This window comes from Mirounga leonina, unplaced genomic scaffold (genome assembly GCF_011800145.1).
Source record: "Mirounga leonina isolate KUSES-001 unplaced genomic scaffold, KU_Mleo_1.0 Mir_168, whole genome shotgun sequence".
NCBI classification, from domain to species: Eukaryota; Metazoa; Chordata; class Mammalia; order Carnivora; family Phocidae; genus Mirounga; species Mirounga leonina.
The window spans coordinates 69,328,323-69,453,551 of NW_023270426.1; the positions used below are offsets into that span (position 1 = coordinate 69,328,323).

A 125,229-nucleotide genomic window follows, 5' to 3' on the forward strand; every position below is an offset into this window, starting at 1 on the left:
CTGGAACTCAATCACAAGAAAAAAATTGGAAGAAATTCAAACACTTGGAAGCTAAAGACCACTCTGCTCAAGAATGTTTGGGTCAACCAAGAAATCAAAGAAGAACTCAAACAATTCATGGAAACCAATGAGAACGAAAACACATTGGTCCAAAACCTATGGGATACTGCAAAGGCGGTCCTAAGGGGGAAAGACATAGCCATCCAAGCCTCACTCAAAAAAATAGAAAAATCCCAAATTCACAAACTAACTCTACACCTTAAAGAACTAGAGAAAAAGCAACAAACGATGCCTAAGCCACATATTAGAAGAGAAATAATTAAGATTAGAGCAGAGATCAATTAAGAAACCAGAAACACAGATCAGATCAATGAAACTAGAAGCTAGTTCTTTGAAAAAATTAATAAGATTAATAAACCACTGGCCAGACTTATCCAAAAGAAGAAAGGACCCAAATTAATAAAATTATGAACAAAAGGGGAGAGATCACGACTAACACCAAGGAAATAGAAACAATTATTAGAAATTATTATCGACAACTATATGCCAATAAAGTGAGCAACCTGGATGCAATGGATGCCTTCCTGGAAACGTATAAACTGCCAAGACTGAAACAGGAAGAAATTGACAACCTGATTAGGCCAATAAGCAGTAACAAGATTGAAGCAGTGATCAAAAACCTCCCAGAAAACAAGAGTCCAGGGCCTGATGGATTCCCTGGGGAATTCTACCAAACATTCAAAGAAGAAATAATACCTATTCTCCTGAAGCTGTTTCAAAAATTAGAAACAGAAGGAAAGCTTCCAGACTCATTCTATGAAGCCAGCATTACCTTAATCCCCAAACCAGGCAAAGACTCCATCAAAAAGGAGAATTTCAGACCAATATCCCTGATGAATATGGATTCCAAAATCCTCAACAAAATTTTGCTAATAGGGTCCAACAATACATTAAAAGGATCATCCACCACAACCAAGTGGGATTTATCCCTGGGATGCAAGGGTGGTTCAACCTTCGCAAATCAATCAATGTGATAGAACACATTAATAAGACGAGGGAGAACCATATGGTCCTCTCAATTGATGCAGAAAAAGTATTTGACAAAATACAGCATCCTTTCCTGATTAAAACTTTCCAGAGTATAGGGATAGCGGGAACATTCCTCAGGTTCATAAAATCCATCTATGAAAAACCCACAGCGAATATCATCCTCAGTGGGGAAAAGCTGAGAGCCTTTCCCTTAAGATCAGGAACACGTCAAGGATGCCCACTCTCACCACTATTGTTCAACATAGTACTAGAAGTCCTAGCAACAGCAATCAGACAACAAAAAGAAATAAAACTTCTTCAAATTGGCAAAGAAGAAGTCAAACTCTCTCTTTTTACAGACGACATGATACTTTATGTGGAAAACCCAAAAGACTCCACCCCCAAATTACTAGAACACATACAGCAATTCAGTAATGTGGCAGGATACAAAACCAATGCACAGAAATCAGTTGCTTTCTTATACACTAACAACGCAACTGTAGAAAGAGAAATTAGAGAAACGATTCCATTTACAATAGCACCAAAAACCATAAGATACCTCGGAATAAACCTAACCAAAGAGGTAAAGGATCTATACTCTAGGAACTACAGAACACTCATAAAAGAAATTGAAGACGACAAAAAAAGACAGAAAAACATTCCATACTCATGGATCGGAAAATAAACATTGTTAAAGTGTCTATTATACCCAGAGCAATCTACACCTTCAATGCCATCCCGATCAAAATTCCAATGACATTTTTCAAAGTGCTGGAACAAACAATCCTAAAATTTATATGTAATCAGAGAAGACCCCGAATCGCCAAGGGAATGTTGAAAAAGAAAAACATAGCTGGGGGCATCACATTGCCGGATTTAAAGCTATATTACAAAGCAGTGATCACCAAGACAGCATGGTACTGGCACAAAAACAGACATAGAGACCAATGGAACAGAATAGAGAGCCCAGATATGGACCCTCAACTCTATGGTCAAATAATCTTCGACAAAGCAGGAAAAAATATGCAATGGAAAAAAGTCTCTTCAATAAATGGTGCTGGGAAAATTGGACAACCACATGCAGAAGAATGAAACTCGACCATTCTCTAACACCATACACAAAGATAAATTCAAAATGGATGAAAGACCTTAATGTGAGACAGGAATCCATCAAAATCCTAGAGGAGAACACAGGCAGTAACCTCTTTGACATCGGCCACAGCAACATCTTTCAAGATACATCTCCAAAGGCTAGTGGAGCAAAAGCAAAAATGAACTTTGGGGACTTCATCAAGATAAAAAGCTTCTGCGCAGCAAAGGAAATAATCAGCAAAATGAAGAGACAACCCACAGAATGGGAGAAGATATTTGCAAATGACACTACAGATAAAGGGCTGGTATCCAAGATCTATAAAGAACTTCTCAAACTCAACACCCAAAAAACAAATAATCAAGTCAAAAAATAGAAGATATGAAAAGACACTTCTCTGAAGAAGACATACAAATGGTAACAGACACATGAAAAAATGTTCATCATCAATAACCATCAGGGAAATTCAAATCAAAGCCACATTGAAATACCACCTTAAACCAGTTAGAATGGCAAAAATTGACAAGGCAAGAAATAACAAATTTTGGAGAGGTTATGGAGAAAGAGGAACCCTCTTACCCTGTTGGTGGGCATGCAAGTTGGTACAGCCACTTTGGAAAACAGTGTGGAGGTGCCTCAAAAAATTAAAAATAGAGCGACACTATGACCCAGCAATTGCACTACTGGGTATTTACCCCAAAGACACAGATGTAGTGAAAAGAAGGGCCATATGCACCCCAATGTTCATAGCAGCAATGTCTGCAATAGCCAAACTGTGGAAAGAGCTGAGATGCCCTTCAACAGAAGGATGGATAAAGATGTGGTCCACATATACAATGGAATATTACTCAGCCATCAGAAAGGATGAATACCCAACTTTTACATCCACATGGATGGGACTGGAGGAGATTATGCTAAGTGAAATAAGTCAAGCAGAGAAAGTCAATTATCATATGGTTTCACTTATTTCTGGAACATAAGGAATAACATGGAGGACATTAGGAGAAGGAAGGGAAAAATGAAGGGAGGGAAATTGGAGGGAGAGACCAACCATGAGAGACTATGGACTCTGAGAAACAAACTGAGGGTTTTAGAGAGGAGGGGTGTGTTGGAATGGGTTAGCCTGGTGATGGGTATTTAGGAGGGCACATACTGCATGGAGCACTAGGTGTTATACGAAAACAATGAGTCATGGATCACTATATCAAAAACTAATGTATTGTATGGTGACTAACATAACAAAATAAAATTTAAAAAATAAAATAAAATAAAACTGCATAATACAATTTAAAAAAAAGACATGCATATTCTCCCCTTTGCACTGCTGTCTCCCTTTCAGCTGTCCCTTTTTCAGAATCAAACTTTTGTTTTGTTTTTCCTCCCAATTCCCTAGATTCTGAATTGCCTGCCTCTTTTGCCTATCTATCCAAAAATTCTGATGTTTAAAACTGAAATGAAGAGTAGCCTGTATCACTGCTGAGTGAATATGAATGAAAATTTTTCTTGGAAGTTAAAGAGTTAAGGACCAGGATGGAAAGGTAGCTGCTGTGGAGACCTAGACTCAATGATTCAGTTTACTTGGAATGATGGATACTCTATCTATTTTGCTCAAACTAAATGACTTCAAACTTCTTATTACATTGCTAATCAAATAAAATTATTCAGAAGCATAGTATTGACCAATAAGGCTACTGCGGCATTAAATTCAATCCAGAAAAAATCCTATACTACTATTATCACAGGTTTACAGAAACTAGGAAGTAGCTTTATTTTTCTACAAACCCTACTTTCAAACACATTCCGTTTAATCTCTGTCTCATTTCCCTGGTCATATTTCGTACATATCCCATGAATTTTGAGTCATTTTAGGAGATTAAAATCCATGTTCAGCAGTATGATTCACCTTCAGGTACTAAAAGTCTTCATCCATTCTAAGTTAAAACTTTAACCTCCTGTTCAATCCAAAACTTTCCTCCTCCAGCACAAGCCTAAATATTGTTCAGATCTGTGGTGGGACATATACACTCTCATCTTTCACTTCCACATGACTCCTTTCCCTGCCATTTTCTGGCTTCAGAGCCAATGAGAAACTTCAAGAAACCAGGCCAATTTTTATATTTGCACTTCTCTCTGACTCATACTGGTTCACCTCCAATGTCTTAAATGTCAGGTAAAAAATATGGTCGTTTTTGTGCAAGACAGATAAGTTTCCTTGAAGGCTCTGTGAGGACTTTAGCCTTTCACTTTTTCTAGATATAGTCTATCACACTTGACCTGAAGTTTTGTGATCCATCCCTTTTCAATTCACGCTTGCCGAAGCATGCAATACAACCTACTTTTGGACTCTCTATGTCCCAGCATGTTACCATATTGCTTTTAAATTACTGTCTTTGCCAGAAAGACTAAAGGACACAGCAGTCCTTTTCCATTATGCTACACGATTCCAGTGGCTTTCTTGCTTTTAAACCTCATGGTAGTTCTTGAGTAAAGTTTATTAAATATTCTCTCATGTAGGTAAAGTACACTAAAGATAAAGGACTGATACTCCCCCCCAAACACTGGCATATTCTAAGGAAGTATAAATTGGTTATTCTCAAATATACCACTGTAGTAAATGTGTAGTTGAGAAGAGTCAGACTCCTTTCTTTTCTTTGAAAGTATTTTATTAATGTCCGTCTGTAAGACATCTAGAAAGAAGACTGAAGTCTTTAGCTCTTTACAATCTATGGGGCGCCTGGGTGGCTCAGTTGGTTAAGCGACTGCCTTCGGCTCAGGTCATGATCCTGGAGTCCCGGGATCAAGTCCCGCATCGGGCTCCCTGCTCTGCGGGGAGTCTGCTCCTCCCTCTGACCCTCCCCCCTCTCATGTGCTCTCTGTCTCTCTCATTCTCTCTGTCTCAAATAAATAAATAAAATCTTAAAAAAAAATAATGTACAATCTAGATTTATCCTTCCAGGATACAGAAAAGGCCACTAATGTCAAGAAGTTTCTTCTTTGACAATATTAAATTTAAATACACCATCACAAATTCCCCTTGCCTAAATTTATTCTCCTTGTCATTTTTACATCTTTTACTTTGTAACTGACTAGCCAAGAACTTGAATGTCCGTTGTATTCAGAATAATCGAATTTGAAATTGCCAATGACAAAAGTTCCCACTGTCAACTTCTATTTATATAGAAAAAAATCACAGATGGCAGTGGATTTTAAAGACCTGACACTGGGGCTCCCTGCTCAGCAGGGAATCTGCCTCTCTCTCTGACCCTCCCCCCTCTCATGCTCTCTATCTCATTCTCTCTCTCATATAAATAAATAAAATCTTTAAAAAAAAAAAAAAAGACCTGACACTGAAGCTTTTTATCATTGGAGACCCACAACGTTGTACAAAGCAAAAATGCCAAATAATTCACACACGGGCAAACACAGGCCATAATAAGAGGAAGCAAAGTCTATGCATACAACTGTTTTCTACTTAAATGCTTCTTTACACATGCTGGAGTTTGCCTGAAGTGCCAGACTTCACAGCACCACATAAATACACAAAGCTGATTTGTATACTACATTGAATACACATGTAACAAATATTTAGCTGTGTATATTTTATTTGTTTGTAAATAAATGTCTTGAAAGAGAAGAATGTCTTGAAAAGAGAAGAATGTCTTGAAAAGGGGGATGTGATCCCTGACTGCTTCTAAGGCAAAAATAACACAGGAAAAATCACAGCATAGTAATCCTTCTCCCTACCCACACTGTTCCTTCTGGGTAAAACCAAGGTGAAACCAACATTAGATTCTGTCTGGAAAAGACAAACACACACACACACATAGAGAGAAATACCTGGGAGTTTCCTGGCATTCTCTCTACCTCTTGTATGCTCCTGCCAGTTAACTCTGAAAACTTCTATACTGTGTCTATATGATCCAGGATGAGCACCTGAATAGAAATCATCATCAACAGCCCCTCCAACCCTCCGACGCCTTTTGCCCTTTTGTTTGCTTGGGCCAACTGAGAGCCCAGCAAGATACTGGAGGGGAGGATAAGGCAGAGTTGTAGAAGGGTAAGCAGGGTATTTGTTCTCCACTCTCTCTCTGAGAAATCACCATGGATTGGCAATATCCTCCACCCCCACTGAAGGTCACAGCTTCACTCAAGGTGGCTCCTCTCCACAAGGTAGTCTTCTTCCAGGTAGTAGAAACCACTTCCTTCCCTTGTTTCTCCAAGTCAAGAGTGATAACAGCTGTTACTCCAGGATACAACCTTCTACCACTTTTAAAAATATTCCTTTTATTAAGCCATTCTTGAATCATCCATTTTGGAATGTGTCATGGTTTCCTGCTGGAATCCTGGCTGACAGACATGAGGGTAGCCAATACACCTGCTTCGTTCCCCATCATACACTAAGTTGTCAGGATAAGGCTTGACAAGGGCACATAGTAATTGCTTAATTCAAGAAAGGAAGGAAGGAAGGAGCTAGGGAGGGAGGAAAGAAGGAAGAAACCTGCCTACAGGGTTTATATTTAAAACTAACAATGGAAAGGCTTACCTGCTTTTGTGATCCCTCTTTTAATTATTACCTGGGAGGAGCATCCAGACTAATTATAGTGAGACTCTGTTTTAAATCTTCCCTCCAACATCTCACCTGGACTCTTAAAATAGCTTTGACTGCTTTCTCTGTTTTGATTTTAGATCTCCTACAATTCACTCTTTGTACAGCAGTCAAGTTGATTTCTCTAAAAATGCATACTTCACCCCTGCAGCTTCTAAGCTACTCATGGGTTTGGAGGTCAAGTCCAAACTCTTGAATGTCCCACATAAAAATTGCTATCTCTAGTTCCTACCATCCTCCTTAGACTTATCAAATTAATGTCAACCCTGAAAACTGTGTCCCAGGATACAAAGCTACTCTGTGAAACAGCAAATGTCCACTGAAATTACATTTAGTCACTTTTTTAAACTTAGGAAATGAAAACAAACAAACAAAAAGTACATATATTAGTGAGTAAGAAAGTTTAGGGACTTTAAAATGTGGGCCACAGAAATAAACTAAGGTTGATGAAGGACTAAAAGGATAGTTTTAAAATGTCTTTTGGATCACAAAATCCCATTAATCCAGATCTAAGTTACTATACCAAACCTAAAAGTAAAAATTCCCTTGAATGTTTAAATTTATTGTTTAATAATTTGTTTATAATATAAACTACAGTTCATCTTTTTAGAGGATTATTCTCCTATTTAAATATTTTAAACTTACTTTCCTTTTCCCCCCCTCTATAAGTACCTCTTTCAGTGGAGGAACACAGCTAACCCAAGGGGAAGCCCCATGGAATAAATCTGATACATACATACATACACACACACACACACACACACACACAAACCTCACATTATAGGAACTATTCAGAAGTGCAACTAATCAACAGAGTAGGACGCACATATTGTGTTGTTCTTATCGTGATGTGCAAGCTAAACACCATGCTTTTTGTTATTGCTATTTCACATATCTTGCAGAACATAATTACAGAATTATAGACTGTCTACCCAGGATGGATGTCTCATCTCAAACAGATTGCACACAGCTTGACCCATTTGTTTTGGTCCATTTAATATCAATTACAATAACTGTCAGTTTGACACAATTTTAGAACAAAGATTATAAGATTATACCTGGTTATCTATCACCCACAGAAGGAAAATGCAATGTTTCTCATCTCTATCATATAGCCTTTTTCTGTCCGCCTGCAACATTTATAGCTGTCTAAAGAAAGGAGGTGTCAAAGCGATAAGGCCCAGTCAGTGGAAACTACAATAAAACAGCAGCATATTTTCATGTATAAGCTCCTCATCTATTGGTTACACTTAGGACACTCTTGGTTATAAACCAACTCACACAATCTTAAGTCAAAAGGCAATTGTTCACTGCAAGAATGTTGAGTGTGACTTTGCCTTTTGCCATCGAATTGATGACAAGGACCCCAAATGAAAATCAGAAGCTTTAAACAGTCCCCATTTTAATACAAATGACCCGATTGTTAGTCAGTGTTATAGGTTAAGTTCTCCAGAAAGCAGACTCTGAGACAGAGTTCAGCACACAAGATATTTAGGAAGGAACACTGCCAGGATCAACAATCTGGAAGGGAAGATGAAGAATCAGAACTGAGCAGAGAGAGGAAGAGGCCAGATTGCCATACAGGTCTTACAGGCTGACCAGACCCAAGAATGCACTGGAGCTTAAGTGATCCTTGGGAGTCATCCCACTTTGGAACAAAATAAGTGAGCCTTTACCCCTCTGCCTCCATCACTCACTGGATGTGTACGGAACCTGGAAGGACATGCCTTTGGGGGAGACAGCTCTGCAGCTCAGACTGTCACTCAACAGATGAAGACTACTGCTGCAGCACCGAGATAGCATGTCCTTCCTTGAAGAGATTCTAAGCAGGACATATTCCTGTCTGTATGGACCCCTTTGCACCACTTCGCTCTGTCTCTGCATGTATGTTGAAACAGCATGCTCAGGAATCCAGTAAGCCTCACTTTTGTGGAGAAACGCAAAACGGGAAGGTTAGTAGATAAGCAACAGCTGCCCCGTCTGCCATCAGTACTGATGCTCACCTTCCTCCACTACGCATGCTAGACTCCCCTTGCAGCTACCACCTCTGCAAGTCCCCGGGCTTATCTGGTGACACGACCCAAACCCTCACTCCAGAGGGGACTAGGACCCAAGTCGGTATGCTGTTTTCAAACTAGAATTGTTGTAACTGTTCATTCACAGTAAAATAATAAATGGGCAACAGGAATGCATTAGTCTGTTCAACCCTCCCTAACAGAGTGTCACAGACCAGGTTTGAACAATAGAATTTCTGTTCTCACAGTTCTGGAGGCTGGAAGCCTAAGATCAAGGCCCAGTGGGGTTGATTTATGGAGAGGCCTTTCTTCCTGGCTTGCAGAGGTCTGCCTCCTCACCAGGCCCTCACATGGCCTTTTAGTCTCACACGTGCAGAGAGAGCACATGCTCTGGCAGCATAACTCTTCCTTTCCTAAGGATAATAGTCTTGTTGGATTGTGGCTCCTCTCAGGACCTCACTTAACCTTAATTATCTCTCTGAGTACTCTATCTCCAAGTGCAGTTATAGGGGGCGTTAGGGCTTCAGCATACAAACCTGGCGGGAAGGAATACAATTTAACCCATAAAGAGGACTCAAGTGGTACCTAAAGACTTTACCTTGCCCTGCCCGACTGTGTATCAAAAGTCCTACAATCTCCTTATGATCAGGATCAATTACTCCTGCCAAGATGGCATCTCCACTTCTCACCTATTAGCCTCTGAATGTAAGAAATTCAAAGTGCCCGACAGTCTCCGCCCAGAGTCGCCGCGCGTTCCTGCTTCAACAGTGCTTGGACGGAACCCGGCGCTCGTCCCCCACCCGGGCCGACCCTTCAGAGCCAGCCCTTGGCCTTCTCCTCGTAGCGCCCTCGGACCGCTCCAAGGCCCCCGCCGCCCTCCAGCGCCCTGCAGCCGCCGCTCGCCGCCGCCCCTTCTCAGCTGCCGCCATGACGACCGCGCCCCCTCGCAGGTGCGCCAGAACTACCACCAGGACTCGGAGGCCGCCATCAACCGCCAGATCAACCTGGAGCTCTACGCCTCCTACGTCTACCTGCCCATGTCTTACTACTTTGACCGCGATGATGTGGCTTTGAAGAACTTTGCCAAATATTTTCTTCACCAGTCTCGTGAGGAGAGGGAGCATGCTGAGAAACTGATGAAGCTGCAGAACCAACGAGGTGGCCGAATCTTCCTTCAGGATATCAAGACACCAGACCGTGATGATTGGGAGAACGGGCTGAATGCAATGGAGTGTGCATTACACTTGGAAAAGAGCGTGAATCAGTCACTACTGGAACTGCACAAACTGGCCACTGATAAAAGTGACCCCCATTTGTGTGACTTCACTGAGACTCATTACCTGAATGAGCAGGTGAAATCCATCAAAGAACTGGGTGACCATGTAACCAACCTGCGCAAGATGGGGGCTCCCGAATCTGGCATGGCAGAGTATCTCTTTGACAGGCACACCTTGGGAAACAGTGATAGTGAGAGCTAAGCCTTAGGCTGTCTTCCCACAGCCACAAGGGTGACTACCCTCGTCACCAAGGCAGTGCATGCATGTTGGGGTTACCTTTACCTTTTCTATAAGTTGTACCAAAACATCTACTTAACTTCTTTCATTTGTACCATTCTTCAAATAAAGTAATTTGGTACCCCCCACCAAAAAAAAAGAAATTCAAAGTGCCCAGTTGGCTGATATAGACTGCAATCCAAAAGGACCTAGGCAAGTGCTGCTCACTATGGGGACAAGACATCTAGCCCTGAAGTCTACAGTTGCAGGGATAGGAAGCATCCAGCCCACTCAGGTATTTATGAGTAACAGAAACTGAAATCACTTCTACTCTTTGATTCTGCAAAGATAAACATAGAGGAGCATTGGTTAAAGTGGTGAAAACAGACTGTACTCAGTAACTACTGACAGGTGGAGAAAGAGTTGAGCACCATTCCGATTTGTGCAAAGGTAATTTGGGCATCTTAAGGGAGAATGAGGAAGGGAGGAGACGTTATGCATATAAAACACATTTTAAAATTTTAGTCAACGTGAATTAGTTATTAATATTATTGTCTGCATTTCCAAAATAGATGATTGGATAAAAATTTTATCTGTCGTTTTGTGACAGGATCAAGCTAATTGGTTCCTGTTGATAATTACCAGTGTAACAACAACCATGAATACCACAACAAATAATAATAGTGTTAAATGGCAATTGCTGCATGATGTCTAGGTGCCAAGTACTATACTAAGTGTTCTACATGGATTACTTCCTTATTCTTCACAAACTTTCTATTAGGTAGTACTATGTATATGCATATAGATACACACACACACGCGCACACATATACACATGCATATATATATACATATACACACATTCTAGGTCCTAAGGAATAAAACATTCCCTGGACTTATTTAACAAATAAACATACACCTGCATATTTCAAACTGCATGGTCCTAAATACATTCAATATTTCTCTATAATGAACCCTACATTCTACAATACAGATTCAAGCACCTAAAAAGTAATTTTTCATAAACTAAAGCTCACCATGTATTCTCTCACTGAGAAAAACAATGAGCTTTTGATGAATTGTTAAATGGCTTAGCTATAAAAGAACAAGATTCATTGCCTTACAAGAGCTAACTCCTTGATGGAATTTACTCTGTCTTCATTTCACAGAAAGAAAAATAAAACCAAAGTGTCTGCTGTTGTCCTTCAGTGCCAGTCAATGTCATTTGAAACCTCCTTGTTACTGTATAAAGGCCAAAGGCATGGGTCTGCATCAACCACTACACTCAAGTATGTCAGAGGAGTAAAGAAGACAAAATGTGTGGTTATAGAATCATATATTGCCCCAGCCTGCATCATTCTGGCTGGAGGTCACCCATCTCCTGAACCATGGCACAAACACTAATACATTGCGGGATATAGTTTCCAGGTCAACTTAAGTATTTGCTTTGTGGATTCTGTGGTCTTTAAATTCCTCTGAACTCATTAAAATAAATCTCACTAGCTTTTGAATTTAAATTGTCACATTGCCATCTTGTGGCTTCAGAAGAGGAAATTGATGATCACTGGGAGCTTCTCCCTCTGCTTGGAACTTCGGTTACAAGGACACGGTATCTCTGCCTGACTGACTTCAGGGAGGATGAAAAGGCTCTGTTGCTCTGACTGACAGCCATAGGACCTGATAGAGGACAGAACTTTTATATAAAATGGGGATGTGATTGCTGAGCAAAAAAAAAAAGCATCTTCTAAATTAAGTGTAAAATATGTAGAAACTAAGTGAAAATCTGAAAAGGTCTTGGTATGAAGCAACATACAGTGCTCCATAGGAAGACCGTGAAGTCACATTTGCTCAGGAGCCTTGACTATTTTCTCTAACTTGAACAATTACAGAATGAATGCATTCAACAGCATAACAGATTGCACAACCAATTCATGCAGCTCAGAGATCAAATTTAAAGCAGAAACCACTCTAAGCAAAGTGTCCCTGCTTGGCTGATTCGAGAGCTCCACTAAGGTCTGCATCAAGACAATTACCATGGTCAACTCTGTTGCCTTCAATTCCCAACCCTGTTTTGTTTTTTCTAAAAAAAGAAAAAGAAATCTTTATTTGAACATAAATGGCATGCCCTAGTATGGCTGCATATTAACATCTAATTACATTTGCCTGTGGATTCATTAATTCATCAAAACTTGCCAACTTTAGTGTTGAGAACTAATAACAAAAGTATGAATTTTGTGAAGTGCAGGTTGTTTTTCTAACATATGACAGAGCAGGGAGATTTCCAAGAGAAAGACGATGCATGTAGGGAACCAAATAAGCAGCTCCTGCTAAGTTAGCGGGTGAGGAAAGGCGTATATAGTAGTCTAGGAAGCCTCAGAGGAGGAAAAGGGGTAAAAAAGGCAGGGCAGGGCATTTAAAGAAAACACAGCATCTGGAAGATTGGGTTTCATACTGCCTTAGTTTGAGAATGTTTTGCAATCCATGACCCGTGACCATCCCTGTGACACTCCAAGGAAACTTGAGAGCAAGTGGCAGTTCCCAAGAAACTGGCACCATGACCGGAATGGGCAACCACAGACAGAAGAGACTCAAAGACCTTGAACTTACCCCGGTAGAGCTCTTCTGCAAGTGAGCTCTCCAAAAACGCCTATTAGCTGCTTCACACATATGCTATTTATTTCCAAAATTCTATTCATCATGGAAGAATTCTACTGATGAAATAGTTCTTGCTATCCTTCAACTTGTCCCAGCCAAACTGTGGAAAAAATCTGACTGTTTATTAGCTTTGAAGTGTCATTTTCCATTTCCTTTAAATCCCTAAATATCTACGAATCTTTGAAGTGTTACATGTTTTCTTACTACAGTCTCCCACTGACTGGAGATACGTGGATTTTTAATCAACAGAAATGTGTGTCTCTATCTTCAATTCAATAAAGGATTTCTACCCCCTGTATTTATTGCCTGTTAAGAGGTACTCAAGATTATTATTTGGGGGAAATTCACTGTCCTTATACACATGAACGCTCAATTTAGAAGTTAGCAGAACCATCACTCCTTCTCTGATAATGGTATACATTCAGATCATGTGTAATTCCATGAGAGTGGTCAGCAGATCTCTAGAGACATTTGGAAATCAATTTACAAAATTGAGTTGCTCTTGAAATATAAAGAAACAATACAGAGAAATCAATCAGTAGAGAAAAATTCTACTCCTCTCACAATTGATCCTCTGATGAATACTTATTTTAGGGAATCCTTGTAAAGACAAATATCATTTCAGGAATTTTTGACTTAAGGAAATTGAAAATAATTTATAAAGAAGAGATTTTCTGGCAAGTCAAAACACTGGCTTCAATTTTAATTGACACCTTTATTCAGGTGCAATAATTGATGAAAAGAACAAACTCTGGAAAGTAAGACTACTGGGTCATTTTAATACATTACAAAAATCTACCAAATACCAGCTTAGGTCAAACTTTAAGAAACATTTGTGCATATTTCTGTTTCTGCAAATTTGTGTTGCAGAGGACCCAGCATGAATCCTTTGCTGGGAATCAGAGTTAGCTAGGCATGATAGATGTTTCCTGGAGGAGGTGTACAAGCAGGTTAAAGTTTTGTGGCCTGAACTAATCTTTATGAGGGAAATGGATGCATGAAGTCTCAGCCTATTGTCAGACTGGAATCTGGGCCAATTGGTAGGTGGGGCTTTAAGAATACATAATCGAGCTATATTCATGACATGCTAGACTTGGTTCTAGTCCTAAGAGAATTTAAGCTTGAATCAGAAAGTGAACATTCTCGGGCGCCTGGGTGGCTCAGTTGGTTAAGCAACTGCCTTCGGCTCAGGTCATGATCCTGGAGTCCCGGGATCGAGTCCCGCATCCGGCTCCCTGCTCGGCAGGGAGTCTGCTTCTCCCTCTGACCCTCCACCCTCTCATGCTCTCTGTCTCTCATTGTCTCTCTCGCAAATAAATAATATCTTAAAAAAAAAAAAAAAAGACAAAGATACAGATTTAAAAAAAAAAAAAAGAAAGTGAACATTCTCTCCAGTTCCACCAAATACTCATCACAGCTCTAAAGACTGTATCACCCATCCCCCTGGACCCCAATTTTGCAAGTATCAGAATCTCAGTTCTGGCATGGACACTGGCACCGTCAAGGTGGGCATCAGCTATAGTGACAGACACATACCCATGCTTTTCACAAGCAACAGCCACCATGGAGAGGGCCAGAGCTGCCGAGGAAGAATACAGCAGATGGGGCGCCTGGGTGGCTCAGTCGTTAAGCGTCTGCTTTCAGCTCAGGTCATGATCCCAGGGTCCTGGGATCGAGCCCCGCATCGGGCTTCCTGCTCCGCCGGGAGCCTGCTTCTCCCTCTCCCACTCCCCTGCTTGTGTTCCTGCTCTCGCTATCTCTGTCAAATAAATAAATAAAATCTTTAAAAAAAAAAATAAAAAAAAAGAATACAGCAGATGTTCACAAGGTAACTGAAGAGGGACAAGACTAACATCTTCCGCCCACTCCTCCTCTTCTGATGGGTTGCTATGAGCAGCATAATGGAGAGCAAGGCTTCTAACATATAGCAGTAGCCTTCGGTTATCTGTATGGGTGCAGATAACTTGGTTATCAAGTCTTTACCAAGAGAAGATTGAGTATTACAAAGCAAGACCAGCCCTTTGTGTTCTAATCTTTATGCATCAGTAAAATTGCAAACTTATTCAGACTTCAGGATTTTTATTGTTGTGTATTATTTTTTGTATATTTTTATTGATGTATATTAATTTGAAAGTATGAAACTTAATTTTGTGATAAGTTGAGCTCAAAATACAGGCTCTGAAAAAATTATGCATTTAATCTGACAGCACAATTGATATGAAAATTATAATTGGTTAATGAATATAGAACACTTGGATAACATTCATTTTTCTGATTACATTCATGGGTTTCCTTCAATTAGTTTTATTATCACATATTCCTTTTCATTTTTAACTTCTGTTTAACAAAATAGGAAAAATATGGACACTAACTTGAATAAACCTCAGAATAACAAGAGTATATCCATCCACAGTTGCCCTGGACAACAATGAGCATGCAGCTGCTCGTGTCCCACTGGGGCCTTGTTCCTGAGGACCAACACTCTTGAAGCCTTGAGATGGCCAGATATGAAACAGTCTGACAACACTTTGAGGTCTCAGAAAATTCTAAAACTACCTCAATGTCTAGCTCTAACCCTAGTGTCTTGCTTGTCTTCTCATGTTGCCTTTCCCTCAGCAGCAGCCTGAATTGGACTGGCAAGAAAAACAGTAAATTCAGGAAGAAGACAGACAAGATTAGGCAGGAAGACAACCTAACCAAGTTGGAAAAATTTGACTTTTACTTCAGATAACCACTAAAATAACATGCGAAGGCATGTGTGATTAAAGATTAAGAGTGATTTACCTATCCCAGGAAAGCTACAGAAACCTATCGGGCCCTGATTTTGGACTCTGGAATGAAAGAACAGTCTCCGCCCCTCCACCCTCTCCCCAAAGCTCAATAGGACACCTCATTCTTTTCAAAATCCACATGGATTAGCCCAACAAAATTTTTTCAAATTTTACTCAAGATACACTGTATTTCAGTAAGAACCATCCAACCAAATAATCCAAGGAAGTAGGGAAAAAAATCTAAGCCTGGAAATGATCTCATAGACTATCTAAACCCATAGACAGAAAGAAGTATAAACTGTATTCCATGATTACGATAAAAAAGCAGAAACACTTTCTCTTTACATCCAATCTAAAGAATGTACCTTTTCTTTTTCCCCAATTACATTTTCCTGATCTCTCTGAGAATGTTTTTCCTTGTTATGAGGAATATCAGAATCATAGTCATTTGTAGTTTTGAAGAGATATGTAGTCCCTGAACATAATTAAAACTCTATCATTTAACAGTAATTATTGTTACTGCATTTATTTGTTATCCATGTTTTCCTTTAATTTTATTGTAATTGAATTCAGTTAACTACCTGTCATTGTTACCTACTGTTTTTTCAAAATCTCTAGATGGTAAATGCCATGTTGTTGAATCACACTGGTTCTATATCATCAAATCTGAGACTCTTCACCATTAAACAAAATATTTAGACTACTCTTATTACTATGATTATATTAGGATTGATTTCAGTTTTCCTAGTTCATATTTTCTACTTCATGTTTTCTTGACACTTTAAAATTTTGTCTTCAATGTAGACACTAGAATATATTTCTGTTTTTATCATTATTTTACAAAGTAAATATCCTAGATTGCTTTACTAGGATTATTTTAAACCACATAATAAGTTGTGTGTTTTTATAGTCTAAGAAAAATTACTTATAATTTACTTTTATTAATGGCTACTATAAAGAATTAAATTCCTCTGGCACATATTATAATAGAAATACATCAACAGAAATAACATGTTGCAGTCAGGCTAACTAAATTTAAGACTGTGATTTGCCTTACTGTTGATCTTTATCCTTGGGAAATAATTTCATAGCAATAGAAAAAAACATAGCATTGGCATGGTAGAGAACTCTACCTTCCCTCTTTCCTTGTTTTTACCATGGTTCTTGAAATTTAAGTTCATTTATTTAGTCTATCCTATTGGACATAGATCTATCACCTTATCTTCATTCCCCACTTATATTCTATTTCTCTCTCACAACGATTGCTATGTTCCTGTTACTGCTCCATTTCTATCTTGATTAGGCAGCTGTTGCTAAATTATCTTAATTCTCACATTCATCCTACACAAAGGAAATCAAAAGTTTTTTGAACTTATTTTCAAACAGTTGATACCATTTATAGTCTTATGGTATAGATGTCTACCTTTTCCAAAAGTGCGAATAATCTTTCCACTATTGAAATTTAAAAATGGTGATCAGCCTTGAAAAGTCCCTGAGCAGACAAAAACCAATTTAGTCATACAAGCAAAGCTTTACTTATTTTGCAAGACTATCTTTGATCTGCATCATTTCTTGCTTATGCTTCTGGAAATTATAAGCAAAACTCAAACTGTTTCCCAAGACTGAAACAAGGTAACCACAAACCAATTTCCTACCATTTAAGAAAATTCTAATATTATAAACAATCACTGTGAAGAATTGTCACTGTTTTCTCACTATAGAAGCTACTTTATAACAATATACACCTGAGCCTCATTCCATGATTTGGTTTGAGTGCTCCTGGTTGTGAACAGTTTTTTGGTGTCTGCACAATGAACTTTCTCAACTACTACTTCACCTATTCATTGGTTTTATTTTTTTTTATTTCTGAACTTGTGATACCACTTCCTTCAAAATTTATGTTTTAAAAATATCATTGTAGGACATCTACCTCTAATGGTAGAAAATTAATTTGTATCAAACCAATCTTCCTAATAAAAACAAGTCCAAAATATGAAGAAGAAAATTTTAATCTATTTGACAACATGAATGACCTACAAAGGCTTTAAGTTTTAAGGTATTTGTCGTAGATGAATTTCAAACTGTCCCCAGTTCTCCACTCCCCCCATTGGCACCCACCCCCTTTGCAATTTGACTTAGTAGATAAAGATGGTATCTCTTCCACATCCCAGTATACAGGTGGATCTGTGACTTGCTTTTAGCCAACAGAATGCAATTGATGATACGCTGTGCCAAATTCCAGGCCTCATCTCCAGCAAATTTTTGAAGTTTTTGTCTTTCTCTCCTGGATCCCTACCACTACCATGTGAACGGGGTTAGGGGATGAGACACCCAGACTGAGAGCCAACAAACCTTTAGAAGGATAACTGTTTAGTTAATTGTACCTGATTTAAGACAAATGAAGAAACCCAGCTGAAACAAAAGAAGTCCTCAGCAGGATCCAGACTAAAGTGCAAATCTACTAAATCAAAGTTAAATAAATGTTTGTTATTTTAAGCTGCTGATTTGAAGAGTGGCTTGTTCCACAGCAGCTGCTAACTAGTATAATACCGCAAGAAAGAAAAGTATCAACCTGAGTTCCAGTGAATCTATCCTTTAACAATACAGGAGAAGTAGAGACATTCTCAGACAAAGGAAAATTAAAAGAGTTTGTCACTAGACCTACCACTGAAGAATGGCTAGGCACACCTCTCCTCTCCTCCTTGTTCCTCCAGCTGCAACAACACACCCACCCCGGCCCGGCACCAAGAGCCTGGGCTCCAGGCGCTACCTGCGCACCGCCTTCTCCTACCTCAGGGTGATGGATCAGAGATGCCTCTCGCCTGGCCTCTCCCGGCCGTCAGCGCTGGTGGCTTCTGCTCTCAGCCGCTGTCCCGCCGCAATGTGCCTCCCTGGCCTTCTGCAATTCGGCCCTACCGGACCCGAGCATCAGCACCAAAAAGGAGCAGCCGCGGGGGCTCTACGACCCCTGGCCGCGTGTTCATCAAAAAGTTGCTCCAGCTGGAGACGCAGAACGCGAAAATGGGCCTCGAAGAGAAACTCCCAGAAAGGGGAAAGTTTTGAAGAAATATTGGAGGAGATAGTAACATCTACTAAGAAAACCAAGGAATCAAATATAAAATAAAAATACATTTCAAGCCAGAAAATATGTAATTCTATTGCCAAAAAAAGTTAAATGCTTAAGAGGGAATAATATTCATTTGGCTTATTAAACAGACTATTCCTGAACCAAAACACCTGTCACCACTGTAAAAATGCCTTCAAGGCTTCAGTCTCCTATTTAGCATTGAATATTTAACTTTCTCTAATAAGGAGACCATGCCTTAGATTTGGCACTAACTGCAGTCTTAGGGAATCTCAGAGATGTTATCTAGGAATACTGCTTTCTCACCTAAAGCTCAGGTTTCATGCAATAGATGATTCAAAGTACAAGGGAAGTACAAACTAAGGTGCTAAATCGTGATCATGGTCATTTGCTGACTGCATGATTTATGACAAAGTTGGCATAAAGAGTAATAAAAAAAGACATCTTTCTAGTACTTTTGCTACTTTATTGGATATCCATGAAGAAAAAATGGATTGATCACTATCTCACAACATACACTTGCACTCTCACACAAATCATAGTGTTCTCTAATTTCATCTTTTTTAATTTTATTTTATTGTTATGTTAATCACTATACATTACATCATTAGTTTTTGATGTCGTGTTCCATGATTCACTGTTTGCGTATAACACCCAGTGCTCCATTCAATACGTACCCTCTTTAATACCCATCACCAGGCTAACCCATCCCCCACCCCCCTCCCCTCTAGAATCCTCAGTTTGTTTCTCAGGGTCCATAGTCTCTCATGGTTCATCTCCCCCTCTGATTTCCCCCCTTCATTTTTCCCTTCCTACTATCTTCTTTTTTTTTTTTTTTAACATATAATGTATTATTTGTTTCAGAGGTACAGGTCTGTGATTCATTAGTCTTACACAATTCACAGCACTCACCATAGCACATACCCTCCCCAATGTCTATCACCCAGCCACCCCATCCCTCCCACCCCCAAAATCTAGTATCTAATTTCATCTTGATGGTGATTCCCTGGGTGTGTTCACTTTGGGGAAAAAAAATCACCAGACTTTATACTCATGATTTATCCACTTTTCTCCATGTGTGGTATACTTCATTTTATACCAAAAAGTATATTCTAAAAAAAAAAAATCCTTATAAATTTCTTTTGTAAATTAATGACATTAATGGCCTCCCTGTGCCCATGCCTTTTGCTCTGAAATTTTATATATCCCATTTGTATTAGTCTACAATGGTTGCCATATCAAAATACCATAGACTGGGTAGTTTAAGTAATCAAAGTTTATCTCTCACCATTCTGGAGGCTGGAAGTCCAAGATCAAGGTGTTGGTAGGTTTGGTTTCTCCTGAAACCTCTCTCCAGAGTTGAACACTAGAACTCAGACTGAAACTTTTTAGCTCACTGTGTCCTGACAAGGCTTTTTCTCTGTACATGTTCATGTCTGGTGTTTCTCTCTCTTCTTGTAAGGGCACCTGTCATATTGGATTAGGGCCCCCCCTTATGACCTCATTTAACCTTAATTACCTCCTTTAAGGCCCTGTCTTCAAATACAGTCACATTGAGGATAAAGGCTTCAACATCTGAATTTTGAGGGGGACACAATTCTGTCTGTAATATCACCCATTCTGATTTGGGGGCCCAGATGTGTGACTTGTTTTGCCAAACTAGATGTGAAAAATAGGATGCAGAGCCATGAACCCAGATTCAGGATAAGCATACAACAATGAGGAATTAGTCAGCCATAAACCCATCTTTCCAAGAATATAATAAAGAGTCTTAATGGTTCAATAAAACAAAGGAGGAAGAAAGGAAGGAAGGAAAGGAAGAAAGAAGGAAAGAAAGAAAGAAAGAGCCACAAAAATAGGACCTTACAAACAACAAAAATGAGATGGAAGGAGAAAAGACAGATAGTGACTTACACTTAGAATCTATGACTTATGCCCTCCTGGGCTTTGGCCCAGGGGACAATATACTGGATAGTTTGAAAGGAATGTTAAGGACAGAGGGGCTAAAAAAACAAACAAAAAAAAAAGAGGGCGCCTGGGTGGCTCAGTCGTTAAGCGTCTGCCTTCGGCTCAGGTCATGATCGCAGGGTCCTGGGATCGAGTCCCACATCGGGCTCCCACTCCCCCTGCTTGTGTTCCTGCTCTCGCTATCTCTCTCTCTGTCAAATAAATAAATAAAATCTTTAAAAAAAAAAAAAAGAAATCTGTTTGTAGGCTGACCCACATGATCTTCTGGCAGCCATGTTAAGGCAAGGTGAACCACATCTAGTCAGTATATATGAATTAAGCACACACCATTTGCTTAGATCTGTGTTAAATAATTTTTAAAGTATATGGAAGATTTTAAAAAGTACGTGAAAGATAAAATATTCTCCCTGCTTTCAAGGAGTGCATGATCATTTTGGAGAAAGAGGACAACACCATCAGTCCTACAAATAATGTGCACAAATTGTCAGATTTAGGAATTGTATAATCAATTATAGGGAAACAGCGCCCCATGTTTTTGCTGCAGAGCTGTGATGCAAACCTTGCTGTAAAATTAAGATTGATATTTAAAAAGGAACACCCTGTCCAAAATCTTACTGCAATATGTTTCAAAGTACATTTGCACATAAATATTTCATTTTCAATATGTCAATAAAGCCAAATGCCACACAGTTTCCCATTCTCCCTTCTATGAGGCAGCACATTTTTAGTTATGGAAACTGAGTTCATATATAACCACTAAATAACTGTCTATCAACTAGCTTCTTAAGAAACCCATTGACAGGTGGAAATGAAATCGGGGCGCCTGGGTGGCTCAGTTGGTTAAGCGACTGCCTTCGGCTCAGGTCATGATCCCAGGGTCCTGGGATCGAGTCCCGCATCGGGCTCCCTGCTCTGCAGGGAGCCTGCTTCTCCCTCTCCTGCTCCCCCCGCTTGTGTTCCCTCTCTCACTGTGTCTCTCTCGGTCAAATAAATAAATAAAATCTTTAAAAAAAAAAAAAGAAAGAAAGAAACCCATTGACAGGTGGAAATGAAATCAATTAAGAGATGCCTGATCTCAACCCCTTTGGACGGCCTTGTTGATTTTATAATTGTTTTAAATTTGAGAGAAATAACTGGTTTATACGTTGTTGTGTTTCTACATGGCCTTAGGCAAAGAATTAGAATCTGCAGGCCATTTCTCCCTCTTCGGTGTGTGGTTTTAAAGCTAAGAGTACAAAATATACTTGGTATTTGCTTTTCATAATGAGGAGAGGTATAATCTGTGCTGAAGGGGTTAAGTTCAGGGCATATTTCACTACACATTATAAAACACTTACAGGATAATAACCATGTTCAATTATATCCCATAAGGCAGCAATACTCAAAAATTATTTTAGTAAAATCTCATTCCTATTCTTTCAAATAAGTAATTCTTTTCGTCTAAAGCCATGTTTTTCAAAGTGGAGTCAAAACTTTCCATGAACATATAAGCTTTTGCCAAGGCACAAAACTCTGAGGCAGACCTGTCTCTTCAATTTATCAACAATTTGTATACTTTCTGTCCTCTTCACGTCTTCCATTGCTCCCATAGAGATCCTTATTGCTTTGCTTTTTCTCAGTTTCTCCTCTCTTCTTTTATTGGTGTTGCCTGTCTTTTCTCTCTGCCTTCCTTCTTGTCCTTCTCTCTGCTTCCCTCTCTCCTTCACACATACCCACAAGCATTATTTTCTTCCCCTCTCTTAAAACCATAGCACATAAAGAAACCAGAGCCAGACTTCAAGAAGGTTGTTTCACTGATACAGTGTGACCTTAGGGGCAAAAGGAAGCTACTCATCAACAAATGATACCTCTGCAACAACACAAGCTATTAATCAGATAATTTGTGGTGAACAGATATGGGCCTCTATGCACACAACTGGGCCAATAAGAGCACTTCACTCTGCTGTCCAAACAGAGCCAAGTGTTGGGCAAAGTATGCAGACCAGGCTGTATGGAATCCTTCCCTGGTGAATTTCCTTTGCTATTGATGGAAAAGAACTTCTACATCTCAGGATGTTCACTAAATGAACAGAACTCCAGGGATGCTAAGGACCATGCAGTCTTGAGGCTCTTAATATCTTCAACTAATTGAATGAGGCTCATCTACATAATGGAGGGTGTTCTGCTTTACTTAATGTCTACTGATTGTAAATATTAATCATATCTAAAAAATACCTTCCCAGCAACATCTGGACTATAGTTTGACCATAAAACTGGGCACCATAGCATAGTCTAGTCGACACACAATATTAGCCATTGCTGAAAGTATATGAACAACTAATTGTGTACAGATGATTTTAGGTAAGACATTTATAAACTTTTTGAAATAGCTATTTATGATATTTGTTTTAATGTGACTTGAAAAAGCATAATCAAAATACTAAACCCATGATATTAAGCAGATTATTGCAAAGAATAATTCTGAAGCTATTTAATAAAGTAAATGTATTAAGTAATAGTACAAGTTGTATGTGTCAAAAATTTGAAGGTGGGACTAAAATGACTAAAGTTTGGAAAATCCTAGCCTAAGACCTACCATTACAGATGAAAATATCCTTTAATGTTAATAAAACTAGTAGAGGGCGCCTGGGTGGCTCAGTTGGTTAAGCGACTGCCTTCAGCTCAGGTCATGATCCTGGAGTCCTGGGATCGAGTCCCGCATCGGGCTCCCTGCTCTGCAGGGAGTCTGCTCCTCCCTCTGACCCTCCCCCCTCTCGTGTGCTCTCTCTCTCATTCTCTCTCTCTCAAATAAATAAAAAATAAAATAAAATCTTAAAAAAAAATAAAATAAAACTAGTAGATATTTTCCAAGGAGTAGATTTTGATGAATGAAAGCCATACGCTAAGGATAGCATAGGAGACACCTTCTTTGCAGTTAGAAATGACCAATGAGGTAAAAGCAGAGATTGGGGAGGGTTTCTGGGAAATATTTTACCCTTTGCCCTTCCTCTTTCCTACAGCTTATAAAGAGGTTCTAACTTCAACGGCCATACTGGACCACAAGTCAAGCTTAGGATGAAAGCCACATGCTAAGGATGGCAGAATAGAAAGACAGAAGTAGCCAGGGGTTCTGTTGTTCATGACACCAACATACTATTCCTTGGCTGCCCACCTCTAATTTCTTATAAATGAAGAAAGAAATAAACTGTTCCCTTATTAAAGCCACTTGAAGTAGATTGCTGCTTCTGGCAGCTGAGTGCCATCCTAAATGCTACAGGAAGAACTTCTAAGGAAATTTAGGAAGGAAAAACACTTAACTGGCTCAAAAGTTAGGAGGAGATGTTAGAGACAGGACATGAAAACAAACTACTAAAATCAATTCTAAAACGGACAATAGCTCAGGTAAGAAACTGACAATTTTTGAAATATTTAAGACTAGTTAATAATGTTATCATAGTATTTTTTTCCACTTTAACGTTTAATCCCCCTTCAGTCTTGTTTCAGTTGAAATGTGATATAGAAATGTGAGTATTCTCAATAAGCTTCGACCTTGCACAGTTCTGGATAGGGACAAGCCAAGACTGGAAAATTGCAAAAGGAAACATGAGAGGGTCTATATGAGCTAAAGGATTAAAAAAGCAAAACATGAGGACACAGGAAAAAAAAAAAAACTAAAGAAAAAGATCACTAAAGAAAAATTAACACTATCCTTCCTTTTTATGGATAATTTAAAGATTGTTAACTTTTCATGGTCTTTATCACTATGTTAAATTCAAAATAATAAAATCTGAATTCACCAAATAGGCTTATTTATATTTTCCTAATGACTTCTTCACTTTCCATAATAAATTTTTATGATTACTTTAATAGTGGAATTTTCTTGTGTGTGGAATGATATCAAATAACATATCAAAGTAAAATGAAATAATTTTTAAATAAGTACTCACTGGACAATTGAAGAGTACAGTACTTTACTACACAAAGGATGATTATAAGTAGTTTCTTAATTGGAAATAAGATATGAGGTTAAGATAATGACCCTTAGTACACATGGTAATAGCCATGAGGACAAGCCATTTCAATAATAAAATTTCCTCCTCTTAAGTTTTTAAAGCAAAATATGTCCTTTTTTTTTTTTTTTTTAGATTTTATTTATTTATTTAAGAGAGAGCAAAAGCAGCGGGGAGGTGCAGAGGGAAAAGGAGAAGCAGACTCCTTGTTGAACAGGGAGCCTGATGCGGGGCTCCATCCCAGGACCCTGGGGATCATAACCTGAGCCTAAGGCAGACACTTAATGACTGAGCCACCCAGGTGCCCTGTCCTTATTTTTTATAATGTTTGAGATAGTATCTTGCTACCCGGAATTCAGTTCTTTTTTTTTTTTTTTTAATATTTTTTTTAAAGATTTTTTATTTATTTATTTGACAGAGAGAGACACAGCGAGAGAGGGAACACAAGCAGGGGGAGTGGGAGAGGGAGAAGCAGGCTCCCCGTGGAGCAGGGAACCCGATGCGGGACTCGATCCCAGGACCCTGGGATCATGACCTGAGCTGAAGGCAGTCGCTTAACCAACTGAGCCACCCAGGCGCCCCAGAATTCAGTTCTTACCATATACTTTGTTTCTCAGTTTTATTTCTTTCCTGTCTGCTTGCTTCCCATGTTCTAATCTAAGGAAGTCAAGGAAAAATACATGAGAAGTGAAGGAGTTTTAAATGAGATATATCATTTAAAATTATAGGAAGAAATAAAGTCAAGAAAGAAAGTCAGAATTCTAGCTCTGCTCTCAAAGAGGACTATATACCTGGAAGGAATTGAGAGTAGTCGAGACATTCTGAGAAGCTCTCTTTTCATGGATTTCTTCACCAGTGCCTGGGGCCAGACATCAGAATGATTCACCTCAATGATCTAAAATCTCATCACAAATCTAGTAAAAAGAACTTTGTATTGCTTATTATCCTAACTTGTTTCCAGTGGAGAAACAGATCTTTCAAGATAAACTGGAATGTGTGAAAGTACAAGCAAGTAAGTAGATTGGGTCAGAATTATTATTGCCATCAGAAGGGAGCTTGATGGGGGTGCCTGGGTGGCTCAGTCATTAAGCGTCTGCCTTCAGCTCAGGTCGTGATCCCAGGATGCTGGGATCAAGCCCCGCATTGGGATCCCTGCTCGGTGGGAAGCCTGCTTCTCTCTTTCCCACTTACCCTGCTTGTGTTCTCTCTCTGGCTGCCTCTCCCTGTCAAATAAATAAATAAAATCTTTAAAAAAAAAAAAAGAAGAAGAAGAGAGCTTGATGTATCAGAGCTTTTCATGAAATGCAGACATTGCATCCTGGGTGTAATTGTGTGAAGCATTAGTCCTTAAGTGTATGTGTTGATTGCTCACACTTCGTATAAACTTTAAAGCGATGTCCCACCTTTGCATCTTACTTGTCATATTTAAGTACAGAGACCTTGTCTTCCTAAATGTAATATAAACAAAGTAGTACTTTTCCCCTCAACCCTATAACTTAAATCACTTGGAACACTGTAAATTCTCATGGAATAAAATTTTTGTCTTAAATCCTACTAGACAGAATTACTTGAAGTTCTTGTGGCACATTAACTGAATTTGGCTGAAGATTCTACAGTACCCAGGTGAGAGGCTATGTGGCCTGGGCCAGTGTGGCAACAGTGGACGAAGAACTGAGAGTTAATTAAGTTCAGGATATCATTTTGAAGATTGAGATGACTTCACCGTTCATGGTTTGGTCATGGTTTTGTTGTGAAATAGAAAGTATCATTGATGGAGACTGAGGGACACTCAGGTTTGTAGGGGGGGAAAGGTTTGGATAATGAAGTTTGATAAAGAAATCTATTACACATTAAAGTACAAAATCAAGCAAGCATTTATAGTTAGTAAAATCTAGAGCATTTATAGTTACTGAACACAATGAGTGCTTGAGATATGAAGTGGGGAATTACAGGTATATAAAATGGTATTTGAAGTTTTGAGATTAGATCAGATCCAGGATGTGAGTCTAAATAGAAAAAAAAAAAAAAAAGAAAGTTGCACAGATGCACAGATAAGCACCAGGTGCTCCAAGATTTAATGATTCAAAAGAGAAGAACGTGTAGGTAGTATGCTACATGATGGGCAAGTCTTTCCTAACACCAACCACAAGGGTCTCTAGCCTGATGAGTGGAGTTTGACAGTAATTCCTGCTACAAGTAAAAGGGGGAAAAAATTTTAAAAATAAGAGGAGAAGAAACCAGATAATGAATCTGAAAAGGAGCCACCAGTGAAGTAAGAGGAAAAGTGTGCAGGGTTCTAAAGAGTGTTGTAGCCCAGAAGTCAAGTAAAGAAAGTATTTCAAAAAGGTAAGATAAATCAATGATGTTAAACATTGAGATCCAGTAAGAGTATTCTGTGGATTATCCAATGGGTTTTGGAGATAGAGATCACAAAGCCCTTATACAAGAGTAATTTCAGTGAAGTGAAAGAAATGAAACTGATCAGAGTTGGTTGAAGATAGAATAGGAAATGAGTAAACAGAGAGAATGAGTATTAAAAAAAGTATTAGATCTAATATCTGTAGATATTGGTTTTGATCCTCACTATAGCATAAAGTTCTAAATTATAGTGAAAAGTAAGTATATATTGTGCCTACTAGAAAAACCTCATTCAGATCTTTCCTAAAGGTTCTGAGTCACAAACAGGCATGAATAAAGATATTTACTATCCTCTCAGCCCTGAAGTCTAATATAGTATTCTATATAAATCACCCGAAATGTAATTGAATGTCTACTCCCAAATTGTGTGGTACTATACAATTTAGAGTTGAGAGATAGAAATAGAGATAGAATAGATATATATCCAAAAATGTGAAGAATGGAAAGAAAAGAGCTGAAGGAATGCCACGTGCAGCAGAAGCACAGTTTGAGCGTGCCCCATGGTTGCTCATATCACGGCATTATACTTAAAGTGTCTTTCTTATTTTTCACTTACCTAGATCATTCAGACTCATGACACTTTACTTAATTTAACTGAGAAAAAGAGAATGAATATTCATGTGAATATTTTAGCATTACTAGGAAAAACAAAGTGACAATCTACTCTTTCAAGTGCCTATTTATTGGCATTTATTTATACAAGTAGGAAAATAAAAGCAGGCCATGTGTAATAAGTACCATGTTTGTTAAATATCTCCTGATTTATATTCTTCTCTTCATAAACTTCTTTCTCCTCCCAATCCCTACCTACCGCCTCAAGAAAGGAAATAGGGTAAATATCATTACAGAAAGGAAACACTGATTTAAGGGAAATCCTGGCAGAAGGCATTTTGGCAAACAGTGAAAAAAAAAGATGACAAAAAAGAAAGAAAGAAAGAAAGAAATGTTGAATCATCCCAAAGAGAATACATTACCAAGTTACATGAATTAAAATTGTTTGAATTATTGAATTTGAATTTACTGTATTATAAATTAATATAGTGAAGTGGGCGTGGGAGGACATGAGAACTTTTGGTTCTCATGGTCGAGGCATTGTAAGAAAAATCAGATAAATTATAGGAAGTAAAGAAATACTTCCAAAAAAAAAAAGAAATAAAAAAAAAAGAAATACTTCCATTTGAATACACAAATATCAAAAAATATTCCACCCTCATACATGATTTCACATAGTGGATTTCTTATTCCTTGAAAATTTATTTTATGAAGAAAGGATGCTAATCCAATGCTTACCCTCACAATTCTTCACCCTTTCTACATACTAAGATAGGGAGGGAAATGCAACTTTTCACCTTTAAAACAAAGGTTGACACAAGGCTTTGATTCCAATAGGAAGAGAAAAAGTGAACAAATAATGCAGTCCCACAGAATAAGACAAAAATAACCAAATAGCTGGAATTTGCTTCACTTTTGCATAATACTAGCTTCTCTACTTGCAAATTTTAAACAATAAGATGCAAATTTGGGAATACCAGGAATGAGCAAAAGGATCTATTTAAGCACATGAGTTTAATTAAAGCTAGGTGATATGTTATGCTGAGAGAGAAAATTTGATTTGGTGGAAGCAGCTTCTCCACCCCCAGTAGGCTTGTCCCTGCCTTTATGACACTCACACATTGCCCATTGCACTAAGAAGGCACTTTGCCCTAGTTTTTAGGTAAAGCGCAACTTGTCCATGCTCCTGATGGCTCTCCCATGTCATCTTGGTACTGTGGCAAGGTTATAGAAGAAAACACAGAACTGACCCATATCATTTTGAAGGCAATCTTTTTCTAACTATTCACTAGTGGGCTGGTTTCTAAAATATTATAACTAAGGATGGAAATTAAGCTCTATTTTCCCAGATGACCCTCATAAAATATCAATGACAGAGACAAACAGCAAGAATCTGGAAGTATGGCAGTACTTTACAACTAGAAATTTGTTTTTTCAGTTAATTCTAAAGCTTTCCTATTACAAAGCTCCTTTAGAGGCTGATCAATGAAATCAAAGACTTTCCAGAAACCCCATGTTCTGTTATTTTGTGATTGTAAGAAAACTTTTGCAAAGACCCCTGCTATTTATTTACTTATTTGTTTTGCTACACAAAGAGAAGTCTCATTCTTGAAAGCAGAGATGCTGACTTGATTTCTCTAAGCTTAGAGATTTAGAATATTGTGAAAAATGGGAAGAAAGGATCCCTGGATCCCCAAAGTTACAGGTATTAAAAGTGTATGAAATGACAGGGACAAATAGTCAAAACAAAGAATGAATACCATATTATTATTATGGTAATTATTATTAAAAAGAAAGAGTAGCGGGCGCCTGGGTGGCTCAGTTGGTTAAGCGACTGCCTTCCGCTCAGGTCATGATCCTGGAGTCCCGGGATCGAGTCCCACATCGGGCTCCCTGCTCAGCAGGGAGTCTGCTTCTCCCTCTGACCTTCCTCCTTCTCATGCTCTCTGTCTCTTATTCTCTCTCTCAAATAAATAAATAAAATCTTTAAAAAAAAAAAAAAGAAAGAAAGAGTAGCATATTATTGTGATAATAAATACCATAATTACATAAATCCATATTTTTCTCATAATTTCACTCTAATTTAGAAAGAGAGACAAGTGGTATGCAAGCATCCAGGTTCTGATCTACAGATGCTCTTTTTTTAAAGATTTTATTTATTTATTTATTTGAGAGAGAGAGATACAAAGATAGCAAGAGAGAGCATGAACAGGGAGGAGAGGGAGAAGCAGGCTCTACGCTGAGCAGGGAGCCTGATGAGGGGCTCGATCCCAGGATCCTGGGATCGTGACCTAAGCCGAAGGCAACACTTAACCAACTGAGCCACCCAGGCGCCCCAAGATCTATGGACACTCTTAACAAATACTTTAAATCTCACCATTAAATAAAGAATAATAACTGCATTTAAGAGCTCCTTTTATTTATGGATATAGTTAATTAAAAATAAAAGAGTACCCTTAATTGAGAACTCCATTTCCTGATATTTATTCCTTTGAACTACCTAATTCCACAGAGCAAAATGTGTCTAATCATGAGGAAAAAAAGACAAATCAGCAGACCTTTCTTTTTCAGTTTGAATTTGTACATTTTCAAGCAACTTTGCTCGTAGGCATAAGGAAACACAGGTGAGAATATTTGTGTTTTCTATAGTTTACCCTTTTCCAATTTCAAGGCTTTAACCAGGTCTTTAGTATTTCCTTGCTGAAAGAGTTTTGCAGGGTAGGAAAACAAAATGTTCTTGAAGCCAGGTCTTTGTCCTGTCCTTTGAAAAATGTTAGTCTAATGAAAAGATTATTTTAAGTGTGATGGGGGCTGGGGAGGGCAGAGGAAGAGCCAAATCTTCCAGAGGGTTAAGACTCTCCATATTGGGAAGTAAACCAAAGGAAAAAGAAGTCAAATTAATGTGATTTTCTTCCTTCTGAGAGGACAGCAATTCTGAAGAGTATTTTAAGCATTTTTCAACATTTCCCACCTCTTCATATTCGCCAGCAGTGATAAAAGCCAAGAGAATGGGTTGAGAGAGTAGTAAAAAGGTCAATTGGAGATTAGAGGAAGATGAAGAGGCATCTAGGGGGAAAAGTAGCATTTCTATTTCCATTCTAAATTCCTGACAGTGGCAATGCTGGCTTAGTAATCTTTGATGTGATAAAACTTCATTTCTGATTTATTTTGTGAAGAGAAGTAAAAGTTATAAAAGGTAAATAGTGATTACAATTGATTTATTTATACTACTGTTTCGTCCATTTTATTTATCAGGGGAAAAAAGTCAAATGTCAATCTAGATGATTTCCTATGGTCCTCTACTTACCCAGGGTTTCTGTTAGTATTCAGAAAATTTTATGATGCATGCTATTATTTCTAAGTATTGAAACTCATTTTCTGGACTATGTTTACTTATAGGCTGTTCAGAACAATTATTTATTTAATCCAAGGCTGCGTCATAAACATACTTTAAAGGTATGCTGTGTGCAGGAAAGTGAGTGATGTTTCATGTTACTGTGCTTAAAGTGTATCCTTTCGAATGGAGGGGGGAAAGATGGCGGAGGAGTAGGGGACCCTATTTCAACTGGTTCCCAGAATTGATCTGGATGAGTACCCATGAAACCAGCCTGAAATGTAAGATCTGGATCTCTACAAACAGAATATTGCAGGCAGTTGGTTTTGAGGTACGAAGCGGAGAGCCGTGATTCTGCGGGCAGATATCGGAGGATAAACGGCAGCGGGAGGGTGCCTGGACCTGGGGATCCTACACCGCCGGTGAGCGACAGCCTCACGCGCTGCAGCCGGGGCAAAGACTTGCAGATGGTAGCGCCGGGGAAAGGACTTTAGGGAAGTCCCCGGGGTGGAAAACCAGACCAGCGGGGTCGCGCACACGCGAACCACAGCCTCCCGGACAGACACCCCGAGCGACGGTCACGCACACGAGAACTGCAGCCTTCCAGACAGAAACCCAGTGCGCCGGGGTCTCGCCAGTGAACTGCAACCTCCGGGGGTGGAAACCCCGAGTGGCAGAGTCGAGCGGGCAAATTCGAGCGGCTGGCGGTTTTAGAAGCACAAAGGGCAGAGACGTGCCCCAACCTGGAGGCAGGACTGGGAGCGCTGCGGAGGGGCGCACAACCCAGGACGCTGCAGTTTATAGCAGCACAGACAGAATCGGAGACAGTGTGACCCGGAGAGCTCACTGAAGAACAGACTGAGGTCTCTCTGCTCTGAGGCAGAGGATTGGAAACGGTCTCTTCTGCTCTGACTCGAGGAAGAGATGTGGAAAGCCACCAGGGAAAGGCGCCAGAGAACAAAAGCCCCAAGACTGATTCCCACTGAGCCCATACCCCACCACAGGGGCGCAGGGCAACTCCGCCCAAACAGGGTTGCCTGAGTAACAGCGCGGCAGGCCCCTCCCGCAGAAGACAGGCTGGGAAAACAAGAGGCCAGCAACCCTAAGGTCCCAAGAAAACAGGTGCATCTTGCTTGGGTTCTGGTCAATTATTTGGACTCTATACATTCCCTCAAACACCCATCAACAGAATGACTAGGAGGAGGAGCCCCCAAAACAGAAAAGACTCAGAGATTATGACTTACGCTGCAGATTTACAAATGGATGCAGATATAACCAAGATGTCAGAGATGGAAGTCAGGCTAGCAATTGTGAAGACAATGGCTAGAATGGAGAAATCAATTAATGGCAACATAGAGTCTCTAAGGGCAGAAATAAAAGGTGAATTGGCAGAACTTAAAATGCTATCAATGAGATCCAATCTAATCTAGATAATCTAACAGCTAGGGTAACTGAGGCAGAAGAGAGAATAAGCGATCTGGAAGACGGTATAATAGATAAAAAGGGAAAAGAGGAGGCCAGGGAAAAACAACTCAGAATCCATGAAAATAGAATCAGAGAAATAAGTGACACCATGAGTCGTTCCAATGTCAGAATAATTGGAATCCCGGAGGGAGTGGAGAGAGAGAGAGGACTAGAAGATGTATTTGAGCAAATCGTAGCTGAGAACTTCCCTAATCTGGGGAATGAAACAAACATTCGAGTCCTAGACGCAGAGAGGACCCCTCCTAAGATCAAGGAAAACAGGCCAACACCCCGGCATGTAATAGTAAATCTTGCAAATCTTAGAACCAAGGAAACCATCTTAAGGACAGTTAGGGGGAAGAGATTCCTTACGTACAGAGGGAGGAACATCAGAATAATGTCAGACCTATCCACAGAGACCTGGAAAGCCAGAAAGGCCTGGCAAGACATATTCGGGGTACTAAATGAGAAGAACATGCAGCCAAGAATACTTTATCTGGCAAGGCTTTCATTCAGAATGGATAGAGAGATGCAGAGCTTCCACGACCGGCAGAAGGTGAAAGAATATGTGACCACTAAGCCGGCCCTGCAAGAAATATTAACGGGGGTTCTATAAAAGGAGAAAGACCCCAAGAGTGATAGAGAAAAGAAATTTACAGGGACAATATATAAAAACAACGTCTTCACAGGCAACATGATGACAATTAATTCATATCTTTCAATAATCACTCTCAACGTGAATGGCCTAAATGCTCCCATCAAACGGCACAGGGTTGCAGATTGGATAAAAAGACAGGACCCATCCATATGCTGTCTACAAGAGACTCATTTTGAACCTAAAGATACATCCAGACTGAAAGTGAAGGGATGGAGATCTATCTCCCATGCCAGCGGACCTCAGAAGAAAGCTGGTGTAGCAGTTCTTATATCAGACAAATTAGATTTTAAACTAAAGTCTGTAATAAGAGAGACAGAAGGACACTATATCATTCTTAAAGGGTCTATCCAACAAGAAGATCTAACAATTGTAAATATCTATGTCCCCAACATGGGACCAGACATCTACATAAGCCAACTGTTAACCAAAATAAAGAGTCATATTGATAACAATACGTTAATTGTAGGAGACCTCAATACTCCACTCTCAGCAATGGACAGATCATCTAAGCAGAAAATCAACAAGGAAACAAGAGCTTTGAATGACACACTGGACCAGATGGACCTCATAGATATTTACAGAACATTCCACCTTAAAACAACAGAATACTCATTCTTCTCGAGTGCACATGGAACTTTCTCCAGAATAGACCATATACTGGGTCACAAATCAGGTCTCAACTGATACCAAAAGATTGAGATTATTCCCTGCATATTCTCAGACCACAATGCTCTAAAACTGGAACTCAATCACAAAAAAAAATTGGCAGATATTCAAACACTTGGAAGCTAAAGACCACTCTGCTCAAGGATGTTTGTGTCAACCAAGAAATCAAAGAAGAACTTAAACAATTCATGGAAATCAATGAGAACAAAAACACATCGGTCCAAAACCTATGGGATACTGCAAAGGTGGTCCTAAGGGGGAAAGACATAGCCATCCAAGCCTCACTCAAAAAAATAGAAAAATTCCGAATTCACAAACTAACTCTACACCTTAAAGAACTAGAGAAAAAGCAACAAATGACGCCTAAGCCACGAATTAGAAGAGAAATAATTAAAATTAGAGCAGAAATCAATGAATTAGAAACCAGAAACACAGTAGATCAGATCAACAAAACTAGAAGTTGGTTCTTCAAAAGAATTAATAAGATTGATAAACCACTGGCCAGACTTATCCAAAAGAAGAGAGAAAGGACCCAAATTAATAAAATTACGAATGAAAGGGGAGAGATCATGACTAACAATTATTAGAAATAGAAACAATTATTAGAAATTATTATCAACAACTATATGCCAATAAACTGAGCAATCTGGATGAAATGGAGACCTTCCTGGAGACCTATAAGCTGCCAAGACTGAAACAGGAAGAAATTGACAACCTGAATAGGCCAATAAGCAGTAACGAGATTGAAGCAGTGATCAAAAATCTCCCAAAAAAACAAGAGTCCACGGCCTGATGGATTCCCTGGGGAATTCTACCAAACATTCAAAGAAGAAATAATACCTATTCTACTGAAGCTGTTTCAAAAAATAGAAACAGAAGGAAAACTTCCAAACTCATTCTATGAGGCCAGCATTACCTTAATCCCCAAACCAGGCAAAGACCCCATCAAAAAGGAGAAGTTCAGACCAATATCCCTGATGAATATGGATTCCAAAATCCTCAACAAAATCCTAGCTAATAGGATCCAACAATACATTAAAAGGATCATCCACCACGACCAAGTGGGATTTATCCCTGGGATGCAAGGGTGGTTCAACCTTCGCAAATCAATGTGATAGAACACATTAATAAGAGGAGGGAGAAGAACCATATGGTCCTCTCAATTGATGCAGAAAAAGCATTTGACAAAATACAGCATCCTTTCCTGATTAAAACTCTCCAGAGTATAGGGATAGAGGGAACATTTCTCAAGCTCATAAAATCCATCTATGAAAAACCCAAAGCGAATATCATCCTCAATGGGGAAAAGCTGAGAGCCTTTCCCTTAAGATCAGGAACACGTCAAGGATGCCCACTCTCACCACTGTTGTTCAACATAGTACTAGAAGTCCTAGCAACAGCAATCAGACAACAAAAAGAAAAAAAAGGTATTCAAATTGGCAAAGAAGAAGTCACTCTCTCTTTTCGCAGACGACATGATACTTTATGTGGAAAACCCAAAAGACTCCACCCCCAAATTACTAGAACTCATCCAGCAATTCAGTAATGTGGCAGGATACAAAAATCAATGCACTGAAATCAGTTGCTTTCTTATACACTAACAACGCAACTGTAGAAAGAGAAATTAGAGAAACGATTCCATTTACAATAGCACCAAAAACCATAAGATACCTCAGAATAAACCTAACCAAAGAGGTAAAGGATCTCTACTCTAGGAACTACAAAACACTCATGAAAGAAATTGAAGAAGACACAAAAAGATGGAAAAATATTCCATGCTCATGGATCGGAAGAATAAACATAGTTAAAGTGTCTATGCTACCCAGAGCAATCTATACCTTCAATGCCATCCTGAACAAAATTCCAATGACATTTTTCAAAGTGCTGGAACAAACAATCCTAAAATTTGTATGGGAGTCAGAAAAGACCCCGAATCGCCAAGGAGATGTTGAAAAAGAAAAACAAAGCTGAGGGCATCACGTTGCCAATTTCAAGCTATGTTACAAAGCAGTGATCACCAAGACAGCATGTTACTGGCATAAAAACAGACATAGAGACCAATGGAACAGAATAGAGAACCCAGATATGGACCCTCAACTCTATGGTCAAATAATCTTTGACAAAGCAGGAAAAAACATGTAATGGAAAAAAGACAGTCTCTTCAATAAATGGTGCTGGGAAAATTGGACAGCCACATGCAGAAGAATGAAACTCGACAACTCTCTAACACCATTCACAAAGATAAACTCAAAGTGGATGAAAGACCTCAATGTGGGTGCCTGGGTGGCTCAGTTGGTTGAGCAACTGCCTTCGGCTCAGGTCATGATCCCGGAGTCCCAGGATCGAGTCCCACATCGGGCTCCCTGCTCGGCGGGAAGCCTGCTTCTCCCTCTCCCACTCCCCCTGCTTGTGTTCCCTCTCTCGCTGTGTCTCTCTCTGTCAAATAAATAAATAAAATCTTTAATAAATAAATAAATAAATAAATAAAAATAAAAAAATAAAAAATTAAAAAAATTAAAAAAAAAAGAAAGACCTCAATGTGAGACAGGAATCCATCAAAATCCTAGAGGAGAACATAGGCAATAACCTCTTTGACATCGGCCACAGCAACTTCTTTCAAGATACATCTCCAAAGGCTAGTGAAACAAAAGCAAAAATGAACTTTCGGGACTTCATCAAGATAAAAAGCTTCTGCACAGCAAAGGAAACAGTCAACAAAACAAAGAGGCAACCCACAGAATGGGAGAAGATATTTGCAAATGACACTACCAATAAAGGGCTGGTATCCAAAATCTATAAAGAACTTCTCAAACTCAACACCCAGAAAACAGATAATCAAGTCAAAAAGTGGGCAGAAGATATGAAAAGACACTTCTCTGAAGAAGACATACAAATGGCTAACAGACAATGAAAAAATGTGTCTCATCATCATTAGCCATCAGGGAAATCCAAATGAAAACCACACTGAGATACCACCTTACACCAATTAGAATGGCACAAATGGACAGGGAAAGAAACAACAAATGTTGGAGAGGTTGTGGAGAAAGGGGAACCCTCTTACCCTGTTGGTGGGAATGCAAGTTGGTACAGCCACTTTGGAAAACAGTGTGGAGTTCCTCAAAAATTTAAAAATAGAGCTACCCTATCTATGACCCAGCAATTGCTCTCCTGGGTATTTACCCCAAAGACACAGATGTAGTGAAAAGAAGGGCCATATGCATCCCAGTGTTCATGGCAGCAATGTCCGCAATAGCCAAACTGTGGAAAGAGCCGAGATGCCCTTCAACAGACAAATGGATAAAGGTGATGTGGTCCATCTATACAACGGAATATTACTCAGCCATCAGAAAGGATGAATACCCAACTTTTACATCCACATGGATGGGACTGGAGGAGATTATGCTAAGTGAAATAAGTCAAGCAGAGAAAGTCAATTATCATATGGTTTCACTTATTTGTGGAACATAAGGAAAAACATGCAGGGCATTAGGAGAAGGAAGGGAAAAATGGGCGGGGGGAATTGGAGGGAGAGATGAACCATGAGAGACTATGGACCTGAGAAACAAACAGGGTTTTGGAGGGGAGAGGGGAGGGGGGATGGGTTAGCCCGGTGATGGGTATTAAGGAGGGCTCGTACTGCATGGAGCACTGGGTGTTATACGAAAACAATGGATCATGGATCACCACATCAAAAACCAATGATGTATTGTATGGTGACTAACATAACATAATGAAACTAAAAACTACAAAAAAATAAAAATAAAAAAATAAAGTGTATCCTTTCATCATTTTATAGTGGTTAATTTGAATAACAGTCATTTAATCTTTTCATCTATGAAACCACCTGAAAAGGTTGTGTGGCCTCAAGAGTTCAAGATTGGGAAAACATTTGAACTGGTTTTAGGAACTTAGAAGGTTCTGAATATATCTGAAGTGTATTAATTTCATTAAGTGCCAACTCGGAGATAAGTGATTTGAACGCAGGCAAGGACATATATATGGCCTGTCCAGTGCTCTAAATTTCTGAGGTACATTCATGCTTAGGTCAGTAGTAGACCAATAAAACACAAACAATAAACTTTTTGCATATCAGCATTCTGTGCCTGACAATGATTTAGGAAAGGTCCCTTATGTTTTTCCTGTCTGGGCAATTGGGAGCCTTTCTACCAGGAGCCCAGAATTCTTTCAGCATTGACTGCTTACTGGGCTTTAAGTCCTGGTAGGCACCAGTGGATCAACTTCCCCCTGCTCTCCTCTCCCCAATTATGGTGCCCCATCATCATTTAGCCGTGACCTTGCTTTATTGCTTAGGGAAAAATTAGCAACATGTCATAGATAAGCCACATAGAAAAGAGCAAGCTCATAATAAATATACCATGGAACAAAATGACTGGCAGATAATGCCCTGGTATGGGAACCAAGTGGATAGGGGACACATTCACTAGATTTGTGTGACAAGGAATGTCATTTTTACACTTGTTTAAGGCACAGATTTCCACATCTTCTTTAAAAGAATAGGCAATATGATAAAAGAAATGTATGTTTTATGCTAGCACTATGAGGACACTTTGACATTTCTTTCCATTTTCTGACAGCTGTTTTTGCAAATTTCTCTGTAATATTTCCATAAATCAGTAGCTGAGTATATAAAATTATGCAGTCTCCATAAAATCACAGAAAACCTTTAGGTGACTAACTTCAATATTTTCAAAGTCTTTGTTTTATATATTACAAATATTAGTTTAAAATGTTGATTTAAATTATAAGCAGTCAACTTCCTGGCACTTTCAGCCAGCTCGATACATAGGTCAAACCTGTTCCCATGACCAGAGGATTCCCTCAGGAGGCCAGCAAGTGGGGCAAAGATCTGTAAATCACCTCCTTAGAATGTGCTGAGGGGATGTGGCTGGGTATTGAGGTATCTTGGTATAGTAAGAAATGCTAGAGTCCAAAAGATTTAAGATGATTTGAATCTGTGTGATTTAGAGGCAAGGAATAAAATAAGTATAGTCAACAAGAAGAGCAATGTGTAGACTCTAGATCCAGTTTTGCTAGCCCTGAGTATGTGATTCTAATAGGAGAATCAGAAATGTATAGCTGGAACTTGAGAACTGATTCAGGCAACTTGTATACAACATAAACAAGAAGACAGGTTGGGAACAAGAGAAAAAGTGACATCTGGAAGGCAAGAAGAAAAGCCAAAAAAAAAAAAAAGAATAAGCTTAAAGTTTGAAGAAGACCAGATGTTTAATAAAATGCTGTATTTATTGGCATTAGACTACAGCATTGGGATCCCTGGGTGGCTCAGTCGGTTAAGCGTCTGCCTTCAGCTCAGGTCATGATCCCAGGGTCCTGGGACTGAGTCCTGCATCGGACTCCCTGCTCAGTGAAGAGTCTGCTTCTCCCTCTCCCCCTGCCTCTGCCCGCTGCTTGTGCTCTCTTCCTCTCTCAAATAAATAAATACAAATCTTTAAAAAAAAAAAAACTAAAAATTTTTTAAAACTACAGAATTATGCTAGTTTTACAATATTACAATTTTTTATCCAAAACAATTTGCCGAAAGTTTATGGAATATTTGGTTTTCCAATATTAAGTTTCATCCATCAGTGATTTAGGGATGGCAATATGGGGAAATGCACAAACTAATATTTGCAAAACTAGATATAATTCCCCAATACCTTGGTTTTCAAATACTGCTGAATAAATTCTTGTTTGACTTTCAGGAACAACACCCTCAGGAAAGCCTGAGAACAAATGTCAAAAAACTCAAATCAAAACTAGGTTTTATTTTAGTTAATTCCTAGTGATTGAAAACAAGAGATTTCATTGAAAAATAGCATGTAACCTTAGTTATTTGTATCCACTATCATATACCCCACTCTGCTCGTTGGGTCCCAAATGACCTTCCCTTGCCTTTGTTTAATAGAAATGCTGTTTCAATATTCACTAATTCAGAAATATCCTGAAATCACACTGCCACTGCAAAGTTAGCCACTGTTGGGATTGCAAGTGTTGCAAAGACTGTAAGCTGCTTTGGGGAGATTCTTTAGGCTTGTTATCTCTCATGGTTGAATCTTAGCAACATAATGAACTGTTTTATTAGTTTAATGTTAAAGCTTCTGATATCTAGATAGTAAATGAATTTAGTAGACGGTTTTCTATTTTCTCAATCTTAAAGCTTAAGACTTGATAAAGTGAAGGAGAGTTTCAACTTTTAATGTTTGTGGGCCCTGCGTATGGGATCTCAGAGAAACCATACTTTTACATTTACCAGAGTCAGCAAAACCTCAAAGCATGGACTCAGTTTCTGCCCAGAGTACACATTGTACATTTGTTTCATTAACAAATAACCTAAAAAGAAACATTCCAAACACAAAGATAAGAGTAAAACCTCCTTAGTTCCCCTAAGATTGGAATTGAGCAGTCTTGCACATACTACAAGCTTAAGATAAGGTCTGTAACTTTCTGCAAGGTCTTTGGTCATGATGATTTGTAACTCTTCATGTAAAAGTGTGTGTAACCCTGCACTAAAAGGTCGTTCCCCACAGCACTCTTCTTTGTGAAGACTGTGTATCCTGGGCAGCAATCCTAACTTGGGCTTTAATAAAACTCTTTTCCTTCTTTAAAATTTTTTAGAAAGGTGTGCTCATTTGCATTGAGACTGTTTATCAGTAATGGAGAAAGAAAGATTACTTTGATTTTCAGAGTGCCTTACTGTTACTTACACACATTTTTAATTCAAAAAGCTGTGGGGAGCACATAATTCTTAAGGCATACATTGACCCAAGACTTATTCCATGTGAACAAATTACAGAGTCTGACTTTCTGACCAAGTCTTGAGAGTTTTCATGCCATAAGCTGGCAGTATTCAGTTTTCAACCAGAATATTTTTATTACTGTGGTTTCTTAAAACTCAAGATTTGATTTCTTCTATGAGAAAAAAAGAATATGCATGTGTGTGCACACACACAAAAACTTGGAGTTATATTTAACCGTTCCATAGCAAATGTATCTAAAACACTTTTTTTTATAAATGCTAGAAAGCACTGAGTTGGTATCTCTACGACATTGAAAAACTTGGCAGTGAATCAAAAGACTTTTTGCATTGCCTTGACTGACTGCATTCTTCACTTTTTAGCTAATTATTCTGGCATCGTGTGCAGACAGGGAGTCAGTATATATTCCATATTTATGGACAAATCCCAAATCTCAGAAATTAGGACTTTGAACAAAGTCTTCAAAGAATATGCTTCCCCTTGAGATATATTAGATAGATAGATGATAGATAGATAGATAGATAGATGATAGATAGATAGATAGATAGATAGATAGATAGATAGATAGATAGAAATTCCTGTGCATCTTTTTCACAAGTACATGGGTGGAGTAGAGTGAATCAGGATATGCTATCAAAGGTGTATCAAAACTTAAGAAATTGTAACTGAAGGAAAATTTTAGGCATTCCACTAAAACAACCACAAAACCCTTTTTAAGTCAATGATTTTTCCCCTGAAAATAAAATTTCCCTGTATAAGTCAAGAGGTTTTAACTTTAATTCAATCTTTATATAATAAATATATATATTATTAATATGTGCACCATAATAAATAATATATATATAATTTATATAATAAATACATAAAGTTTGAAATGTCAAATAGTTCTGAGAGCTTAATAAAAACATAAGTTTCTGCTAACACAGACCTCTCTTCCCTCTACTCCCTGGACACGTATACCAATCTACTAACCAGAGATAACTATCTTCAAGTCTGTTTTCTGTTCCTTCTTACTATTTCTTTGTTACTAAATAATTATTTGTTAATTTTTTGTCAGTTTTAGATGGTATCCATTAACTTCTTATTTAGACAGGTGAAAATATCATTATTTTTTATTGAAGTTTATTTTTTTATTGAACATTGAAACACAAGGTTACATTAGATTCAGGTGTACCACATAGTGACTCAACAAGTCCATATGTTATGCCATGCTCCCCACAAATGTCATCATATAAGACTATTCCAACACCATTGGCTGTATTCTCTTTCATCCTCATGGCTTAATTCATTCCGTAACTGGAAGCCTATACCTCCCACCCCCCTTCACCCATTTTGCCAATCCCCCCACCCCAAAATATTATATTTCTTAAATGTACCTTGCCCTCCACTCAATACCCACTAATAATTTTTTTCAGCCTCCATTCAGTCATTAATTATTTGTATTATCACATGCTTCTAAATCAAGTATTATAATTATGTTTCTGTATCTGTCAATATTTGTGGTGGTGGTGCCTTTCTAGCAGTTCTTTTCTCTTCTTTCCTTTCCTCTCCCTTTCTATTTGTATGTTGCTTATTTTTTAATCTTGGGCTGTTTTATCCATCACCGTGTCCATCAGGGTCTAAAACACATTATTAGATTCTATTTTCCAGGCTCATGTTTTCAGTTCCAGTCTCACAAGTAACTATGCTGAATTTTGTATGCAGGTTTCCTTATTTTCAGCTCAGCTCCTCATCTCTGCCCTCCTCTTTGATCAGTTAGGATCTTCTCTGGAGAATATACTCCTTTATTCTGATTATTTTTGAAGTATCTATTAGATACTATTAGAACCTACTGTAACAGAATTTTGAAACAAGTCAAGAAATGTAAACAATTCAATTAACCAATTTACATGAGTCAATTCCTCAAAAACCTGCTTGATATTCTGTGGGAGAGAATGGGAGGAATTTGTTGGACATGCTCAGCTGTATAAAACAATTAACAGCAATGATAGTATCTTTCTCTTTAGTTCTAAAATGTACTACCAGATATCATGGTAAGCACTTTTCATGGAGAAGAATTGGGTAAAAAAAAAAAGCTATCAGTTCTGAATAAACATTAGGGTCCTCATTTAAATTAACATGTCTAGGAGTAAGCCTCAGACACAGCATTTTATAAATTATCAGTAAAATCTAATGTGTGAGCCAGGTATGGATTTGGGACCACAAGAACCTGGGTTTGGATATCAGTTCTACTACTTAATTGCTGCAGGACATGCTTGAATTGTTTTAGTTCTTTCATCAATAAGGAAATATTATATGACTTAATCTTTGAGTAATTTAAGAATCATATATGAAATCTAAAATAATGATTCCTATTTACTGAGGATAAACATGTGCCAGGCATTGAACTAAGTAGTTTTACATATAGCTTTTAATACACATCCCCAAAGTACCTGACAATCTGTACTCAGAAAACTACAGAACACTAATCAAGGAAATTGAGGAAGACACAAAGAAATGGAAAAACATTCCATGCTCATGGATTGGAAGAACAAATGTTGTTAAAATGTCTATGCTACCTAGAGCAATCTACACATTCAATGCAATCCCTATCAAAATACCATCAAATTTTTTCACAGATTTGGATAAATAATCCTAAAATATTATGGAACCAGAAAAGATCCCAAATAGCCAAAGGAATGTCAATGGGGATGCCTTTTATTTCTTTTTGTTGTCTGATTGCTGAGGTTAGTACTTCCAGTATGATGTTAATTAACAATGCTGAGCGGACATCCCTGTCTTGTTCCTCATCTTAGAGGAACAGCTCTGTTTTTCCCCATTGAAGATATCAGTTGTGAGTCTTTCATATATGGTCTTTATGATGTTGAGGTATGTTCCCTCTATCCCTAGTTTGTTGAGGGTTTTTATCAAGAATGGATGCTGTACTTTGTCAAATGCTTTTTCTGTACCTATTGGGAGAATCATATGATTCTCATCCTTTCTTTTATTAATGTGGTGCATTTTGTTGACACAGACAGGGTGAAGGCAGGGATCTGATAGATACCTGGGATACAGGAGGGGAGATTGTTTGCTCTTCTGTGGGGGATTTCCGGACAGTGGCAGGTGCGAACTCCCCTCTCCTGGGATGAGGGAGAGGGCTGGCACCATTTTTCTCTGCCCCAACTCCCATCAGCACAGACTGCAGACTGACTTCAGTGAGCAGAACAGCACCAACAGTGGAGGCCTCAGCTGCTTACACCAAGCCACACCCAACTGTGCTCTGCAGGTGTTTCTTTACTAGGGCAAGTGTGCCTGAGAATCAGTGGGGTCTTTGGTTTAGGGATCAAGGTAATGCTGGCCTCATAGAATGAGTTTGGAAGTTTTCCTTCCTTTTCTATTTTTTGGAACAGTTTGAGAAGACTAGGTATTAACTCTTTAAATGTTTGGTAGAATCACCCCAGGAAGCCATCTGGCCCTGGCCTTTTGTTTGTTGGGAGATTTTTGATTACTGATTCAATTTCTTTACTGCTTATGCGTCTGTTCAAATTTTCTATTTCTTCCTGTTTCTGTTTTGGCAGTTCGTATGTTTCTAGGAATTTATCCATTCCTTCCAGATTGCCCAATTTGTTGGCATATGATTTTTTGTAACATTCTCTTATTATTGTTTATATTTCTGTGGTGTTGGTTGTGATCTCTCCTCTCTCATTCATGACTTTACTTATTTGGGTCCTTTCTTTTTACTTTTTGATAAGTCTGCCTAGGGGTTTGTCAATTTTATTAATTCTTTCAAATAACCTGCTCCTAGCTTTATTGATCTGTCCTGGTTTCTTTTCCAACAATATAAACATAATCTTGTCTTCTTCATGTTCTGCTCAAAATGTGTTACTCCTTTGAAATTTTTCTAAGATACCAATCTCAGATCTATGAAGTTGAATGACATGGTTTCAAAAATATTAACAAAGAAAACTGTTTATCTATTCTTTCAATTTCCTTTTTTTTTTACTGTTCTAGATCTTTTTTTATTTTTATTATGTTATGTTAATCACCATACATCATTAGTTCAATTTCCTTCTAAATGTCCTTATGTCCTAAAGTATCAAATCTATAAGAAAGACCATATTATATACTACCATGTAAGATTGTTTAGTCTTTAGGTAACTGATAGACTCATCAAATTCATCTATCTGATCAGAACTGCATTCAAACCTAATTAAAGGTATTGGCCTGCCATAAAATTTTTTAAAATATGGAAATATGGATATGAAGAGTAAAATAATCATCATAGTCATACACTGGAAATCTATAAGGTTGCTTAAACACTGGGTTAGATACACCTAGGGAGACACTGACTATTCCCATGACATAATAAATGAAAGGGGGGGGGAAGTAGTATTAAAATCTGTGTAACACAATTGCATTTTATAGTTTTAAAAAATTAAATAAACAAAGATTGAGAAAGGACTAAAGGGATGGTAGGATTATTTGATTTGTTTCAATAGTCATATAACAGTGTTATAATTTTAACTAATATGGAAAAATATCAATAAAGTATAATCTCCTGAAAGTTCCAGAACCTTACTTGAACATAATTTTTTTTTTTTAAAGATTTTATTTATTTGACAGAGAGAGACACAGCGAGAGAGGGAACACAAGCAGGGGGAGTGGGAGGTGAAGCAGGCTTCCCACAGAGCAGGGAGCCCAATGTGGGGCTAGATCCTAGGACTCTGGGATCATGACCTGAGCCGAAGGCAGACGCTTAACGACTGAGCCACCCAGGCGCCCCGAACATAATTTCTTGTCTTACAACTTTTAACACTTAAACTATGAGGGTTTTTTCCCTCATCATTTAACCTTATTTCTTCTTTAGCAATCTTTAAAAAAAACTTCTTTTATAAGGCTATGGAAAGTAGAATGAGATACTGAAATTTAGAATGTGCTGAATTTGACTCTCTGGCAAACCACATATTCTAAGTTCGTTAAAACAATGAAAAAAAAAAATAGGTATCATACTCACCCTAGGTACTAACCTTGTCATTTTTCTGGCATACCACATAATCCCTCTAAAATCAATTTTTAAAAATGAGTGTGACACCTGCCTTCTACCTATTAGAAGGTTGAGGTAATGTTATGGAATACAAATCATTTCTTCAACATATAAAAAAGTGAGAATGTCTAGATGTGTAAATCTATAATGATCATAATTTGTAATGTTTGAATAGGTCAAAACTTGGAGGAAACTCGTGTCTAGGATCATATTCTGAAACAAAAGCCAAAGCCTCAGGAAATATAATTAAAAACAGAATCTCCTCCCAACAGGAGGAGACAGAAACTACAATTAGAAGTTTTTTAAAGTAACAGCTCTAAGAAAACAGAAAGAGAAGAAATCTTTTCCCTTATTTTCCACAGGGAGAAGTAAGCCTCTTTCTTCAATTTGCATTTGCCTTCATACATCCCAGTAGGCCATAACAAATTCACAAAGGTCCTGGGGAATATTTAACAGGCTTTTTTTTAGGTTTATTTATTTCTTAGTAATCTCTACAATGTGGAGCATGAACTTGCGACCCCAAGATCAAGAGTCAAACATAGCAATACTCAATATCCATTGTAGTCCATACAAACTGCTAACTTGAGGATATCAAAATCTTAACATGTGATTGCACTATATTCCTTGAGATGATGTCATATATTTGCAAAAGTATGTTTTCAGCAATCACTATGATGAAAAGTAAGTACCTATGAAAATCAATGTGGGCTAGGAAAAAGGGAAGATAGTGTCTAATCTGATTCAAATATTTGAGAAGTTGTGCAGTGTTCAAAAGGTGTACACATTAATAACTGTGATTAACAATGAAATAAAAATATGTTTTCTTTCAACATATGTGTCATTTCTTTCAAATAACTATTAAACTTTTAAGAAATAAATATTTATTAAATTCTTGGACATATTTAGTTAACAAACATTGTTAACCACATCTTTGGATCTAGATGTGCCAAGAAAAAATTACTGAGACACTAGGTTCATTGTGAACTAAGAAAGTATGGGAACCCCTGGACCAATACTTAATTTCTGCAAAACTACTGTGCAATATAGGAATGCAGTAAACTCACCTCAGGCTGTACCTCATATTTTCATAACTTTAATGATAGAAAGATATTTGCTCCCTCTCACCCACTGAAGGTTAAGTGCATACTCATTAAAAATGAGAATGATTCTAAGACAAACTTTTTATCTAGGACAGATCTGAGATGGCACCAAATTTAGGTTTTGTTTCTTCTCCCTATCCCCAGAATCCAGTGATGTCTTGTCATAGGAATAATAGGAATTATTATTATAATGTGAATAAGTATATTTTTCAGTTATGTGAGCATGAGAATGAATTAAAGAAAAAATTGCTTTCCACCAAAATGGAAGCATCCACTCAACAAAGGGCCAGACTTTCTGGGCCTAGCAATTCACTGAAAACTGGGAAAAGGCTAACAATACATCCTTCATCAGTTAAATAATTATTAATGTGTAAGTCCAGCAGGTGTGTGACTGGAGAAGAAGATATGACATTGGAAAAGTCTTGTCTTCAACTAGATAAGCATAGCCTATTGCATCTCTATTCTTTAAGGTTTCATGTGTATAGATTGTGTATTTGCAGTATAGCTCGTTATCTAGGCATTAAAGAGAAAAGAAGAAAAAGGCAAAAAGAAGTTAACCTGTATGCCATTGTATGCATCTGTGTTCTCTTATAAATATTGGATTCATGAACCATTGCCAATGAAGGTCATTCACTTTAACTGGAATGAAACACAATAGCAATGTAATTTTCTTAATCTCCTGTATGACTTTCCTTCCATGCATTACATTTCCATCCCTCATTTCTTTTGTCTCATTTCATGTCTTCTATTATAGTGGCTTTAATATGCTTATTCCCCAATCTCTTATTGGCCCACATTCAAACCATTTACTGTAGGTAATTAGCTTTACTGTGTCTGAGCCTCTGTTATCTCTGCCTGCTCTGTTCACAGCAGCCTTTTATGAGTATTCTTCTTATATCAGAATTTAAGAGTCAAAATAGGATCAATGTCTGTTGAGGACACTGTGGCTTACTTTTTCACAGTTTCTAACAACTACTAATTGTTCTGTTATACTCTTTTGAGTAAGAACACAAATCATTGACAGACATACTGTTTAATTAAAAAAATAATAGGTTAAGTCAGACCAAATTTAAGAAGGGCTACTTTATTACAGAGTCTCTAAATCCAAAATCAAATACCAAGCAACCACAAGGATATGCTATATAAAAATGTGCTCAGAGAGAGACTCCAGGGCAAACTGAAATGAAATCAAAGAATTTACATCCCCTTGACCACGACAGCCTTAACATTTTTCCTCAGCTTAACTAAACATTAGTAAATCTTCCTGACTCTAGGCCCCAGCTCTTACTTTTCTGAGAACATTAGAATACTGAAGGGGGGAAATCGGTGGGGGAGATGAACCATGAGAGACTATGGACTCTGAGAAACAAACTGAGGGTTCTAGAAGGGAGGGGGTGGGGGGATGGGTTAGCCTGGTGATGGGTATTAAAGAGGGCACGTACTGAATGGAGCACTGGGTGTTATACGCAAACAATGAATCATGGAGCACTACATCAAAAACTAATGATGTAATGTATGGTGATTAACATAACATAATAAAGAAAAATAGAACCTGAAAAAAAAAAATACTGGTCACTAAATTTTCTCTTGGCCCCTTTGAAATGTAAGTATTTTTAAAAACTTGCCTATTTTACAACCTAGGAATATCTTTCTCAAAACATGGGAGCCATCCCTTTGAAATGTAGTTATCAAGAAAGATAGGACCCCAACCCCCATCTCCCCACCCCCATTTTTGTGGAAGGATAGAAGTCTAACTTCAGTGGGCTCCTTGATCTGAGTTGTAAAACTTCTTCCTGTCATGAAGATATGACTTCACTTACATGTGGAATCTAAAAAAGAAAACAAATGAACAAAAACAAAAACCCAGAAACAGAACCATAAATACAGAGAAAAAACTGGTGGTTGGGGGGCGGGGACGGGAAGGGTATGGCAAAATGAGTGAAGGGAATTAAGAGGTACAAACTTACAGTTATAAAATAAATAAATCATAGGGATGAGAAGTAGAGCATGAAGAATATAGTCAATACTGTAATAACATTACATGGTGACAGGTGATGACTACCACTTATCCCAGTGAGCATAACTTAATAGAATTTTCCAATCACTATGTTGAAAATAAGAAACTAGTCTGACATTGTAAGTCAACTATACTTCAATTTAAAAAAGAGAGAGAGAGAAAGTTTACTTTTCCTTTGGTGAAAGCCAGTTGGCAAACACAGATGGCCTATTATCTTTCTCTCACCCCATCTTTTAAAAACCATACTGCCTTTTTTTCTGCAGAGCTGAGTTCAAACTGAGTTCTGGTCTCTCAACCAGAATAAAGTCTTCCTTTCCTGTTTAATGTCGCCCAGTGCAATTTTTACTTTGCCACACTAATGCTTAATAAAATTATTTTTAAAAATATTCAAGGGGCGCCTGGGTGGCTCAGTCGTTAAGCATCTGCCTTCGGCTCAGGTCATGATCCCAGGGTCCTGGGATCGAGCCCTGCATCGGGCTCCCTGCTCAGTGGGAAGCCTGCTTCTCCCTCTCCCACTCCCCCTGCTTGTGTTCCCTTCCTCGCTGTGTCTGTCAAATAAATAAATAAAATCTTAAAAAAAAATATTCAGAACCATCAAATTTATCTCATAGGTTTTCCCCAGCGCTTGCTCTGGTCAGTGAGCTGGTGGTGTGAAACTGGAAAAGAAGAATTCAAGAAAATAAGCATTTCCATTTCCAGTTTATATCAGCAAGTTATTTATTTTAGATTATTAAATTATCATAGACTCATGAAAGAAATAATGTTTGAGAATAAAAATTAAGCCAGGAAATAAAATTTAAATATTTTATCCTTCTTGATTTTTCCTCAGCTCAATTGTTTCTTGACAATATACACAAAGGTAATGGAGAAATAAAAATGTCTTCTAGATCTAGACATGGCATTATGTTTATTCTGCTCTCACATAATACAACCCAATACATATTTATTGAAGAAATTTAAAACTGTTTATATGTTAAATCTTTTCTTTGAAATTATAACCATTTTATGTAGTATTTGTTGCTGGTTTATAGTCAATTGTCAACCTGAAGATTGCTTATGGGTTTGGAATAGGATAGCTGATGGGTTTAGAACACAAGGGCGGGGGAGGCTGGGAGTCAGCTGGGTACAGCCATTCATCAAAACGGAGAAAACAAGAGTAGGAAGAAAGGAGGTGGGGGAGGGGGAGGGCAGCAGGGTAAGTGGTGAGTTCAATTACTGACAAACTGAGTTTTGACATCTGTGATTTAGCCCCAGAAAGATGTCCACTATAAACCTGAATATGGAGGCAGATCAGTGCTGGTGTTGGGCATTTTGAAGGCATGAGGGGAGAGAAAGAATTTTCTACAGAAGGGAGAACGTTGAACTCTTTAGATGTGCAAAGGATGAAAGAGAGCAGAGATTAATATATTCTACAGAAGAGAGGGAAATTGATTGAGCGAGGTCCTGAGAAAGAAGATCAGGGGGATCCGGAATGGATGAAGAAACCAGGTTGGTAGTTTACCTTGAAAAATGAAAGTGTCTTTTCCACTGAGTTGAGATGAAAGACAGATACATGTTAATTTGTAAGCAGGATATAAAGAGATGTGAATAGGACCTGAGAATAGTCCTATTTAATACTCTCTCTCTTCTCTGTAAAGAAAAAAAAGCAGTATTACCTGTGGAAAATGAGCTTAGATGCATAATCAGGGCTTCTAAATGTCTGTTCCATTATAGAGATAGCTCTAACTAAACCAGTTTGAGCACAGAGCTGTGCAAGTCATTTGTGATCAGGCATTGCTTTGTAACATCACGTAAATTCATCACTTTCTAAACCACTAACACAGCTGTCACCCTCCTGCATTAAAATCCCAGATAGAGATGTTGAGTCACTTCCATTGTGTGTTCTGGAAAAATCTGAACCCTCCATATTATATTTCTTTGTAGATTTACTGACCGTAAATCAAGCAATGGCTTGAGAAGGGGACAGGAGGGGAGGGACTATATTTCTCTACTAATTATCAGTGCTGTGCTTGACACTTAACTCCTCTACAAAAAAAAAAAAAAAAAAAAAAAAGCCCGGGGATAAAACCAAACTGCATTTTAATAGAATTGATTAAATACAGTTCTATTTACAAAAGCCCATGAGCACCTGAAAAATATAGAGAGTACCTCTCTGTCTCTATCTCTCTATCTCTTTCTCCCCTCTTTGTTCCCCAATTTTTGGAGCTCAAAACAGCCTGACATTAAGAATCAATAAATGTTTCTGGAGGCTGAATGTTTTGACTTTTTGTTTAAATCTTGAATTGCTTTACTTGTTAGCGTTTCATATACTTGTGCTTTACTTTGCCAATTAGATGCTAAGTTTTTGAGGAGAGTAACTCTAGTCACAACACTGCATATTAAAGCCCCAATTGGCTTAAAAAGAAAACTCTAAGAGAGGCAGTTTTGTAAGAAAACTACATAACATATTTCTTGGCTAACCAAAAAGGTTTGGGTATTATAAATACAGTTGAAGTCCCTTTTAATAGAAGCATATAAGTATACGAACATATTACTTACGTTTTCAGATTCATTTTTAAAAATTCTATTTTGAGGAGGTTTAGAGAGACTGATAGGAAAATCCAGTATAATAGTGAACAATGTTAATAATTTTAATATGTAAAAAATTCATGCTTAATAATAGAAAGACAAACCCGGTCAAAATTTTGAGATTTTTTTTTTTTTTTTTTGGCATTTCTTTTCTAAGTTTTTAAAGGATCAAATCTTCTTATGGAAGGTAATTTAAATGGCTGCTTGCTATTTAAAAATAAAATATAGATTAATATCAAAAATTCACTCTTGGTCAATATCTAGAGAGAAAACCCATGAAATCAGAAATATGCATCATCTATTTCTAAATGAAAAAAGTCAAAGTAGCAAAAGCTGAATCCACCAAATGATTCTCATTAGTTACCAGTTTTTCTTCTACAGGAAATCTTTCCAGTGCTCTGCAATGAGAAAACAATTCTGGAAAAATTGCAAAAAGGATATGAACAACGATAATGAAAAAAATGCAAATGAAATTTTTACGGAAGAGCCAGAAATCCTCCTCCAACAAAAAAAGAAAAAGGCTCCTAAAGCAGCACTTTTACTGTGGCAGTAAAGACAATACCGCCACCTGCTGGTAAAAATATAAATTGTAATCCTGGAAAGACTAGAAAGGATTTTTTTTAATTATGTTAATCACCATACACTACATCATTAGTTTTAGATGAAGTGTTCCATGATTCATTGTTTGCATATAACACCCACTGTTCCTTTCAATATGTGCCCTCTTTAATACCCATCACCAGGCTAACCCATCCCCCCACCCCCCTCCCCTCTAGAACCCTCAGTTTGTTTCTCAGAGTCCATCGTCTCTCATGGTTCGTCTCCCCCTCCAATTCCTCCCCCTTCATTTTCCCCTTCCTACTATCTTCTTCTTCTTTTTTTAACATATAATGTGTTATTTGTTTCAGAGGTACAGGAAAGGATTTAATTGTATGTACCACTTTTTTTTTTTTATTTAACAGAGAAGAGCACATTTTTGCCAACTGTCTCAAATTTGCTTACTTACTAGCTATAACTTCAGAAAATATAATTTTTAGAATTGAAAGATATTGGATAATCCCCATAAATAAAAGTTGTGTTTTGGGTTTAAAAAATATATCTATGTAGTTAATTTCAGCAAATTCCAGTGGGGAAAAAAAATAAGCATGAGTTTCGGAGCACAGACACCCAGATTCAAGTTCTAGTTCTGACACTTACTAGCCTTTTGGCCTTGAAAATTTATCTCCCTGGGCTTTAGTTGTCTCACATAAGAAACAATTGGTAGGACTGTAATGAGCATAAACATGTAATACATCTTGTACATTTCCTCATACCCAACAGATTAGCAATAAGCAATATTTTCACTAGAATTACCTGGTCTTTGCTTTTTTTATTTTATTTTGAACTGTTTTTCAGGCAGTATTTCCTAACTGGCTTTGCTGCTTATAATTTTCAGACTTTTAAATTGTCTGTCAAAGACATATGATAATATCATTACACCATTTACTCATATATAAAGGAAAGCCAATAATAGATTGATTTAATCAACCAATGCAAAAACAGCATGAATATAAGACAAAGAAAAGAGAGAGAAGGAGAAAAAAGGGCATAGTTGATACAGTGATTTATTTTTCCCTTTCCTTGGGCAAGCTTCTGCCTTGCTGACAATTAGCAGAGAGACAAGTTAGGGTATTCTGTCACTGGGAAGCCAGATGGGTCAGCTATTTCCACATTCTTTGGAAGATCTCAAGAACATAGCTGAGGAGCTTGTAACAGGATGTCTTTAATATCTGTGTCTTTAGAATCTCCACAAAGCTATGTCAATTCTGCTCTATTTTCCTTATCAGAATTTCTCACATTACAGTACCACATGATGCCATGCATTCAACCCAACTAACCTTGGATCTCTCCATGAAATAATCCTGTAGGGGGCGCCTGGGTGGCTCAGTTGGTTAAGCGACTGCCTTCAGCTCAGGTCATGATCCCAGGGTCCTGGGATCGAGTCCCACATCGGGCTCCCTGCTCTGCGGGGAGCCTGCTTCTCCCTCTCCCACTCCCCTGCTTGTGTTCCCTCTCTCGCTGTGTCTCTCTCTGTCAAATAAATAAATAAAATCTTTAAAAAAAAAAAAAAAAAGAAAGAATCCTGTAGTAGGTATTATGTCCACATCATTACCGAAGTAACTCAATAATGCGGGAAAAGAAGGAAATCTAGTGTTCTCTGATGTTTTATTTCTGAAATCGAGAGCCTTAAGAAAAATTTAAAAACAAGTCAATTTTTCTCGATTACTTTCTGCACCTTTTTCTCTCCCAACTCAACTTTGTCCCATCCCAGAGACATGCTTCTAGAAGAAGCCCCAGTAGTATCTCAACCCTCAAAATTACCCCATTACTCGTCTCACCTTTACTTTCAAGCCAAAATTTCCCTTAGAGATAAAAATTGGAAATCAGGAAACGTAATTAAATCACTGACAACAAAATGTGATTCATGCCCTTCACCCCACCTTCTTCAATGTGTTAGTTTTTAACAAAGCATATTTATTGGTCCTGGATGGGGCTTGAACATTGTTCATTTTTAGAGCTTCACAGGCAACTTCCATTTTAGTCACTGCTAACCACTCAACCCAAAGTCTAGTTAATGGATTTCAAAAAATTAAGGAATAGTTTCATGGATTAGAGAGGAAGAAATATAATAAAATCATAATGTTTATTTCCTCTGAAAAGTAAAAAAATACAAAAACAAAGTAACTCAAAAGAGGTGGAACTTGTAAAAAAAAAAAAACTGTTAAGTGTCTTATTCTTATCCTATTGTTACCTTCAAATATATTCTATAGGAACTACTAACTCTACCCCTTTGACAACATTCTTAGATAAATTCCATAGCTCTGTGGCCATTTTTAGGTATTACAAGGGTCTCATTTCTCTCATGCCCCCATATAAGAACTGACTTGTAGAAAAGTGTCCTACTAAGGGGAGAGAGGAAAAATCCCTAAACCCTTTCCATCTTCTGTATTCTTCTGCACATGGAGTGAAGGAGTAGAGGAAGAGAGGCAAAACCCCTGTACTACCATGACCTATATAATTTTTTCTTGACTGATACTGACTTCCATGCCATCCATTATGGCAGGACTCTAAAAGCCGGCTTAATTATGGGGTGCAATTGTGGGTTCATACTGACTTCTGAACTGATCAATTCCCAGAAAGTTTGATGCTCCTTACCGACTTTAGTTCCGTCTAGTAGGACCTTCTAGTAGGACCTCACAGCAGGCAGCTGTTATGGACAGAGTCCCATCAACACTGCTCTAGAATGTCACGTTTCATGGAATGGGAAATTCTCATTTTCAGATGTTATAATTGAAGCTATTCCTCCGAGGCTTCCTCTCTGGGAATTTGGTCCCTAGTCTTAAGTGAAGAATCTAATTCTTTGTTCCTTTCTTCCCTCACCATTTTGGGGTACATGCTCCATTCTGATGCGACTGAACTAAGAAAACATCCAATTAGGAAGGAGACACCAGCACACTTTCTTAGAAACATCCTCAACACTAGCAAGATCCTCTTAGGGAATTCTCATTAGACTTGGAAAGACCCAACTATTGCTGTTTCTTCCAATCATGGATTGCAAGAATAAATATTGTTAAAATGTCTATGATACCTAGAGCAATCTACACATTCAATGCAATCCCTATCAAAATACCATCAACTTTTTTCACAGAGCTGGAACAAATAATCCTAAATTTGTATGGTACCAGAAAAGACCCCCAATAGCCAAAGGAATGTTGAACAAGAAAACCAAAGCTGGTGGCATCACAATTCCAGACTTCAAGCTCTATTACAAAGCTGTATGGTACTGGCACAAAAATAGACACATAGATCAATGGAACAGAATAGAGAGCCCAGAAATGGACCCTCAACTCTATGGTCAACTAATCTTCGATAAAGCAGAAATGAATATCCAATGGAAAAAAAGACAGTTTCTTCAACAAATTGTATTGGGAATATTGGACAGCCACATGCAGAAGAATGAAACTGGACCATTTCCTTACACCATACACAAAAATGGACTCAAAAGGGATGAAAGACCTACATGTGAGACAGGAATCCATCAAAATCCTAGAGGAGAACACAGACAGCAACCTCTTCGACCACAGCTACAGCAACTGCTTCAAGATAAAAAGCTTTTGCACAGCAAAGGAAAGTCAACAAAACCAAAAGACAACCGGCAGAATGGGAGAAGATACTTGCAAATGGCATATCAGATAAAGGGCTAGTATCCAAAACCTATAAAGAACTTATCAAACTCAACACCCAAAGAACAAATAATCCAATCAAGAAATGGGCAGAAGACATAAACAGACATTTTTCCAAAGAAGACATACAAATGGCCAACAGACACATGAAAAAGTGCTCAACATCGCTTGGCATCAGGGAAATACAAATCAAAACTTCAATGAGATACCACCTCACACCAGTCAGAATGGCTAAAATGAACAAGTCAGGAAACAACAGATGTTGGCGAGGATGCGGAGAAAGGGGAGCCCTCTTACCCTGTTGGTGGGAATGCAAGCTGGTGTAGCCACTCTGGAAAACAGTATGGAGGTGCCTCAAAAAGTTGAAAACAGAGCCACCCTACGACCCAGCAATTGCACTACTGGGTATTTACCCAAAAGATACAAATGTAGTGATCCAAAGGGGCACCTGCCCCCAATGTTTATAGCAGCAATGTCCACAATAGCTAAACTATGGAAAGAGCTGAGATGCCCATTGACAGATGAATGGATAAAGAAGAGGTGGTATATATATATATACACAATGGAATCCATACACAATGGAATATTATACAACCATCAAAAAATGAAATCTTGCCATTTGCAACGACGTGGATGGAACTAGAGGGTATTATGCTAAGCAAAATAAGTCAATCAGAGAAAGACAATTATCATATGATCTCACTGATACATGGAATTTAAGAAACAAGGCAGAGGATCATAGAGGAAGAGAGGAAAAAATGAAACAAGACAAAACCAGAGAGGGAGACAAACCATAAGAGACTCTTAATCTTAGGAAATAAATTGAGGGTTGCTGGAGTGGAGCAGGGTGGTAGGGATGGGGTGGCTGGGTGATGAAAGGGTTATGTGTTGTGGTGAGCGCTGTGTGTTGTGTAAGACTGATGAATCACTGACCTGTACCTCTGAAACCAATAATACATTATATGTTAATAATAAAAATAAATAAATAAAAATAAACACTGTTTCTTATATAAATTCTTTTTGCAAATCAACTATACTGGGGCCTAAGTTATATATAGTAAAATGCACTATTTTAATTTGTACAATTCAACAATTAAAAAAAGATATACTGACATCACAGAAAATAGTTCTGCCATGCCCTTTTGCAAATGTGGTATTAACTATATTTAAATGCTAATTTGCTGATTTAGATAACTTTTCGATGGATACTTGATAATTAACATTTGGGAAGCTGGGTAAAGCTTATAGGAGAATTGTGTGTACTATTTTTACAAGTTTTTATAAGTCTAAAATTATTACAAAATAGAGTTTAAAAAAGAAAGTCAAACTAAATCTAAAAAGAAAAAAATTAAAATGTCAATTGAGGATGATTTTTATTTATAAGCTGTTAATTTTACTAAAAAACACTAAAATGTTTTAATCCAATTTACCCACGCAGTTTTTTAAAAAGATTGTCTTTTATTTATTTTTGATCACTCATATATAATGTGTAAGTTAATGTTTACTGCTTTGGGTACAAAAAAAGGCTGAAAAAGCCTGAAATGTGTTGTAGTGGGGAAAAGGACATTACCTCTAAAATTAATGCCCAACCTGATTTCTTTAAAAATTTTGTACTGAGTGTTTTGATAACCCAAGATGACTTAAATATAACCTTTCCAAAAACACATTACTTTTTCAGTATCAGATATTTGACAACCAACCATTTGCAACTATATCCTACTCCCATAAATCCTATATATCCCCCTCTGTCATACATGAAAACTATTGTGTGGAACAATTTTAGTATATATTTCATAGTGAATGTGGTTTATACTGAATTAATACATCTGTTGAGATACCAGAAATTACTGAATTAAATTACATTCACCAAGTTCAAAAGTACACTGATTTTCCCTTTTCCAATCACCAAATGTGTGTGTATTCATAAACAGATACAAACCCCATTTCAAAATCTGTTCCATTTAATAAGGTTGAACACTTAATTAACAATCTGTACAAATATTCTCATTTTTAAAAAGATACATATATGCATTTTACATAACTGTTTAAATTAAAGAAAATACTAAAAGAAAACAGAGCTAAAATTCTACTTATATTTTTTCTCCAATTTACATAGCTAAATCAATTTATAGTTCTTTCATATATGAGTTTTAGATTTTTATGTGCTACAAATAAGGAAATCTAAATGTTAAAAGTAAGTTTTAAGACATATATCCAATTATGTACAAAAATCACCACAGGTCAATTTATAGATTCAAGCTTAATATAAAATTAATCATATAAATTGTGAAAAAATATACTATGAAAAATTTTGTTATTAAAGTAGCATACCAACAACACATATAACCTAGTTGATTCAAAAGTATAAATAATGTTTATAAATTATAGTAGTGTCTACACTGCCCTGTCATGAAAGGAGGTATTCTTTGTAAATATGTATAAGAGTCTGACTTCTTTCAAGGGTCAAAATTATTTTCACTTTACCCATTTTCATTAAAAAGTTTATAAAAATGCATCATCTTATAAAATTGAGTACACTGAATAAGACGAAACCCTTCATAACTAAAAACCATTGGGAATGCCAATTATTAAGCGACTTGTTCAAACTATTTGTATAGATAGGGTGATTTTTTTCTTCTCTCTAAATTAAGTATGAACTTCAACACTTTTCTTAATCAGTAAAATTCTTGACCAGGTAGAAGTATTTGTTGTTGTTCACTGATCTATTTCCTCCACATTCTGAGTAGACAAAGTTGGCTTAAATCTGAACTGAAGACATGGAGTGTTATAATGTTATCAGATATGTGAAATACTTTATCTTTCAAATAAATGGATCAGTTAAAGTCAAGCAACCCTAATACATACCTACTATGAGCAAAGCACTATTTTAGGTGCTATAAATAATATACTAAGTAACAAGTTTTTAAAATGAGAAAAATTAAATTACTGACTTATATAAACACTGATCAACAGTTCATGAAGAAATCTTTTCAAAGAAAACCAATAAAATGCACCTAAGCCATTAAAAAAATCTTTTCATATATAATTGGCACTTTTCTTTACTGAATCTGGTACTTTTTCCTGGAGGACATATAACTGAATACTGTCTTGGAATCATTAAACTGTTAAAAATAGGCAAGATTAGCAAATTACCTCCGGGAATTCTTGAGAATATATGTATATGTAATGCTATTTCTGAATTCACTATATACTGGGACACAAAGAAAATAATCAACCTATATTTTAATAGTTCAGTAACCTTTTATGATAAAGGACAGACTAATGTATATAAATTTAAAAACAAAATAGCTAGTTTTAAATTCATGAATATGTAATAGTAATAGTTCTTAAAAATCATCACATGAATTTAATTAGTTTACATTTTTATACCACAAATTCTCCTAAATAAGCCCAAACTACTGGCAATGATAATTAAAATAAAACAGGTTGCAAGAAGAACAGAAATGTCACTTTGTCTTTAAAATGTAAACTTTTAACTAATAATTGGCTATTTTTTCTAATTTAGTTTATTATCTTGTTATTTCACACCTGGACAATGGGAAGTGTCTGTGTGTGTCTGTGTGTGTGTGTTCTGAGACTTTGGGTGGGCTCTGAAGGCACAGGTCTGTTTCTTACATTAAAACAAAAATAAACAAGTCCATAGATGTACAGAAAACATATTTAATTATAAAATACCAACTTTTAAAATGTGATTGTCCATATTGGGTAGATACTGCTGCAATGGCAATGTGCACTCTTACCAATGATGGCCAATTTTCCAGCTGTAAAACAGTCTCCTTTTTCTATTTCACCCTTCATTTCCTGTATTGTTGAGATCACATTCTACTGAAACAGTACTCACAACTGTTTTCTGATTTTCAAATGATACATCTGTGCCTAATGGTGGCGGCTTATACAAAAAGACTGCACACCCATTGAAGAAAACGGTGATAGTTTTACAAGCAACACCTAAATATAAAAACAAAAATTAATCATGCATTTGGGCCTTTAAGTATTAGAAAAATGAATTCTCACTGAGAAATTCCTCCCAAATAGAAACCTACTTTAAAGAGGAGTATATGCATTATAGTTCCATGTTTTAAATTTTTAAAATTTTAGAGAGAAAGGTGATATTCTTCAGCAAAATATTTCTATACAATTCAATGAACTAGACCTTAATTTTCTTTCTAAACATTAAAACTGTACAATAACTATTCTTTTCTTCATTATGATTGTACATTCTTATAAAGTATCATATACAATTAAATAAATCTATGTTCTACTTCTAGCTTTATTAACACCACATCATATGTATAAAAAATTGCAAGAAATGAAGTCAATGACAAAATAAAATGGCTTACAATATCCTTGAACCTAAATAATAAGTTGTAGAATTTTCACGTCCATGATGGAAAATAATTCTAAAAATAAAAAGGCTTTGGGTTTCTTAGGAGAAAGGCTCCACAAAATATACCATATTGAATACTCAACCAAATTTAAGTATCAACTAAAAATGTGAAACAATGAGATTCACTGCACAAGCTTTGTTTTCAAAGGACTCTGATTTTGAGCTTGGCTATATAAAGAGAAACTATTTCTGGCCAGAGTATAAGCATTTAAGTGACAGTTGAATAAACTAAATGGCCTCACAATATAGTTTCTTCAGTACATAATTTGTGTTAGCCATTAGTATTTTACTCAAAATGTGTGTTTGAAAAACATGAATTCTAATTGAACTAAGCATTTATAGATTTACAGGAAGACTAATTAGGTAGGTACTACCACGATTAATGTTTTTAGAAAATTTAAAGGTATACATGGTTTGGGGAAAAAAATCTCACATTCACCACAGAGTAGAAAGGGGAACAATTCATTATTTGTATCTTCTGGTCAAAAAGTACATGCATAACCAATTAAATAATTTTTTAAACATAAAAACACAGTGAATAAAAAAGGTTCAACAAGTAAAAGTTGTGAAAAGATTAATTTTGCCTATTCTAGCCAATATTTACCCTCCTATTACATTTTTGGATTTATGTATTTATTTCTTCAGTGGGTATTTTATTATTTTGTCATTACAAATTAAGACATCATTCTCTGGGTTTAAATGCATTAAGATTAATAAGCTCTCTTGATACATGTGCCAAAATACACACAATGAAACTCACACATTATGTAATAATACATACATATATGTGTGTGTGTGTTCATCTAGGATTTCTCTTTTTATTGAATTATAATTGATGTACAACTTATATTAGTTTCAGATGTACAAGAGTAATTTGATATTTTTAAACATTATGAAATGATCACAATAGGTCGTTACCATCTGTCTCCATACAAAGTTATTACAATACTATTTTTTTAATTTACTTTTTTTTTTTAGAAAGATCAGGGGCTGAGGGAGAGGGAAAGAATCTTAAGCAGGCTTCAGGATCAGCACAGAGCCCAACTCGGGGCTCAGTCTCACGACGCTGAGATCACTACCTGAGCCAATTCAAGAGTCGGATGCTTAACCAACCAAGCCACCCAGGCGCCCTTATGATATTATTGACTATATATCTTATGCTGTAAATTACATCCCTGTGACCTATTTTATAACTGGGAATTTGTACCTTTTGCTCTCCTTCACCTATTTTGCCTGTCTGCTCACTTACTCCCCTCTGTCAACCACCAGTTTGTTCTCTGTATCCGTCTGTTTGTTTTGTTTTGTTTCATTTTTCTGGCTTTTTTAGATTCTATTTGTAAGTGAAATCATATATAATTTGCCTTTATCTAACCTATGTCATTTGGCATAATACCATCTAGGTCCATTTATGCTGTCACAAATAGTAAGATTTCATTCTTTTTATTGCACTGGATATATAAACCACATTTTCTTTATCCATTCACCTACCAATTGACCCTTGGGTTACTTTCATATCTTATTTTAAATAATGCTGCAATAAACATAGGGGTACATACATCCTTTTCAATTAGTGTTTTTGTTTTCTTCAGATAAATACCCAGAAATACCCAGAGGTAGAATTACTAGATCATATGGTAGTCCTAGTTTTAAATTTTTGAGGAAACACCATACTATTTTCCATAGTGGCTGCACCAGTCTGTATTCTGACCAATAGTGCATGAGAGTTTCCTTTTCTCCAAATCCTCACCAATAATTGTTATTTCTTCTTTTTGATAATAGCCATTCTGAGGGGTGTGAGGTGGTATCTCATTATGGTTTTGATTTGCATTTCCCTGATGATGAGTGATGGTAAGCATCTCTTCATTTGTCTGTTGGCCATCTGGATGTCTTCTTTTGAAAAAATGTCTATGAGATCCTCTGTCTTTTAATCAGGTTGTTTGCTTTTGTTGTTATTGTTATTGAGTTGTATAAGTTCTTTATATAGTTTGGATACTGACTCCTTATTGGCCATCTCATTTCCAAGTATCTTCTTCCATTCAGTAGTTTTCCTTTCCATTTGTTGATGGTTTCCTTCACTGTACAAAAAAGCTTTTTAGTTTGACGTAGTCCCTTTGTCTATTTTTGCTTTTGTTTCCCTGGCCTGAAGAGACAGATCCAAAAAATTATTATTAAGGCTGCTGTCAAAGAGCTTACTGTCTGTTTTCTTCTAGTTTTATGGTTTCTGGTCTTGCATTTAAGTCTTTAACACATTTTGAGTTTACTGTTGTGTATGGTGTAAGAAAGTGGTCCAATTTCATTCTTTTGCATGTAGCTGTCCAATTTTTGCAGCACCATTTATTGAAGAGACTGTCTTTTCTCGATTGAATGTTCTTGTCTCCTTTATTGTAGATTAATTGAGCATATAAATGTGGGTTTAGTTCTGGGCTCTCTTTGGTGCAACTGTAAAAGGATTCTTAATTTCCCTTTCTCATAGTTTGCTGTTAGTACAGAGAAATGCAAAAGATTTCTGTATATTAATTTTGTATCCTGCAACTTCCAAATTTGTTTTAGTTCCAATAGTTTTTTGGTGGAGTTCCAATACTATGTTGAATAAAAGTGGTGAGAATGAACATCCGTACTATGTTCCTGATCTTAGAAGAAAAGTTTTAGATTTTTATTGTTGAGTATTATGTTAGCTGTGGCTTTGTCATATATGGCCTTTATTATGTTGAGGTATATTCCCTCTATACCTACTTTGGTTAGAGCTTTTATCATAAATGGACGTTGAATTTTATCGGATGTTTTCCTTCTATTTTTGAGATGGTCATATATTTTTTTATCCTTCATTTTGTTAAAGTCATGTGTCACGCTGATTGGTTTGTGGGTGTTGAACAAACATTGCATCCCTGGAATGAATCCCACTTAGTCAGGGTGTATGATCCTTTTAATATATTGCTGAATTAAGTTTGATATTTTGTCGAGGACTTTTGTATCTATGTTCATTAGGGATATTGACTTGTAATTTTCTTTTTTGTAGTGTCTTTGTCTGGTTTTAATATAAGGATAATGCTGGGCTCATAAAACGAGTTTGGAAGTGTTCTTTCCTCTTCATTTTTTTTCAATAATTTGAGAAGGATAAGTACTAACTCTTTAAATTTTTAGTAAAATTCACCTATGAAGTCATCTGGACCTGGACCTTTGCTGGGAGTTTTTTGATTATTGATTTAATCTCATTACTAGCAACTGGTCTATTTTCTATTCAGATTTTCTATTTATTCAAGACTCAGTCTTGAAGATTATAGGTTTCTAGGAATTTATCCATTACTTCTAGGTTGTCTAATTTGCTGGTGTATAATTGTTCATAATATCCTCTTATGATCCTTTGTATTTCTGTGGTGTCCATGTAATTTCTCTTCTATCATTTCTGATTTTGTTGGGCTCTCTTTTTTCTTGATGAATCTAGTTAAAGGCCTGTTGATTTTGCTGATCTTTTCAAAGAACCAGCTCTCAGTTTCACCGATCATTTCTATTGCTTTTTTAGTCTCTATTCCACTTATTTTTGTCCTGCTCTTTATTATTTTCTTCCTTCTAAGAACTTTGAGCTTTGTTTTCTCTTTTTCTAGTTCCCTTAAATATAAAGGTAGATTGTTTGAGATTTTGATTTTTTTTTTTTTTAAGATTTTATTTATTTGACAGAGAGAGACACAGCAAGAGAGGGAACACAAGCAGGCGGAGAGGGAGAAGCAGGCTTCCCACTGAGCAGGGAGTCTGATGTGGGGCTCAATCCCAGGACCCTGGGACCATGACCTGACCCAAAGGCAAATGCTTAACAACTGAGCCACCCAGGTGCCCCATGAGATTTTGATTGTTTCTCAAGGTAGGCCTGTATCTGTATAACTACGAACTTCCCTATTACAACTGTTTTTGCAGCATTCCAAAAATTTTGGAAGATCGGGTTTCCATTTTTATTTATCTCGAGGTATTTTTTTAATTTCTCTTTTGGATTTCTTCTTTGATCCATTGGTTGTTCAGTAGCATGTTTTTAAATCTTCACATATTTGTGAATTTTCCACTTTTCTTCTTGTAACTGATTTCTAGTTTCATATTTTTTTTGTCAGAAAAGATGCCTGATATAATTTCAATCTTCTCAAATTTATTAAGATTTGTTTTGTGACCTTGCATGTCATCTATTCTGGAGAATGTCCCATGTGCATTTAAAAAGAATGCGTATTGTGCTGTTTTAGGATGGAATATATATCTGTATATATCTGTTAGGTCCATCTGATCTATTTAAGGCCAAGTTACCTTATTGATTTTCTATCTGGATGATCTATCCATTGATCTAAGCGAGGTATTAAAGTCCCTTACTATTATTATATTACTATTTCTCCCTTTACTACCGTTAATATTTGCTTTATATATTTAGGTGCTGCTATGATGGGTTTACAATGCTGGTTTTTTTGATCCCATTATGTAATGCCCTTTTTTGTCTTTTGTTACTGTCTTTGTTTTAAAGTCTATTTTGTCTGAGGTAAGTATTACTGTTCCAGCTTTCTTTTCATTTTCATTCTCATGGAATGTCTTTTTCTATCCCTTCACTTTTAGCCTGTGAGCATCTTTAGATTTTAAGTGAGTCTCTTATAGGTAGCATATACAAGGGTCTTGTTTTTTTATCCAGCCACTCTATGTCTTTTGATTATAGAATTTAATTCACTTACATTTAAAGGAATTATTGATAGGTATGTACTTATTGCCAGGTATGTACTTATTGCCATTTTGTTAACTGTTTTCTGGCTGTTTTTGTAGTTTCTCTCTGATCCTTTTTTATTCTCTTTCCCTCTTCCCCTGTGGTTTATTTTCTTTAGTGTTAAGTTTAGATTCCTTTTTCTTTTCCTTTCTGTATTTACCATAATTTTTTTATGTGTGTGATTACCGTGAAGTTCACATATAACATATATATTTAACAGTCTCTTTTAAGTTGATGGTAACTTAATTTTGAACGTATTTCAAATCTTGATACTTTTACTCACACCCTCCATGTTTTAGATGTTTGATGACACATATCTTTTTATTTTATGTTCCCTTAACTAATTATTGTATTTTAAATTAACTTTACTAATTTTGTCTTTCACCCTTAACACTTCCATTATAAGAGGCTTATCTACTACCTCTATTATTTATTTACCTTTACTTCTGAGATTTTTATTTTCATGTTTTATTAATTAATGCCTTTCCTTTTTAGCTTAGAAAAGTCCCTTTAGCATTTCTTGTAAGGCCAGTTTAGTGGTAATGAACTTCCTTAGCTTTTGCTTACTTGGAAAACTCTTCAACTCTCCTTTAATTCTGAATGATAACCTTGTTGGGGAGAGTATTCTTGGTGGCAATTTTTTTCCTTTCAGTGTTTTGAATGTTATTCCACTTCTTTCTGCCCTTTGCAATTTCTGCTGAAAAATCTGCTGATAACCTTATTGGGTTTCCCTTATATGTAATTTTTTTTCTCTTGAGGCTTTTAAGATTCTCTATCTTTACCTTTATCATATTTTAATTATAATTGGTCTTGGTGTATTTACCTTTGGGTTCATCTTATTTGGAACTCTGGACCTGCATGTCTGTTTCCTTCTCTAGATTAGGGAAGTTTTCAGCCATTATTTCTTCAACTAATTTTTCTAGCCCTTTACTTCCTCTTCTCCTTCTGAGGGCCCTAGAATGGAAATGTTATTCCACTTGATGCTGTCCCAGAGGTCCCTCAAGGTATCTCGTCTTTTAATTCTATTTTCATTTTGCTGCTCTGAGTGTTTTCCATTGCTGTCTTACAGCTCACTGACTGATGCCTCTAATTCATCCATTCTGCTACTGAAACCCCTAGAGTATATTTTAGTTCAGTTATAACTTAACGTTTGGTACTTTCTTATATTTTCTACCTCTTTGTTAAAGTTCTCACTGTGTTCACCCATTCTTTTCTCAAAACTGGTGAGCATCTTTATGGCCATTGCCTTGAACTCTTAATCAGGTAGACTGCTTATCTCCATTTCCTTAAGGTCTTTTTTTCTGGGATTTGCTTTGTTCTTTGGTTTGGAATCTGTCTTCTCATTTTGCCTGTCTCTCTGTGTTTATCTATATGCATTAGGTACAATAGCTACTTCTTTCAATCTTGAGGTAGTGGGCTTGTATAAGAGCTGCTTCATGTGGCCCCAAAACACAGTCTTCCTTGGTTACAGACTCCGGCGCTCTATGGACATCCCTCATGTGGGCTGCATGTCCTAGCTGTCTATAATAGGGATGCACCTGCTGTATGGGATAGGTGACACTCAGGGTACTCACATAGCCCAGTTTTGGCTTGGTAGCTGTGTAAATAGGGCAGGGTTGGAATGTTCACCTGATCCAGCTGCAGCTTGTCTGCCACATTAGGAGGGTGGAGCTCAGGGAACCTGACCACACGTTTACATCTTGGCTGCTAAATGGGAAGGATGGAGCTCAGGAAGCTTGCCCATCCTAACTGTGGCTAGATCTCTGCACAGGGTGGGTGGGGTGCAGAGTATGTGTCCAGCCTGGTTACAGGGCAGGATGGGCAGAGCATGCTCTCTGGTGCTAGCAGGCTGGAGGAAGGGCATGGAAAATGGCACACCCTGATTCTGTCACCAGCAAGTTAGGATAAGACTACAAAAATGGTGCCCGCCAGGGCTTTTGTCCCTGGATAAAACCCCTGCAGGCTCCTGCCTCTCTAGCAGCCACTTTAAAATTACTAAGTGGGTCTTCTGTGCTTATGGTCTGGGTGCCTTTCATTCTGTTGCTTTTGTGCTGGATCTCAGGATGAGTGGGTTTGCACATGAACCCTTTAAGAGTGGAATCTCTGTTCCCTATAATTCTGTGTTTCTCTTGGTCTTAATCCCTATCGATTTTCAAAACCAGATGTTTGGAGATCTTGTCTTTCCAGTGCCAGTCCTCTGAGTCAGAATGCCTGTTGTGGGACTCAACCCCTTCGCTCGTTGAAGAAGTGCTCTTTGTTTATGGAATCCTTCCCAATTGTGGAGTTATCATGTCTGGGGTAAGATCATGGGCAAGGCCATGTCTCTGCCTTTTCTACCCTACTCCATGTATCTCTTTTGTCCCTTGTTATGGGGTGCTGTGTTCAGTGCTAAGATCCCTTTCTTCAGAAATTATTCTACATGTAGCTATAAATTTGTTGTGTTTATGGGAGGAGATGTGTTTAGGGTCCTTCTGTGCCACCATCTTGAAACCTCTACCTCCATTTTTAATTTAAATATATAATTTTAGGTTGTTTTTAAATTTTTAAATATTAACTCTTACAAAATAGATATATTGGTCTATTTCCTCAATCTTCATTGTTATTTATTGTTTAACCAAGAGTATCTAAGACAGACTACCAAAACCAAAAAGGGTTAAACATCATAGCTAACCTTTTAAACTATAAAAACATTTCTTACAACATGCTTTAGAGCCAAAGGATACTTCCTACCTCAGCTCTAAGTGCTTTCCAAAGCCCAGGTACCTAGATGACAATCATTCCAGAAAGTTTCTCAGAATTGTCTTTTAGCTTTTTGTTAGTAGACATTCAAAACAAATTTTGAGAGAAGTTGTTTTAAAAAAATGTATGTGATTTTATGAAAGCTAAAATGTTATTCTCTTCTATTTTAGACTGAGCCTTACAACTCATTAAAGTCTTTCATAACTTGCTGTGATAAATGATCTCTGCTTCAGAACTACAGGATAGCCCAACAGCACGGACTGAACATTACAAAACTTAAGTAAGTAACAGCAAGATCTTTTTCTCTTGACATCATAAATTTAATCTAAAGTTATGAAGAAATCACCACTTACTTATGGCTACTAGCATATGGGCCATCTTGATGTTATTATAAATCCAGCAAGCTCCTTTAGCTCCACATTCATTAATATCCCACAGAATACATGTGCTGTCTATTGTGACACCAAATATAATTGGTCCAGGTATTGTGCCTAGAAGAATTATATGTGAAATACACAATCAGTAAAGATTACAGTCTATAGTTAACAGGTTTTTATATACATGGTTATAAATATATTTTATGTAAATAAGACTAGGAACTAATCTGTCCATATACAGATCAATCAGGTCATGTGCAAGTAAAAGCGATAGAAAGAAATATAGATAAAACATTCTAAAATAATTAAATAATTATATATTTCTAATCAACTCAGAAAGTTATTTTAATAATAAATCTGGCATATATTGGGTTAACACTTAGCTAAGTAAATATTTTAATCCACTGCTTTTCTAATTTTTCTAATTTAATGACTATGCCTTTGAAATTAGCTGTTCTACTTTTTTTAAAGATTTATTTATTTGAGAGAGAGAGAGAGTGAACACAGGGAAGGAGAGAGGGAGAGAAAAACTTTAGCAGACTCCTCACTAAGCTCAGAGCCCGACACGGGGCTTGATCTCATGACCCTGAAATCATGACCTGAGCCAATATCAAGAATTGGATACTTAACCAACTGTACCACCCAGGGGCCCTAGCTATTCTACTTTTTAAAAATCGAAATTATTGATGTGTTATGTGTATGTGCATGTGCATGCATGAGAGTGCACATGTGTATGCACACACACACACAGGCACACACATTCATACCAACATGAATACTCTCTCAAACATACCTCCTCCCTCGCATGAAGTCATGAGGTAATAAACTTTCACATATTTAAGGAGTTTCCAACTGTTACAAATCAAATACATTTCTTAGACAAAGATTTCAACTACATCCAGCCCGTTCTTTCATGACCTGCAGCATGATACAGAGTCAAAGGAGCACTGGACTGAGAGTAAGGATATCATTTTCCTAGTTTCTTTTTCACCACGAATTGTTTAACTATGGGCAAATCCCTAAATCTCTCAGAGCCTTAATTTATTAATCTGAAAATTGGAAAGCTGGTCCAAGTGATCTCTAATGTCCCTGCTTCTGGTTTTTGTTTTTATAAATGATTTCAGTATTATCTGTATAATACTGTGGGTATAATCATATACACATATAATTATGTATATAATACAGTATTTCTGTCCTTCTACTTCTTTCTACATCTGGAATCTTATAAAAATTTCCATAAAGTCTTTCAACAATTCTCAACTAGCCACAATATCTATGCCAAAGTTTCATTTAAATACTTTAACTCATTATTTTTCATTTCTAATACAATATAATTATGTCCCAAATGGAGATAAATGCTGGGAAGAAAAGGAATTGCCATAGCTATAAATAAGATTTCATCATAATTTATATTGGTAATGGGCTTTACATGAATAGAAAAAAATTTACGTATTTTACTATGCTCTATTTTTAAACGTGTGTTCATGATCTTATGTTGTACTTTAAATAAATATGACACACTCTTTAAAGTTACATTTGTAACAGAATTGGAAACAACAGTTAACTAATTAGGTAGGTGAAAAGTGAAGTCATTATTTTCTTATGTGATATATAAATAATACTATATCTTGAATATTAGAAAACAGCTTTCTTCAATGACAATTAGGCAGTTTTCCATGGTATTTAAATTAATTATTTTCTTGGCACATAATGTAAGTGAGTAAACCAATAACACTAACGAACAAAAATAACCAACAGTCACCAATGAATTAAGAAAAAGAGCATACCTAATAATCGAAGCAGCATAAACTGTATTCCCAATGCTAGGGACCGCTGCCTGTAATGAACACACCTGGAGATATCAAATACATATTAAACCAAAAGTGGTTGTATCGTATATTTGCTCTTTGAGCAAATTTATTTTTATACCAGCTTAGCATTTCTAGATTAAAATAAATGGTATGTGCATTAAATAAACTATTTGTAACAGCTTATATACAGTTCAACCTTTCTGTAATTATAAAAGAAGAAAAATAGTATGTGAACGAAAAACACTACAAATATAAGTAACACCAAAAAGGGACAAATAAAGTTTAACAAATGTATTGAATATGTACGAACTGTAACAAAAGTAAAAAAGAAAGGACATGTATTAATAAGACTTATTTTTAACTATCCCTTAAGTCACAAGTAAATAATTCCTACTCTAACTTACTAACTTTGAGATAGAAGTCATATCTATGGGATAAGGTACAAATCTGGGTCAATGTAAAATAGTTGCTGAGGCTCGATCTGATTTTAGGTAACGGTTATCAAAGATGAATAAAACATGACGCTGGCACCCAAGAATTACATAGGAGATAAAAGAGATCAACATGTAGTTGAAAGGTAATGCAGATAATTTTTCAAAAATGAAGTTTTAAAAAAGCATTTTCTTAATTCTCTAAACAACTCCAGTGTCCACGTAGGATAATGTTAACAGACTATTTAGTACTTCTAGACAGAATCTCTAAAATTTCCAATTGACAAAAAAGTGTGTGAAAAGATAGTATCAGGGAACAAAAACTGAAGCTAGAATTTGTTAGGAAAGACACAGAAAGGCTGATGAACTTATGACAGCGCAGACAGAAAATAGTTTTATCAAGTGATGTAGAAGGAGAAAGAGCAACTTGAAGCTCAAAACACTGTTAAGAGCCAGGTGACAGCTAGCTTCTCATCCAGCAGAGCACTGTTTACAGGAAAGCTGAATATCACAGCACCTACTACATAAGGTAGAATTCTGTCATTCTGATTCTGACATATGTGGAATGCACTGCATTTCCATCATACTCAAACACAGTCCAACAGCTTCAACTGAAGGGTCATGAAAGAGGCAGAGAAACTAAAGTCAAGTATATTCCAGGTAGGCAACATCAAGACATTTTCACATACATAATCATATTTAAACCTCATTCATCTGGGGATCAATGAAACAGGTTTTCCACGCCATGGAACTAATGATCTTAAAAGAACCAAATTAGTATTGGAACTGGCGGTCAATAGAAACCCCAAATGAACCCTTGAGTCCATTTTCTTTTCACCCAACATGTCTTAGGGATGGCAAATTTCACAATATATACCTTAGGATGGACACAGTTATAGGAGTACCAGCCATAAATGTAAAGATAATTGTAGCAAAAAAAATGCCAAGAAAAACGGGTAACTTTGCACATCGATTTTCACATTTTCCAGCTTTAGCTTCAAAATCAAAATTTGCCAAAGTAGGTGTCATTTCTATATTCCTTTCAATACAGGAACAGTTGTAATATACCTAGAAATATTAGACAAGAAAATATTGAAAGCACTTATCTTGAAAATATATATTTAAAGATTATTTATTTATTTATTTGAGAGAGAGAGAGAGAGAGAGCAAACAGGGGGAGGGACAGAAGGAGAGGGAGAAAGAGAATCCTCAAACAGACTCCTTGCTGAGCACAGAGCCCAACACAGGGCTCCATCCCAGAACCCTGGAATCATGACCTGGGCCGAAATCCAGAGTCAGCCACTTACCCAACTGGGCCACCCAGGTGCCCCTCTTGAAAACATATTTTATCATTTTAAGTTATGTGATCTCTAGACATGACAAACATTTTACACAGTCTTAATCTATACACAACAAATAATGCTGAGAAAGAATAATTAACTTTTAAGAAATTAAGTGAAAATAAGGGGCCATATTTATGGCCTGTATTTGAGTTTTGTGTTCATTGTTTCAAATTGTAACCTACTATTGACTCATGACTTATAATATAAATTGACAAGAATACAGCAATTACCAGATCTCACATTCTAGACTACTTTTAATGGCTCATAACTGTTCAAATAGTTTTCCATTAAAGAAGGCAAAGAAGCATGTGGAGTGACAATCTCACTCTCCACATTAGTTTGAAAGGATGAACACTGTAATTTTAACAAGTGCCACAGTCAAATCAACTAATACATCACAAGTCTCTAGGAAAAAAAAATACTACTTTCAACTAAATTACTATAACTTTCTGAACTTTTTGTAATTGTTTTACTAAAAGCAAAAGCAAACTATATGCCTTCTAAGATGACATTTTTATAACAATAAAACATAGAAGTTATTACTTCATTATCCTGAAAGCTATTTTATATGTAAATATAAAATATTAACTATTTAATATATACATACATACAAATTAATAATCTAAAGTGTTGGAAGGTAACACGTTAAAAGATCACAAGTATCACTTTTATAGGAAAAGAATTGAGAGTTTAGGAAGTTCGTAAGGCATAATTATTTTTTAAAGGTCTTTTACACCTCAATTCTATCCTTACTATAAATCTTTTTACAAGTTTAAGGCCTCAATAAAGTTAGAGTAAAGCCAAAGAAGTCAAAGGGAAATGGTCCTTTTATTATTCTGAAGGCCAGAAACCTTTTTTCAGTGCTAAAGCTAATCTAAGGCCACTGGTATTGATTCAGGACATCCAAATACACGGATGACACTCCCACAATGGAATATTACATGCTCAGCAATGGGATATATCAAATAATGAAGAAATGTAGCCTTTTAAATTTTTAAAATAAAAGTATTTTCTATCTCGATGTAATTTTACACCTCTCTTACATAAAAACGTATACAATTTTGCTTGCTTATATAACTATACCTAGCTGTCAGTCAATATCTGTTTTGTTGTTTGGGTCACTAGTGTGAAATATAAGACTAATATTTCTGTGAACAAATGTACATAAGTATTTACTATACTATTATCAATGCATTTTGCCTATTTGAAATATGCCATTAGGAAAAAAAAAAATCCTGTGAAAAAATGAGTTGTTACGTGGACTAAATGGACATGAAAAAGCCAGGACAAATAGAAAATATGAAGTCAAAATATTTGTTTTTCCTAAACAATCCCTAGAAGACAATTTGCTAGTTAAGATGGCAATTACAGTATTTGGAGAAAAATATAAATATCAAATTAATCATATCAAAATAACCAATACCATTTAAAATATGCTCTGGTTATTAGATTTTTTTTTTCTTTTTTGGGGAGGAGGTTTCCATATACAGGATAGTATTTGTGTCTAACGTTTTCAGTTATGTGAGTAAAACCCTACAAATATCTCCTTGTGATCTTTTCCTAAGTAGAGTCAGTCAGTAATAATTATTAATCATATTTTATACACAAGAAAATAATACCTACATACACCTGCCTCTCAAAGGAACAGTTAGCTACCTTACTGGTAGTTCTGATTCTATAATGTGCATCATGCTCATTTGTGGAATTCGATTTCTTGTAACTGACACAAACACCTAATTTTCTCAACCTGTTTTGAAACTAAAGCAATCTCAGATGTCTACCGGTTTGAAGGCATGATAAACTTCAGACTTGAGAGCTCAAAAATCTTCCTGATGTCTTTTATTTTTCATAGGCACCTAACGGTAATGATCTAATTAGTTTTATCCCAAGGATTAAAACTGCACATATGGCATCCAAGTCTATTAGGCCTACTATGATTCACCAGACATTTTTTTTCTGTCATATTTTTTAGTGTTCTTAGATGATCATTTAAAAAATCTATAACCTAGGTAATATGAAAAAATGTACATTGTTTCTCATATTCTCACACTTCTTGCAGGAAGATCAAATCCTAGTATGTTCAAACTTCTACTGTATTTATTGCACATAAAATTATTAAAGATATGCATATATATGCACATGCACATACATAGATTTATGTATGTATTTATGAACATACAAATGTATATAACCACACACACACAAACACATCCATGTTGGTTTTAGAAGAAATCTGAAGTAATTTTATGGATCGTTTCAATTATCTATTTCTACTTATTTACAAAGAAATCTTTTCTTGCAATCTTCAACTTCTCTTTATATGGGAAAATGAATGTCATTTCATTATTCTACATTTCAAATATTCAAGATTGTGCTGTTTTGTCATGTAATTCTTATATATCTTATTCATTGTGATCTCTTATATCATAGTATATATTTCCCTCAGGTCTTCTTAAAGTTATCACATTATCTATTAATGCATAACATATGTACTACAAATAATCTGAATGTTATTTTTTCCCCAAACTCTTAAATTTAGCCAAGATGAAATCCAACAAAATTCTATTGGATTCTCTTAAACCATTTAATTGTTAAAAAAATCATATATAGGTAAACTAATATGCATTCTAATCTAGAATTAAAAGTAAATTTGTATTTGAGAATTAATGATTTGGGTATTTTAAAATGAATCCATGGTGCATCATATCAAAGCAATAAATATTTATTATGCTTCCATTATACACACAGTATTTAGTAAGAATAGAAGTTCTCGGATTTCTGGGGCATAAAGTATGGCTGAGAAAAAAATAAAAAATATAAAAATGTAAATAATATTTCACTACTGTAACAGAAGTAATGTTACAAAGATGGATGTGAATAACTGCAAAATTGATTTTTCCACATTCAATGCATCTGAGATATAAAGGAAGAAGGGTCTTTTTCAGCTGGAGTGCTCAGGTGCTTAAAAAAAAAAAAATATATATATATATATATATACACACACACATAATTAAAGTAAGAACGCTTTGCATGAGCTCTACCCTCTTAACAAATTTAAAGCTTACATTATTGTTGATAATAGTTACAATGTTGTACAGCAGATCTCTAGAGTTTATTCATCTAACTTGACTGAAACTTTACCTCTGGCTTCTGAATGGAGGAGGTAGGAGAGCAAGGGAAGAAGAAGCACTACATAATTCCACTAGAGGAATAAAGATGGCCATCCATACTTATACAAACACACTGCCTCATTAAAGTAAAGTAGAAGACACAAGTTACCTTTAGATGTCTTTTTGAAATATAATTTCTACAACCTGCAAAGCAGGGAGAAAAATACTGGATTCCATCTCCTCCACAGACAGGATAATAATATGATCGCAAGCAATTACAATTGGTATTACAAGGAGCGGTCAAGTTTCCCAGTTTTCCTGTCCTGTGAACAAGAAATGAAATAAGGGCAAATTATCTATGTTATAACTTTTAATGAACAGTTCAGTAGCATTGCTATATCTTGCCATTCAGTCAATTTACTCGCTCAACACGTATTTAGTTACTGAAAGAATAAAACAAATAAAATGTCTGCCTTTTCACATAGAATTTAATTTCTTATGGGAGAGAGAGGTAGTATAAACAATACTCATATAATGTATGTCTGTGATAAGAAAAACAGGCAGAGTAAGCAAATAAAACAAGGTTTCTCATTTGGCACTAGATTATTCTTTCAAGGGGTGGCAGGGAGGGGCTTGATGATTTTGTGGATTGTAGGATGCTTAGCAGCATCCCTGGTCTCTCTACACACTAGATTTCTGTAGCAACCCTCAGTTATGACAACCAAAATGTCTGCAGACATCAAAAAATCTCTCTGGGGCGTGGGCAAAATTTTAAACCTAGAAGCATGAATAAAATAATGGTATTCAACATACTCATTTTATCAGTAGAAAAACTAGGGCCCAGAGAGATTAAGTTACTTTTCTGTCTTTGCCAAATATTCCCGGTTCCCAGGCTCAGTTCTGTTCCATGCTGCTTCTTAATAGGATGCAATATCTTGGATAAAATAAAGGGTTACCTTAAGCAAAGACACTTCTCCAGTCCCTATTTATTCATTCATTCAACCAATAAACATTGAGCAAATGCTGGACCCTATGCTAGGTATCAGGAATACCTGCCACAGGCTGCTGCTAGATTTCTTTTTCAAGCACTGTTTTACTCACAAAAGAAAGCATTATGGTCTACTTACAACTAGCTTACAATATAAATAAAGAAGTACAGCGACTAGAAAAATACTACCTCTTCAATTCTAAAAAACAACCTCTACAAACATTTTTAAATTTAAATTTTCCAATGTATAATTCTCACGTTATGAATAAGTGACTACTGAGAACATGAAAATATAAGACAGTATGATGCAAACTTCAGTAGAAACAGAGAAATATAGCATATATTCCTTTTTCAAACCTATATAAGCCACTTAACCCTATATGTTTTATAAGGATTTACTGCATGAGGTAAAGGGGAACCTGTTATTAGGAAAATAGCTAATGCTTGCAAAGTTTATTAAATGGTCTTAATATATACATAGTATTTTAAAAATATATAAAATATTTAAAATTTTAAAATTTTTGAATATTTAAAAAATATATACATGTGTATAAATGCACACTTTCATATATATGAGTAACACATTTATCACAAGTAGAATTTAAATGCTAATTTCTTATTTGAATCCAAACTATCCTCTAATTATTCTTCTACCATAAGCAAAGATTTCCCTAAACCTATTACAACATCCTAATAGGTATGTTTCTTTAAGGCGCTGTTTCAGATAAGCAAAGAAATTCTAGCTAGAGACCGGATAGAGAAAAAATACTGTGTACTTACTACAATATTTCATATTTTATGAAGTTCTAAGTATAAAGTAAAACACAAATCACCACCACCAACAGATTACCAAAACAGACCCAAACTGCCTAAAGATTGTCAAGGCAATAAAAGAACCATGGGAAGTTTTAATAACTAACAGATTCTAGAAATGACAGTCTCTTTTCAATTGCTGTGTCCATATTAAGCATTTAAGAATGAAATTATATAAAATACTATAAATACTAATAATATCCCCTGAAATAATCAGTATTGCTGATCTTAAGTTTTTTATATATACTGTTTAACAGGGTTTTAAATGAACTTATCAATAAGCCTAACTTAGTACATAGTCAAAAAAGCTGTTTTTAACCACTTGTGATTACATGGCAAGGGCAAAGACTCTTTGCATCACTCTACTAGAAACTACATTTTCATAACTTCTTTCTTCCACTAAGCTTCTTAGTCTAGTCTTCTTTCCATATACTACTTTTTCTTATACATGTGTTTCTTGGATGAGGCTACACTGACTAAGCTGCCCATGCTATGTACATTTTAATATGCAGCATGCAGAGCTAAAATTGAGAATTTGGGGCCACGGAGAAAAACAGAAAAAAGCAATCTGACAATGTCTCACTTCCTTTGTGACATTAAACTCTATCTCTATTTATATCTAAACACTCACACCCCTCAAACTGGCACCTTCTCACTTGTCTTCCTTCCTGTCCATAGGCTAAAGACAACTTATTTGGTAGTAACTCATGTTTAAGGTTAAAAAATAGCAAACAGATTCATATCTACATCATTCATTTTTCAAGGTGATTAACTAGTCTTAAACTATCCTTAACTTTCTAAAAGGAACATACAAAAAAACAAGTGGTTTCTCGGGATATGTTTGGGTAAAGTTTGTTGGTGTGCACGTCAGGTCTGCAGAGCTTACCTCCACCCACATTCAACATTTCCAGATACTTTTTTATTTACAGACACATGACCTAAGTCCCATTCAAACTGGTTCCTGAAGACCTAGCCTTTATTTTCTAGCATTTATGGCTAACATATTCCCTTTGCCTTTCTCTCTACTCAAAGCTCTTTTTATCCTTAAAGGATATGTAAGCCCATACCCTTCCTGAATCTTATTAAAGGAAACTGAGAAGCTCTCCTTCTTTTGAATTTCATAGCCCTTTGTATGTCTCTCATTACCTAATGCATTGTTCATTTACCATTTTGTTTCCCAATCTCTCCTGCTGCATTGTAAACTCCTTTAGAGCAGAGATTTTGTCCTAAAGGTCAGCCAGAGGATGTGGTCAACAAATGTTGAATAAATGTAGTGGAACTGAACTTAACATTGCTTCAGAATGCTCAACGTCTCATGTAACAGAATGACAGAAATGCATAGCCCCTGCAAATCGTAATTGTTACGGGCAACATCCAAACAAAGTACATTCTATTTAGGTTCTCTGAATGCCATATTCTACAAAACTGTGGAGTCCTTGACCTGGATGGAGTACCAGCTCCCTCATCAGCCTCAAACACATGCAATGAAACATTAAAGCAACAATGCAGGCTATAAATGCACCACTGGGCAACGCCCTCCTGCCTGATCCCCTAAGTCATGGTTTAGGATTTCAAAACCAAACAAACATGGCAAAGAAATAAAATGATCACATCACTTATAGGTTAAAAACATGTTTACTGGTCAGAACAAAAAGTCATTTATTTCTCTACAATAAACATGAACTCCTACAGTAGAAACAAAAATAAATAAATAAATAAATAAAGTAGAAACCATAATCATTAGTATAACCTAGGACTAGCTTCATTTTAATTTCTCTCCTACACTATTTTCAACCCACCTAATACATGAATTTCATCATAGGGAGTCACCTCCATTTTTAAAGACTTAGATCAATAGCAATATAAAATGTAAAATTCTCCCTAGGATGTGAATCCCTTCAGAGCAAAGACTCTGTTATATTCAACTCTGTATCCTTGAACGTAGTACCCAGGATAGAACAGGTGCTCCTTAATTGTTCTCTGAATAAATACCCAACATTTAATAAGATGTAGATTATTTAAGTGAAGAAACAAAACAAACCTACATATTTTTTAGAGGAAAAAGTCTTCCAATTGGGATGGGTTAGCTCAGTGATGGGTATTAAGGAGGGCACGTATTGCATGGAGCACTGGGTGTTTTACAAAAACAATGAATCATGGAACACTACATCTAAAACGAATGATGTACTGTATGGTGACTAAGATAACAAAACAAAAAATGAAAAATAATAAAATATAGCCAGTCTTTCATTATTTGATTCAAGAAAGCATATACTTCGAAATATGCACATCGTTTATAACCCTGATATTAATACCAAAAAGCACTGAAATATATTTACCCATTATACAATTCAGACACACCGGCAAATTGCTCATTTTCACAGTTGGCATAAACAAATACAAAACTCAGTGCAAATGCAACTAAAGATGTGAGCAAAGCAAACTTCATTGAATTTTTACATGTCATTTTGAGTTTTGAAACAAGGACACCACCTAAAATCTGACCAAGAGCAGCTCCAGGAATTAAAACAGCCCCTGACGAGAAAGAAGACACAGAGTGAGAAAACACACAAGTGTACTCAGTTACTCATATGACAATTGGAAAACATCAAAAACAAGCACAGTATTGTTTTAACGAATACTATCATGCAATTTAGAAACCTATAAGTAAAATAGTGGTTATGTCAAGAGATTAATAAAATTAATGTGTTGGATATTAAGATGAGCAAATATTCTCTTTAGTTACACAGCCTCTGTAATTCTCATTCATACAACAGACTAATGTCAGAAAATCAGAAACCTGGGCGCCTGGGTGGCTCAGTCGGTTGAGCGACTGCCTTCGGCTCAGGTCATGATCCTGGAGTCCCGGGATCGAGTCCCGCATCGGGCTCCCTGCTCAGCGGGGAGTCTGCTTCTCCCTCTGACCCTCCCCCCTCTCATGCTCCCTGTCTCTCATTCTCTCTCACAAAAAAAAAAAAAAAAAATCTTTAATAAATAATTTGAAAAAAAAAAAAGAAAATCAGAAACTTGTATGAAAATCAGTATAAATTTTAAAAAGTGGGCTATCCAAAATGATACACTGTTCTAATAAACATTTAATGCGGTAAAGTGAAATTATTAAACTCAAACAAAAAGGAAAATGTTTACCTGCAAGGGTGGCTGCAAAGCTGGAAGACAATCCAAATTGATTTTCTATAAATTTAGGTAAAAATGTAGCAAACCCAGTAGTAATTAAGGCTTCTGAAGCAGTTGAAAAAACTAAACACATAAAGACAGTATTCCGCATCAAATTCTAAGGAAAAAACATAGTTCATCAAATGAATAACTATGATTATACTGCAAAATATAGCATTAGAATAGCAGCATGATGAAATGACTAATTTTTAATAAATACAATTATCTATAAAATTTCAGCATTTTCTCCAGTACAAAAGCATAACTATGGAATATTAATAGCTTTATATATACTATGTTGAGATCATTTATATGTGCAACACCTAGAGAACTGACAGGTGATTCATCAGGGTGATTGTGCCTTATCATATGCAGGGACTGGGTAAAGGATTTTCAAAGCCAGCTTGGAAAGATTCCCTTCCCCAGTCTACTATAAATCTCCATACATTAAATCTACCCCTTGTCTGATTTATTTTACTGTGTTTTGAATTTCCATGTCTAGTAAATGAAGAACTCAACTACAAGCACAGAGGAGAATGGTCTCTAAGTTATCAAATTTATATTGTTCCATAAGTAAAGGACTCAATAGTTAAGAACATTAGGTAGTTATAATTTTAAATATGGATTGCTGGACTTCTCAGAATCTTTTTCATTTATCCGGGAGACTATAGGGATTAATAAATCCAATTTATCTAACCATAAAGTAAAGCCAAATTATAGTTCTGGAATATTAAATGCAAAAAATTTCAATCAAACAAAATACACACATGTACACACCCACACACAGGAATGATGAAGGGGCAAGATAGAGAGTGAGAAGTCAGATCCAGATGATCTAACATAAGAATAACAATAGCGACAAAAGGAGAAAAAGTACCTGAATGAAAACATTCACTATTTTTTAAAAATAATAATAGCAGAAAATATTTAAATCTTCATATTAAAAAAGATAATGGATTTCTGTCAAGGATTAATGAAAAAACACATATAGTGAGGTAAAACCTAACAAACTGCCTGAAATTAAAGATAAATGAAAAAATGTATGAATCTGTAAATGGAGATAAAAAAGAATCACACTAACATGAAACTTCTCAACTACAACACATTTAAGTAGAAAAGAGCAATATAACACCCACAGACTTCTGAGACTAAAAGAATATGATCCGGAAGTGTCCATCTAGTCAAAATATCATTTAGTATTCAAGGATACTCAGATGGTATCCTGCCTGAGGAAAACTAGCAATAAAATACCATACCCAGAGAGATCTGATTGAGAATTGAGACGTCGAAGCACGAAACCGTAGGAATAAAAAAAAGCAGCAGGGAGTAATAACCCTTGATGGCAATATACATAAGAATTTATAAAATAAATAAAATTTTTATGAAAGAAAACAGTAGTTGGAACAATCTCAGCAAAACACAAGAATTTGCCTGCATGGGAGAGAACAGAGAGTTGAAAGGTGGGATAAACGGAGTTAGAACATTTTAAGTTTTCATTTGATGGGGAAAATAAAAATAATTGAAAAGTAAATAATTTCAAATCTTGAAAAGGTAAAATTATAAACTCCTGTATGTATAAAACTTTTATGATGCTAAATGGAAAGAACGTTTTTCTGAGGAGTACAACAGAACAGACCAGAACACTTGTTTCTTCAACCTCAAATTCAAACCAAGTAACCACTAACTGCCACTTCTTTCACAACGGAAAAATATTGGTTTGACATTCTCAAATATATATTTACAATTCAGTGATAACTGATCGATCCATTACATGAGGGAAATAGCAAGGAATAATGATTGGCTATAGCGCTAATGAGGAACCACTGAATAATGATATTTGATATCAATAAGTTAACTCATGTTCTTTTAACCGTTCTACCCTGGAATAGTTCTCATTTACTCAAAGCATAATAAAATTAAATCTGAAGTCATTTATTTATAAGAGCTGGAACTATAGTAAATAGGCAAACAAAAATGCATCATGAAAATATTTGTGTGTATATATGTATATATTTATTCATGTATATATGTAATATATACATATATCTACCTATCTATATGTGCAAGAGGGTGTGTGTGGGGGGCTGTGTGTACAGTGTTATTTTACCTTTAGAGCAGCTGGAAAATCTTTCAAACTTGTTCCAAAATTCTCCTCTGTGTGTTTTAAGGAACTATGCCTTTCCTGATGAGTCTGGCAAATTCTTTCACTATGAATTTTTGCTGTACCTAAAAAAATAGTAAATGGACTCGCTCTATCACTTCATTCTTCATTTTTTTAAACGCTTACTTTTTAACTGACACACACTTCTACAAATATATAAATTTTGTAACGTAAGAAGCCAGTTCCTCTTTATCAACCAAATTGCACAAATTATCTATGTCTGTAATTTGTCTGTCCTGAGAGCTAGTATTATTCCTATTAGCTAAAGAACTTCCAATCAGTCTAGAAATTAAAATGAGACAATTTTGTTCCAATGACATATTTATTCCCTTTATTTACAAATATCTCTTAAATTCTTTTCTTCCTTTAAAATGGATCGCTTTTTCCTCCATCATCCATTATATATTAAACGAAGTATGTTTGAGGCTCTTTTCCTTTACATTCTTTTATTCTAACATGCTTTGCAAATGAAACATTTACCATGTATTACCATGACCCTTTGATTTTTAATAATGGCACTGTCAATAAATCTGAGAAAACAGTCAATATATGGAATTATAAGTTGGATGGCCCAGGGTAGAAAGAAATCAATGAGTCCACCTATTTCTACTCTGTCAACTTTTCTTCTGCCCATTCCGAAAAGTTAATCATCTATCCTGTTACACATAACAATATGAACAACTATTTAACTAATTTCTGCCTACAGAAAAATACTTCGACAGGTAACGTATTTGAACTACATGGTTATATAGAAGCAAAATTTTAGAGAGAAAGGAATGGATATTCTTTTCTCTTAATCTTTTCTTTTTTAGGCAAACTAATATTGAAATATGGTGAAAATGAGCACTGTGAATTGTGTAAGACTGTTGAATCACAGACCTGTATCTCTGAAACAAATAATACATTATATGTTTAAAAAAAAAAAAAAAGAAGAAGAAGCCTATGGCCCTAGCAGCCTGATGGCAGCGCATCTCTTCTGCTCTTGGAAAAAAAAAAAGAAGAAGAAGAAGATAGCAGGAAGGGAAGAATGAAGGGGGGGAAATCGGAGGGGGAGACGAATCATGAGAGACTATGGACTCTGAGAAACAAACTGAGGGTTCTAGAGGGGAGGGGGGTGGGGGGATGGGTTAGCCTGGTGATGGGTATTAAAGAGGGTATGTTCTGCATGGAGCACTGGGTGTTATGCACAAACAATGAATATATATATATATGTGTATAAATATATATAACAAAATATTATTAACATGTTATATATTATAGTATTGTATAGTATATATAATATTATTAACATATTAATAATATATTAACATAGTTAATAATATATTGTTAAGTTATTATATTATTAAGTATATCTATAGTAAAAAAGTGAATATATACAGTTTTATTGCTTTTATTAATTGGAAATAAAGGAAAACCATGAGTATTAAGATAGCTACCCAAAATTTCCTAAAGACAAATATTCAAAAGTTTATATAGGAAGACAACTGAAATTCTATAAAACAATGAATTTTCTAGAGTTCTTAGAAATTATAAGCAACCCTTGGCCCAGAATTGGAATAAAACTCCCTGGTTTTGAAAAAAATATGCTTACCTGGTAAATGTTTTGGAAAGCATAAGAAAGGTATTATCAAAGACCAAGCAAAGAGCCAACACAGAAGAAATCCAATCCACCACGCCCCCAGCCATCGTGGATCATCTTCAGTGATAGCTATGCTATAGGACAGAAAAACAAAATGTAAAAGTCAACTCTACCTTGTTCATTAAAATGCAGTTATGATAAGTACAGACTTTGTAATTCAAGTGCATATATAGGGGAATAGTATTATAGTTTCCAACATTTTAAGTTGAGTCATTGTGATGAATCAGATAACAGAGAGCAGGCATGAATGAGAGCTATAAGAATAATGGTTTACAAAGTATTTCAAATGGCAATATGACAGAGAAGTGCAAAATATTTAATAGTAAATACAGGTATGCTGAATATCTGTAGGCATACATAGAATTTCTGAACATTGTTTAGCTAACTTTGGCTAAGTTTTTCTTCTCTACTATACTGAGTATATCTTACAGCAAATCACTGATCAATGTTAAAAGCCCATACACTGTGCTTTGATTAAGGCATTCATTTAAATGTAAAATTCATTTATTTTATTTATTTACCTATTTATTGAGGTATAATTGACATACGATATTATATTAGTTTCTGGTATACAATATAATGATGCAATATTTCAATATATTACAAAATGATCACCACATTAAGTCTACTTAACATCTGTCACCATATTGTACAGAATTGTTTTTCTTGTTTTGAGAACTTATAAGATTTACTCTCTTAGCAACTTTCAAATATGCAGTCCAATATTACCAACTATATTTGCCATGTTGTATATTATATCCCATGACTTAATTATTTTACAACAAGAACTTTGTACTTTTACCCATTTCACCCATCCCCCACCTATGGTAACCACGAATTTGTTCTCTGTATCTACGAGCTTGTTTTTTTGTATGTTTTTGTAGATTCTACATACACATGAAATCATATAGTATTTGTCTTTCTCTGTCTGGCTATAAAGTTCTTCTTAAAGTAATTTAGTAACAGTATTTTATAATGATTCTCATAGTTTTATATCAATAGGTTTCTCCCCCAAACACACCATTCCTACAACTCATGTAATTCTCCACTGAATTTAAAAACATTTCTTAAAAACTCAGCTCTCTGCTTCAAGGACTTTCTCTGTACATTTTTTATATAGTCTCTAAAATATTAACCTGGGACTAATAGCTCAAAGAACAAATCACATATCTATAACCACATTTTCTTATTCATTACTCAGAGTCATACATAGGATTGTGCAGTTTTGATTCCTAGTGGTAAAATGAGAAAATATGGCCTCACCAAAGGTTACTAACTTCTCTATATTCAGGAAAAAGAGAAGGTAACTTAGTGGTTAAAAGGAGGATTTGGGAGTCAAAAAGATCACCTTGAATTCATGCCTTAGCCACTTCCCAACCTCTGTGTATCAATTACCTAATAAGATTATTAAAAGGATTAAATTAAGTGGTATGTAAAATATAGTAACACACAAAATCTATGATATATATAAAATAGTATGGGATAAATAAACATTACCTATTATTATCCTCTATGGCCACAGTTAAAACCACACAACTGTGATTCCTTGACCATATCAGAACTACTACAGAACTTAGTCTGAGAATCATGGACTCTCGAGGCTTTTCAGGCTATCTACATCCAGCTAAGTCTACTAAAAAAACAACCAATTTTGATTAAATTCTTCTTTCTGAACAATGCATGGGGTCCTAGATATGTATGTTGAAAAATTTCACAGGTGAGTTTTAAGCATCCTTATTTATGAATAAAAGCATTATACTAGGGGGTGGTATGGCATTAATTCATGAAGTAGTGCAGTTAAAACATTATAGAAAAATTGTGTGTTTTCAGTTTTATTTCAAATACTTTGAAAATGTTCTATGATGTTAACATCATTAAAATAAAATAAACTTAAATAAGAGAAAAATAGATATTGCCTTGCCTTTGTCCCAAATCCATATCAATGTACAAGGTTAGCAGCTGTCCTCCCAATACATAGCCAACAGCAGGGCCTAATATTGACATAGAATAGCCAATTCCTAGAAGAACAAAGACATTGAAAATGGTCAACTATACAACTTTGCTATGAATGTCTTACAGTAGTGAGGAAATATTTTACTGTAAAAATTTGAAATGATTAGAATTACAACAAAGTTATACATTTTCAGTAAAAAAAATACAATTTGAATGGTGCCACTTGTTAATAAGTCAAGGAACTTAAAAATATTTTAAAAATAAATATAACTATAAAATATGCTTTAAATATAAATATATATGTAATTCAATGTAAAAGTTTTAGACTATAATAATAATTGCAATAAATCCAACAACAATAAATTCAGGGAAAATTACATTATCTTAAATGGCAACAGAGGTAATATATCTACTATTACCCTTTATGGATGATGATAATTACTGTTTACAATTCTTATGGAAGAAAATAATGTGAAATGAGAAGCCTTTTCCACTCTGTACACACTCTAAAAGCAATCTGTATTTTGCACTATAGCAGCTGATTTTAAAACCTGGATTTGGTGATTAGCCTGGTTCGTAAAAGTAAGCCATTAATTTAAACTCCCGCACTTAGTGAGTCTTCCATTTCTACCTGTAGCAGAATTAAACTGACCTTATTTCTCTCAGATATTTAAAATTTTGCCATATGTAACATTTAAATCTTTGCAAAAAATTATGCATACATTAGCATCTTCATATATTACCACCTTCTGAATTTTTTATTAACTGCTAAGATTCTCATTTGCATACACAAAAGAACAGAATCTATCATACCCAAAGCCAAGCATATGTCAATGGTAAAAATGACTTATGTACTTGACCAAGTTCCCAAAGTAGGGGTCATGCAAGGTGATCTTTTGAAGGACCATTGAGTCAAGATTCTGAAGAGAACGACCTAAAAAATTAGGACTGATTTTTTGTTTTCCTGCGCGTATTTGCTGATTCTACAAAAGACCCTGGGAAGGTTAACAATCCTTGCTAGTCTCTAGGAAGTAGGAAAAACAAGGTTGCAGTTCAGGGCCCCTAACTTGGGAGTTATACTTTATAAACTTCCCCCACCCTACATTTTATGTAGGCACCTAGGAGGCTATACTCTAAAAGTAAGGGTGAGTTAGAAGTAGACTTGCCCACAGTAAGTAAAGCTTTGCTTCAAATAAACTCAATCTGTGAAGTTACATAGAGGGGATCCCAAATTGTAGAATACAGAATTCATATCTGTCCTCACAAACTTTTTATGAGAAGATGCCCCAGAAAGCCCTCTCTTCCCATCTGTCATGTGAGGACACAGTAAAAAGATGAATGTCTATGAGGTAGGAAGTGGGCCTCACCAGACACTGAATCTGTGAGTACCTTGATCTTAGACTTCTCAGCCTCCAGGGCTGTGAAAAATAAATTTCTGTGGTTTACAAGCCAACCAGTCTATGGTATTCTGGTACAGCAGACTGAAAGAACTAAGACAGTCTCAGAACAGAAAACAGGGCAGGATGTCAACAAAACTCGTAACTGCATTCAGCTGAAGTACATGTGTCAGTAAATGATGAAACAAAAACAGTAATATTGCTATATCTGCCATCTACTGGGAATCTAATGGAAATACCCATGAAATTACAACTAACTTTTTAATAAGCATCTATTGTATTTTTACTTATAAATTAAGCAATAAAATGAAATGATACTGAAACATTTATATTACAGAGAAAACTTACCAATGTACAGAGAAGATTTGTGTGTGGGAACAGAACCATCAATAAAGGCTGTTCCCAGAGTATAGAGAGGAGTTCCTCCCGTTCCCAGCAATAGTTGTCCCAAGATGAAGACATACAAGTAGTTAGAAAGTGAAGAACTTGAAGAGGCACAATTGGTTCTATTCCTTGTTGTTATGCAAGTATCTTTGGGAGAAAAAATTAAATTGTGAATTTATAGAAATTTAGCTAATAACTGAAACATCTATTTTTATCAATTATACTTGCCTAACAGCCTTCTTTATTTCTCTCAATCACTTCACTATGATTAAACTGTTCTTAAAATACATACATTACTAAAGAAAATTAAATATTATGTTAAAATTTAGACAATGTAGAACAAAACTGAGAAACATTAAACAATCAAAATTAACAAATTTGGAGTAAGTTAATATAAACACAATTGAAGCAAGTGGTGCCAGGGAAGTTTTCAGATTAAGGAAAAAAAAACTAGCCTTTATTTTTCTTTCCAAGTCATAAATACAGTATGACCAGCATATTGAATTTGTCAATCAATACCCTGAACACATGTGAAAAGCATACTTAGGTTATATGATATTTTGGTCAAAACAATAATTTCTTAATATTCACTACAAAGCCATAATACTTAAAGTTATGTCTAGTTCTTTCTTGTAGCTCAAACTATTTTATTAAATTTATTTTTTAAGCAACTTTTGGCCCTATAGAATATTCTTCTGAATATCATCAAAAGAAAAATGGTTATTTTTAAGATTTGATTAAAATCTTCTTAAAAATCACATTCAAAGGCTGGATAATATAGTAAACCCATATTTCCTAAACTCACCTGATAATATTAATGAATAAAGATGTTTGTTAAAAATATATTCCCAGCACTTTCTTTCCCTTTGAAGCTGGTAGTATCCAGAAACTGCATTTTAACAATAGCCTTAGATGATTCTATTTTCATTTCCTTAATATCAGATCAAGATGTATTACTTCCTGAATGATGAGATAAGTAAGACCCCCAAAGCACCAATCCTGAAGACTCTTTAACTGGTCCATGACCATCAGATTTTCAGATGCAAATTTTATGCATAAAATATTTATTATTCTTAATTTAAAATTTAAAACATACCCATAATTTTGTACATATTCATATTATAAGAGGTTGATGAATATTTTGGCAGATAATTTGTATTTATAACTGGCCTAAGTCTGAATTATTTGTCTTACCTCCCTGACTATGTCAGACATTTGACCTGTGACTTCTGGTTTCAATGTTCACTTTTCTGGAGGTAGCAGATTAGACTAAGACTAGTCTCTTATTATTGGATACACTGCACAATTAAACATACTTACATGTATTTCTTGGTTTATTATTTTTTCCTATTTCTTTTTTATAATAGAGAAATATCTTTCTGTAGTAATCTAGTAGATACCTTGACCATGTGAGTATTCTGTGGGGTTTTGGTGTTTGTTTTTTCCCATAGGAAGTCATCTATGAGGTTTCGTTTGTTTAAGTAAATTTTAAATAGCACAGAAGAAGATCAAGAGAAATACAAAACTCTCCCTTCCCCCTGCCTGCCTCCACTTTACGCTCTTCCATATAACTCACATGGAGGTAATGACAACTGTTAACAGTTCCTTTTATTTTTTCTCAGACATTTTCTCACACATTCACACGTTTTATATCCATTTACTTTTTTTACACAAGTGTGGTCATACTAAACATACTGTTCTTATACTCAACAACTTCCAGATTTCACTTATGTCCTCGACACCTTTGATGTTGGAATTTGATTGTATTTAAATTTCTCTGTTGTCACTGCCATAACATCCCACAGCATAAATGCTGTAGAACTTACTTAATCCACAACTTACACTTAAAAACTAATAACATTTATTATTATTATACTGTACATATATTTAGGTCATTACAAACATGTTGTGATATGCATTTTTAAAATTTCCTTGGCATAATTATGCACGCCTATCTGCAGAAACTGCTAAGTCAAAGTGTGTAAATATTTATATTTTGATACTGCCAAATTGCCTTATCAAAAAGTTAAACAAATATGCAATCACACCAGCAGTGCAATAACACTTTGCATAATAAAATTAAATTACTACCAGTCTCTCTGGTTAAAAAAATACGCGCACACGTGTGTGTATATACACACACGTATTTTTTAATTCAATTTTTTAGGCTCATCAGTACAATTAAGCATTTCTTATATGTTTATTGGCCATTTTCATATATTTTCTATGAATTTTTCAAATTTACTTCATAGGTTCCGATTTTGATATTTGACTTACGAAAGTCTTCCCTTCTCCAAGATTACATATGAATTAACATGATTTTATCACAGAATTTTTCTTACTTTACAGTTGACCCTAGAGCAATGCAGGATTTGGGGTGCCAGTCCCTGCATAGTCAGAAATCCATGTGTAACTTTTGACTCCCCCAAAACTGAACTACTAATAGCCTGCTGTTGAAAATCCTTATTGATAAACAGTTGATTAGCACATATTTTATGTTTCATGTATTATATACTATATTCTTATAATAAAGTAACCTAGAGTAAAGAAAATGTTAAGAAAGTCATAAGGAAAATACATTTACAGTAAGTACTGTACCATATTTATCGAAAAAAAACCTGTGTATAAGTGGACCCACACAATCCAAACTTGGGTTTTTGTGTTTCTCAACTGTATTTTTAATTCATATGTAATATAGTTTAGTGGGGAAAGACTGGGATGCAGTAGTCTGTTGGATTAACCAAAGATTTTCTTTTACTCAATTTCTTGGGTGTGGGGTTATTTTTGGATACTTAGTTTTATGTCACTGATCTTTGCAGTCTTTCTCTGGACCAAATCTCTTGTAATTACTCCAGCTGTCTAAGCTTTGAGATATCAACATCTCATCCCAGCTATGACCCATTTCACAGTACTACACAAAAGGCATAGTAAGAATTAACATCTTCTATCATTTTTCCCAAGTAAACAAGGCCTAAGGTCTATTTATGAAAACTACTCTATCCAATATATTACTCTCTGTATTATTTCTGAATAATTTCTTTCTATTGCTTTTCTTAAAATTAGTAAAAAGAAATGGCATATCAAGTCACAGAAAGGCTTGAGTGAATCTTAAATATATATTGCTAAGTGAAAATATCCAGCCTGGGGAGGTGGGGTTAAGATCACATGGTAGTAGGAGAACCCCACGCTTGCCTCCTCCCTCGAACACAGCTAGATAAAAATCAAATCATTCTGAACACCCAAGAAATCAATCTGAGAACTGAGAGAACGAACTGCACAACTAAAGGGAGAGAAGAGGCCACAACATGGAAGGTAGGAGGTATGGAGATGAGACGTGACTTGGCGGGTAAAAGGATCACAGGTGCTGCAGAGGGGAGGGAGCCCTGATGATGGAGAGTGGAGAAAGGGAGAGTGAGGGAGAGACAGAAAGAGAAAGGGAGCGAGCACACACAGCACACAGGGGATCGCACAAGAAAAACACTTCCCCAAAACCAATATCTGGGAAAAGGAGAGGGGCTGATTATTGCTGAGTTTTTACAACCAGTAGAACTCAAAAACTGGAGTTTTAGAAATCCTTGCCATGGTCAGTGTGGAGCCCAGCAGGCACAGTGGTGCTCCTGGGGGAGAGGGTGCAGACATTGTGATATGAGGATCCCCTGGGACACACTGAGGGAGACAGTTATTCCTACCTGGAGTGCATTTGGGAGAGGTGGCATTACCTCTCGGGGGACAAACGAGACAGCGGGCATCATTGTGCTGCCCAGTCCCTTAGCATAGGGGCAGAGACACACCTGCTGGAAGCAGCTAACCTGGACACCGGCTTTTTGCTGTGCTTTACTCTGAACTCCAAGTTCCTGTGAATTGGTCTGGGACAAACGCCACCAGCCACAGCGTAGGGAGATCCTCTTTCAGAAGACCAGCATAGTCTGTGCTGAGCCAGGTCCCTCAAGTTTAGAGTTTTGAAGCTCAGCTGGCACGCCTGAGATAAAACACAGGTGTACTGCACTGCTGGGAGGGTACACAGTTTGGACATGGAGAAGATGAAGGCAGGGATCCAAGGAATGCCTGGGACACATGAGGAGAGAGTGATCATTCTTTCACGAGGGCTTCCCAAACAGCATTAGGCACAAACTCTGAAGACCAGAGAGGGGGCTGGAGCTATTTTTCTCCAGCATGGACTACAGTGAGCAGAAAAGCTCCAACAGTGAAGGCCTCAGCCGCTTACACAAAGCCACACCCCCCCCAACCTCCCACCCCCAGGCTCTGCAGGTGATTCTTTACTAAGGCAAGCATGCCTGAGACCCAGAGCAGCACAAACCCAGCACCCTTCCCCCAGAAGACCAGCATGAACCTCCCACAGGCACCAAGTCTACTGACCATAGAGTGCTGCAAAGCTTCAGCTCTAGTGGAAATAGGATCCAGCCCCTTTTAACAAGCAGACCACAGCACACCTAGTTAAAACTCTCCACACTCTGCACAAGGTCCAGACACTCCCCACTGCAGGCAAGGAGAAACTCTGCAGAAGACTGACCTGAGGGAAAGAGCAGCCAAAATACAACAGCAGAGTGCACACAGCATACACCAGAAACACTGCCTAAAGTGCCAAGCTGTGGAGGTTACAGGACCTCTTCTTCATAAAGCTATTACTCTCAGAAGCAGGAAACATAGCAGGCTTTCCTAACACAGAGAAGACAGAGACCTAAACAAAATGTGAAGGCAGAGGAATTCATCCCCAAAGAAATAACAATAAAAGGTCATGGCCAGGGATCCTATCAGAACAGATATAAGTAATATGCCTGAACCAGGATTTAAAACAACAATCGTAAGGACACCAGCTGGGCTTCAGAAAAGCAAAGAAGACACCAGGGAGTCCCTTACCACAGAGATAAAGACCCCCAAACTAGTCAGGCTGAAATAAAAAATGCTATAACCGAGATGCAAAACCAACTGGATGTAATGACCACAAGGATGGAAGAAGCAGAGAAACAAATAAGTGATACAGAAGTTCAAATTATGGAAAATAATGAAGCTGAAAAAAAGGAAAGAAAAATATTGCATCATAAATATAGACTCAGGGAACTCAGCGACTCCATAAAACATAATAACATTCATTTCATAGGAGTCCCAGAAGAAGAAGAGAGGGAAAAGGGGGCAGAAAGCTTACTTGAGGAAATGACAGCTGAAAACTTCACTAATCTGGGGAAGGAAACAGACATCCAAATCCAGGAGGCACAGAGAACTCCCGCCAAAATCAACAAAAGCCAGCCAATACCAAGATAAATTGTAGTAAAATTTGCAAAACACAGAGAGAAGGAAAAAATCCTAAAAGCAGCAAGGCAAAAGAAATCCCTAACTTATAAGGAAAGACAAATAAGGTTAGCAGCAGACCTATCAACAGAAATTTAACAGGCCAGAAGAAAGTGGCATGATATATCCAACATACGGAATGGGAAAAAAATAGGCAGCCAAGAATACTTTATCCAGCAAGGTTGTCATTCAGAATAGGAGAGATAGGAAGTTTTCTAGACAAACAAAAACTAAAGGAATTCATGACCACTAAACCACCCTGCAAGAAATAGTAAAGACTCTGAGTTGGAAAGAAAGACCAAAAGCAACAAACACTAGAAAGGAACACAGAAAATCTCCAGAAACAATGACCTGATAGGTAATACAATGGCACTAAATTTAAATCTATCAATAATTACTCTCAATGTAAATGGACTAAATGCTCCAAACAAAAGACACTGAGTATCAGAATGGATAAAAAAACAAGACCCATCTATATGCTTCCTATATAAGAGACTCATTTTAGACCTAAAGACACCTGCAGATTGAAAGTGAGGAGATGGAGAATCATTTATCATGCTAATGGACATCAAAAGAAAGCTAGAGTAGCCATACTTATATCAGACAAACTAGATTTTAAACCAAAGGCTGTAACAAGACATGAAGAAGGGCACCATATCATAATAAAGGGGTCTATCCAACAAGATCTAACAATTATAAATATTTATGCCCCCAACTTTGGAGCATCCAAATATATAAAACAATTAATAACAAACATAAAGTCATTGATAATAACACAATAATAGTAGGACACTTTAACACCCCACTTACAACAATGAACAAATCATCTCAGCAGAAAATCAACCAGGAAACAATGGCTTTGAATGACACACTGGACCAGATGGACTTAACAGATATTTTCAAAACATTTCATCCTAAAGCAGCAGAATACACATTCTTTTCGAGTGCACATGGGACATTCTCCAGAATGGACCACATACTGGGTCACAAATAGGCTTCAACCAGTACAACAAGATTGAGATCATACCCTGCACATTTTCCAACCACAGCTCTATGAAACTTGAAGTCAACCATGAGAAAAAAATTGGGAAGATCACAAATACATGGAGGTCAAAAACATCCTACTAAAGAATGAATGGGTCAACCAGGAAATTAAAGAAGAAATAAAAGAAATACATGAAAACAAATGAAAATGAAAACATCATGGTCCAAAACCTTTGGGATGCAGCAAGAGCAGTCATAAGATAGGCAATACAGGCCTACCTCAAGAAGTCAGAAAAATCTCAAATACATAACCTAACCTTACACCTAAAGTAGCTGCAAAAGGAACAGCAAATGTAGCCTAAAGCCAGCAGAAGAAGGGAAATAATAAAGATTATAGCAGAAATAAATGATACATGGGCGCCTGGGTGGCTCAGTCGTTAAGTGACTGCCTTTGGCTCGGGTCATGGTCCCAGAGTCCTGGGATTGAGCCCCACATCGGGCTCCTTGCTCGGCAGGAAGCCTGCTTCTCCCTCTCCTACTCCCCCTGCTTGTGTTCCTGCTCTCGCTATCTCCCTGTCAAATAAATAAATAAAATCTTTAAAAAAAAAAAAAAGAAAGAAAAAAAGAAATGATACAGAAAAAAAAAAAAAAGTAGAATAGATCAATGAAACTAGGAGCTGGTTCTTTGAAGGAATTAACAGAATTGATAAACCCCTAGCCAGACTTACCAAAAAGAAAAGAGAAAGGACCCAAATAAATAAAATCACCAATGAGAGAGGAGAGATCACAACCAACACCACAGAAATACAAACAATGGTAAGATTATCATTGAACCATCAAGAATATCATGAAAAATTATTTGCCAACAAATGGGGCAATCTGGAAGAAATGGACAAAAATCAGAAAAGTCTGAAGCCAAGGAGGGATTCTGTGGACTGTTGCTGGCTTTAAAGATGGAGAGGACCATATGCCAAGGAATATGAGGAGCTTCTAGAAGCTGACAGCAACACCTAATGATGATCATCAAGGAAATGGAGATCTCAGTTAAATAATCCCCAAACACCATTACTTCCACCAGTTTAATAAGCCTGGAAAAGGATTCTCCTCTAGAGCTGCAAATTAGAATGCAGCCAGCTGACACCCTGAGTTTCGAGACTCTGAACAGAGAACCCAAGCTGAGCTGTGCCAGACTCTTGACCCACGGAGTCAGTCAGATAATATAAGCGTGCTCTTTCGAATTAAGTTTGCATAATATATTATGCAGCAATAGAAAACTAATACAAACATCTTACCAAAAGTTAACCAAGGAACAATTTGCCTCATTCAAGGTTGAATAATAACCAAAAAGGAAAAGCAAAACACTTGGCAGAATAGTCTCCAGAGAAATGTCACTATGATGTAGATTTTAAAAATTACCATATTACCATGCTTTAAAAGTGATGACAACAATTGCTTCTTAAAATCAAAATTGGAAACAGGGATTTAAAAAGCTCATAAATGTGATGAATAAGAGAAGAAAAAAATGGGTTGAAAAAATCAGGAAAGACATGAAATAAAAATGAAAACTACCACAGAAATAAAAGTCACATCAAAAATGGGGAAAAGAAAACAGGACTCAAGATTACAAGGAGACAGAATACATATCTGTGACTTGAGAAATATGAACAAAGTTAAATAAACCAAAAGTAAGACTTAAAAATTAGAGAGAAAATTATGGAAATGAGATCCAGACAAAGAAAATCAAACATGTGCATAATCAATCAGAATAGGAAAAAGTATATATTCTGAGGTAGAACTTAGGAAACTTTGCTGAAATAAATGAAGACTGATCTATAATTAAAAGAGCATAAAGCATCCCAGGAAAATTTGATACAGGACTTTCAAGATATTCCTTTATAAAGTTATTGGATTTTAAAGATGAGGAAAGACTTATTTGTGCAGTCAAGAAAAAAGATAGTCACTTACGTAGAGGGAAATAAAAAACACTTAGCTGGCATCAGACTTCTCTAGAGCAACATTAATCTCATAAAACAAAGGAAATGACTTTCAAAAATAATCAGTGAAAGATAATGTGACTCATAAATCTTACACTCAAACTATCATTCAAGTATAAAGGCAAAAGACAAATATTTAAACATATTATAAATCTCAGGGAATTAACCTTTCCTGAAAAAAACAAAAACAAGCACAAGAACTACTAGAGGATACTTTTCAGCCTACCAAGAAATACTTCATTCTGAGATGCCATGGGGACCTGAAGACTATTCATCCTAAGTAATATTAAATAATTTATTAAATTGTACCTGTTATAACACAGATTTTTAAAATATCTACATTTACTTATTATGTGAATTCTGCAGTATTATTAGTTGAGGAAAGTACCCGAACCTAGAATTTCAACGTCTAATGAGAAATAAAACAATTCCTGACAAAATACTTGCAACACTAATTTAAAAGCATGTGATCTGACAATATACCACAAGAGGGAGCGCCTACGCTGTTCATGAACCGAGGGAGTGTTGCCAATAAAACTAAGGCTTACAACTTCACTTAATGGACAAACCAGTGTTCAGTCCTACCCACTAACCTGTGCAGAAATGAAAGGTAAAAGGGAAAATGAAAATCTACATACCTGGACATTTATAAATTAAATATCAAACTCAGCCCAAACCTCATCCCCACTCAAAGGCCCACAGCCTCCTTCTCCGGAGGCATTTACCTTCAAAACCTGGAAGTTAAGAGACCATGTTTTCCTCTGGGCCCATCCAGCTGCCAAGGGTAGGGCAGGATGCTGCAGGCTGAGATGAGATTTCACTCCCCCAGGCACACCTTTTTTTTCTTTTTCAATTTCCAAGAGGTACCCATATCTCCTGAGAAGAAACATAGTTTTCTAGGGAACCTGGTCCGCCTAATTACCTACACCAGCTACTTTGAGGTGGCTAACTTGAAACAAAAACAGCCTCTCTTTCTCCATTCCCAGGAAATGACTGTAATCACCCCTGCCCCTCATCTCCCATCTCCTAGCGAATGCCCTGAAGGAAAAAGGGCTCCTGCTTTTGTTTAAACTTGACCACTCCCAAGTCTAAGCCGCATCCTCTGGCCTAGAGAGTACAGCTCATCCTCGCATCCCTCTTCTATAACTTCTCTTCACTAATCCTGTTACCAATCTTTCTATAACCTTTCCTTAAAAAAAGTTTCTTTAAAGAGAAAAACAAGTTATCTTTGAGTTTCAGTGTCTGTGATGTGGGTCCCTCTCTGCACGTGGCTCAGGGCAGAGTGCAGCTGGTGGCAGAAGATCTGAGAAAGCAGCAAGAAAAATACTCTTCCTGAACGTGAGGAGCTACCCTCTCAAGTCCACATTTCCCTTGCCTACAACAACTCATGTAGGAACAGGAGATGAGCCAGGTGGCAGAGGGACTTCTTGGGCTGCTATTGTTCATAAAAATAGAGAGGGTAGGTGGGTGGCAAGAGGTTGCACAAGGAATCTCAAGACAATTCAGGACTCTATCTTTCTGGGAAATGAAAAGATGAGAGAGCCTTTGCCTGTGCAGGCAACCTGCCTAGGATGCTAGCCTGCTCACTCACCTCCTATGGGGAACCTGAGTCAAGAAAGTGATTTTATAAGAAGCTCTAACAGCATCTATGTAAAAATGCTGTAAATAAAAAGAGCAACACACTTTTATTAAATTAAGATTTTATCTGACCACAAAAGTACTTTCATGGTGCATGTGAAAAGTATGAACACATACTGCATCATGAAACAGAGTAATTATTTATCTGAAGGAAGACAGCAAGTCAGAAATGACATAAGAAATGTGAGAGAAAGAAAGTGGAGAAGAGACATGAGCTGGCAGAACTCAGCAAAGAAAGGAAAAATTAAAACCCCATAGAAGTGAAGGTAAAATTAAAAGGGGCATAAAGGTGAAGAGACTGAAAAAACACAGCAACAGGCATATAGTACAAAAATGAGAAAAGTGAGAGAAATAAATGGTAAAAAACAAAGGAAATGTTAACTACAGAAGGTGGTCAGAGGAGATCATATATATACACATAATTGAAGTACCTGACGAAAAAACTCTAACATCATGGAATAAAATACTCAAAGATATAATTTAAGAAAATGTCCCTAACAACTAAAAATACGTATGTAAATCTATATACTTCAATCTCTGTAACTGGGTGCCAGAGACACATGACATCAATAGTCATCACCAACACCTAACTTGGACTGGACTTTAAAGAGACACTCCACAAACAATGAATCATGGAACACTACATCAAAAACTAATGATGTAATGTATGGTGATTAACATAACATATTAAAAGATATATAAAAATAAATAAATAAAAATTAAAAAAGACACTCCAAATTGCGTAGACCTATGGACTACTGAGAATATTCTTTGTAGAGAATACCAGCAGTATAATATATATCAAGTGTTACAAGCACTTCTAAATGACTTCAGAATACACAGGTGGGCAGAGGCTACTGACTACTAATAAGAATGGATAAGAAATTCCAAAAATGTTAATGAGCAAATTATGAATACCCAAAAGAGAAACACTGAAGTTACAAATATGAATAAAACCTTCTGAAAACTAACACATTAACCTTTCACTAAAGTGAAATAGATCCTCATTTACTCGGGTTGGATGGTTCAGGAGGGGAATAAATTATATAAACAAATACTGTTATACTTTATGGTGCATCTCGATAGTCAAAGCTTTCACAGACATTTCCTAACCTAATCTTTACAACAACTTTCTTTAATCATTTTTTAAATGAGGAAACTGAATCTCAAAGTCACATGCTATGTATAGTCAGATTTTTCTAACATAACCCAATAATCTGATTCCTAGTGTTCTAATCCCCCAGTGTATTCTCCATAATCTTTGAGCTACAACTTAATGAGCTGAACCATCATCTAGAGAGTTATAAAGCAAGATTTCCCCAAGTATACTTTATGGAACCCTGGGCTTCTGAGAATATCCATGAACCATAGGCTTCTATGGTCAGATTTGTGAAGGAAATACTATATTATTACACCCTCCTCTTAGAAAGTAATAAGCATACATTTATATGTCATATGATAAAGTTTTTCAAAACATATATTTTCAATTTACTTTTTTTTCTCCATTAATGTGTAATATCTCACAGAATGTGCTTATAAAACACACTTTTGAAGTTTCAAGCATGACAAAGGGGTTAAGTAAAACAAAAGAACTTTGCGTAATTAAAATGTTTTCAATTTAACCCTTGTATGGATAGACTTAAAACTTACAGAGTTAGTTTTATCAGTGATCACTTAATGATTCCTATTGCCAAGATTTACCTTCTTTCTTACTACCTCTCTCCTTTGGAATGAACATCCACTATCACAAATGTAGAAACTGAGAAGATGACTACAGATGTCAATTTTAAACTTCCAAAGTCATTTATGCTCTAGAACTACATTTATAATGCCAAATTTCTACCTTAAATGTCTAAAACAGAACTCATCATCATTCTCAAAAAACCATCTTCTCTGTCTGCCTGATTTCCCAATACCTGTTTATAACAACTGTTTTCTAGTCATCAAGCTTAAAACTAAGAATCATTCAACATTATATTCCTTGCCTAAAATGACCACACCATATGCTTTTCCTACTGTAATCATACCCACTGTTCAAGTCCAGTTCAATTTCCACTTCCTCTGAGTTGCTCAAAGGAAACGCTTTCTTCATTTACTACTATCTTTCTCCATTCAGTGACAATGAACCCTGGAGTTTAACCTGCCTGTATGACTCACCGGGTTCTTGCTTATCATGCCTTACTTATATTCGATCCTCATGTATGTTAATAGCCATAACAGTAATATTTAACTGAGCGATCATCTTATGCAAGATCCTTCCCTATCATGTATTATCTAATCCCCAGAAACAACTTATGAAGGAGGTACCATTACTTTCCACATTTTACAGATGAGCGAAATCAGGATTAGATTAACTACTTCCAAAATCTCTTGAGACTAAAGAGCCTAAGTTTTTAACAGACTGATCACATGGTTAATGGTGACATAAAGTAAAATTAATTGGTTACTTAAATAGTTTGGGATGTAAATTCACAACTTATCTATGAGGGTTTCTATCAAGATAAAATAAGGAGACAAAAACTTTTAATATAATTTCTAACAGCTAATCTACTTATCTAAAATACAAACCCCTGAATAACTCACTACAAGAAAAGTAGAATCCAACACACCATGAATTTCATAAGAATGACCACAAATGCATAAAACCTTTTAAAACATTAGAAAATTCTATGTATAATCTTATACTAAGAAATTTGAAAATGTCTTAAAATAAAAATGTTGACTTTATATAAAATTTAAATTATATAAAATTATATAAAGATATATAAAATTGACTTTAAAATATATAAGTTATATAAAATTATATAAAATTTAATTTAAGTTATGTAAAATATTGACTTTAAATTATATAAAATTATATAAATTATGTCAAACTATATAAAATATATAAAATGATATAAAATTATATAAAATATGCATCTCTGATTCTGGAATAAATTGAAATGGGAATCAAAAATCTACCTCTAAATGTTTTTTTCTGGAGAATTTATATCAAAGCTCAATCAAAAACAATCAACCCTGTGTGTTACTTAAACTATTCCAATATAGAGAAGAATATATAAAGTTTCCCAATTTGTTATAAAGAATTAGCACTACATTTCAAAACATCAGTCATTTGTGGGGCGCCTGGGTGGCTCAGTCGGTTGGGCTTCCAACTCTTGGTTTCGGCTTGGGTTTTGGTCTCGGGGTCATGGGATTGACCCCACACTGGCCGTGTGCTCAGCTCAGGGGTCTGCCTGGGATTCTCTCCCTCTGCCCTTACCCCTACTCTCTTTCTCTCTCTCAAATAATGAAATCTTAAAAAAAAAACAGTCATTTTTTAAGGAGGAACTTTAAATTGAAATATTTTTTAAGGGACACCTGGGTGGCTCAGTCGGTTAAGCGTCTGCCTTCGGCTCCAGTCATGATCCCATGGTCCTGGGATCAAGCCCTGCATCGGGCTCCCTGCTCCGCGGGGAGCCTGCTTCTCCCTCTCCCACTCCCCCTGCTTGTGTTCCCTCTCTCACTGTGTCTCTCTCTGTCAAATAAATTAAATCCTTAAAAAAAAAGAAATATTTTTAAAAGACTAATGCTAGAAAATATGTATTTTTTATGTATCAGATAAGATTGCAGTAGAACACAGACAAAAGGGATTACTGAGGGAATTTAACATTTTTTATGGATACGGATTTTTTAAAGACAGAGTTAAAGGGAACAAACCTTAAGTACCAGTACCACTAGGCAGTTACGAAAACACTGCAAAAACTCTAGCATAAGTAAAGGCACACAGCAACTTCTGCACCAACTCTGATGGGCAACATACCAGGGAAACAGGTACTACAACCTCTTTCTTTCCCATATGCAAACTCCCATTGGCTAAACCCAACTAGAAACCTGGTGGCAAAAGTGCCAAGACAACATAGTCCATGGGGCTTATTCTATTAAACAGGGTGATAAAATGAATGACAGGTCTGGAAGGACAAACAGAGGATATCCAGCACTGTCCATTTTTTGTAGGTTTTTTTGGTATCAAGCATCCATTTTTATCTTTGTCCAGGTGAAAAACATTATCTTCAACAAAAGAAATCCGTAAGAATCTATCGACCAAAACGTCATTCTGGGGTAATGTCAATCCAGTTACTATCCCACCTGAAACCAACACTGAAAGGTTGGTCATCACTGGTGGTCTTCATATAATGGGTAGAGGAAAACAACAGTAGGACAATTGACAAGTTCTATAGTTCTTCCTTCCAAAGCTGGTCAGAAAGCCTGAGTTGACAAACATCACTTCCTTTCCTATCATCCAGGTTGTGTTCTCTTTACTTCCTGCCTATACCTCAACTGGTCTGGAATTTTACATAGCATTCTCAAGTCTTCAGCTGTTTTATCTCTGTTTGGTTGCCACAGTTATCCTTTTAACAAGTATTATTGGTTGTGGGAGTGTTAAGAGGCACCCAAGTAAATTCCCTCAGTCCAAAATATATTTTGGGGGGACACTGTATAGAAGCAACCCAATTTCCCCTGAGTAACTAAGACCTATCATTTCTGCCAGTTCAGTGACCACCCTCTCTTCCTGTTGATTATTTAATATAAACAGATAAATATTTATATATATATTATATATATAAATTTTTATAAATATATATATAAAATATATATATAAATATATAAAATTAGGGTACAGTCTCAGCTTTGACTTTAAGGGAATAATGACTGTGTTATCTGATGAAAGTTTTTATCCCTTGGGGACTAGGACTCAACAAGACCAAGGTAGAAAGCAAAAATTCCATAAATGGATTTTTAGATACAGTAGGACGAGGCACTAATCCTTTGCCACTCCAAGCTCCTTACCCTATCCATTATGGCTATAAAGGATCCAGCAAAACAGAGTTGTTTCTGCCTTATTTAACACATATACCATGTTCTAAGAAAATTTTATTCTGCAAATTACAACACAATGGACACCATTCCTGCAAGTCAGTGGTTTCTGGGTTTAGGGTACAGAGTAAGACATACAGGTGAATTTCATGAGCAGGACTTTGTTACTATACTTCTCTTGATGCAAATAAGTTTCTTGATCAGAAGTGATGTTGTACAGAATATAATAATAATGAATAAGACATTCTGGAAGTCAAACAATGTTGAGTGTTGGTAGAGACATGGAGGGCAGTGAAAATAAATTCATATCTAGAATATATGTTTAAGTCAGGAGGATAATTTGCCACTAGTTGAGATATATTTTAACTGCCTTTGGGTATATTGGTTGCCCTGGGGAAAGGTAGCATATCAGAAGCTCTCAGAACTGGCCCCTATAGTTAGTAAATCAAGCAGTCCATCTGCAGTGAGGGTAGCTAGACCAGTCTTGATGAAGGAAAGGCATGTTTCCGAATCCATGCTTATGTCATTATGGCCACTCTTTACATGGTACAATTACACAAGACACTGAATGACATTCCCTGTACAGACCATCTTTTCTTTCTGATTGAGAACCTCTTCCACAAAGGATATGATATCCTCAAGTGAACATTAACAAGTTGCAAAAATACCTTTCAGTTCATATACAAGGCAATAAAAACAAGCAGCATACAAATGTGAGATGCTTGCCTATATAGTTACTTGTGCTTTCCAAACCTACTTGTATCTACCATTTCATTTAATAAGAAATACTGCTTTACATGTCTAATTTTATGATTTGTTACAGTAGATAACACATACTTCATCATGGGGAGTTCAGATCATAATCGTGTTTATGTCTAATATACCAACATCTAGTGGCAAACCAAGATACTATAAGCAGAAGAAAGCATGGTCTTACTACAAAAACCTAGGGGTCCTCACAGTGATTTCCCTGTGAAGACTTGTCAGAGGCTTCCTACATCCTGCCTGTCTGCCAAAAATACTGCCTATACCTGCTGCAAGAACTTTACCTTGTTTCAGTTCCTACCCAATTCTGGCGATCTTAGGCATTACCCAATATATATGTTAGATTAATGTATATAAATGAGGTAGGTGAGGTCTCCCAAATCCCAAAAGATACACCAAGGATATTCAAGTGCAGAATGTGGAACGTGCAAAGTGGATACTGTAACATGGCCTTGGCCACACTGTTATAGTAGGCTCCTGATATTTTTGTGGTTTTTCTCTAGCGTGCATATACTTTACTAAGGCTTCTAAAATACCTTAAAAATAAATAAATAAATAAATACTTCAACTAACCAAGTCCAATTAGCTTAATACCATCAAGATAAAATCCAGCATGACATTCTGTGGTATAGTAATATAATCATGGTACCTCTAGACTGGAGTTTCACAAATGTCAGTCTGGGGCTAGATAATCCTTGTTGTGTCAGGGCCTCTCCTGTAGGCCCTGTAGGATATCTTCCAGTGTCCCTGACCTCTACCCAGTAGGTGCCAGTAGCACTCTCCAATCCAGTCATAACAATCAAAAAATGTCTCCAGAAAGAGAAAATTGGCCACAGTTGAGAACCACTGCTCCAGACCATATTATACCAAAGAGCAAGACGATGTATGCAGTACTGATATAAGACAATGGTGGTGTATTCTTGTTCCTCCACAGAAAAGCAAGTCATCTTGATTACTTTGCAGTTGAAAAGTGAAACAAAACGTGTGCCAGATCAATAGCTATATATTAGATATCAGGGTCTATGTTGATTTGCTCCAGAAAAGGTACCAAATCTGGAAACATGGCTATAATTAGTATTATGTATACTTTATGATTATAAAGTAATAAAAAATAAAGTTATAATTTTGATTATATTTATAATGATCTAAAGTCATATTTCCATGACTTTCTCGTTCATTTATACCAAATACATAAAAAAAAGTGAAAATGTAGTAGGACTCACCACCCCAGTATCTTTCAAATCTTGATGGCATCACAAAACTCCATAATCCTCTTAAGAATACAGTATTACTTCTAGTTTACTATTTCATTCACGGGTTTTTAATTATTTCTTCCTACAATAATATCTCTCAATCCACAGGCCAGGTAACCAGTGTGGAGATTCTACCAGCTAATATATCTATACCCTTTCTATATCCTAAGACTAGGGAAAATTACAGGATGGGTATTTCACTGTGATATAGAGCAGTTTGGGGCCAAGTCTATTATTGGACCTCTGTAAGTCCCTTTCTTACCAGTGGACCATGGCACTATTCTAGAACTCCAGAGATCAGGTGAGTTCAGAGCCATTATCTAATCACCTCTAATGAGTATGAATACTACCCTTCCCCCTCAACACTCGATAAAAGGTTTTAGGATAGGTTTAGGAAAAGAGAAGCATCACATACTCCTGGCTTTGTTGTAAAACTCTTCAAAGATATCTAGCCTCCCTATCAATAATGAATTCTGTATCTGTGAACTAGCTTAGATCTGGGATTGGTTAAAGGGTTGTGAAACCCTACAATATTGATTCAGACTGGGTTTCTGCCCATGAGACTTAGAATTTTCCCACTTAAACATGTCAATTCAGGGGCGCCTGGGTGGTTCAGTTGTTAAGCGTCTGCCTTCAGCTCCAGTCATGATCCCAGGGTCCTGGGATCGAGCCCCGCATCAGGCTCCCTGCTCTGCAGGAAGCCTGCTTCTCCCTCTCCCACTCCCCCTGCTTGTGCTCCCTCTCTCGCTGTGTCTCTCTCTGTCAAATAAATAAATAAAATCTTAAAAAAAAAAAAAATGCCAATTCGGTTTCTGAAACTTATTCGTGTAATGGAGCCAACCTTGCCTCTGAAGGTTAGCATAGCCATGTGGTTTCTATCTCCCCAGGATCTGGATGGACAAATGAAGAATATCCAGTACAACTTATATCCTACAGGTCTTTTTGAATTTACAAAAAACAAGGGTTACAATAAGAATATAAGATTTGGGGCACCTGGGTGGCTCAGTTGGGTAAGTGTCTGCCTTTGGTTCAGGTCATGATCCCGGGGTCCTGGGATCAAGCCCCGCATGGGGCTCCCTGCTCAGCAGGAAACCTGCTTCTCCCTCTCTCACTCCCCACTGCTTGTGTCCCTCTCTCACTGTGTCTCTGTCAAATAAATAAGTAAAAATATTAAAAAATAAATAAAATAAATCTTAAAAAAATAATATAAGATCAATTAAATTTCATAGCAAAAAGCCCTGGTTAATTCAATTTATTAAAATTTGACAGAGTAGCTAATATTTTAGCTACTGAAAATGATGAATAAATTATAACCCCTACATTCCTCAAAAATTCAGTCTGATGTAGTAACAGTACTAATTGATATTATAAAAATTAAAACCTGACAAATACAAAATTTATATGTTCTAAGCATTATAGTAATAAAAATAAACAAAAGAAATTAAGAAGAAATGCCAAAAAAACGAAATGGAAATGTCAGAGTGTAACAGATTAATCTGAAAAAGAATGGATAGAAATCATAGATTAAGGACAGTAATAAATGAAATTTAAATGCTACATTAGGACTAGAGAATATATTTCAGTTTGAAGTAACCAGAATTCTGTCACAAAAATTGTATCCTAGAAAATGTCATATTTAGTAAAAACAAAAGGACCAATATTTTCTATTTCATACTTAGTTATTATGACCTCTTCTTAATACAACTGAGCCTATCTTAAAAACTCAGACAAAAGGTAAAATACTTTTTATTATAGCAATTAATTGCTCTTACAAAACTGAAATTGGAAACATGACCAGATTGGTAACAAAATGGAGATAATAGGAAATACAATCTACAAAAAGAAAATAGGATGGCTACAGATAATTTTTCAAGAAAGAAATGGGTTTTTTTTGGTTTTTTTTGTTTTTTTAAAGATTTTATTTATTCATTTGACAGAGATAGACACAGCAAGAGAGGGAACACAAGCAGGGGGAGTGGGAGAGGGAGAAGCAGGCCTCCTGCAGAGCGAGGAGCCCGAAGCGGGGCTCGATCCCAGGACTCTGAGATCATGACCTGAGCCGAAGGCAGACGCTTAACGACTGAGCCACCCAGGCGCCCCAAGAAAGAAATGTTTTTCACATTATTCCCAGGGACCCCATGAACAATTTAGTATTACTCAAAAAGCTCAGAATTATTTCAATAAAGAAATCCTGTAAGTTGGTTTATTCATTAACTTCTGAAACAGTTCCTTCCTCCCTTCTGTCCTCTTTCATGTGGCAGGCTCATCTGTGCATTATAGAGTGTCCCTCTCCTTATTCAACAAATACCTACAAACTATCTACCCTATGCCAGATAATAGGCTAAACAGTGGTACAAGTTTGTGCTGAAACTCTTTGTTAAGTAACACATTTTAACATCCTACAGAGGCTTATGGGTCATTGCCTTTCTGATCTTCTCCAATAACCCAAATAACTGACAGTAATGATATTGTGGGTGGTCAGTGGATCTGTGCCAAGTATTCTGGATGGAATGAAAGGGAATAGGATGATTAGAGTTTAGAGTTGGAAGAGACAACTGCTTCTCATCCAAATCCTATAAAAGATAAAACTCAGAAGTCCTTTGTGAGCAACAAAGGTCAATTAAAACAGATTCTGTCATGGATTAAAAACAAGGCTCTGGTCACACTCATTGTTAATACCATTAAATGGATTAAGATGGTACCAAGCAAATACTTTTAATTGGAAAATACGACTTAGAGGAAAGTACCTAAGAGTATGACTCTCCCATTAGTCTGATATGCTTAATTAAGTCCAGAGAGAGGCATGAGGTTAAGAAAGATAAGACATACAACAAAACTATGAGTATGGTTATTGGCACATACACCTGAATCAATGAGATAACAAACTGGCTTTTGAAACAGTTGCACCACCAAATGACCCACCAGCCTCTTCTCAGAGGGATTATGACTGAATGAGTATGAAAATAACCCTTAGCTCCCAAATTTCTACAGGTAAGAAACAGGCTGATACAGATTCCAACCATCCAAGGAGTATATTCTCTTTTTGCCCTCTTCAAATATAGCCAAAGACAATAAAAAGGACCAATAGAGAACACTGAGCCCCTCCCAAGAAGCAGGTTTACTCAAGGAGCAAGCATAACATCTTACCAGTGGGATTTCAGGATTTCTCTGAACTAGTGACTGCTATGTATTTTCTCCTTTCCAACCAGTATGATTATTGTGACAAATATATTTCTTATGTGTTTGGAGTATTAAGGGAAAAACACAGAGAATGCTAGTGCTAATGGGAATACAAAGAGAGTCAAGATTCAAAATGTATCACACACAAAAATGGAAAACAATAACATTTTTTTAAAACATTAGAAACTCTTTAGGATCTAGAACTAGGTAAAGAATTCTTAGACTTGACAACAAAAATATAATCCATAAAAGACAAAATTGATAAACTGAATTTCATCAAAATTAAAAAACTTTTGCTCTTATAAAAAACCCTGTTAAAAGTATGAAAAGATAAGCTATACATCAGGTGAAAACATCTGCAAATCACTTATCTGACAAAGATCTAGGACTTAGAATACATAAGCAACTTTCAAAATTCAACAGTAAAAATTAAACAATCCAGTTAGAAAATGGGCAAAAAACATGAACAGACATTACACCAAGGATAAACAGATGGCAAATGAGCACAAGCAAAGATGCTCAACATCATCAGCCATTAGGAAAATGCAAGTTAAAGCCACAGTGAGATTTCATCACAACCTATCAGAATGGCTAAAATAAAAAATAATGACAGCACCAGATGATGGCAAGGGTGGAATCACTCATACTTTCTGGTGGGCTATAAAATAGTACACTCCCTCTGGAAAATAGTTAAACAGTTCTCAAAAAAATAAACATAAAACTACCACATGACCCAGGTGTTTTGCTCCTGGGCATCTATCCTAGAGAAATGAGAATTATGTTCACACAAAAATCTGTACAAATGTTCCTAACTTTATCTGTAACAGCCAAATAAGGGATCATCTCAGATGTCCTTTAGTAGGTGAATGGTTATACAAACCATGCATGATATATTCATACCATAAACTACTTAGTAATTAGCAATAAAAAGGAATGAATAATTGATAACCACCACTCTGACGAGTTTTTAGAGAATTAGCCTGAGTGAAAAAATCCAATTCCGAAATGTTAAATACTGTATAATTACCAAAATATAGTAAAATCTTTAAACATAACAATGTTAGCATGAGGTAATTTACAATAGAAAACTTCTTAAATATAAGTATTCAACTTTATGAGAATGGTTAAAATTTAAAGTGGAATGTTATGCAAGAATAAGAATGCTCAAGGTTTGCAAACTATACACAATACTAACTTGATTAGAAATAGGCATATTAAAAACATTAACATGGTCCCAAAGTTTTCCTTGAGAAAAAATAATGAATTTTTTTTTCTTTTCCTATTTCTTTCTATTGTCCAAATTGTCTGCAATGACCCACAGAACTTCTCTAACCAGAAAAATGTATTAATAAAAAACACAACAAAAGAGGGCTCATTAAAAAGGTTATCTATAAAATGAATATAAAAGTATAAATAATTCACAACTCTGTTTTAACATATAACAATATCCAATATATATTCTTAAAGAAAAAGTGGGTATCTAGAAATTCAAAATGTGTTTCCTTAAAATTTACTTTTGAATACATATGTGTCAATGTGATTTAAAATGTATGAATATGTATGAATGTTAGTAAGAGTGTGTGGATGTGATTGTGCATGAGTGTGTATTAATGACTATAATGAAAATGTGTGTATTATGTGTGACTATTTGTGAATACATGTATAAATGTATATATACATTAAGAAGGCTAAACAATATTAGCAGTGGGTAATCTATGTTGTGTTATAAAAATATCTTATTTCCTTCCTTTTTTGTTCCATTTATTCACCATTTTTTTCCTTTTATTCCATTTCTTTTTGGTTTTGGTTAAGTTTTATCTTCTGAATGGCTTGCAAAGGATGTATCATGTTTAAAATTAGATTAAAAAAATTAAAGATATTTAAATAGGCACTTTGACTATTTAAAAGGTAATATTTTAGTATACTATTTTGAGTGGATCAATTTAAGCTGAGCTATACCAAACAAATTTACCTTCTCATCTCCTAAGAATATAATCCTGGAAACATAGCTAATTAAAACCCTCTCTAATATATTATTTTGGAAGTGTTTAGCCAGACTTGAGATACATCAATATCAAGTGACACCTACCAAAGGAAAAAAAAAATATATGTACCATTTTGAAAGATTTTTAGTTGCTTATATGATTTTGTAATTACCATTGCCCATAACTAACCAAACCAAGAAAGGTAGTTTTTCATTTGTTTTGTTTGTTTCCTTCTTTTGAGAGAGAGAGAAAGAGAGGACTAGCAGGGGAAGCTGCGGAGGGAGAGGGAGAAGCAGGCTCCCCACTGAGCAGAGAGACCGAGGCTCAAGGCTGGATCCCAGGACCCCAGGGATCATGACCTGAACTGAAGGCATATGCTTAACCAACTGAGCCACCCAGACGCCCCAAGAAAGGTAGTTTTTTACATTAGTATAGCTGTTACTTAATTATCATGAGCATCATTATTCATTGCTACTATTTAATGAGCACTTACCTACACCAGGTACTGCCTTATCACTTACGTGTACAGTCTCCTATGAGGTAGGGGTTATTATCATCATCATAATTTATAGTGAAGCTTGTCCAGGGCCACATAGCTCTATCACACAATGTTTGAGCAAAATTTAAATTCAGTTTTGTCTGACCCTAATATCCCTGCTATACTCCTGCATACTTTCCTTGAATGTAATGTGCTAATACTATTAAAATAAAGGGAAAAAAATACATTAAAACACACAGTGGCTCTTCATGCATTTTTTAAGAACAGTGACTTAGAAAACAGAATTTCCTCATTTCTTTCTTGCCACAAACCACATTTTTACCAACCTTTCTGAGGAAGCGACAAAAGCATTGCTTAATTATTACCTCCCATACATTATACCAATAAGAGACAACTATGCCTATGGTCAACTTGAACGCCTTATCAGAGCATTTCCTTTTATTTTATACATGAAAACAAATAAGGGTAATCCCTACTAATAGTCTATCAAGAAAAAATCCTGCCATTTTAGCATCACCTTAGAAGCATGGTAGCTACACAGGGAAATCCATAGTTTAGCAAGTAATTAAGACAAAAACCAAAAGTAGAATATCAAAACATTGTGTTACTATTTCTGAATATGCTTCTCATTTTAGCTTCCTTTTTCGCACTGCAAATTTTTCAGATCCCAAATCTTGCACATAAAGATCATCTATACTTTGCCTCTGATAACACAATTCCGCCCAATTCAGTGCCCCCCCTCAAAGAAAAGAAAGAAAGAAAGAAAACGCCCCATTACTCTTTAGGCCAAGTTTATGGAAAATGTGAACAGAGCATCCCAAACTGCCTCTATCTGACATTAACTGCTCTTACTGCCTTCTGTGGAAAGGAAGTCATTAGACTCCTAATATGCCTCTACTGAAAGGATCCATTCATTCATTAATGTATCTGACAACTCAACAAACCTTTCTTGAACACATACTATCCATGACATGCTATTCTAAAGCTGGCCATAATGAAGATGCTAAATTCAACAAGGGCTTTCAAAATTACATAAGATAGCATAGAACAGGTATTCCCAAAGCCTGTTCACCAAAACACTTATCTGGGGGAGAAAACATAAAGTGAGCCCTAGAAGCCGAGTAAAGGGGCAAGCAGTGGAGTCCTTTGGTACATACCACATCCTCTAACTAAGGATTCAAAACTGCATTAACTTTTATAGGGATGCAACAGAGACACCCCTTACCTTTGATTTTCCCAAACTCATTGAACCATGGAACTTATTTTTAAGATACTCTTAATATCTTCAGAAACTGTGCTCTGCAGATCATACTTTGGGAAATGCGGGGACATTATATTCTTTTGCACAAGGGCATGCATTTTTAAGTCTCTATTTACAAATTATAGCTGTGAGCAGAAATGAGTTTGTGCTAACAACTCATTGACACATGCCTTCCTACTTAATTTTCTCTGTTAGTTTCCTCTATTTCAGAAGTTTGGTCATTTGAATTTCAACAGAACTGGCTGCATTAAAGTATCTAGTATTTCATGACAGTTGTGAAACTTCTATTTTAAAGGAATTTATAAAGCAATAATCCTGAAATGAAAAGAACCTCTGTGCCCACAGCTGAAACAGTACAAAATAATCAAGCACCAAACTGGACATATGTTTCTCCAAATGGACTGATAAAATAACCTGGGTAGTTTTTAAAAATATAAATTCCTGAGTCCTACTCCAGACTTACTGAATCAGGATCCCCAAGGGCATTAAGTGACGGTAGCAAGCATCCAGGGTAACTCATATTATCTGGGAAGTTTAGGGAAGACTGAAGTGCCTTGGATATTAAAAACTGTGCTAGTTGTATCTGGAGCACTGACTATCCCTAAAATTTAGTTCTAGATCTTTTATTGTATGTATTGAATTTAAAAATCTTTTGAATCATTTGTTTTATTACACCATTACATCTTCTAAGATATCATCTTTCCTTTTTATTCATTTGTTATAATTAAATTGAAATATAAGAAAAATAAAACTGATTCTTTATAAGGAAGAAGGAATATCAAGAAAGAACACTCAGAGGCCCAGCAAAATTAAAGTATACTGTATTAAATTAGCAATTGTAAAACTGTAAGATCCTTGGCCCTATGTCTTCTCCAATCTAGACAAGTATTCCATATTAAAAAAATCCTTATGAATACAAGATAAAAGACAAAACAGTAATTAAAACTAAATCACACATTGAGTCCCACGCTAATCATTTTCCTAGTTCAACATTTTAAATAGTCACTTTGCATAACTAACGTCCTTTGGTACAGAATTCTTCCTGAAATACCAATCTAAAACATTAGAAATTTAATGCTGAAGTAAATGTAAAGTGTTGAGAGCTACCTTTTCCTGAGAAAGGAATGGAAAAGAGAAACAAGAAAATAATACAACTTAAGAAAAGTTAACCAACTATTGGTCAATAAAGAAAAAGAGCTTCACTGGATTTAGTAATTACCTCCCCATAATTTCTAAGTTTTTACTAATGATCCCCCTCCCAAACTCTCAAAGAGACAAAAAGATTATTTTCCTTAACACCGTTAAATTAACACTCATCCACAAGGAATTAAGAAGTGCTTGGAGGAAAACAAAATATTATGTGGTAAAGATTTACTTAATATATTTGTATAATATTTCAAAGTTAAATTAAAATATATTATAACAAGTTAAAATATATCAAAAGTAAATATCAAATATTATTTACTTGAAAATATTTTATAATACTATTCTATTTTCAGGCTAACATATATAAAAATTAGTCCTGAGAAGCATTTCTCTCAATTTTAATTCTTCCCTTTTTTGTATCCAATAACAATCAAAACTTCCCTTTGATAAATATTATCTCCAAAGTTAGATAATCACATCTAACCCTTAGGTCTTCATAAAAGTTTCCCTTAAAAAAATACTTTTCCAAACCTTTAATTTTTACAGAATAGAAAGTTCAAGCTGTTTTCAAACACACTTTTCTACCTTTTGCTAACTCTTAACATCCTTTTGTTTTTCTAACACCGGTAGAAATTATACATGCTTATCATATTTCACATTTGTTTTCCTTTAATTACCATTATATTACTTTAATCTCCTCTTATAGAGATGATTTCATCCAACTGAGCCCTGACTTTTCTCAAGTTCAAAAAACAACAACAAAAAAAGCACATGAAGGAAAAATGCTAATTCTCTCAATGTCATTTTCAAATTAAATTACATGTATAATTTTAATTAATAAAATGATTTCTTAGTGTTAGGCTCTTTAGGTTATTTATCTTATATTACCTAACAAGATTGTACATGCCCTTGTTTCCAATTTATTTACAGGGAGTTTTCAACTCTTTTGTTTCTTTGCCCACTGATCTCCAGTTTTCTTGTATACTCTCCTTAGACTTGGACAAATCATTAAGCTTTTTGGTTATAGAGTCCAAAATGTGCAAAAGTGGATTAACTTACTTGAACAGACAAGTTATTATGTTTTTAACGAAGTATAGATCATTATAACTGGCTATTTGAAATTGCAGAAAATGGTTTAAATTCATAAAAATAATTATGTAATAAGTAAACACTTAAAAAATAAATTCATAAAAATATTGAAACTATTCAATATAGTTAATAAACCTATGAGAAATAAACAAAAAAATTAAAAACATTAAACAAAGTATAAAAACTAGTACTAGTTTTAGCTGTTACTGACCTCTCTATGAAATCACTATGAAGTCACTTCACCTCTTATCCTAAGGTTCTACACTGTAAAAGAAGGAATTTATGATTTCTAACATTCCTTCTGTTTCTAAATGCCTGGGTCCCGTTCCTTTAGATATGTAATGTGGTTTTAGTCCTAAATTTTGTATTGGTTATACTGTTAACACGACACATACATACCACAAAGGCACATTCCTAAAAAATGCAAAAATTCAAAATAGCAACTAGGCATTTTCATATACTGTGTGGGAGAGTAACTGGTACATCCCTTCCTAAAAGTCAGTGTGGCATTATCTATCAAAAATTAGAATGAGAAAGGCCTTCAAACCTAATATGAGCACTTCTAGGAATGAAAACTAAAGAGTTAACTGGCACACTTATATAAACATGTATGTTCAAAGATAGATATTACAACACTGGATAGATATATAATATTCAGTTCACACTAATTCCAAACCTGATTTCTTTATTTCCACTCCTAATGCTGTTCTACATTCTAGTGAATGGCCCCAGTTGGTCAAGCCAAGTATCAAGGAGTCATTACTCATTCCTCTTTCATAATCAATCTACCAAAGAGTCCTATCTCTTTTTCCTTGAAAATACATTGTGAATCAATCATTCCTTTAGATCTCTCCTGATACCAACCCAGTCCAACCACCTTTATCTCTCACCTGGACTATAGTAAAAAACTCCTAGGTGATTTTTTCCCATTTACTCTCGTCCTTCAGAGCAACAGAAGCCAAAACGATATCAGAACATAAAGCTCATGCACGTCTCTTTGGAAAACTTTCTCAGGGCACTTGGGTGGCTCAGTCAGTTAAGCGTCTGCCTTCTGCTCAGGTCATGATCTTGGAGTCCTAGGATGGAGCCCTGCATAGTCGGACTCCCTGCTCAGTGGGGCATCTGCTTCTCCCTCTACCTCTAACCACCCCCCATCCCCTGCTCGTGTGCTTCCTCCTCTCTCTCTCTTTCAAATAAATAAAATCTTAAAAAAAAAAAAAAAAAAAAAAAGGAAAAACTTCCTAATGGCTTCCACTGCACTTAAAGGAAAATCTAAATGCCTCATGTTGGCGTCTACCTGTCTCTCCAATTCATCTCATGCCATGTTCTCCCTTGCTTTGATCATGCTGGCCAAAGTGACAATTCCTAAAACCTACCAACCTCTTTCCCCCTCCAAGGCCATTTACCATGTATTTCTCCAACCTGGAAAGCATCTTTCAAAGCTGGCTCCTCATTATCCAGTTATTGTCACAACGGCCTTCGTTTGCCCACATATTTTCTCTTTTATACACTATTACTTCATACTATTTGTTCCCTTCATACACTCACTTTAATCCTCAATTATTTTGTTCATCAACTTTGTATTTCTTCCCACTACTACATAAAATCCTGATGGCATGAAACTGTTTCACTGCTATTATCTCAGCACCATGTACAATCCGTATCAATATTCATTTTATGAATGACAGAACATAAGGGCAACCTGAGTTTTTGTTTCCATTTGCCAATGATAAGCTATTATATAAACTATGAGTCTAATTTAGACTAAAAACCTCACAATCAGCCAATTCCTCTATCTAATCTACTTCAACTAAAATAATAAAAAATATCAATAAGACATATCAAAAAGAACTTAGTGAAAACTTACGTAGTACACCATAATGTGACCTGGTTTTAGCAATCTTCTTGGCTTCATCTCTGCCCCCCACCCACACACACACACCTTAATTTGTGGCCATTCCCCCTTGAGAATTATAAATCGTTCAGATTAGCTGCAATTCAAAGTGTGTATGGCAAGGGATGAAGCCAAGAAAATTGCTGAAGAGAGATCAGGCTTTGGTGCCGGAACAGGGGTTATGTTTTAGTTTAGAGAGTCAGAGATTTTATCGAAGCTCATATACTTTAAGAACAAGTAGGGCATCTGATCAACTGGAAGAGTGAGGAATCTGATTTAGCACAAAGATTACCACGTAAATGCAATAAACACAATATTTTTGCTATCACAGAATCAGTATCATGTTTCTTGTGTGACAGACTCAGGTTTAGACTTTACCTTACTGTTAAAATTTCAAAAGTATCATACTAAAGCCTAGTGTGCCTTGTTCCTAAAACTACCTCCAGTGAAATTACGTGACATTGGCCTTACAGAATCTTGTCCAATATTAGATAATGTACTAGAATCTATATAAGTGATCTTTCCACTGATAACATATTTTCCTTATCTCATTTATTCCAAACTCTACCACACTTTAAAAACACCCTCTATTGGGGGCTCCTGGGTGGCTCAGTTGGTTAAGCGTCTGCCTTCGGCTCAGGGCATGATCCCGGGTCCTGGGATCGAGCCCCCACATCTGGCCCCTTGCTCAGTAGAGAGCCTGCTTCTCCCTCTCCTACTCCCCCTGCTTGGTTCCTTCTCTAGCTGTCTCTCTCTTTCTGTCAAATAAATAAATAAAATCTTTGGGGAAAAAAAAAACCCTCTATTGGTCCTATATGCTTGTATATTCTATTTTTATTTCCAAAATGAAGGCTGCTTACCTAATAAGTATACTCCTAAAACCATGATGCATAATTGTTAAAAATATTATTGTTAAATTGTTAAAAATACTTTCCAATTTGTCGTCATTCTATAATTTGGAAGTTGGTCTTAGGAATGTTAACACTTTAGTATTAATTTTCAATATTAAAACTCACAAATGTAATGGCCTTAACTTTTTAAAAATAATGCCTATATTGCAGCAGGCCCCAGTTCTCCTTTCTTCTTACCCTAAGCCTTTTCTTCACTTACCTAACTCCTGAAAGTTAATTTCATAGCCCTCTTTTTCTCAACATTTGCTATTAAAAATCCCAGGAAAGACAATAAAAATGTTAAGGTCCTCATTAGCATATCCCTCTGGCTCTACCATAATTGTTTTTCCATTGAAAATGATTCTTTGGGAGGAAAAAAAAAGTAGAAATACAGTCAAATTTCCTTTTGAGCCTTTGGATAATGTACTTTTTTCAACTAACCAGAGCAACATGTTAGATAACTCATGAAGTTCTGAATCTCTAAACTACAGTCATAAGTACAGCTAGCTTCAGTTCTTAGGAAAGGCTTCAGTTCTATAAATTTCATCTCTCTTCTCTCAGGAATCAGGAATCAATATGTCCAGGGTGCAGAGCTGTAAGCACAGCAAATAAAACCAGAAGGGGGGGGTGGTGGTTTGGGGGGTGCCTGGGTGGCTCAGTTGGTTAAGTGTCTGCCTTCAGCTCAGGTCATGATCCCAGAGTCCCAGGGATCCTAGCATTGTGCTCCCTGCTCAGCAGGGAGTCTGCTCCTCCCTCTGACCCTCCCTCCTTTTGTGCTCTCTCTCTCACTCTCTCTCTCAAATAAATAGTATCTTTAAAACACACACACACACACACACACACACACAAAGGGGAAAACTACAGATCTTAGAACCCCAATGAGGTTACAAGTGCAAAGGAAAATTGATCATTGCTTTTTGAGGACTGTGTGTAATTTGGAGAATGAGTATCAGAGGATTAATAATGTGAATAACAACTGAAGCAATGAATAATGCAATCTCTGTAATCTACTTCACACAATTCACATCAAAACAAAGCAGTAAACAGTAGAGGAGACTAAGTCCTTACCTTACCTGTACAAGTGAGTTGCAATATAGAATTAAAGGCCTTATGTTATAGTACTTCTTAAATTAAAACAAACAAAAACACAACAGAAACTTACCTTCAAAAAAGGACCCCAGCTGGTATTTTCCACCAAAAAATTTTGGCATTGAAAATACAAGTGCTCCCAGTCCTATCATAAAGGATGCAAATGCAAGCCATCTTGGTTTGTGTCCTCTTTCACCAAAGAATGACACAAATAAAGATAACAAACAGAATGAGATATCATAGCTTGATGATATCAGGCCCGTCAGAGAACTCTTCATTTCATAGCGCTTCTCAATAGTGGAAATGCTAATATTTACGAGGCCATTTACTATAATACCTAAAAAAGAGAAAAGAAAATGTATGAGCATGATTTTTATTAACTTCACCATATGGATTATGATTTTTAACACAATGTACTAAAATCTGGTTATGACTAAAGTTTGTCATTTATTTTGATATTTTTTTAATGTAGCAATTTTAAAAGTCCCAAAGTTTCAAAGCTAGCAACTCAAACATACTTCCTTAAAAATCAGTTTGCTTTTTAAATGGTACATTTGTGAATTTTCAGGTGTTAAATAAAATCAATGCTTACCACATACTAAATTGTAGCTAACTTCATTTTTCTCTATATGACAAATAGAAAATCAGGCAGTAAATTCTCATGAAGTCAGTTCGCCAGAAAGATTCCAAGAGTAGCATACTCATGGACCTCACTCAGAAGAGTACAAAAATACAAGTAACTCCATTGGTCATTAAAGTAATGCCCAATTGCTTCCCAGGTTGTTTAATTATTAAACATACTTATCTGTAACTAGAGATCTTTGACTTAGTCTTATGAAAGGTGAACTTGAGCTCTCAAACCTCTTTTCCTCTAACACTTTTACAGACATTAAAGTTATAATTTAAAAGGTCCTAGAGCAAAAATAAACACTAAGAGTCATTTCAACTACCGGCATTCTAAATCATATGCAAAGTAAACAAAAAATATACACTTCATCTGTCTATTACAACCATGATGGAAGAATATAAGGTAAGCAAGGAAAAGTTGAAAATTTAATTGTGACTGACTTAACAAAAATGTTCTGTCCAGATACAGATTAAATTTACAGGAGTCTAAACATTAGTATGAGTTGAAAATAAAAAGCACCTGATCCAATTACAGTTTTTAACTAGTTACCCCCTTTACTTAAGAGGATACCATGAATTGTTTTCATTCATTAATTAACAGAGTACACACAAGCCATGATTTCTACAACCTCCTTAAATTTTGCTTTATCGAGACTGTTAACTGGAAATACATTTCAAGAAAATTGATATAACAAGTTTTAAAAGTCCTAACATGATTTTACTTTTATGCCAGTTTAATAAGTCAAAAGATAATTTACAATTCTTAAAATTTAAAGGTAAAGTGTCTAACGTACCTAGGAATTACATGCTTATGAGACAAATCTATCTGAGAATATGACACTTACCCCATCCAAAAATCAACTCCACCTCCCCCCCCAAAAAAAAATCAACTTCCCAACACACTTGCCATACTGATTAAAAGTCAATCATGAAAACTCATTGTCTTTTTGGTACTTCTCTGAGAAAGTAAATTTATAAACTCTTCTGGAGGTTTAGCACATTAAGCCTATGAATACCACTCTGAATTCTATGCTGCTTTAAAAAAGGAAATTTCATGAAATATTGTATACTGTATGTCTCTATTATACATACATGAAAATAGGAGGCACATTAGGATGTTAAGTGCTAAGAGAAACTCTGTTTATCTTTGAGAAACTCTGGGTTAAGTAAACTAACCTGACAAGTTTTGGGTTTGGGGTTTTTGTTTTTGTTTTTCCCAAGCACTTCTTAATATACCATGGAAAAGGACCTCCCAGGGATCATGCCCGAGAAACATGGTAAGAATTCAAACTTAAATGGTAATAATTCAGATTTAAACTGAAACAAGAATTTATTGGGTCACCTTCATCTAGGATTATGCTTCTCAAATTGGGGACCTCTGGGTAGATGTAGCTCTAGGCTAAACCTGACACATCTTTTTAGGAGTGTCAATAATATTTGCTAATAATTTTAAACAACATTTTACATTAAATGTATGTGTTTTGGAATACAGAGATTTCAGAATATGTTTTAAGATAAAACAAGAAATTTTAATTGTGTCCAACTTCTTTGAACTTTGCATTCCTTTGGCACTGAAATGTTTGATCATGGATTTTGGACAACTAAGACCAAGACACTGAGAGAAGGCTAACTTGGGTGGGGACAAGAAAGGTGGGAATGGAAATAAATTTTTAGCACAAAACCACCTTTGGCAGAAGAGCTGCAGTTGACCTTCAATCAATGCTTACTTCCTGAACACCTAATGTGCAAAAGCAAGGGGCGCTGAGTTCCTTTCAGACAGGGGAGCAGGAATAAGAACAGAAAGAATATATTTAGATTTACTCTTCTGTTAATCTTAAAAAAGATCCCCCTCCTCAAACATATTTCTTGGATTACACTTCTTTCAATCAGCCCTGGATGGTCTCTTCACAAAATACTCTGAAAGTAAGACTCAAGTGACCAAAAAATATCTACATACCATCAAATTCTAACTAACCTTCAGCATTTCCTTCAGGATGCTCCGTCTTAATGCCCACCTCTCCTCAATGTGTCTGTCACCTTAGTGTAACTTCCCCTTTCTTTCGCCCCCTGCATTAGGCAACACAGCAACAGCTTTTACCTTCTCCATGCTTTCTTTCCTGGGAGCCATTCTCCCTCTACTCTACCTCTCACTCCTCCAGACCAGGTTTAGACCGCAAACTCCTAAGGGTACAAACGTGGACTTCACCAGTAACTCCCAAGAGACCCTAAAAGAGATCCTGGAACAAAACAGATACTGCACAACTCCTCCGCGTTTCAAAAGCCTCACCCTTCAACAACAACGCCTCGAGCCTTTGCTAACATTTACTGGGCTCCACCTGTACCTGCACACAACTCAAACTAAATACACTCACAAAACATGAATGCTGCTACCTAACCACAAGTTTCTGCTTTGAGAACTACCTTACCCTCACCTGCAAATTAATCCTTCCCTTCCAGAACAATGTAAAAAAAAAAAAAAAAAAACTTTAGTAAGGAGCTTAGCAAAATATATGCTTCCGTAGCACAGAATTGGATACCCCCAGTGTAAACGGTTCCCAAAGGAGGGCTCCAGGAATTTCCACCTTCCTTTAAGGAATCGAAACGACTAACTGAGGTAGAACACAAAAGGAAAAAAAGGTGCGGGGGGGGGGGAGGGAGAAAAGCTCGAATGGCAAGTTTTAAAAGTTGCTACAACAAAGGCAAAGCTAAAATGCGGAGCCCGCTGACGTCTGTGGGAGCGCTTGCAAGTCCCCAGGCCGGGCTGCCTCGCCGCGCGCCGACCATGCGGGCTCGGCGCGCGCCTGCCCTCTCCGCGCCGCCAGCTCGGCGCGCCCGTCCGCGCCCTCGCTGGGCCACTGCCCTCTCTCGGGCGGGCGCTGACCATTACCTTGCGTGAGGGCCAAAAGGCAGTAGTAAAGCAGAAAGCCCTGGGGCGTGTTGCAGCGCTGGAGACTCCGCGGTTTTAAGTTCCCACACCCACAGGGTCCTTCCTCAAACTCGTTCAGCGGCTCTGGAACGGACAGCTCTTGGGAGACAGGGGGATCCGCCGAAGGCCGGGGTGGCTCCGGTGACTTCGGGGGCTTCTGAGGCTCCTGTGGCTGCGAATTCTGTCTCTGGGTATTGGTGGACAAGTCCGAGACCTCGACGTGAGAGGGCGATGCAAACAAGCGGTGCGGGGTGTCTGGGCTGGAGGCGACGAAAGCCGGGTTCTCAATGCCTTTGCCGCCCTTCATGGTCAGCGTGGGTTCTCCCAACTCCAGGGCGTTCGAGCTGCAGAAAAACCCGGTTCCCTTCTGGCTCCTCCCCCGCGCAGGTGGCAGCGCCCCCGTGCGGGAGGAGTTCCCGCCTCCGTGCCGTCGCTCCTGTAGGGCTAAAGCGCCGCGCCGCCGCCGCGCAGCCGCCGGGATCCTCCTCCTCGAGCTCGCCGCCGCCTAGAGCGCGGAGCGCGGACGCTGGGCCCGCTGGCGGTGTGATTGGCGCGCGGCCGCGCCTCACCTGCTGCCGCGGGGGTTTACTGGAATGCGGCGCGCGGGCGTGCGGCCCGGCCCGGACGCCGCAGGCTGACCCCGCGAAGCCCCTCAGCCCGCCGCGCTGCTTCCCAGAGCCCAGGGCCTGGGAACTAACCAGAGGTTGCGAGCCTGGTGGCCATAAAGCTCCCTCTGGGTGCTGACAGGAAAGCTGTAAACACAGTTGCATCAGGAGATCATTCCAGAAAATATCCTGCCGGTTTTCTCCTTTGCTGACTACCAAACCGGATTAGGTCTGGGCTGCCAAGAGTCAAGCAGCCACAAATACAGTGCTTTGCATTTTGAACATCATGGTGAGACTTTTACCTGTCATGCTCCCTAGAAACAGAAATCCCCACCGGCCTCCCCCCCATTACCACGGCCATTAACGTGGCAACAGAACCACCTGTTTGGTTTGGCTACCCCAAAACTGAAGATACAGAAATTAGAAATCCTTAAAAGCCTATATATGATATTCTTTCTCCTGTATATTGCATAGCTAAGATCAACAATGCTGATATTCACGTAATCATTTCTACCTGTGAAATCAATTTAAAAACAGTATTATGCAGTAGTTACGATTCATTCTTTCATTCATTCATCAAAAAATGGTGGACAGGAAAGGCCTCGCTGAGTTTGAGCAAAGACCTGGAGGAGGTAAGGGAGGGAGTCTCATGTGCAGAATAGAATGGCTGGGGTGAATGAAATGGTTGGAGAACAGTAGGAGTTGAGGGCAGGTGAAGGGGTGCAGATGGGGTGGGGAAGAAGTGATTGGGGCTAAACCTTGGAAGCCATTATAAGGACTCTGGCTTCCATTGTGAGTGAAATAGGAAGGTTTGGAACCAAGGAGTGACATGTCATGACACGATTAGGTTTTCAAAGGATCCATTCTCTTTGCCTTCTGAACATACACTAATGCATACTAAAATAATATATTTTAAACGAAGACATTTTTAAAACTGTATCAACATCTCAAGATGTTAATCTTTCCCTAAATTAAATGTGTCTTGCGATAAGGAACGTAATCTAAATCACACATATTTCCTTTTTTGCTGTGTAATAGGGCTATATACACAAAGCTGTTACATTTCCTAAGACTTCAGACTATTAAGGAAACTACTTCCTCAAATCTAATTATCGATTATTTAAAAAACTTCAAAACAATGTGTCTGGACTACCTTTAGCAAAGTTAATCGAGGTCTCAGATGTCTAGATACTATCTACACCTGTCTTATTATATTGTTTTCAATACATTAGTACTATTATTCATTTATAAGGGTCCTTTGCTTAAAAGATTACTTCACTAAAAATTGGAGAGAGTTTCCAAGTTTTGCTGTCTTCATTTAACACCTGGCTGATAGCCTGTCCAAGAAGCTACTTCCAGATTCAGTGCTAATACCTCCTGAATAGCAATGATTTGGTAGTATATGATGATCATATCCAAGCATAGCCTTAATCCTAAAGAGAATATGGTGATGGAAAAGTTACCCCTCATCCTAAAACAAGATGTGTTTATTTCTTCTAACTATAGTCACTAACCTCATTTAAAATGGTTTAGAGGAATGTTTTCAAATACTATTACTTCTTAATGAGATAAACTAGAATTCAGAAGAAAATACACAGTGCACGACACACGATAGCTACTATTTTGTGCAAATTTTATTTCAGTTATATCTGCTTTATTTACTGAGCTGAGGGATTGAGATCAAAAATACATATATTTACTTTGAACAGACATACATCCTGTTCCTTGTTCCCTGACAATCTAAACTGGCCAAAAACATAGTGAAAGAGTAGAAGTAGGAACTATCTTTTTTTTAAATTTCTTCTATATATTCCATTATTAACCCTTACTAGAGCAGTAGCTATTATTATCTACATTTTACATATTAAAGAATCTATATCCTAGAGAGGACTAGTAACTCTCCTAAAGCCATATAGCTAATAAGTGGCTTGACAGACTTGAACTCAAAGTTCTCTCTGAATTGCTACAGCAGGTTAGAATTTTTGCTTGCCATTCTAAGAGATCAACGGTCATATGATTTGATGTTGATAAGGTTTGGAAGACTAATTCTGCTCTGAAGTGCAGATATTCAGATTTTGCAGATATCCAAATTAGGCTTGATATGGAATCCCCCTAGGCCTTCTATTGTAAAAAGTTTCCACAGAAATGGACTTAGAGTGATGTCTAAAGGTGTAAATGTACATATGATCATGATTTTGTCTATGAAATATGAAGTAATTTAAACAACCAGCAAATTTTGCTTTGATGAAATATGATTAAACACAGTCATGGATTAAGACTCTTTTGCACAAGCTTTGAATTAACAAATTCAAATTAAACTATCAGAATCAAAGTAGCATAATCAGGGCGCCTGGGTGGCTCAGTCGGTTGAGCGACTGCCTTCGGCTCAGGTCATGATCCCAGGGTCCTGGGATCGAGTCCCACATCGGGCTCCCTGCTCTGCGGGGAGCCTGCTTCTCCCTCTCCCACTCCCCCTGCTTGTGTTCCCTCTCTCGCTGTGTCTCTCTCTGTCAAATAAATAAATAAAATCTTAAAAAAAAAAAAAGTAGCATAATCATCATGCACTTAAATTGGTACTGTGTAAGGAGAAATCTCCACTCTCGCAGTGCTAAAGAGTAGTACTTTTTTTAAAGATTGGTGAAAGCGCTGTTGCTTCATCTTAAATACACCTTGCTCATACTGAAAGTGTTATCAACACCACTTTCCTGTTCCCTTACATCATTTGTGCTGCAATGATGGAAGGAAGGGGGTTCAGGTTTGCAACAAAGACAACAGTGCAAAGCAAAACAAAAAAAATTTGTTAGAATTTTTTCTCTTATAATTCTGTGGAAAGTTGTCTTTTTTATTATTATGATATTTTTTAATTCTTTGGTCAATGTAGGGTAAATCTAGTGAGCATAGTCAAGATACACCATGTTAAATTTCAGAAGGTAATTAATAAATTGCTATTCTTTTAATGGATTTCAGTTGATATATTTTTAAAGGGTAGAGAATGGGATATAGAATAGTATCCAAATTTTATAGTAAAGCTCCAACATTGTACACCGGAGCAGATGTCCCTGCCTATGGATCTTTCTCTTGAATGTGCAGTAGGTCTTTCCCTTCAGGAATTGGATGAACCAAGATAAAGTGGCTTAATGACAGAAGCTATCAAGATTATCCCACTAACTCCCCTTGGTCTGATTCCATGCTTAAAAGTAATCTTATTATATGTTGGCCTTCCATGTAGATATACCTATCGGATGGAAATATACGCCTATCTTGAGTACTTTATCATTTTTCTTTCTGTGTACTTTTAATAGTTTATTAGTTCCTTTCCAGTTGTATAGTGGATGTAAATCCTTTAGTAATATAACACTATGACACTTACAGAATTTTAAAATTACAGGATCTTGAGAGAGCCTGAATACGAAGATGGTCAAGTGCAGATATTGTTGTGGTAATTAAAAACACCACTATTAAGGACTTATTAATACCACTGGATCTTATATTTATTAAATAAAAGCAATGGCACAGTCTAAGTGATCTTAGTATTGTTCATTTATCTTTTCTATTTTAAATCCTCTACAAAATGTGTAATTAAAAATAAATTATATCGGGCGCCTGGGTGGCTCAGTTGGTTAAGCGACTGCCTTCAGCTCAGGTCATGATCCCAGGGTCCTGGGATCGAGTCCCGCATTGGGCTCCCTGCTCTGCGGGGAGCCTGCTTCTCCCTCTCCCACTCCCCCTGCTAGTGTTCCCTCTCTCGCTGTGTCTCTCTCTGTCAAATAAATAAATAAAATCTTTAAACATAAATAAATAAATTATATCTAAGAAAAATGTAATGCTGAACTAGATTATTTTTAATACTTTTTGATTGCAGTTGCACAGAAAGATACATTTATGTTTAGAAGAAATTGCAGTTATATTTTTTTAGTAATACTAATCATAAATCATTAAGAAAGACATATCTATGAACATGAATGATTATAATTTTTAAAAAAGAAAACATGTAAACATTTAATACTATAATCCCATAAGAAAGCTAACTCAGTAGGCAGTGAAAAATGCATACTAGCAGAAAATTTACTGTACCATATCAAATTAAGCATTTCACTGATAAGTAATTAATATTATAATTTACTCAAAATACTGTGAACTCTATAGAAGAGTATTTATTATACAAATATAAAACATTAGGTATAGTGAAGATAGCATATTTGGATTTATACATATATATCAAGAAATGCTTTAAGCTAGAAGAAATTATTCTACAACAAATGAATAGTTAGGATAGTATTTCTAAA

At 36.3% G+C, this 125,229-nt stretch overlaps 2 protein-coding genes across 2 annotated transcripts; one reads left to right on the forward strand and one right to left on the reverse strand.

Moving 5' to 3' along the window:
- Window positions 1–9,366: 9,366 nt before the first annotated feature.
- Window positions 9,367–10,378, forward strand: LOC118017052 (ferritin heavy chain-like). The gene has a single exon (XM_035014958.1). The coding sequence runs from the start codon at window positions 9,382–9,384 to the stop codon at window positions 10,216–10,218; it is 837 nt and encodes a 278-aa protein (XP_034870849.1). The 5' UTR covers window positions 9,367–9,381; the 3' UTR covers window positions 10,219–10,378.
- Window positions 10,379–59,286: 48,908 nt separating this feature from the next.
- Window positions 59,287–120,780, reverse strand: SLCO4C1 (solute carrier organic anion transporter family member 4C1). Its single transcript, XM_035014960.1, has 13 exons — window positions 120,300–120,780; window positions 116,859–117,122; window positions 86,919–87,101; window positions 85,142–85,238; window positions 83,173–83,294; window positions 81,528–81,646; window positions 79,394–79,538; window positions 78,586–78,781; window positions 74,615–74,768; window positions 70,870–71,060; window positions 69,538–69,602; window positions 67,727–67,864; window positions 59,287–59,469 (listed from the first exon to the last, which is right to left on the reverse strand). Exons 1-13 carry the CDS (start codon window positions 120,643–120,645, stop codon window positions 59,309–59,311), a joined length of 2,181 nt encoding a protein of 726 aa, XP_034870851.1. The 5' UTR covers window positions 120,646–120,780; the 3' UTR covers window positions 59,287–59,308.
- Between the last annotated feature and the right edge of the window lie 4,449 nt (window positions 120,781–125,229).

Coding starts and splice junctions, on each gene's coding strand:
- LOC118017052 (XM_035014958.1), top strand. CDS start 9,382: ATGATCAGGATCAATTACTCCTGCCAAGATGGCATCTCCACTTCTCAC.
- SLCO4C1 (XM_035014960.1), bottom strand. CDS start 120,645: ATGAAGGGCGGCAAAGGCATTGAGAACCCGGCTTTCGTCGCCTCCAGC. Junction 78,782..79,393: donor CTTTGCAGCCACCCTTGCAG/GTAAACATTTTC, acceptor CTTTCTCGTCAG/GGGCTGTTTTAATTCCTGGA. Junction 59,470..67,726: donor CCATATGCTAGTAGCCATAA/GTAAGTGGTGAT, acceptor TTTTATATTTAG/GTGTTGCTTGTAAAACTATC.